Here is a 124,210-nt window from a genome sequence, read left to right on the forward strand (position 1 = left end):
GTAGATTTATCTTCTTTATGGACTGAATTGTCTATTAGGCCTTATTCCTTACCCCGATCCAACAACCAAGTTTAGGTGTCATTTTAGCCAAAGTTTTGTGGGGTTTTTTTTGCTGTAGGCCAGTGCGGAAGGGATGTTGTGGGGTTTTTTTGAAATTCTGATGAAAGCTTTGGACCCTCCTTCCAGATGAAAGCTCATATTCCCACACACAAAACTTTGCAGAGTTGATGGACTCCCCAGAGTTCCCTCTTTCCCCTCCTCAAGTTAATAGTCCTTATTTTAGAGAGTGTTATAATTCAGTCCCCTGTGGAGATATTTTCTCTAAAGAAAAGAAAGTCTAAAAAGATGAGAGTGAAAAGAAACAGAGGAAATGGTATAGTGAATGGGGTTCAGAAATGTATCCCAAATTAATTCACATTTTTCCCCAACTAGGGATTGATCCCGGTGAAAGTGCGGCATGCTAACCACTGGGCTGCCAGGGAATTCCCTGAAATTTAAGTAATGCTTTGTTTTGCATAAGTGGGAGAAGGATTTACAAAAGAGACATTCTCCATCCCCAACTTTTCACAGTCTACAAAACACATAAGACCAAAAGGCAGAATATAGTAAAGTACTGTGAGGTGTGATAGTGGCAAAACAGGAGGACTACACCTGCTGGAGACCTGGGTTGGAAAGAAGGGACAGAAGATCAGACAGAAAGAAGATGGAAGGAAGAACTTAACCTCTCTGAAGGAGTTTCCCACAAGTGAAATAGTGATGATGTTTGAGCCCTCTCTACTTCAAAAGGATAGCATGAGGAATGTCCGAGCCCTGCTTCTGTGCATCTACCTGATTCCTTCTGTATTAGTTTGGAAAAGATTTGGCTGTGAATGATTAAAAAAAAGTTGCCTCCCTCGCTACCATGCCAGGTAATGTAAACAAAACAGAAGCTTGCTTTTCTTTATGTAAATGTCCAGATAGAGGGGCTAAGGATGGTGAGGCCCTCCATGATGTTAGGGAAATAAGTTCCTCCTATCTTTTTGCTCCATCATGCAGCTATTCATTCCCAGAATCATTTCACAGCCCAAGATGGCTGCTTCAGCTCTCACCATCACCACTTGAATTCCAACTAGTGGGGAGTAAAAAAGAGAAAAGGAACATACCTCCTTCCTTTAAGAACACTTCCAAGAAATTGTAGTAAGAAGTAGTATTACTTCCTCTTATATTTTGCTATCCAAAATTCAGTCACATTCCCATACCTAAGCTGCAAGGGAGGCTTGTTTCTTAGAGCCGATGGGCCCAGCTAAAATTCAAAAGTCCCACTATTCTGTAGACAAAGGAAAAGGGGTATTAGAGGACAATTTTCTGTTACCACTGTCAGCCGGCTGTTGAACACTTGGAGAAAATGACACTGAAAGTGTGTATTTTTCTCTATGTATCTTCTCTATGTATTGTATTTTTCTCTAGATTTGAACTTGGGCTCACATTCCCTCAGTCTCTGGATATTTTTTATCACAGTCACCTTTCACAGCTGTTGGAAGCCTTGTTCACTACCCCCAACCTAACTCAACTAATCTTTAGACCTGGACTACTGTAAAAATGCTTGTCAGGAAAAAAAAAAAAAAGGAGAGGAAAATATCTTAATTGAAAAGCAAACTGAAATAAAATCAAATCATTCCTCAGTCTCTGTTGACAGCTTTCAGGCAAAATTAGCAAATTAAAGATAGTCTGCCTTTCTTATACCCAGAATAAAGGCCTGTGACAGGCAGGCCTGAGTGTCTTGGCAATATCTGAAGGTGCTTTCCTCCCTCCCTCCTTCCCCCACCCTATCCAGGGAAAAGCAGTGTGATCAAAATAGGCCATAGAGAGAGGCTGGAAGTACTTGAAATTCAGCAGGTAGGCAGCCTTTGTCTCCAGACAGCTGTAAAACCAGAGATGTCTGATTTCTTTTCAGATCACACTGGATTTCTATTAATGTGATCTGGGTCTGCAACAAACAGCAAAAACGCATGCTACATAAGGAAGCAATTCATGAGTATAAGTGGGAATGAGCTTGCCTTGATGGCAATATATTTTATGTGAGAACTGTTTAATGATGAATTTGATTATTCTCAACCAGAGGGGCAGACAGGATATCAGAATCACGAGGGATTTTAAAAAGTAATTGCCACTCCACCTCCCCTCCCCACATTTGAACCTCAGATCCAGACTCTACAAAGGACATTTAATGAATTGATTTATAGGCAAGGTCACAAACTGGTTGCTTTTCAGTAGAATCTAAGCTGACGTGTTTTCCTTTGGCCAGTGCAATATGTGTATGTTTTTACAACTACATCTGTGTTCTTCTAGGTGAGGCCGAAAGCTCCAATTTATTACAGTCTCTTTACTTCCCTAATATCTTGCAACCAGAAGCTGCGCCCTTTTACACTAACTGGACTCTGATCTAAAACAAAGAACACACACAAAGAGCCTCCTTAAAGTAAGTTAATTCAGGAACTAGAAATTGCTTGTAGATTTAGCTGAAAAGAAAACATGCTGGCATATTGCATTGGAATGTGCAGCAGGCATAAGCATCATTTTTTGATACCTAGTGGACAGGATGACAATGAAAAAGAGACCGGTTGGTAGCAGTCTCTTCATTTTGTCCTCGACAAATATCCTATGTGAGCAGGAATTTGTCCCTCTGAGCTTAGCATACACTGTCAGAGGCACACAATGTCCTTCTATTGCACTAGTGAAATATATCTTTGAAGGAATTTAATTTGAAAGAGTCTAATGACCTAGAGTTGCCCAACCACTCCCATATTTAGAAGCCGAATGCAAAAAGTACTTGCTGATGGTGATCCATCTGTTTTTGACGGTCATTACAAATGGGATCTGCAGGGGTCAGGTCTGGGCACAGAGGCATTAAGTGTTTTCTGTAATGATTTGCAAGATGAAGTTAAATGTTCAAATACCTAACTGCTATAGGACTGATATGCCTCTTAGAAAAAAAACTTAATTCTGCTTCTAAACCAGGAACAGAATCTACAGGAAGGAGAGAGCATGCAATGGGTGCATTAATGAGCAGCTTGTTAGCTTCATGCTGTAGCTCTGTAGGCAATTAAGTATTTTGTGTACCATTTCTGGCCAGTACTGGCAGTTCTATACAGAGAGAAAGAGATTAAAATGATCACATCCAGGCTCATTTGGTGACTGTGGCTGCTGTGTCTTTGTGAACCTCAAGAAAATAGTGTCTAGTCTAACACAGGGGCAGAATAATGGAGGACCCTGTGAGTAAAGCAAGAGTAGTTTTTGGCTACCCACAATAGGTAGCTAGGTTGATGTCTCTTTACCTTAGTTGGACCTGGTGTTCCTGTTTACAGTTGTCTTTAGGGAGAAATCACAAAAGCTGGGGATGCCAGGCAATCTCCAAATAAAAAATATGTCCTTCTTCCACAGAATAAGTAAAGTGGATTATACTCTATTTTTATATACTGGGAAATAGACAATTTGAAAATAAGACTATAAAATTTATCAGAATATAAATGTATTTTGAGGAAAACTCAGTAAAACTCTTCAAGCAACCAGCAGTTCCTGCCTTTAAGAATGAATGTTTGGGGCTTCAGAATGTTTGGTGGTGCAGTGGTTGAGAATCTGCCTGCCAATGCAGGGGACACGGGTTCAATCCCTGGTCTGGGAAGATCGCACATGCCGCGGAGCAACTAAGCCCCATGCACTACAACTACTGAGCCTGTGCTCTAGAGCCCGCTAGCCACAACTACTGAGCCCGCGTGCCTAGAGCCCGTGCTCTGCAACAAGAGAAGCCACCGCAATAAGAAGCCTGCACACTGCAACGAAGAGTAGCCCGCACTCCCAGCAACTAGAGAAACCCCGCACACAGCAATGAAGACCCAACACAGCCAAAAATAAATAAATAAATAAATAAAATTTATAAACAAATAAAATGAATGTTTGGGCCAGTATCCTCTCTGCTGTGCCAGAACCCAGTGACACCAGTTGAAAAGCACTGTGGTACAATGGTGGAAGCACTGGGGCTGCTCCAGAGAGTTCTGAGCGTGAATCCAGCCCCATCATTGACTTGACATGGGAACTTGGGTAAGTTGTACGGCTCCTCTTAGCCTCAGGTACCTCACCTATTCTCTAGTGCAGATACAGAGAGCAAAGCAGCACTAGCCTGGCACTGTCCAATAAAAATATAAACATGAGCCACATATGCAATTTAAATTTTTCTAGTAGTCACATTTTAAAAAGTGAAAGGAAACAGGAAAATATATTTAACCCAGTATATCCAAAATATTACCATTTTCCATATGTAATCAATATAAAAATTATTAACGATGTACTTTACAATTGTTTCTTCAGGTCTTCAAAATCCACTGTGTATTTTATTCTTACAGTACATCTCAGGACAGACAGCTCCAGTGTATCAGTTAGGATTAGTTTCAGTTGACAACCCAAATAACAGTGACTTAGACAAGACAGAATTTCTCTACAGTATATATGAGGTCTCAAGGTAAGCAGATAAGAGTTGGTACGGCTACTCCATAATCGTTTGGTCCCAGTCTTCTAGAATTTTGCTCTACCATCCTCAACACATAGCTTCCTATGTGGTCCATGATGGCTGCTTAAGCTTCAGTATCACAATTGTATTCTAGCCAAGAAGGAGGTGGAGGAGAGAAAGATACCTGTTATGAGAAGTTGCATACAGCATTTCCACTTGCATCTCTTTAACCAGAACTTAGTCATTTGGCTATACCTAGCTGCCAGGAAGGCTGGGAAATCTAGTCTTTCTTTCAGGCAGCCAAGTATTCAGCTAAACAAGGACAGGAGGATGGATACTGGGGGGAAGCTAGCAATCCTTCCATAGTACCAATCTCATAAGGTTGATGGAGGATTTATTGAGAGTACATTGCACAGTCATTAGTATTACATGACGGGTGCTTTAAAGTGAGGTTTTATTACTATGATCTCACTCCATTTTAAACCCAGCCCAGTCCCGGAATTAACAAACACATGCTAAACTCCAATACTGTTCATCTGGTGCACCCTAATACTATTGAAATATAAAATAATTACTTTCTTAGGTCCTTGGATATTGGGTGGTTCTAGATGCTTTATCTTCATAAAGGCACATAAAAGGAAAAAACTTGCATAATTTAAGGTCCATGAAAAATTGTTATGCTGAGTTAAGGGAAATGTGCTCAGCAAAATGTATATAAGCTTTTATTGGTCCCCAAAGACGTAGAGAAGTTAGTTTGAGGCATTTGGTGCATTCTAAATACATCCTCTTCCTAATCCAAAATGAACATTCAATGACATTCAAAATGGTTTTGTGAGACAAAGGAAAGGGAGACCTCTGATACCTTTGTGATTTTAATGAAGATGTGTGGGTCAATAATAAACAGCAAAAAAAAATTTTTTAATAAAATTTTTAAAAATCTCGGTAGATCTGCATTAATTTGAGCCAATTAGGTTGACATCAGTTTGTCTAACTGCCTATTTGGGCTGATTTTATAATGAATTTTTAATGCTAACGTGACTTCTCCCAGCCACTATAATGTCTGTAGGCTATTCATCAGCCTTCTGTATGGTGTGCATGTAGAATGCAGAATAAGTTAACATTGGCCTAATCCACACATAGTTAAAAGGGAAAACTGGAGACGTGAATCCACAGAAGAGGAAGGGAACACTGGACTAGGGGTCAGGAGACCTGGGTTCTAGTCCTGGATCCACTGCCGACTTATCTATATAAGACCTTGTACAAGCCTCTTAACCTCTCTTGCTTCAACTGCCTCCCATGTAAAATAAAAGGTTCAATGAGAAGTTTATTTCAGCACTCAATGTCTTTGATTTTCTAAGAATCCAATTATTTGATTTATATGTGTCACTGATTCTCTCCACCATTCGATTAAAACTCACAGCATTGTCACGTTTTACAATGTCATTTCCCCTTCATAAATGTCCTGTGGTTTCAGTCTGATTATGATTCTCTCTTGGATGTGTAGTGGGCTGGAAACAGCTGCCTTTCTTGAGAATTGTCAAATTTGCTCATTGTACAACCCCATAGCTTTCACTTTAAACTACTCTCACTTTAAACCCATCGTGGAAATATCTCCTCTCTATGAATAGGACCTCTACACAAACAAAGCCTGGAGTTGAGGGGATGGGAAAGCACAGACTTCCCAAGTGGGTCACTAGGATGATGGTAAGTGGGGCCATTTCTATTTTTACACTTTGTTTACCAGATCCATGTGTTCTACTTTTGGGAGTCGTAGCACCATATAAGAATCAAGTGTTTAGGGAATGTACTACATCCTGGGGGATGATACCCCATCATCACATAGTATCATCCCCAACCTGGAGCCCCAGTTATGCCTTTAAAAAACCACTCCATCACTATCAAGCGAACAGCTTCTGGATGGTGCAGTATGTGGTAGGACAAGTGGATCATATGGTCATTTACAAACTGCCACATCTCCTTTAAAATAGGCATTTTGGCCCCTTAGTCTGAGTAATGTTATGCAAGATTAATGTGTAAGCCCTTGGACGGTGCTGCTGGCTGAGTCCCCACTGGCAGGAAAGGGAAACATATCCAAAATATATATCAATTCTAGTTAAGATGAGTCACTGCTCCATTCAGAGTGAAAAGAATCTATGTATTCAATTTGCTGCCAAGTAGCTGATTAGTCTTCTCAAGGATTTGTGCCATAAAGATCTCACTTGATATTGATCTCTACCACTAGAAAGTTGGATATTTGTTAGCAACAGTTATGATCAGTAATGGAAAGCAGGAATCCATGCTTTTGGGTCTATGCATAGCCTCTGTCCCTGCCACCATGACTACTCTATTCATGAGCTCATTGGGCCAGCACTGGGATTGCCAATGACAGAGGCCGACTGACATCAACTGGCCAAGTCATTCTGTCTACTTGATTGGCCAGTGCCTCTTCCATGGTTGATGCCCTTTAGTAGATATTATGCAATACAAAAATATTCACATTTAATGACCACTCCCACAGAGACTTGTGCCCAGGTTTTAACTTGAAAAAGAATTTATTACCTACATTTCCTTAGAAAAGGGGGCAAGCCATGCCATGCAGGGCCACAATGGAAACATCAGGTTTTGGTTAGGAGGCAGAAGCAGAAGCTAGGGGAAAGCCTAGGTTTTGTTGGGGTAACTGCTGTAGAGACCAGGCAGGACAGAGTAAATAGTTTAAGGTTGCCTGGTTTGAATAATTCCAGCAGGCTTTGGGGGCATAGGGGCTATCTCTAGCTCTCTGGTTCCTGGCCTCGGGTTGACATAGGGCAGGGGAAGTATTGGCTTGGTGTTTGATTGTTCAATAAGGAGGTGGTTGACTTGCATATGACAGGCATGCTGTCAAGTAAGTTGTTTTCTCTCTTTAGGTACTAGCTACCTGTGGGAGGAGCAATCTTTCCCTGGGTCTTTATGGCCCCCAAGATGTCAAAACATAAAATACAGAAAATTAAAAACATGATTAATATACACAGATCCATTCACAAGCCTCTTTTTTTCTCCCCAGCCTTCCAATCTTTCTCTTTTCAGAATCCTTACCAACCAATCAGGGCATTTGCCACTGCCCATGAGTTTATATATATTATCTAAAACCACTTTTTTCCCCCAAAGTAGATGACCCTTTGGGGCATTTCCTGAAGCTTTATTCATTAGAAGGATTTCCCATCACCACTGTCATAAGAAGAGTATGGCTCTTACAGCCACGAGAGGTGATGAAGCAGTGGTGTATGACATGGAGATCGGGGCCATATGCCTTTCTTGTGTCCTGTGACCCTACTTGTGCCTAATCCTGGATCTATCACCTCCATCTTACAATGGATTGCTGCTAGGCCGCCAGACGGTAATACTTGATAGGTTTGATAGAAACCAGCTCCACCACAGAATCCCTTGCTTCCCCTTAGTCAGACATTTGTCTTTACCAAAACCCAATAACACACTGGGAGCTATTTTTCAAATGGTCAATAATTCTCTGCTACAGATAGTATAGACTTTCTCTAGAATCCTAGGAGTCTGTCTTGTAATTTTCCTACTGGGACTTACCATAAATCCCATACCTTCCACAATCAGAGACACCTCTAATAGCATAGGCTCTGCTGATTCATATGGCCCAAGTAGCAGGAATATTTGTACCCAGCCTGGACCTGCTGCAGAGCCTTTTACTGCTCTGGGCCCACACAAAACTGGAAGCCCTCTTTGTCACTCAGTAAATGGGTTGGATGAATATTCCGATTGTGATATCCCAGTGGAACATGACGCCTCTGAAACCTGAAGAGATTACTAGGCACAGTGTTTTCTTCTTTGTGGTAGAAAATTTGAAATGCAGTAATGTGTCCTTTATTTTGGAAGGGATGTCCTGGAATGTCCAAGACTAGGGATCAAAAACATTTTCTATATAGGGCCAGAGTAAATATTTCAGGCTTTGTGGGCCAAACAGCCTGTTATAACTACTCAACTCTGCCATTGTAGCACAAAAGCCACCACAACAATATATAAGCAAATGGGCATGACTGTGTTCCAATTAAAACTTACAAAAATAGGTGGTGGGAGAGATTTGCCTTAGACCACTGGACTCCTAAAAACTTCACTAATATGGTAGGCCTGTAATGGGTTTCTCTACCATTCTCCAGAGAACAAATGTCACTTTTACTCTTCCAGTCCAATTAACATGATATTATGGAAACAATGGACCAATGTGATGTTCTGAGGAGTGTCCAGATGGTCCAGGTCACATATGCAAATAGCAAGAGAGTTAATGTAGTCCTAGGGCAAAACCATAAATGTATACAATGATCCATTCCATGCAAATGGAAACCACTTCTTTTCTTCCTTGATTGAAAGTCTGATAGGTTTTATCACATCGGGCACCCTCAGTATCAAGTCCCATGTATAATCCTCCAGCTCCTGTATATATTGATCGAGTCTTTGCCACTCTTTTGGCCTATAGTCCCTTTCCTCCTGCAGCAGGCCCAGCATGTCTCTGGGTAGTGTACGATGTGAATTGATCCTATTTATAGGTCTGGTAGCCAGGAGGCGAGGGGGGGATACATCTCAAGGGGTCACGTGTTTCCTTGCCAGGCAGAAGCCTCTGCATTATCTTCAGGCAAGGAGTGCAGTGCTAGCTTTTAACAGGGAGGATTAGGTCACTTCTGCAGGTCCAGAGAGTTGAGGGAGATCTGAGGATTCAAGATTTCAGATGCATCAGTCAGGACCCTAACCTTGGGGTGGCAGACCTGTCAGCGTTGAAAACTCAATCTTTCTTGGAGCTCTGCTTTTCTTAGTTAAGTCTTGGGCCCAGTCCTAACTTTTTCTGCCATCTGGCTGTATCAGCAACATCTGAGATATTGCCCCTGCCAGTATATTCCTGGCCTCTAGTATCACATCCCAATTCAACTCCGGTAAAAGTTGTAACAATGGCATGACTACAACATTCCAGGGGCTCATTGCCAGCGGGCCAATGGATGGCCCAGCTCCTAAAATCCCATTTTACAGACCCCTTTCTATACCCTGCTATCACAGATAGTCTTGCCCATGAAACACATAGTGAGACCCTGAGATTTTCATGCAGGACGTTTAGTAAGGAGTGCTCTCCAGAACAATGCCTGTGAGCAGTCAGGGAAGCAGGATTGGGCAGAGGGAGAATTTGAGCTATGATGCAGTTGCTGAAGCCTCAGCCAATCAGGAGCTATGGAGCTGGAATGCCCCTGATGGGTTGTCTCAATTGAGGCAAGAGGATCAAGATTTTGTATCTCCCACATTGACCAGCACTGGATATGAGCTGCTCCTGGGGAGTGGCTCTAAACTTGGGTGAGACAACCTCCTTCAGCCAAGGGCAATTCCTGCAGAGGGAGCCAACTATAGGCCATCAGAGACCAACACTTCTGCCATCTGAGTGCTTTGGTCTCAAGGGAGACCTGGGTGGGTAATATACCACAGCATCTTTAATAGGAGCTTTATCACCCATTTTGTGTCCATGGGGGAACCATTATCACACACTGGAGACAGCAGGGCAAAAGATGGCATGAGCCCGAGTTGCCAAATCAATCCTGGATAGCTTATCTCTAAACTTAATAAGAAGACCTTTCCGTTTAAGACACTGTAAGGTATTCAGTTGCTGGCAACCAAAAGAATTCTAACCCATGCATGCATTATCTCAGTTAATCCTCAGTTACTCTCAAGTAGGTATTATTACTCCCATTTGAAAATTAGAGAATTAAAGTTCAGGGTAACTTCTCCAAGGTCATACAGCTTAGAAATTGGTGGAGCCTAGTCTAAAATGTCACACTATCTGAATCCAAAGTCCATGCTCTTTTCCATTTTAAAAACATCTATGTGATCAAACTGGGAAGGAGATGTGACATCCCCAGATCTGAAAGGAACAGTAACCTGTGTGTAGCTAAAGATTCAATATTTACCAGAAGAGCTGCCCTCAGGAAGCTTACTGTTCCCTGAGTGGTGGCTGCAAAATCCTATGTCTATATCCTAATTGCCAGAACCTATAAGTGTGACCTTATGTGGAAAAAAGGTCTTCATAGTGGTCATTAAGTTAAGGATCTTGAGATGATGAGAATACGTTGGGCTCTCTGTGTGGGCCCTAAATCCAATGGCAAGTGTCCTTATAAAGGTCAAACAGTGGAGACTGACAGAAGAGGTGATGTGATTATGAAGGCAGAGCTTGGAGTGATGCAGCCTCAACCAAGGAATCCCTAAAGGTACCCAAAGCTAAAAGAGTAAGGACCATCTCCTCTTAGCACCTTTAGAGAGCACAACCCTGCCAACACCTTGATTTTGGACTTCAGGCCTCCGGAACAATAAGGGAATAAATTTCTATTATTATGCACGCCACCAAGTTTGTGTTACTTTGTTACAGTAGCCTCAGTAAATTCATACATCTGTGACCATTCTTTTATTCTAAACACACTTATATCCTTTCTCATATAAAGGTGATCAGTATGCCTTTCTTCTACATTTGATTGAATAATATTCCTTTTGTGGTAAATTTCTAATGGAATCCTTTATACTTTAAAGACAGAGTGTAAACTTTTTCCTTAGCAGATGTTGAGCATCTGTAGAGATGTGAATGAATGTTTTGCTGAGAAGAAGGTCCATAGCCATTTTATTTACAATAGGGTCTCCATAGGATCCAAAGAACATTAAGAATTTCTGAGAAAGAGTTGGGCAAATGGAAGAATGAGAGGCACCTGAGCTCTGGGAGAAGCAAGAACAAAGACTATAAAAAATAAAAGATGGGGCTTCCCTGGTGGCACAGTGGTTGAGAGTCCACCTGCCAATGCAGGGGACACGGGTTCATGCCCCAGTCTGGGAAGATCCCACATGACACGGAGCGGCTGGGCCCGTGAGCCATGGCCGCTGAGCCTGCGCGTCCGGAGCCTGTGCTCCGCAACGGGAGAGGCCACAACAGTGAGAGGCCCGCGTACTGTAAAAAATAAAAATAAAAAATAAAAATAAATAAATAAAAGATGAAGATTCCAGTATTTGGAAGCAGGAATAACCCAGTGCATCTGGTTAGAAGACTGGAAATCCATGTCTTTAGAAATAAGCTTTGGTTTCCTCATACATGCAGGTGAGGAAGCAGGAGTTACAAAGGTTTTATAAAGGAGACTACAAAACGAGAAGTACAGACAGCCCCAAGTCCAAAGGAAAGAGAGTGCTTTCTCTGAATAGAGGGTTAGGAGGTTAGAGAAATTCAGATTTCTGTAGTTGAATCTTGCAGGTGATTGAAAAGGGTATATTCTGTTTCAATGACAAAGTAAAATGTTGTCTCAAGAGTTATTTCTATTATATTGGGGGGGGGAAGGGAGAAAAAGCAGGTTACTAAGGGTAAAGAATGGTATGAACTTAAGTCTAACTGTAAAAAGGAAAGGAAGGGACATTTTCTGAGCCTGTCTTTATGAAAACCTATGAGATGAGATTTAGAGGATTTGCAATAATTCTTAGCCAGAATCTTGGCTGCCAAAACCCCAAGCCGCATGTGACAGCTGCTTCACAGGTACCATGCAGACTGCCTCCCAGGTAGTGAATGGGCTAGAATCGCCTGCTTTATTCCTCTATGAAAGTACTTGAGCGGTTGGGCTAAGCATGCGGAGATCAGAGGGAAAAGTGCTGTGAGAGCAGCTCTGCTTCCCAGAAAATTGGAATAGAGTCCATGTGACCCTCCATAACAAAATTACAAAGTGTTTTGATACAAATTACCTCACAGGTGTTTGCAGCTCAGGACAGCCTGCTCCTCTGCCAGTGCTGAGAGAAGCAGGTGAAACAGGAAGCCTAGTTTTCTGCATATAATTTACAATCCTAACCACAAAAAGACATCTATGGGGCTGCACCCTGCAGGCCTGCAAGCCTTGTAATTGCCCGGCCTTGAGACTGAGGAAAGAGCCCGGAGACCGTGACAGAGGCATCAGTGGCTTATTGGATAAGGGGTCTTACACGTCCAAAACAAAGGGTCCACCGCGTCCGTCAGACGGTAGGCAGGACATGGCAGCGATCTTCGCTTCTTGGGGGAGAAGGAGGCTACCACTTATAGGGGGAATTGACGTCAGGTTGGCTCATCACTTACCTGGGAAACCAGCAGCTGGGGCAGGGGGCAAGCATGTAGGCAGTTACTGATTAAGCCCTATGATTCATAGGATTGTATGGTCACAGGAGTGAAGCAGGGACTGGCTGAGCAGGGGACACACAGAGAGCAAGAGAACAGCCATCTGGAGGGGCTGACCACACGCTCCATCCCCACGCACCCTGCACGGCCCTAACCATCTGGGTCTGCCCCTCTTCCGCAGTACCCCTGGGGTCAGGTGTGTAGAGGTGCACTGCAACCAGATGCCACAAATGCAGCACACACACCAGCAGGTAAGGAGTATCCACAGGAAGCCCGGCGCTTATGTCAGGTGTCCATGAAGTCCAGAGGAGAACGACAACAACATCTCACTGTCGACCCAGAAATCAGACTCGTTTTCAGTGAGGCCAGCACTGCTGCCCAGTAGGAACAGATTCCCTCTGCTCAGACGAGGGACGAAATGTGAGATGTTTAACAGGCACGATACCGGGAAGGTCATGACCGTTAAGCGAACTACAAGCAGTAACAGCGTTCTAGATGACACCACCCCTGCCTGTGCTCTTGTCCTGGCTGGCAGCACCATCCCGCCTGTCCGCCCTCAGTGCCCACAGCCGGTGCCGAGGCCGAGAGGGGCAGTGTAACAGCAGACCCCAGGGTTAACACAGCGGTGCCTTTCTCAGTAGGGCCCGGATTAGTTACCTCCGTAGTCTCGGCTGGGGCCAGGCAGAAGACAGGTGAAACCAGCAAGTCCCTTCCTAATACTGTTGCCCACAGGGCAGCAAACTCAAACCACCGGGGACTTACCTGCCAGTCCCAGGGCCTTTCCGTGGTGAGTTCCCCTGGGTGTAGATCCTGTGGCCAGGGCAGAAGCAAGTTATTGTCCTGACCAATAGCTGGCGGTGGTCCTTCCATGGTCAACAGTTGAACTTGGATGATGTGGACTAGTTGCCTCTGGGTTAACATGGCGTAGGCACTGGGACAATTGCTCCTGGGGTGTGTCCTTGTGTTGGGAGCCTCAATTGTTGTTGAAGTTGCCCATTCCTCCTTTCCATTAGCCCGGCAGCGGTGTGGTCTTAAGGCAGGTGGAAACACCAGTGTATGGTATTTTTATCAGCCCATTTCTGAACTTCATGGCCAGTAAAGTGGGTTCCTTGGTCACTCTCAATGTCCATGGGCATCCTGTATAGTGTGCATAGCTGTTCTAGACCACAAAAAGTGTTTTTTCTTGTTGATGACTCGGGTAGGCCTTTTGTAATGTCTCCCACCTGTTGTAAGGCACTGTAGGCTGCATACGGCTGCTGTTCCATGACACTGTATCCTGGCTCTGCCCACTTCCAGAGCTGGGGCCAGAAGTCCAAGGGCACTCTACTCTTTTGCTGTTACCACAGACCCCAACCAAACCCTTCCATGTAACTGACCACGTTCATTTCACAAGCCTGTCCCTGAGTTAATATCTCTGAAGCCTGTGTCAATGGCTTATTGTTTAGGGGTGGTGGGCTGGGGCTATGTTTGTCTTACCCCACCAGATAACACCCAAGTATTTGACAGATAATCCAGGTCCTTGTGTTTTGTCTGTATTCACCAGCCACCCCCATGCAGTCAGATGAGCCACAGGCACAGGGCTGCTACTTTTAAACTGGAAAAAACTCTAAGGTTAATGGAATATCATCAATATAATCGGAGAGAAAGACATGGTGCTCAGCTGCCACAGGACCCCACATGCTAGTGGACAGCCACCTCCGGGGTACCCCCTCAACTTTCCATTCCCAGTCCTTAGTTCCTGACATCTTGGTGCTCACAGAAGTCTCCTTGGCCTCTTGGCTGACTCGTCAATTGTTAGGCTGCACCAGCAGGACTTCAAGCCTTGTAGTTGCCCAGGCTTGAGACCAAAGAAAGAGCCCAGGACAGAGACAGAGACATCAATGGCTTACTGGACAGGAGATCTTACACATCCAAAACAAAGGGTCCTGGAGCAACACCCTACCGTGTCTGGCAGATGGCAGACAGGACATGGCAACAATCCTCACTACTTAGGGGAGGAGAAGGCTACCATTTATAGGGGGAATTGACGTCAGGTTGGCTCATCAGTTACCAGGGAGACCATCAGCTGGGGCAGGGGGCAAGCACATAGGCAATTACTGATTAAGCCTTATGATTCAGAGAATTGGATAGTCATGTGAGTGAAGCAGGGACTGGTAGAGCAGGGGACGCACAGAGAGCAAGAGAACAGCCATCTTGAGTGGCCTGACCATACAACATCCTTCACAAAACAGTAACCTGGTCCTTGAAATTTTCACAGACTACAGGCTTTCCTGCCACACACCTAGGATATAATTTCCAATAGCTCATTTGCAACTCATTACAATCAATGTTTTAAGAACTCAGGAGAAGCAAAATGCATATATGTATAAAATAAGCCACAATTTCTAAGAATTCTGCTCTTCTCCTCTGAAACAAATACAGTGTTTCTAAAATTTATATGACTAAAAAATATTGAATAAAAAGGGCCTAATTAAGTTTTTTGGTTTTTTGTTTTTCTTTTAGGAAAAATCATGTTAGAGTCTAAATTTCTTTTTGCAGAGAATTATCAAATCAGCAGAGGAATAAAATGTACTAGCCATTTGGCCACGCAAGTTACATGATGTAGAAGCACATTTTGTACATGAGTAGTCAATATAGCACAAAACATTCCTTATCACATTACTTCATCCTTCTTATCTCATGTTCTTTGCAAGTAGGCAGCAGCAGCTTGAGAAAGGCCTGTGGCACCTTCTACGGTTTGCTGCTCTCAGACCTCCCATCTCTCATCTCACCCATAAAGTCCAGTGATGACTTTCCATGTAGGTCTAACAACAAATGAAAAGAAGGCAGGATTTTTCATTTAACAAACACAGAAATTTCTGTGTGTCAGGCATAAATACTACCATTGCTCTTTACAAACATTAATTCATTTAATCCTCAAAAAAACCTCTGAGGTAGGTTCTATTTTCATATCCATTTTACAGATGAGGAATCTTGTCATAGAGCTAGTAAGAGTTGGGGCCAGGATTTAAATGAGTTTGTGCAATCAAACACGGCACCATACCGCCTTAAGTAGCAGTATCATAAAGGTGAATGCAGAATTATCAAATAATACTAAGTACTCTTAGGTAAGTATTTATTAAAAATGGAGACAAAAAGTTTAAATAAATAGATTTTTAAATGGAGGAAGGTTATCTAGAATGTTCATGTACACAAGTTTTTGTCATGGATTGCTAAAATTATAGTTTATGAAGCTTTATGGTATATATACAACAGTAGTGTTAGTTAACTGATACAAAGATAACCACCACTCAAATATGCATACATCTTTAAATCATCAGTTAAGTTTATTTCCCTGATTATAAAAGTAATAAATGTTCATATCTGGAAGATTCAAAAAATCACATGACAAAAAAAAATCGCTCATAATCCCACCATCCAGAAATCATCATTGCTGATATTTTCATAAATATAGTCTCTAGTCTTTCTATATGTATATTCAACCACCTGGGTATTGACTTACCACTTATTAAATGTGGCTCTTTGTGCCAAAGTGATGCATTATTCAAAGAAAAGCCATTTACACTTTTTTCAGTGCCTCAGTGTATACTAAATATTCTTTAAGGGTTGTAAAAGTCATAAAACCAATACATTAAGATTAAAGAGTACTTTTAGAGTGGAAATATACTCCCAATGATACATATGCTAGAGCATTCTTAAGAACTCAAGTATTTAGTCTAATTGAAGTCACAATGGTGATATTTTTCAAAATATGATATTGTCATTAATATCACTGCATTACCAAGGAGCAAGTTTTAGCATCAGTAGGATGAAAACAATGCTAGCTTCTTAAACTTGTGCACAAAATTAACTGGTATCACACCTCCATTGATTCATGATTATCTTCTTAATGAATGGATTCTAAAGCTTCTCTAAGATAGGAAGGAACAAGACCACTGAAATGAAATATTGATTTATGATTATTCTAATACTGCTCAGCATTTGTAAAGTAAACTGTGTCCACAAAGCATGTTATAATTACTAATTCTGAAACACTTTGCTGAGCTAGGTGTAGAAGAATTCTTTCATATAGGTGCAAAATGAACACTATAACTCAACATACTAGGTTGAAATTTTGCATGGCTACACACTATGATTTCCAGCATCACAAGTGGCTTAAGGAATGCCTCAGCTGAGAATGGACTCCCACTGGTGGCCACAATGTTACAGCTTTGAAGTCAGCTTCCTCTTGACTGTACCAGTAATTCTGCCATATGGATTGTCTAATGGTAGCAAGACCTGTAGAAAAACCACATGGTAAATTCAGAGGCATTAAAACAGACCTACCCTTTTTTCTACAAATCAATATGAAATCAACAACAAAAAACAACTTGCTAAACAGGAAAATGTATAGGCCCTACAGTAGTTACTTCAAGCAAGGTAATACCTTACTTTCTGGCAATAGTTGAGACCTGAGGCGATTTTCCAGAAAATTAGAGTTTTTTGAAAAATTTTAATCATCAGGATATAAATGTTTCTCAAATTCATTACATTTCCCTGCTTTTTAAACAGAGTGTGGTGAACATAATTTGGCCTTTGCTTGATGACTCGCTCTGAACGCCAATCATTGTCAATGCTAAATACTGCCGTGCCCTCAGGAACATTTGAGGTCCTCAGGGCTCTTAGCCCAATGCTAAATGGCTCCAGACAGCTGTGCATTTACAGTTCTTCTGTCTTCCCACCCTGTCATTTGTCAGTTCTCTGCTGTTTTCAGTGTGTCCTGACTCACTGAGGGCTTCTCATATGTTGCCCTCACTATGTACACACCTGCTGAGTGAGGGCCCAAGAGTGGCTCCAGCCAGCCCCAGAGAGCAGACACAGACGTGGGGACAGCTTGTTCGGTCACTCGGGTGCCTTTATGCGGAGCCCTGGCCCAAAGGGACTCGGGCCTTCCTGCCTCCAGGTCTCCAGAGGAAGCTTCGTGTCTTACTTCTTGAGCAAAAGACACTGTGGCCTCAGTCTGCTGGCACACCTTCGAGCTAGGATCACTGCAGGCCCGAGGCATCGGGGGCCCTGGGAGACCCTCCTCTCTCCATCTGGGCTCCTGAGCTAAGCACTGCTCTATTCATGATGCCTGACCCTTTCTGTTTGGGGCCCATTGGTTTCACCTTTGTTGAACATGCCCAGGTCCCTTTCCTGCCCTTTAGAAAATAATCAGTTGGGACTTCCCTGGTGGTGCAGTGGTTAAGAATCCACCTGCCAAAGCAGGGGACACGGGTTCGAGCCCTGGTCTGGGAAGATCCCACATGCTACGGAGCGACAAAGCCTGTGCACCACAACTACTGAGCCTGCTCTCTAGAGCCCACGCACCACAACTACTGAGCCTGCTTTCTAGAGCCTGCGCACCACAACTACTGAAGCCCACGTGCTCTAGGGCCCTGTGCTGCAACTACTGAAGCCGAAATGCCTAAAGCCCGTGCTCAGCAACAAGAGAAGCCACTGCAATGAGAAGCGCGCTCACCGCAACTAGAGAAAGCCAGCGTGCAGCAATGAAGACCCAATGCGGGAAAAAAAAAAAAAGTTCTGGAAATGTATAGTGGTAAAAAAAAAAAAGTAATCAGTCAAAAAAGTCTTTACATTCTAATTAACAGCATTCTGGGAATCTACATCCTCTCCTTCCTCTGAAGTAAATAGTGCTGCCTCTCCTTTCAGCTGAGTGGACAGCGAGTGGGACCAAGATTGCACTCCTCTTTAACTCAGGGCCCTATACCAACTACACCTGGCAACCGAGCATGACCTTAGTTACCCAGCACTGCTCCCCAGCCTCCAGCTCCAGCTGTAGTGGTACAAAGCCTGATGGAGCCCTCAACATAATTTTCAGAACAGAAACAAGGTACCTGGCCAGAGGGGCTGTGACTAATAAGGCTCCTGGATCAGCAGGCCCAGAATGTAGGACCTTTTGGACTCCCTTCATTGGCCTTTATCCACCAAAGGATATGAGCAGCAGGGCCATGGTAATAGATAGTCCCTTCCTATCTCACTCCCCCTACACACTAAAAGCAGCCAATAGAATGGTGTTTTTTAGCATTCTAGAAGCCCATGGGAAGATGGATCAAATAGAGAAAACCTGCCATTCTGAGAGTCGTCCAAGTGGGGAAGGGACAGTTCTGATCTCCCAGGACTGACCACAGCAGGCTACCTGTTGGGACTTCAGGCTGGCTAGTCAGACACACTGACTTGGCTTAACCTTTTGCATGGCTGAAAACAAGTCAGGGTAAGTGCTTTTTTCAAGGCAAGGTTTCCTTTCAAAAAATGAACTTCCTCATCTTGCCTGCTGTAATTGCAACTAGAAACACAAATATCTTCATTTTTTGTGTGTATATTGTATTCAACTTAAATTGACTACTTAAAAGTTAGAGATGATAGAAGAAAATGAAAATAGAATCTTTCTTTTCCTCCTCATCGCTTCATGATAGAAGAATAATGGAGCTGTGTCCTTCTGTGGCAATTTTCGGAGAAGTAGATCTCAAAGCTATTTCCTTGGGCACACGCTGTTCTTTATTTGTCTTTTACTGTCTACAACTTCCAACCTTCCTTTATAAGTATTCATCCACTTCTAGCATGCTCCAGCCTCAGATAGTGAAAGGCCAGAGTCTAAGAGGGCTCTAAGCAGTGGCAACTATAAATATTCCAAAAGCAACAGCTGTTAGGAGTTGTGACAGGGGATAGTATCATCCCAAGTTTATAAAGAGGGGTAAAGAGTGGGTGGGGGGAAATGTGCTTTAAATATGTTTGAAGTTCTCTTACCTCTTCCCTGTTGATCAGTCCCATCTGGGACATGTCTATGGTAAAGTAGTGAATGTTTGGCAGGCTGATTTCCATAGCTTCTATCTGAAATCGACAACAATATGCATTACATGGGGAAACTGTGAATCTGTCTCTCTTACTCCTTCCCCCCAACCCCCAACTACCCACTAGCTCATTACTCAGATTCTACCTGTCTCTGAGATGTTCCTCTGATGTTCCTCTACTGCTTGACACTGTTCTCTCCTGCTAGTACTATTATTAAATGATGGACCCACTCTTCTCTCTGTGTACGAAATCCATTTCTCAGAAAAGTAAAATCTCCTTGGGTCAGAAACCTGGGACATCTGCAGCATCCAACTGGCCTCCTGGTGCTGGCTCGTCAACCTCTTAAATTCCCCCTCCATCCATTCCCTCCTCTCCAGGCTTGTCTCTAACATTTGCAGGCCCTGGAGTAAGACTACAATTGGACGACCCCATACCAGATGTTTAAAGATTTAAAAGTTATGAATCAAGCTAAAGTACTTTCAAGTGAGATATATTCTGTCCCTCTAACTTGACAAATATTCCTTCTTCACAATCTGGAAGGTCAGGATCGAATTTAAAGTTCTCTGATTCCTTGCAGCATCATGCCAGGACCTGGCATCATGGGAAGAGCCAGCCGTCAGCCCTGGCCATCCCATCTTCTCTCTTGGACTCATGTGGGTGGTTACCCCAGCTTGCATGTCAAGTCCCATTCATACCTCTAGCAAACATTTGCCCCTTTTCTCACTCTCGGGCTTAAGGGTACACTGATGGCATGACCTGCACTCTAGGGCCTAGATCTGGGGAACAGGCTTGCACAGGTTCTAGGAGAAGTCTCGGGGTTATTTGGGCAGGATATTCTGGGATGTAAACATCCAGAGAATGGTCTAGAAGGGGAAGCACGGGCTCCTGAAGTGTTTGTTGCCTTGGTCCCATGGACTCCTCACCCAGCGGAGAGAGGCATAGCTAGAGGAGGGCTTGGAGGGTGTGTGTGGGCCGTGGCAGGAGTCCCTTGTGCCCAGGTCTAAGGATGGCGCTGTTCCTCTCCATCCCATCATGGCCTTAGTTCACATCCTCATTGCCAGTTTTCTGCCACAGCCTCCCAACAGTTCTTCTTGTCTATGGCCCATGATCCCTTCAATCTATCACATGTCTTTCAGAGTGGTCTTTCTAGAGTGCAAATCTGGTAGCGCCACACCTTGCTTAGATCCCTCAGTGGCTCCTAAGAGTTTTCAGGGTAAAATACAGACTCTACAGAGAAGCCCACAAAGGGCTTCCCAATCTGCTTCCCAACTCATCTCTAGGCACATGGAAAGACTTTCACTCCTGGAGCTTCACTTGTGGCAGAGCCTCAGCAGTAAATGACCGTTCCATGCTGCTTCCTGTCTCCACCCCTACCCGCTCTCTCACCCTTGAGTATGAATTCAGATAACCCCTACCTGTCCCTTAAGACTCAGCTCAAATACCTCTTCCTCCAGAAAGCCTGGCTTGCACTATCCCCTACACCGGAGTTAGGTGACTTCCTCTGAATTTCCATAATATTCTATTCTCTATTGAACTGTTAGTTTACTTATTTTCTCCTTTCACTTAATGATGAACTCCTTGAGGGTAGGGACGATGTCTAATTTATCTCTGATTTCCTCATGTGCTGACAGAGACATAATAACCATTCAATAATATCGAATGGATGGATGGATGAAATCTCTCTGCATTTATCCTTCATTCTCTGGCTCTCCTGAAACATAGACCCTTGGGATAATTACCCCTCTTTCAGGGCATTTGAGTGTCCTAAATTGTAGCAGGTTGAAGAGACTCAGAATTTTCAACAAAACTAAAGAACAACAGCAGTGGCCTGTGTTTTCAGGTCAGACAGATTTTTACATTTTTTAATTCTCTTCTCACTTGCTATAACAAGCTTTTGAGCAACAACAGATGTCATTTTTCATGTGTCTTCCACTTTCTTATTTTAACTCTCTTTCTCAGAGCTGACAGGAGACACAAGTTCTCTCAGTCCTTGGAATGGCAAGTGACAAAACCTACCTCAGGAACCTGGCTCAGGGAGAGCACCTGGATGTCATAGAGGGTCTTCTGGATAGAGGGCGAGTACTCGCCTTTGTCATAGGGTCCAGCAAATTTCTTCAGGAAAATGTCCCTAAGAGTGTCCCTAAAACACAGAAAAGAGAACTGAGGCCTCTCACAGGGTGGTCTTTGGGGAATGTATTATGAAGCTAAGAAGTGGTACCCTCTCTGTCTCCCCAAAAACAATTTTATTGCTGGTTTTAGAGAGGATTAATATCCTGTAATGCCAAAAAGAAAAAAAAAAAAAACCCTAACTTCCCATTTCCCTACACACACACACATGCACACAAGTCAATAAACCTATTGAGCATAACTAGGTTATCTTCATAATCTGGCACCAGGGCCCAGTGGGGCTTCCAGGGTAAGTTTCCCTCTATGCTTGAAGAATTTTTGAAGAGGACTTCCTAGTATTCTAATCTGCTTGGCTTGGCCCGTTGCTTGAATTGCTGCATTTTCAGGGGTATTACCATGTCAGGCTGTGTGCTAAGTATTTTATGTAATTACTTCATTAAATTCTCTCAATATACCTGAGGCAGGTACTATTATTATCTCCAATTTAGAGATGAGGAATCTGAGCTAAAAGTTAAATGATCTACTTAGTGGGAGGCCCAGCTTGTACCCCGACTGGCTCAATTTCGTGCCCTTTTCAACATAAATACATCAGACTTCTGCCCATGGGGAACACTTGAAAAAAGGAGAAAAAATATTGAGGTGAGGTTCTCTTCAAGCATTTCCAACCTATCACATAATAAAAGGAGTGGAGTAACACTCTGCCAGTGGGAGGAAGCTACCAGGGGGCAGATTCCAGCTATCACAGGGTAGAAGTTTCTAACAATTAGAGCTTCAGCAAAGGAATGAGATACCTGCTCAAAAAGCAAACTGGGATTCAGAGGCCTAATCACTGATTGTTGAGGATGTTAAAATAAGAGTCGTACCTTACAATGCTAAAGAATTTATCATTTATAAATGCTTCTGTAACTTCATCTCATTTTGAGTTTAGCCTCGGGTGGTCACTTGTCCCAGTTTGCCTGGGACCAAGGGGTTTCCTAGGACATAGGACTTTCAGTGTTAAAATCAGGAAAGTCCTTGACAAACTGGGACACGTTGGTCAGCCTGGTTTAGCCCTCTCTGCATCTGCCATGAAGTAACAAGGCCATTATCCTCATTTGATCCCGTGTTTCTTAAAGTGTGGCCTTTGGTCCAGCAGCATGAGCATCACCTGGGAGTTTGTTAGAAATGCACGTTCTCAGGCCCCATTCCGGGCCACAGAATTAGAACCTTTGGGGTTGGGCTCAGTGACCTGCAGTTTAATAAGCCCTCCAGGTGATTCTGATACACAATCATGTTTGAGCACTACTGATTTAGTCAATTAAAAAACAGAGGATCAGGGAAATCAGGTGGTCCACTCAAGGTCATTATATCTAATAGCATCTTAGCTAATAGTGCAGATTTACTAACTCAAAGTAAGACCAGTATTCTTCCTGTTATCCATCAGAAGGGATGTCTTCCAATGGGGAGGCGGAATTGAATGGCTTCCAAGTTTCCCTTTCAGATGGAAGACTCCATGAACTCTGGGCCCCTGGAAAAGAGGGCGGACACTACCTCCACCAGCGCCAGGCCCTAGCACTTGTTCATACCAGGTGGCCTCAAAGTCCACGTCTCTGCCCTGGTGGTAGCGCCACTTGCAGTACACTTGGGTAGCAAAGCACCGGTCCTTCACCTCAGGGAGGGTGGTGAACTGGTCCCTGATGAATCCTTCAAATCCGGACTGGGTTGTTTTCAAGATTTTGAGGTCTTTTATTCCAGAATTAATGACTGGAGGTCCTGTTTTATGTCAAAAGGTAAGAGGGGATGAGGTCATAAAGAAAACAGTGCCTTCTTACTGCCTAGCCCTGAGGATCCTGGTCATTAAAACATGGCACACTACATTTGTACAAAGAGCTACATCACTGCCTGTGTTTTCTCTCTCCCTGTCTCCTCTGAAGTCCATATGATGAAGACGGTGTGCCTTGCCCTCTCTCTGAATTCCACAACTCCCTGCCTTCTCATGCCCTAGGAGGACTGAAGGTCAGAGGTTAAACGTACATGCTGTGTTGAAGCCCACAGGAACAAATACCTTTTTCTCAGCTATGTGAAGAGGTATCTTCTAGGCCAATTACCTTCCACATTTTGAGCTCCATCTCATTCAGCAGGCAGTCATGCTGGAATGAGTTAATAAACTCCTCAAAAGCAGCTCCTCTGCCTGCTATTGTGACGTCCTTGACTGGGGATCACCCTCATGTGGATTGTCTACACTGCTGATGGCTCCAATCACCACCAGACCCCTCAGCTTCCTTGCGTTTATGAACTCAGCAACACCAGAAAATTTCATGAATAGGTAGCATCATGGGCCTGGATGAGCCTAAATAGAGACTGGGAAGATGAGGTCAGTGACCCATGAGGTATAGATTGCCTATGTGGATACTCATAAAGGTCTTTGTTTTTTGGCTGAACTGAGAAGGTGCAAAGTTGGCTTGTGGGGACCTGGGCAGGGTGGGCAGAGTTGAAAACAATGGAGGAGATGACATGTCTCTCCGGCCGTCCCTACATTACCTCATGAGGTGCATCAGGGAGGTGAAGGGGAGAGAGGCATAATCTGAAAAAGCTGTTTACTTATGCCTGGCAGTTCTAGGTCAGGGCCCAGATGACAGGTAGGGTACCGAGTTAGTGAGGGGAAGATTCTCTCTTTGTTTTTCTATGTGGAACACACTGTAGTTCCAGCAGTTTGGTGAAGCCTGAAGAACACATGGCACCAGGTGACATGCTGGGAAGCCCCAGGGTACAATGTCTGTGGAAAGCAGCCTTCTTCCCAAGGAGGAGTGGCAACTGGCACAGCAAATGCTGGGCAGAGCCAGTGAGGCAGCAGTTGTACTCAGTGGATGCAAAATTCTCCCTGAGCATGTGTGAGACAGCCCTCCAGGCTGGGAGAAGGTAGGAAAGTTTGGCTGGAGAGGTACAGCAGTTTTGTAATGAGAGAGCAACAAGGTCAAGGTCATGGGAATTAACTTCACCATGGCCTTATTTGTATGTGCAGGCTGGTGAGGCCAGGACACTCAGGGGGCACTTGGGTGCAAACTCCCAAAAGCATAGTCAAGGCAGAATGACTTAGATCACCTCTTTTCAGTCTTGAAATTAGTCCAGGCTAATATCTATGCTTTTTGACCTGTTGAATCTTAAGCCAAGAGCTGGAGGTATCAGGCATCACTATGTTGTGCATGGTCTTAGTTGAAGAATAAGAATGTAACCCACAATCCTCAATTAAAATCCAGGGCAGGGCTTCCCTGGTGGCGCAGCGGTTGAGTCCACCTGCCAACGCAGGGGACACGGGTTCGTGCCCCGGTCTGGGAAGATCCCACATGCCACGGAGCGGCTAGGCCTGTGAGCCATGGCCACTGAGCCTGTGCATCCGGAACCTGTGCTCCACAAAGGGAGAGGCCACAGCAGTGAGAGGTCCGCATACCACACACACACACACACACACACAAATCCAGGGCAGCTCTTAATAATCCAATGGTTTACATCATCCTGTGTGATTTCTATTGCTGTGGTTAACTCAGGAGCTGTGGACTTTCAGAAGTAGGTAAATAATGACTATATTTTGATATTTTCCCAACCACATGTGTGTGCCTACCAGAGAGAGCAGTGGCCATAGTTAGTGGTAGATTTGCTGATTAAATATGTGCTGATTAAATAAACTGTTCTGGTCACAGTGTTCTAGGATAATGTGGTAAGAGAGAAAATGGTATTTTCTCAATTGGAAAATACTGAAGTTCTCATTGGAAGCTATATCTGAATCAGGATCAAGAGAAAGATACCAGCAATGATTTCATGCCTTAGGTTGGCTGGGTTTATCAGATTCTAAGTGTTATCAAGACACGATTCTGCAAAATCAGCATTTCTAACAGTGTACAGCTGACCCAAGTGAGTTGTAAGTCTCAGACCCAAGAGAATTACAGAAGCAATCAATAAGTATCCGTTAAATGAATGAATGAGTGCAGTAAAATTGACTCACCTTAACAACTTAGCCTTACAACTTAGTGTCTTTTTCTTCTAGACAGTTCTCCTCCATCAATCTTTACCATTTCCCTTCCTGATCTGCCCCCTCCCCTCAACCCTCACACACAGACAGTGTGACAGTGTGAGAAGGGGAGGACATCAACACTGAATGAGAAGGTCCTGACTGCCAGCATGCGTTCTAGTCATATGGCTAGACACTGGCAGAGGTGGAGTTTAAACTCAGCACCCCATTATGAGATTTCATGCTTTTCTTCCCCCTTTTTGGATCACTCCCCATCCTCAAAATGTTTCCTCCTTCCTTTAACTCTCTCTTCCCATTTCTGTAATAAAAGAGGACTTTCCAAGAGACAAGAAAGTTGACACCGCCATTCCGCAATGTGCATTCAGGGCTCAGACAGAGCCCCCAGTTGAAAAATATCATCCCCGTTGGTTTGAAATGAAGATTGAAGCAACACTTTTAGAAATGACCCCATGTGTCTTGAAAACATTTTATCATTTTAAAAATTCCTATTGAAATACCAAGACCCCTTAGAGGAGTGACTCCTTAAGCCTTTATAAACTAAGATCATAATTTACTTCCAACAGTAATCCCTTCTAGAAAAAAAAATCCTATAGAAATGAAACTTGAATTTGCAATCAGAAGTGGGGTTAGGGCAAGTAGTGGGAATCCTCGAAGGGGGATAAAGAGAAGTCAAGGGAAACGAAAGGCAAACTTTATCTATTTCTGCTTTTCCTATACAGCTGGCCTTGATCACCAGCATCTATGTGAGCCAACCAGACTTTGAATCCTCAGTAGTCTCAATCATAAAAGGATTTCCAGATGCAGGGTTTCATATGTTTGAGTCCACAGTCTTGGGACTCAGGTTCCTTGAATTCAGCCTCAGTACTCTCCATGCCTCTCCTCCCCTATTTATGGGCAGTATTTCCTTGATAGAATTACTTAACCTCTCTTTACCTTAATTTTCTCATCTGCAGGAGAAGATAATCATAACTATTTCCTAGAGATGATAGATGTCTAAGATAATACACATAAAGGACTTAGTAACTTAGTAAAATGGCTGTCCAGGAGGAAATGCTCTATAAAATTATTTTGATGATTTTGTCCTAATTGACCTTTTCTTCTTGAAGTCAACCCCCTGTAACTACTTCCCATGTTTCACAAAGGCTCATTGGGTCTGAAAACTCCTGACATGCCATCCCTATCCACCTCCAGCCCTGTGATGAGATTTATTGATCTTTGGGGAGTGTCAGTCTGCTAGCAACTTTGAAATGATCTACTTTCTTGCTAGAATCTGAAAATGGAGAAAGCAGTTGCATTTTCTAATGTGTTTTGACCTCAGTTTCACATGGAATAAAACATCTCATGTTCTCAAAGACAGTTCACTACTGCCACAGTTTAGGCAGAACGCAAAACATCTACTCTGGTGTGCTCATCATTCTATGAACAACGACAAAAACCTATTCTCTTTGAATTTGAAAAATACATTTTCTTGGCACGCATCAGACACCCTGGATGAAATCTGGGAGCTTATTTTATCTTCTCTGTTGGCGGTGCCCCAGCTTTCTGAACACTGGTAAGAACCTGAGCCTTTCAAATTCATGGGCCCATCAACTAAAAATATGATGCTTCACACATTCTTAAAAAGATTCCAGTTTAGACTAACAAGAAGTAATTCAACCCAAAAGACTGTCCTTTTCTAGGTTACTTCCTATGAAACCACTTAATCAGCTCTTTTTTGCCTTTCTGCCATGGTTATGGAGTAACGCAAAAGGAAGATTTTCACATTTTACTTTGCTAGAACATAATCTTTTCTAACTTTCAGTGTCCTCCTACACACTTAACAGATTGTGGTTTATCTCTCAGAGAAGCATACATCCTACCCCTTCAGGTCTCTAAGGGAAAGAAACTGCAAATTAATAGAAACTAAGCCTGATTCCTTACCTACGCATCAGGTGTCACAAAGCACAAAGCTTTACTGAGCCAAGAAAAAAAATTCCTGTCATGAAGGGGATAATTGCTTCCACATTTAACACCTCCAAAAAGGACACAAATAGCTAAAAGGAGGATATTTTAAAACTATATTAAATCATTCTAGTAGAAAACCTCAAATTTGTAAAGTGCTAGAAAAAGTGAAGATCAATTAAATATCATTTGCCTTTGAGAGTCCATTTAGCTCATGTAGGTAGGATGAAAGCTCCCTGTGTGCAATTCTGGATGGGGAGAGATGACGTCACCCAATGGAAGGAAGTTAACTGGGTTTTTGTACAATGAGGTGATGATCAAGATGATTTTTAAAAGATCTTCTGCTTGCCAAGAACTTTTCTTTTGGAATAACTGAAGACTGTCTTAGTCTTGATATCAAAATGACACAAGCAGCCTTTTTGGCAGTGGCCATCTCTGTCCTGAGTCTCCCACTTTCCCCACCTCATTTCTTCCATCTGCCCTGCTTGACACCTCTTAAATCTCTTCTCCTCCAGGACTTTAGTTTTATCAACCTTCTTCCTAAAATCTTCCTTCTACCCCTACTCGTCTCCATGTCAATAGATTTTTTTTTTCACCACTACAAGACAGTATCTCATTCAAAATCTCTTCTCTATCTTCCATTCCTCTATTTGGTTATGCTTTAGTTGAATTTTTATAATTAGTGTCAGATTGGGAGAAATTTGATGCTTAAAGAATTATGAATTATAATTCAAATTGTGTGTGTGTGTTGGGGGGAGGTGTTGGGGAGATTCTCTGCTTAGTTCAACTAGTTTAAATTAGTGACTCAACCATCCCAGTGACTTTAAGGCTTGGCTAAGCTTGTAGTTCACAGAGACTCACAGAGAAACACTTTGGAAGATGGAGGTTCCATATAACACCTACATCAACGGCCTGTACCACACATGCAGAGCCTAGCTTTCCTCTCAGAGCTGGGGAAGTCACAAAAATAACACCAGCCCTCATCTCTTCGGTGAAAAAATTTCTCTCTCTCTGCCAGATTCTCCCATGGAACTAGCAGACTTTGAAACAGCTAAAAGCACACTTAATGATGTAGCTTTAAAAGATACCCTAGGAAAAAAATAGTGTAATGGGAGTTTTATAGCAATTCTCAGGGCCTAAAGTGGGTGCTTCAGATTCAGCAGGCTTTCTATAAATGTTTGTTCAATTAATAAGAATGAATCCAGTCCACCAGGAGAAACCCAGTTACATATCCTGATGGGAAAATTTACAGGCTGAATGGGTGATTAAGTACATGTGTTTGAGGAGGCAGAATTCTCACTATCCTAGCCAGCCCCCCACAAAAAGCCCTACTTAGAGGTTTGTAACAACAGCCTTCAGCATGTGAATTGGGGTGTGTGTGTTTGTGTAAGATGATTATTTTCTTTAGTTAAGCCTATGCAAGGGCATTTCTTATGACAGTGATTGTACACTGAATCACCTCATGATATCTGCAGTTTTAGCTCCTGGAAAATAAGCAAATTAAGAATTAAACTTTGTTACCAAAAATAAACGGCATAGACCCCTACTCTCCAAAGAGGGACAGAGTACAAATGTCATCTTCAAATAGACAAAACAGGAAGATACACACACAGGAATGTGTGCACACATACCGCACACACCCAAGGCAGCAGATGCCTCCTTCCCTGCTGACCCCTGCCAGCCCCCGCGGGAAGGGGGGAGGTGCTGGACTCCAGACAAGTCAAGCTGGAGCTCTGGGAACACTGCCAAAATGATCACAACACCCTGAAGTTTCCTGCAGAAAGAGAAAGCTTTGGCCTGATTCTGTTGATTAGCTTCCACCCTGTAGCAGCCAGGTGACTAGAATTCAGGCTGATGATAGCTCCTGCTAATTCCTGGAAAGAACAAGGGTGTGAAGAGCAGTCTGTTTTCTTCCTATGATCAGCTGAGCCCTATATTTGGCCCCTGCACTTCCACCTCCAGGGGTCTGCTAAATATTCTTGCAGAGGGAGGTCACCAATGATGCCTACTTGCCAAACTGCACACTCTCTTCAGTTTTCTTTTAAACCAAACTTCTTAACCTTCCTGTGGTGGAGACAACTAGCAGGTCCTCTTCCTCCTGGGTCCCCGGCTAGACTACATTTCCTGGCCTTACTTGCAGTTAGGTGTGGCTGTGTGATTGGGTTCTCTTCATTTGATGTGCTCTGTGCTACTTCAGGCCTTGAGCAGTTTTGCCTCCTCCTTTTTTTCTTGAAGCTCTTTTCTTCTCCTCATTGTCTGGTATGGGGAATCTACTCTCAAGGTGATCCCAGAAAGTGAGGATCAAAACTGTCTGGTTGCATCAACCTGGATTCCTGAATAACTTCCTGGAGTGGAGCATCCTCCCAACACACACACACACACACACACACACACACTGAACTTGACTTTTACAAAAATCTGTAAACTTCATGTGTGAAGCCACTACATATAAGCCTGCTTATTATGCATTCTATTATCTCAATAACTATCCCTCATTTCTTGAAATGTATTTTCCCTTTGCTTCCATGACACCACTCTCTCCAAGCCTCCTCCTGGTCCCTCTGACCATTCTTCTCTCTCACTTTTTAAACTGTCCAACACTTAAACTGGGGAATTTTCCCCCAGGCCCTCTCATCTTTCCTCTTCTCACTTTATATGTTTTTCTGGATTGTTCCTTCTTCCCCATGGCTTCACCAACCAATTTGGAAATAGATAGTCTCCAAATCCATCCCTTATTCCCAAACTTACCAGCTTCCTCTGGAAACTTCCTCATTATATGTATTATTCTTAATCAACACCCACAGGCCCCTGACTTTAGGATAACTTTAACCCCTCCTTCTCTCTAACCTTCCATCCTTACGCAAATACTCAGACTTATAAGCACACTTCAGAAATGCCTCACATAATGTCTCTCCCCAACCTCTGTAGTCTTTTCATCTCTAACTCTTCTTCCTTAGTTCAGACTCCGTCATTTCTTCATCTCTGCAACAAGTCTCCAAATGTCTCACTACTGCCTGTTTCTCCAGCCAGTTTACCATAACCTTGGTCAGAATTACTAAACAGTACACACATACACATAAAGACCTTTCCTGGATCTCTATTATCATTCAAAATAATAATAATAACAGCTTTCTTTCAAGGAGTGCTTCTTATGTGCCAGGTACTGTGCTAAATGTTAAATTAACATTTATCTCCTTTCATTCTCTGGGTAATTGCTGAGGTAGGCACTGTTATTCTCATGTTAGAAATTTAAAAATCACTGAAGTAGTACATTTAATGTGCTCACAATCACAAAGTTATTAAGTAGAGATGCTCAAATTCAAAAACAGTTCAGTCTTCATAAAATAAATGTAGGAAATCATCCACATGCAATGCTAGTAGGGAGGTTAAAAGACAAAAGAAGTCAATTCATTTGTATCCATGATAAGCAGTTAAGGGATACACAAAACAATTAGATGTAAAATATAATATCAAAAACAGTAATCATGAAGGGATCAGAGTACAAATGCAAGGTATCTATATATAGAGAGATTGCTATACAAAAACCTCACGGTAAACACAAAACAAAAATACCCACAAAAAAGAAAAAGAAATCCAAACATAATACTAAAGATAGTCATCAAATCACAAGAGAAGGGAACAAAAGAAGAAAGGGGAAAAAAGAAGAACTACCGAAACAAATCCAAAACATTAACAAAATGACAATAGGAACATACATATTGATAATTATCCTAAACATAAATGGACTAAATGGTTCAACCAAAAGACATAGACTGGTTAATGGATAAAAAAGCAGCATCCATATATGTACTGCCTACAAGAGACTCACTTCAGACCTAGAGAAACACCAGACTGAAAGTGAGGGGATAGAAAAAGGTATTTCATGCAAATGGAAATCAAAACAAAGCTGAAGTAGCAATACTTATATCAGACAAAATAGACTTTAAAATAAAGACTGTCACAAGAGACAAAGGACACTACATAATAATCAAAGGATCAATCCGAAAAGAAGATATAACAATTGTAGATATATATGCACCCAACATAGGAGCACCTTAATATATAAGGCAAATGTTAACAGACATAAAAGGAGAAATTGACAGTAACATAATAATAGAGGGGGACATTAGCTCTCCATTACATCAATGGACAGATCATCCAGATAGAAAATCAATAAGGAAACACAGACCTTAAATGATACATTAGATCAGCTGGCCTTACTTGATATTTATAGAACATTCCATCTGAAAGCAGCAGAATACACATTCTTTTCAAGTGCACATGGAACATTCTCCAGGATAGATCACACACTGAGCAACAAAGCAAGCCTCGGTAAATTTAAGAAAATTGAAATCATATCAAGATCTTTTCCAGCTGCAACCCTATGAGGCTAGAAATCAACTATAAGAAAAAAACTGCAAAAAAACACACACATGTGGAGGTTAAACAATATGTTGCTAAACAGCCAATGGATCACTGAAGAAGTCAAAGAAGAAATCAAAAAATACCTAGAGACAAATGAAAATGAAAACACAAGGATCCAAAACCTATGGGACACAGAAAAAGCAGTTCTAAGAGGGACGTTTATAGCAATACAAGCTTACCTCAGGAAACAAGAAAAATCTCAAATAAACAACCTAATCCTATGCATAAAGCAACTAGAGAAAGAAGAATAAACAAAACCCAAAGTTAGTAGAAGGAAAGAAATCATAAAGATCAGAGCAGAAATAAATGAAATAGAAACTAAAAAAAAAACAATAGAAAAGATCAATGAAACTAAAACTGGTTCCTTGAAAAGATAAACAAAATTGATAAACCTTTAGCCAGACTCATGAAGATAAAAAGATAGAGGGCCCAAATCAAAATCAGAAATGAAGAAGGAGAAGTTACAACTGACACCACAGAAATACAATATGCCAATAAATTGGACAACCTAGAAGAAATGGACAAATTCTTAGAAAGGTACAATCTCCCAAGACCGAACCAGGGAGAAATAGAAAATATGCACAGAACAATTAACAGTAGTGAAATGGAATCAGTAACTTAAAAACTCCCAATGAATAAAATTGCTGGACCAGATGGCATCACAGGTGAATTCTATGAAACATTTAGATAAGAGTTAACACCTACCCTTCTGAAACTATTCCAAAAAATTGCAGAGGAAGGAACACTTCCAAACTCGTTCTATAAGGCCACCATCACCCTGATACCAAAACCAGACAAAGATAGCACAAAAAAAGAAAATTGTAGGTCAATAACACTGATGAACATAAACGCAAAAATCTTCAACAAAATACTAGCAAACTGAATCCAACAGTACATTAAAAGGCTCATACAGCATAATCAAGTGGGATTTATCCCAGGGATGCAAGAATTTTTCAAAATCCACAAATCCATCAGTGTGATACACCACATTAACAAATTGAAGAATAAAAACCATATGGTCATCTCAATTGATGCAGAAAAAGCTTTTGATAAAATTCAATGTCCATTTATGATAAAAACTCTCCAGAAAGTGAGCATAGAGAGAACATACCTCAACATAATAAAGGCCACATGTGACAAACCCACAGCTAACATCATACTCAATGGTGAGAAGCTGAAAGCATTTCCTCTAAGATAGGAACAAAACAAGGATGCTCACTCTAGCCACTTTTATTCAACATAGTTCTGGAAGTCCTAGTCACATAAATCAGAGAAGCAAAAGAAATAAAAGGAATCCAAATTGGAAAAGAAGTAAAACTGTCACCGTTTGCCGATGACAGGATGCTATACATAGAACATCCTAAACATCTACCAGAAAACTACTAAGCTCATCAATGAGTTTGGTAAAGTTGCTGGATGCAAAATTAATACACAGAAATCTGTTGCATTTCTATACACTAACAATGAAAGATCAGAAAGAGAAATTAAGGAACAATCCCATTTACCATCGCATCAAAAGGAATAAAATACCTAGAAATAAACCTACCTAAGGAGGCAAAAGACCTGTACTCCAAAAACTGTAAGACACTGATGAAAGAACTACAAGATGACACAAACAGATGGAAACATATACCATATTCTTGGATTGGAAGAATCAATATTGTTAAAATGACCATACTACCCAAGGCAATCTACAGATTCAATACAATCCCTATCAAATTACCAATGGCATTTTTCACAGAAATAGAACAAAAAAAATTTTTAATTCATATGGAAACACAAAAGACCCTGAATAGCAAAAGCAATCTTGAGACAGAAGAAGAGAGCTGGAGACATCATGCTCCCTGACTTCAGACTATACTACAAAGCTACAGTAATCAAAACAGTATGGTACTGGCACAAAAACAGACATATAGATCAGTGTTACAGGATAGAAATCTCAGAAATAAACCCATGCACTTATGGTCAATTAATCTATGACAGAGAGGCAAGAATTTACAATGGAGAAAAGACAGTCTCTTCAATACGTGGTGCTGGGAAAAGAGGACAGCTACATGTAAAAGAATGAACATAGAACATTCTCTAATACCATATACAAAAATAAACTCAAAATGGATTAAAGACCTAAATGTAAGACTGGATAGTATAAAATTCCTAGAGGAAAACATTGGCAGAACACTGTTTGACATAAATCTCAGAAATACTTTTTTGGATTCATCTCCTAGAGTAATAGAAATAAAAACAGAAATAAACAAATGGGACCTAACTAAACTTAAAAGTTTTGTATAGCAAAAGTAACCATAAACAAAATGAATAGACAACCTATGGACTGGGAGAAAATATTTGCAAACAATGCTACTGACGAGGGATTAATTTCCAAAATATACAAACAGCTCATACAGCTTAATACCAAAAAAACAAAGAACCCAATAAAAAAAATGGGCAGAAGACCTAAATAGACATTTCTCCAAAAAAGACATACAAATGGTCAACAGGCACTTGAACAGATGCTCAATATTGCTAATTATTAGAGAAATGTACATGAAAACTACAATGAGGTATCACTCTCACAGGTCAGAATGGCCATTATTAAAATGTCTATTAATACTAAAAGCTGGAGAGGGTGTGGAGAAAAAGGAACCCTCCTGCACTGTTGGTGGGAATGTAATTTGGTGCAGCCACTATGGAGAACAGTATGGAAGTTCCTTAAAAAGTTAAAAATAGAGTTGATCATATGATCCTGCAATCCCACTCCTTGGCATATATCCAGAGAAAATTCTGATTTGAAAAGGTACATACATGCATCCCAATGTTCACAGCTGCACTGTTTACAGTAGCCAAGACATGGAAGCAACCTAAATGTCCATCAACAGATGAATGGATAAAGAATATTACTCAGCCATAAAAAAGTGTGAAATAATGACATCTGCAGCAATATGGATGGACCTAGAGATTATCATATTAAGTGAAGTAAATCAGACAGAGAAAGACAAATATCATGATATCACTTGCATGTGGAATCTAAAAAAAATGATACAAATGGACTTATTTACAAAATAGAAATTGACCCACAGAAATAGAAAACAAACTTATGGTTACCAAAGGGGATAGAAGGAGTGGGGCGGAGATAAATTAGGAATTTGGGATTAACATATACACACTACTATAAATAAAATAGAAAAACAACAAGGACCTACTGAATAGTACATGGAACTATATTCAGTATCTTGTAATAATCTCTAGTGGAAAAGAATCTGAAAAAGAATATATATATACACATACATGTATGTATGTGTGTGTGTGTATAACCGAATCACTTTACTGTACACCTGAAACTAACACAACATTGTAAATTAACTATACTTCAATTTTAAAAAATGGTTTTAAAAAATCTGTTAATAACAATAGCAAAGCAGTAAAAAAAAAAAAAAAAGAATATAGTTTAGTCTGACAAGACCTATGGACTTAACTACCATGCAAAAACTGCCTCCTAGTTACACCAATTTTTTTTTTTTTTCTGGCCATGCTACACGGCTTGAAAGATCTTAGTCCCCTGACCAGAGATCAAACCCAGGCCCTCAACAGTGAAAGTGCAGAGTCCTAACCACTGGACCACCAGGAATTCCCTAGTTAGGCCAATCTTGCTAGTATGGTACATTAGGCCCAAACCAAGCTCTTCATCCTCATCTCTGCTCCTTACATTCTAAAAACTGAACCCTTCAACCCTGCTACCGTTGCTCAAATTCTTTGCCCTTTCAACACTAAAATCATTTGCTTAGTATGGTGATCTACATAAGGCAGATGCTCGAAATATTTGTTTCCCTCTTCCACTCTTCATGACTCCTACCCATGTACATTCTGTTTCTTCTGCCTGTAATTTCCTTTCCCCTTTCTATGTCCAGCACATTCTGAATCATTTTTCAAAAGTCAGTTGGAATATTTCCTCCTCCCCCATCAAGCCTTCCAGTCTGCCCTAGGAAGAGTTAGTTTTCTGCACCTCTTTACTCCCATAGCATACCTTTAATTTCTTCATAGTGGTCTTTAGCCCCTCATATTGCAATAAATCTATTTATAAGTCTATCTCCTACTATTCATCTACTGTGAACTCACTAGGGTCAGAGAATGTCTTATTCACGTCTGAATCTACCACCACTAGTATACCTAACAAGTCCTCAAAATCATTATTGAATGAATAGTATTTCAATCAATGACATAAATATATTTTATACAGGCTCTTATTTTTTAGTTAGCTCTCCTGAAATCTAATTCTAGCCCCTGCTATTATTTTACATAATTAAAAGTAGAATGAGAAACATGTTAAGCATTGCAAAAATCACTCAAAATGGTTTAGAGCTAACCAATATGGCAGCCACTAGCCACATGTGGCTATGAAGCCCTTGGAATATGGTAAATGGGAAATGAGACATCCTGTAAATATAAAATACACACAGAAATTCAAATATTAAATATTTCATTAATAATTTTTATATTTATTACAAATGTAAGTGGCATTTTGGAAATATTAGGTTAAATAAAAAGTATTATTAAAATTAATTTGTTTCTACTGTTCTAATGTGACTACTAGGAAAATTTTAAATTAGATATGTGGCTTGCATTATATTTCTGCTGGGAAGTGCCAGTTTAGAGTTTATAATTTTACAGGGGTATTCACACTGTGATTTGGGTAGGAAAACACTGGCCTGGGGAATCAGGAACCTCTCTCCTCCAAAGTCACATACATAAAGCAAGAAAGAAGGAAGGAAAGAAAGGAAGTTACATTTTAACTAACAAACAGCTCAGTAAACAAGTTAATATACCACATGACTACATATTTGGAGGATTAAAAAAATCATTATCTTTTCAACTTAACAACTAGTTATGCAGTCTTCTTTATATAATAATAATTTCATAACTGTTAATCAAACACTGAGAAGGCCCTGGCTGTGTCTTGAATTTAATACAGATAGGGAAAAATATAAAATGATAGCTAAAACACTAGGACTTCCTAAGGGAAGGCATTATCCAATAGAACTTAGAATGAGAGAAACTTATATTTTATTGACCTTTTAATATTTCTGACGTTTATGAGACGTCACCTCAAATTCTTACTGAAGAGAGCTAGAGAAGAAAGAAAAAGAGATACAGAAAGGAAAAGAAATGAAATGAAAGAAACAAGCAGGAAAGGGAAGGAAAAGAAAAGAGAAAAGGAAAATAGAAAAGATAGAATTTCAGAGTCCACACTCTCAATTTATAATGATCATTGAAGTTTATTTTTTATTAGAATAGAGACATTTCTACTATGGTGGTTCTATGGTTATTAGAGGTCTTCTAGTCTAAGTCTTAGTCAATTATTGAACTCTGCTCTGATAACCTCAACAAATCAGTGGAAGACACACTTTGCTAAGTTCAATAATCAGTACTAATAAGGTCTATATTGTAATTATGTTCCACAGTTAATTTTTAGATTTCTTGGTAAATAGAAAGAATTATATAATTGTCACTGCTATTTTTAAATGAGGTTTATTTTATGGTAACTATAATAATATCAGTGGTTTTATTATTATGACAAAATTTCAAGGAAATGTGATTGTTATTTTCTAGGTATTTCCTATACAGGTTATTATAATCATAGCATGGTATGGTACAAAAATTACTGGTCATAAAATTCAGAGATTTGAGCTTTTGTCAGCCTGTGCCTTTTTTTCCCCTCACTTCAAAATCATGCAATAAAAATGATTTACCCCACTCAACCTACAGATTTGCTGCAAAAGGTATTATTTCATTTTTATATTTTAAGATAAAAAGCAGATAGTTCTTTAATGTAATCAAAGTTTACACTGTTCATTCCCATCTCAGATTTAAAAGACTTCAAAATTCTCTACAGTTTTCCTTGGTGTTAATAAACAGAGTTGTTTAGAAGAAAAAAAAAAGATTGAAATTGCTATTGCAGAATCAAAACATGAAAAACATTTTCTCACCACTCCTCAACTGTTCAACCTCACAGAAGTGCGTTCCAGTGGGAGTATGAATAAATGCATGGGCATGCTTAACTCCATTCTGAAAATTAGGAAAAAAAATTATTTCCAGTAAAATTTCAACATATGTCATAAAGCCAATTTCTTTAATTAAACTGAGAGCACGAAAAAGTGAGGTAACCTTTTCAAAACGCTTCCAAGGGACTTCTTCCACATAGACTTGAACTCGAATAACATGGTTAAAAGAAGAAAGGAAATGCTCACAGATATTCACAGCAAAACTTTCTATGCTTTTGATCTGTAAAAAGAAATAAATGTGAGTGATCAGAAATACCTGTCTCACTTAAAAATCATTTTTAAATATCCATGGGACTCTCTTTCCTGATAAAGTGTTTTTTAGAATCAGAGAAACAAAGAATTAGAAAGAATTAGAGATGAATTGGTCCTAGTCCCAATTTTTCACAAGGGCTCCTAAGTGTAGTTAATGGATCACCATCACCAGGTCAGACTATCCTGTTTTTAAAAGAAAACTGTGTGCAGGAGAGGATGTGTCTATCCATCAGTGGATGAACAAAAAGGAACTTAACGTTTAGATTCTCCTCACGGTGAGCTCAGTCATCACCCATGCCAGCTAAAGTACTGCAGGATACTTCAAAACACTCTGCTGTCTTCATGAGGCTGGGAAACAGACCTCCCAGTTTCCCAAAGAAAAATGTTAATGAAGGGTCACTTCAGCTTCCTTGCCTTGCAAACAGGCCTTCTATTGACCATCCCCAGCTCTCCACCCCCATAAAGCAGCTCCCTACTTCCATTCAAATTATTCAGGTTAATTTCTAGGCAATGTTTTATGGTCCTAGTACAGTCTACAGATTATTTATGGCTTTGCCTATAATTAAGGTAGACTGTATAGGTTTCCCAAGGATAATTTTGTTTTATACCTGTTGTCTCAGAATAATTATTAATAAGCATCCTATTTCACTCTGAAAAGTATCCTGGTTTGGATAAGAAATTATGCAGTTACTCTATCTACAATGAATAAATTTAAATTGGTTTTAAGATCCAGGTCCATTCTTTCACTTTTTTGAACTTCTCACATAGTACAGGAAATATAAGAATTTGTGTTATATAGAGACCCTCTTCTTTAACACAATACAGAGCTTATTTTCAATTCATTTTTAAAGAAAGCAATGCCTTTTCCCATAGCCCTGCCTATACTTGCTGGGCCATTCTGATTAACAAGAGAGATTCAGGGTGTAGACAGACCTTGCAGAAATAATATTTCAATTAGTTTGTTCGGGCTTCCCTGGTGGCACAGTGGTTAAGAATCCGCCTGCCAGATAGCTAGTGGGAAGCAGCCGCATAGCACAGGGAGATCAGCTCGGTGCTTTGTGACCGCCTGGAGGGGTGGGATAGGGAGGGTGGGAGGGAGACGCAAAAGGGAGGGGATATGGGAACACATGTATATGTATAACTGATTAAATAAAAAAAAGAATCCGCCTGCCAAATTAGGGGACATGGGTTCGAGCCCTGGTCTGGGAAGATCCCAAAGGCTGCGGAGCAACTAAGCCCGTGTGCCACAACTACTGAAGCCCGCGTGCTTAGAGCTCGTGCTCCACAACAAGAGAAGCCACCACAATGAGAAGCCCGCGCACCACAACGAAGAGTAGACCCCGCTTGCTGCAACTAGAGAAAGCCGCATGCAGCAATGAAAACGCAATGCAGCCATAAATAAATAAATAAATAAATTTCTAAAAAAAAAATTAGTTTGTTCATTTCGTGCATTATGGGTGTGAATTTCATGCAAAAGCATGAGAAAAGAAGCTTTCCAGTCTACATTTCTTGCCTTTCTAGACTTCTTAGCGAATAAAAAAATTATCTTGAATTGCCCAGAAATCTGCTGGTCATCCAGCACAGTTTCACTCACACTTAGAGAAACCTGAGGTAAAAGTGCTAAGAGATTAGAGTCTATCAGTTCCAAGGCCCTTCTGAAAAGTACAGTTACCATCAAATGTGCACACTAAGTGGTCACGGAGTTGGGAAAATCAGGAAGGTATTAAAAGTTGAACAGATCTTGAAATGTATCTTATACTTGATTTTCTTCTAGAGTAGTACCAAGAAGAGAAATGGTACTTTCTTCTATAAATGCACACCATTCTAAAAGAAAAAAATAATAGGACTCAAATAATTGCATGACAAAAATGTGTAAAATTCTATTCGGAAATCTTCTCAGGGCCTTGATTTGCAAATGATCCTAATTAAGAGATAACATGTAAATTTGTCAAGTAGGATTCTCTGCCTAAAAAATGTAGTGAGTTGCGAACCAAGAAAAGAGAAAAAATGGGGAAAAAAAAAGAAAAGAAAGGAGGATAAAGAGGTGAGTTTTTTTTTTTAAAAAAAGCAAGATTTTCTGTAAAGCTGAGACTTTTAGAATAGAAAATGAATTTTTTTCAATGGTTTAAATGTAAAAATAGGGTTAAAAAGTACAGAGTACTTGAAATAAGCAAGTAGTATCCTCATAATATAGTAAGGTGATTTCTGCATCCAGATGGGCAGCAGCTAAGAAGTAGAATGACACATACGCCTTTGAACTTTGCCAGGACGTGAACTGTGTTCTTGATGGTGTCTGTAGGGATGAGGTCTGAATTGTCTCCATGCAGGTAATCTTTTATGGAGCTCAGAGTAAGTTGCACTGAAGTTGCCACTTCTTTAATGCTGTGATATTTTCCATCTCGCTGAATATGGAGAATTTTTACCATATCCTTCCCATAGCCAGTTCGGACAAGCTCCATCTCATCATTCTACAATGAAAACAGTCATCTTAATGAAGAAGGCTAAATGAAAACAAGAAGTCAACTGCAATTTCTTTAAACCTTAATTATATCATGTAATCATGAAAGGTAAGAGTCAGAGTATTCCTGAAAGAAAGATCATGCCCTACCTTTGAAGGAGAATGAGAATTTTTATGGAGAAAAGAGAAGCACAAGGAAAAGATGAAAATATATCAGATTGGCCTGAAGAGAGACAGGTAGATGGCTTTCTTGATAATAATTAATAAGCAACAACAATAATAACCATACCTCCTGAGCCAAACTATTTACTCTTATTTAATCTCTACTAACTTAATCCTTATATCAGCCCTATGAACTAATATTATTCCCATTTTGCAGAGGGAGAAACTGAGGTTCAAAGAATTTAAGTGACTTACCCCAGTTAGTAAAGGATAGAGCCAAGGATTCACCCTCAGTTCTGTTGGCTTCAAATTGTGTACTTCTAACTATTACATAAACCGCCTTCCTCTATAAAATCTTTTGACTATGTTAACTGGAAATAATTATATCCCCTTTTTTATAGAGAGTAGTATTCTGGAAAAACTGCCCTGTGATCAATAAAAACAATTTGAACATTGCTCCTTCTACTTGCTGCCAGGAAGAAGAGTAATTAGTGACGGGGTCTAGACTACCTTCAGCAGTACAGAGCCAGAGCCAAATGGCTGCAAGGAAAGCTATGCTTTTGGCGAAGAAACACTTAATAAAAACATGTGACTGATTAATTATATCCCTGTCTGAAGCTGGAGCCCTCGTTAGTGAATACGTCCATCTCCACTGCTAGACTCTGTAAGACTTGTCCCTGGGCTGTATTGGTGTTTGAGAGAAGAGGCAAGAGGGAGCAGAGGGACAGGAAAACCTATTTTATTTAGCATGAAAATTAACATTAAAATGGTAATGAGGAAAGGTGACAAAAATAAAAGTAAACCAAAAACAACATGCAGTGAGAATCTGGGGAGGGTCGCAAAGAAGAAACCTCATCTGCGAATCCCACGTAGGCGATGTGCTCAGATAGGCCAAGGGCTGCCTAAATATCTACCCTCATAAAAAAATCACCAACTCCCTTGAGAGGAAATTAAAAATGCTAGCCAACATCAGAAATTATTGTCATATTCTTAATCAAAGTGGGGTAGTGAAGGTTGTCTTAAATCTTGGGGATAGAGCCTGGTAGGGCATGCTGCTGTTGGTTATTGAACATACCCTGGAGGTCTGTGGTGTCTGAATTCAGTGCTTCCTCTGTAGCAGGGACACATGTAAGGGACAACTCTTGGAAAGGCCCCTTGGATGCATCTGACCCAATCTTTGGGGGACTCATCTTCCAGGAAAGTATCAATAAGAAAACCTAAAGAGCAGACTTAAAGGATCCTAATAAGAACTATAATGCTGACAGGGAAAGAGGCACAGTTGTGTGATTGTAGTGGCTTTGAAATCAGACCAGTTCCAAATTCTGCCTTACCACTTATAGCTTTGTGGCTTGTGACAAATAATTTGATGTCCCTGAGCCTCAGTTTCCTGCTTTGTACAAATGGAGATAACTGCCCCTACAAGTAGAGTTGCTGGTGAATGTGAAAGGGCTGGCTCAGTCCCTGGTACCTGGTGGTGCAATGAGGTCAACCCCAGTAAGAGTGGCCATGTCAGGCCTGGCTGTGGATGTAGCAGCAGAAGAGATAACAGAGGGGAACTTGATTAAGGGCACTAGTTTTTAGAGTGGGAAGCACTGCTGGAAACAGCAGAAGGAAGACACTGGCATGTCTCGAACTGCAAGGGATTCTACCTGGGCCAGGGAGGCACTTGGCTGGCTTGGGGTCCCTGGATGGTATGGGCTGAGGTCCAGGACCAAAGGTCTCTGAGACCTTCCATCATTCTCGGCACACAGCAGGACTTAACAAATGTTACTCCTCAGTCCCATCCCCTGCCACTAAATACCCAAGTAGGTTATTCTGTTAAAAGCAAGTGATACCCATGAGATAGAGAGTAAGACTAAATGATAACTACCCTTCATTTCCCTACCCCTGCTCATCAGTTCAGCTTCATATCTTGCCACACCCTATTTCAAACTCCACTTCAGCTATCCTGAGCTAATTGTGGTCACCCAGGCCCTGCATGTGTTCTTCTTTGCCTGTAGGCCTTTGAATTTGCTATTACTTCTTTCTTGAACATTCTTTCTCTTCCTTGCTACCCAACTACCAATCTCTTTACCTGCCTAACTTATTCTGACTCAACTTTTTTAAGTCTCAGATGTCACTTCCACTAGGTAATTTGCCCCAGCCCTTCAAGTCTGGAGTAGGTGCCCCTTCTATGTGCTCTCAAAATGCTCTGTTATTGCCTTATCAGAGTCTTTATCAAATCACATTACAATAGCCTCTTCATGGGTCTGATTTGTTCAAAAACAGTAAACTATGAAAGCAGAAACAATTTCTATCTTGGTCGCCATGGCAACCCCAGTGCTCAGCAGAATGCTTGGAACACAATTGGTGCTTAATAAATGTATCATGAATGACCAAATGCTGCCCCACCACCTGCACCTCTTGTGTAGTGACATGGAATAGTTCATGAAAATCCCCCAAAGATTGCAATACAGGAAAAGCTGCTTCAGCTCAGACCCCAATCGGGAAGTTCCTCTTCCTGGGAAAGTGAGGAAAGCAACTTCTGCCCTCTGGTCACCACAGCCTGGAGATCACAGGCACAGCTGTCTGGAGAATAAAGGGCCAGGAAGGGCAGAATTGCAGGTGGACAAAGTTAGTGACACAGCACAAAGTGTTCACATTGCTAATAAGACAGAGCATTCTAGCACCGTGCAGCTATCCTGGAGTTCATGCATGACACACGTGGGAGAGGTCAGCACTCTTTAGCAAGCTCCCACCTGGACTGTGACGCTCTGGTAAAAGCTGAGTAATCATGTGTACTGAGAAAAGAGTCAGAATAAAGAGGACATAACCATCTGAGACTGGAGCAGGATGGAACAAGAATGGTGTGGGACACCCAAGAGTCCCTCAGCAGGACCTGACAGAACAGATAATGGCCCAGGCCAGACTGAGGCTGTTCTCATCAATAAGACCTTCCTAGTCCTGCAGTCTGAGAAACCGGAAGTAGGTGCCAGAATCCTATTGTGTATAACGCACAGTGTAGGGCAGGGATCCATGTCCAAGATAACCGTACAGTAAAATCCCAACCGTACAGTAAAATCTCATCTGGAGGGTGGGAGGGTAGCTGAGAGGATGGAGTCAGACAGGCCCAGTGTGAGTCTCTGTTCCACCACCTATTAGCTCTGTGAATGGCGGCAAATTTCTTCATTTATAAAATTAATAATAGTAGTGCCCATCTAGCAGGATTGCTGTGAGGATTATAGGGCAAAAAAAACATAAAGCACTTAGAAAAGTGCCTGGCAAATAAGAAATGTTCAATAAATGTAGCTATGATTATCATTGATAAATAATAATTATACGTCATATTTTACATCAAAGGGTCCTTCCAGTTACTGTTAGAGAGCAATAGTCAGACTGTATACCAATCCAGAGCTAGGGTGGCTAAAATCAAAGACTGCTGCTATGATATGGCCTACTTCTGCCTTCATACTTTGGTTGTCTTTCCTCAGGCTTGTGTGGCTTGTGGGAACAAAGTCATAAAAGGAAACAATTTCCTAGAGTAATACTCTGGACAAAATGTCAGTAGGAGTAAATCTATACTTGGCTCTACACAAGAAAAATTCCCTTTTCTTAGACATGTCTTGAAATATAAAGAGATAGAGAATCATTGATTGCCTGCAAGTAATGTTGGAAGAACTCTCAGAGATTTTAAATGAATCTTACGCATTTTCGCTTAGATACTGAGTGTTCTCTTATTTCCACGTCATATTGAAAGTGATGTAGGTTGTCACTACAGGTCTAGGAGTTCTTAGCCTGGAGTCTGTTAAGCTCCATAAGGCCCAGTGGATGGATTTGAGGTGGAAAATATATTAGGAAAGATAAGGGAAAACCTTTATAAATTTTAATTTTAAAATGACTAGAATTTTCTCTCAAGTATTAGAAGAGCTTTTGTAAGCATATCTCTACCCTCCATAACAGAGGGAAATACAGAAGTGCTAGCTATTTTGGACCCATCACACATATTTAAACATCAGTTCAGTTGCAGTGTGCAGTGATAGATGGAAGAACTATGCATGGAGACATGCCTCCTTCTCTATCTTTGGAATGTGCTAGAGAAGTCCTTTCAATTTTCCACCTAGATTTTTCCTTTGCCTGGCTATTTTCTTGGGCATCTGTGAACAAGAAGACTTCTGAGAAAAACGCTGAACTCATATAAGAAAAAGGGGCACTCATATGAACCATCTTAATATCACTTTGTTGGATCTTAATAATACATAAATATAAGAACAATAATGATGAATAATAATCTTAGAGGCATCTGGTATTTTTTGGCTGCCTAGGATCAACTAAATCTCAGATGGAAAAATATTGATATCTGCTAGCAAATGTCATGTTGCTTTAGGCTGTAGAGTGGCTTATTTTTACTATCAAGGGGGGATATGCCTTGAGTTATGTTCAAAGTGTGGCTCCAAAGGGATTTGTCAAGCAGATGTTTCAAGCACAATGTAACAACTCATGTGCATAATTATTGCAGAAAGGGCAACCTGTCACCTAATGAAGACTCCATCTACAGGTGCTCCATTATTTTCATACTTCTGCCTATTAGAAAGGATGAGAGACTCATCACTAAATGTCAACGGAAATGCTAATTTTCTTCTTGCCAGCCTCTCCATAGTGCAAATAACCTTAGGGTAGGGAACTTGAACAAGGCCTCAGGAGCCTCTAGGAATAGGAGCAGAGAACCTCACACCGAAGAATTGATGGAGACCTCCAAACATGCAGTTGGAAGGAAATTCTACTGAAATGCATACACTGAAAGATTTCTCTTTCCTAATGTATAAGACTTGAAAATAAAAATAACAGTAGAAACAATTTAGTGAGGGTTTGATGGGAAATTTCTATATATGAGTTCCTCTAACCCTTTACAAGAACCCTGTGAAGCAGATAACCTTAACCAAGTTTTACAAAGGAAGACACTAGGATTAGGTAACTTGCCAAGGTCACACAGTTACTGGGTGACAGAGGGAAGAGGAGTACCTTGACCATTTGCCCCAAAGTGACATGTTCTTTCTCACTACATCAGAGTCCCTACACTCATTAGTGAGAGAAAGGAAGCATTCTGATCCCACCCAGAAGGAGGGAAGTGGGCATGCTACTTCAGAAACTTGCATTTCTATACCATTAAAAAATTTTTCTATCCACTAAAGACCTATATTATCTTATCTATTCCTCATAAAAACCCTGTGATTTGGTGGGAAGGACCCTTATTTTAATATAAACTAGATCAGTGATGTTAAGTGAGCTTCCCAAAGTCACACAGCTGACAGGCAGACTGGTATAGTGTAAAGGGCCCTACTGAGACTGAACAGTGTTATTCTACCTACACTATACTAGGCAGAACTTACCCAAAACTGGGAGATGCCCCCTGCTCAAACCATTGGTTTTTCTAGCACTTCAGTCATTTTTCTGAATTACAGATAAATTCTAAGCTTAGATGAATTCTGTGTTTATTGCAGGTTTGTTTAAACTGTGAAATAAGGGAAGGAAAGAAGGGTGCTTGCCCTCTGGGGCAGGATTAAAATTCAGCTTCATGCCTTCAACAACGGGACACCACTTTTGAGTTGAACATTGACTTTTTTCTGGATCAGGACCATTGAAAACTCGAGTAGTGGATGCTTCTTTGTGGTCAATAGAACCATATCACTAAAGGACTCTTTTCAGTCCATCTGCAAGGACAAAGAAATAACTGCATCATAATAGAAAAGAAACAAGGTAAGAAGGAACCAACATTTAATGAGCACCATTTATGTGCTGGAGGCTATGTACACAGCATCTCACCGAATCCTGATAGCATTTTGTAAAGGTGCAGCTCATGAGTCCCACCTTTAGAAAAGGAAGCTGACACTCATGAGGTTAAATAGTTTGGTCAAAACCGCATGGCTAATGAGAGGTAGGACCAGGCATGGAACCCAGGTTTGCCTGATTATTTTTATGATACTCAGCTATCTCCCTGATATAACATTATAGTGAAGTTCTTTATAATGGGATTTTACCTACATACTCACATTTATTTGTTTCTCTGATTAGATTTAATTCATTCTAAAATCTGCATAACCCCAAAACTGAAGTCTCTGAAACATTTTTCATTCAATCCATACGTTCATCTCTATTTATTTAATTCCTTCTAGTGACAAGCACCGTGGTAAGTGCTGGAGATAAACAGCAAAAAAGGCAGTCACTATTCTGCCCTGATAGAGATTAGAACAAAATTTAGAGTAGAATAAACTTTTCTGGTAAAGAATCAAAGAGTATTTTAGGTTTTACAGGCTGTATAATCTCTGTTGCAACTACTTAGCTCTGCCATTATGGCATAAAGTAGCTATACATAGTACATAAATGAATGAGTGTGACTGTATTCCAATAAAACTTTATTTACAGGAACAGACAGTGGGCCAGATTTGACCCACAGGAGTTTGCTGACCTCTGCTTTCTAGAGGAACTTCGGAAAAGAAACCAAGTGTTTAGAACACATTGTGATAATTACTCTAATTGAAAAAATACAGTGGGTTTTGGGACTATATTGTAAGGGACACCTAAGCTGGATTGAGAGAGATGGGGGATGGCTTCCAGGAGGAACTGGTATCCACAAAGCCCCCTAAGTGATGAGTAGGAATTAACCAAATAAAACTGTCTGGTCCTCTTCCACTTATTCTACTTATATTTCCCTTTAACCACATTTTTCATGAACAATTCTTTATTTTACAAACGCCTGAGTCATTTTGTTTGTCTCATCCTATTTCATCAAAATAACGATGCAACAAGCATTCAACTTTCTGTCACATTCTAGATTTTACTCTGTATATTAAGTCTTTTAACAGTTTGAACAAAAATAAAGTTGAACTTAAATATGAAAATTTTATGGTATGTAAACCATACCTCAAAAAGTTATTGAGGATGAATAAATAAAGCCAACAGTCTAACTCCCAGGAGTCCTCACAGGATGACTGCACTTTGATGAAGCCAGCACAGACCAGGGTCTGGAGAAACCCAACTTTATCTCAACCTCAAAGTCTCACACATAAATCTTTAAGGAACATGAACTCATAACCAAAAATCAAAGGTACACATGGTAGCAAAGTATTATGAGAAAGAGTCATAGAAATAACAGGTAGCAAAGTCTGACCAGCAAAGATTGGAATTATCAGACACAAAATAAAAGTCATATATTTAATATTTTTGCAGAAATGAAAGAGAAGGTTGAATAGCTTCTCTCAAGCAAGAAATAAGGCACTATAAAAAAGACAAAGAAAATTTGAAAAATAACCCAACAGAACTTCTAGAAATGCATTAATAATTGGATTAAGAAACAGATTGAACACAACTGAAGAAAGAACTAGTTATTTGTAAGAGGTAAAGTAACAGATTAATCTTGCCAAAGAGAGAATTAGAGAACTGAGAGACTGATCCAAATAAAGAATCAGGGACTAATGCAGACACACATGAGACAGAATATATGAAAGAGACATAAAATGTACTAGAAATCAACTTACTTACAAAACAGAAACAGACTCAAAGACATACAAAACAAACTTATGGTTACCAAAGTGGAAAGGTTGGGGAGAGGGATAAACTAGGAATTTGGGAGTAACATATATACACTACTATATATAAAATAGATAAACAACAAGGACCTGTTGTATAACACAGGAACTCTACTCAATAATTTGTAATATAACCTACATGGGAAAAGAATCTGAAAAAGAATATATATATTCAGCTACTTTTGAGTTGAACATTGACTTTTATTTGGATCAGAATATATATATTCTTTTTCAGATTCTTTTCCCATGTAGGTTAGTACAAAATATTGAGTAGAGTTCCCTGTGTTATACAGTAGGTCCATGTTGTACGCTGAGAAAACCATAATTCAAAAAGAGACATGTACCACAATGTTCACTGCAGCACTACTTATGGTAGCCAGGACATGGAATCAACCTAAGTGTCCATCAACACATGAATAGATAAAGAAGATGTGGCACATATATACAATGGAATATTACTCAGACATAAAACGAAACAAACTGAGTTATTTATAGTGAGGTGGACGGACATAAAGTCTGTCATACAGAGTGAAGTAAGTCAGAAAGAGAAAAACAAATACCATATGCTAACACATATATATGGAATCTAAAAAGGAAAAAAATGGTTCTGATGAACTTAGGGGCAGGACAGGAATAAAGATGCAGACATAGAGAATGGACTTGAAGACATGGGGAGGAGGAAGGGTAAGCTGGGACGAACTGAGAGAGTGGCATTGACATATATACACTACCAAATGTAAAATAGATAGATAGTGGGAAGCAGCCACATAGCACAGGGAGTTCAGCTCGGTGCTTTGTGACCACATAGAGGGGTGGGATAGGGAGGGTGGGAGGGAGATGCAAGAGGGAGGGGATATGGGGTTATATGTATACATATAGATGAAACTAATACAACATTGTAAAGCAATTATACTTCAATAAAGATGTTTAAAAAAAGGAGATATATATATATATAGATATATATATATATATATAGATATATTCTTTACTGTGCACCTGAAACTAACACAACATTGTAAATCAACTACAATTCAAAAAATTTTTAAGAATAGTATTTAAAATGTACTAGAAAGATATGATAGAGAGAATGTGGAAGAGGCAAAATTTGAAGAGATCAAGACTGAGATTTTCACAACTAGAGATTATCATACTAAGAGAAGTAAGTCAGAAAGAGAGAGGCAAATGTCGTATGATATCACTTATATGTGTGGAATCTAAAATATGATACAGGGCCTCCCTGGTGGCACAGTGGTTGAGAGTCCGCCTGCCAATGCAGGGTACACGGGTTCGTGCCCCGGTCTGGGAGGATCCCACATGCTGCAGAGCGGCTGGGCCCGTGAGCCATGGCTGCTGAGCCTGTGCATCCGGAGCCTGTGCTCCGCAACGGGAGAGTCCACAACAGTGAGAGGCCCACGTACAGCAAAATAATAATAATAATAATAAAAATAAAAAATAAAATAAAATATGATACAAATGAACCTATCTATGAAATGGAAACAGAAACATGGACATAGAGAACAGACTGGTGGTTGCCAAGGGGAAGAGGGTTGAGGGACGGATAGAGTGGGAGGTTTGGGTTAGCAGATGTGAGCTTTTATATAGAGAATGGATAAACAACAAGGTCCCACTGTATAACACAGAGAACTATATTCACTATCTTATGATAAACCATAATGGAAAAGACTATAAAAGAAAAGAATATGTATGTATAACTGAATTATTTTGCTGTACAGCAGTAATTAACACATTATAAACTGTAATTAAATTTTTAAAAAATACTGAGATTTTCTAGGATTATTGGATGAATGAATGCAAACTTTCAACCATCAAAAAAGAAGCCCATTACCAAGTAAAGTACTCATCTTTGTTCACTATACTTGGCCAAATTACAATGAAGGGATTTTTTATTATTTCTAGTATATAGAGGTAATCATATTGTGAAGGAGACATGATATTTTCATAATATTGTACTAATTGGGTTTCAAAAGTGGGTAATGTGAAAAACATTCTGCTCAGTTTGCATTTTCTCCATTCACCAAATTCACTGTGCTTCCTTCCACGACATTACTTTGCTGTTTTTAGTAAAAACCCAGAACTGGAATCTAGGCTTTAGGGTAATGTTGAAATCCCTGGAACCCCTCAACCACCGGTACAGTGTTTGACACCTAGTGATTGCATAAGGAAGGTTGTTGACTGACAATCAGAATGATCAGTTCAGCAACGAGAGATAAGAAAGTTTACTGAAAGTGACACCTGAAAGGAAAGAACCTAATTGCATTTTTCCAAATCTTGAAATAAAATTGGCTTTAGCAAAACCATCCTAATACAGATATCCTGCAGCTCAATCACAGGAAGGGCTCTGGTTGTAGTAAAAATAATCTTAGCTAACACTTATGGATCATTTACTATTTGCCAGGCACTGTGCTAAGCGTGTAATGAGGAGAAAACGGGAATTATTTTATATCCTATTCAACAAATGTTCTTTAGCCTACGTAAATGAAAACAAGTTGCTTGCATTCTGTATATGAATTAATGAATCCTAAGCCTAGTGTACTCACCTATTACCATTATAATACCAAAAGTTATCACAAGATAAAATTAAATTTATTTCACTTTAACTTAGAAAACTAAACTTCATGCTATGAAATTTTTTAAAAAACTGATGAGGGCTTCCCTGGTGGCGCAGTGGTTGAGAGTCCGCCTGTCGATGCAGGGGACACGGGTTCGTGCCCCGGTCTGGGAAGATCCCACATGCCGCAGAGCAGCTGGGCCCGTGAGTCATGGCCGCTGAGCCTGCGCGTCCGGAGCCTGTGCTCCGCAGCGGGAGAGGCCACAGCGGTGAGAGGCCCGCGTACCACAAAAAACAAAAACAAACAACAAAAACTGATGAAATTTTGGGGTTGCTGAAATCCTTTTTTTCTGAGTGCAGTAAACACATACATTAAATAAAATGATACCCATGGAGGAATAGTCAGAAAAATGCTTCTCGGTTTACCAGTTTGGTAGGTTGTGAAACCAGATACAGCACAATGTTGGCCTCAGGGCAGTAAGTCTCAAAGTTTAGGGTGCAGCAGCATCACCAGAAAACTTGTAAATAATGTAGATTCTTGAGCCCAACTGGAAGAATTCTTATTTGGCAGGTTTGGTTTGAGGTCCCTTTTTGCCAGCACCACAGGAAAATGTGGGCAGGTGGTCCATAACATTCCTCACAAAATTCTGTTTTAGGAGAAAGAGCTCTAAGCCCTTTGTTTTTTATGAACGCCAAGGATCCTGAACAACACCAGCTCAACCATAGAAGTGATCCAGTTTGCAAGGGTCCAATTTAGTCTGAATCCCTAAGTGACTCTGACCTGGATCCATAAGCAAAGGGACAGATCAGAACCATAATGAATTTCAGGCATAAAGTAAACTGCTGTTTATTATTACAGCATCTTTAATCATTGATTCAAAGGCATCATGCACTTAAAGAAATGTTTTCATATGCCTATCTACTTCTTCCCTCCTCCAAAAAGAGAATGGTCTCACCTTTTTATAGTCATGGAAATGAGCCATTTTCCCTTTGCCTTCAACTTCAGATTCAGTTTCAAGAATGGAAAAGAATAATTTGGGCAAAACAGATGCCTGTAACATTTTTATTTCATCTGAAGCATGAGCGGTCAATATGTTTACCTGATTGCATTGCAACCAATTGGACACCAAGGCCTCTTTGAAGTAAAGCACCATGCTGAGTGGCTAAAACCAGGAGGTGGAGAGGCTATGTAAACATCTTCAGTAAAATACAACTGAATTTGCTCTTTCTTTGAAGCAAGCCTTTGAAGTACCCTTTAGGAAATGTTTCCTTAAGATAGAGAATATTACAAGTGATAGATCCTAATTATTACTAAGATATAAAGTTTTATCATTTCTGTGTAATGTCTGAACCACAAACATTTGCTCTCACTCATAGAGAGACAATCTTAAGGGAAAAAACATGAAACAGATTTTATTCAACGTCTATTTATCAGTACAGAGTTCTGTCCACTGAATTTCATACTACATGATGTTTACTCCCAAGAGTTAACTATACATCCCTTTTTTCTTGCCAGGACTTTTTGATGACACTGCAAACTATTCAGCAGTCAACAATTCAGCACAAAGGCATTCAGAGTCACGCTGGCATGTTGTGACAGAATCACACAATTACATGGGATTCGTCCCATTCTGAAAATGCCTAAACAGCAAATGGCAGAAGTAAATAGAATCAAATGTCAGAGCCAGCACAGTCTGAGAGACTTGAAACTCAGACTCCACGATCCATGGGGAAAGTTTCCTGCTGTGCCATGGAATAAAGGTGCGAGATAGAAAATGACAGCAAGACTTCTAAGAACACCCCTGGCTTTGCTCTTCCTTGGCCTCTTTGGGATCCTGAAGGCGATAAAAATATCGTGCAGAAATGAGGAAGGTGAAGCTGTGGATTGGTAGGTAAATGAAATGTAAGGCTTGGTGCGTGCAGATAGAAAGCCAGAGTACTGGTGGCTAACTTGTGCACTGTGAAGTTCAGGAGACTTCCACTCCACCTCTCCCCTTAAAAAGAAAGCAAGTAGAAGTGTGTAAATGAGCCACGTATCCAGATAGGGGTAGGCTTCTGAATGAGAGAGCTTCCCTTTGAGAACGAGCTTAGCAGCCCCTCGTGGGTCTGATTTATGCTCTCAGCAGGGCAAAGCTGGTGGCCACAGAGGTGCATTAGAGCTGACAGCTTCTCTCAGTTGGCAATTTCCTTTAATTTCATTGTGGCTTTCCTAACAGAACCCTTCCAACATTCTTTTAGAGTTGATGAAGGAGAGAGGTTAATTTTTCCCTGACACTGGAGCATCTCCTTATGTGAAGGAGAAAGAGGGCTTGATGGTACAGAGCACTGTTTGGATAACCTTGTTTATTGGACAGCACAGGCAGCTGTTGGAATGGGTGGTAGGTCACCAGTCTCCTGCAGTGTCAAAGAGACGATACACAGCTTTGTGTTACAGTCATGGATTCTCCGAAATCAAAAATTTGATCACCTTTTCACTCTTTAATTAGGGTGTTTAGGTTCGCCTTTATGGTTGGCATCAAGCTTTGTGTAAACTTCAGGCTAGAGAACGTAGATCCACTCAATCAGTCTCTCAGCAAACAGTTACTGAGCTCACAACAACCCTGTGCTGAGTTTTGAAAATACAAATATGAACAAAACATAGTTCTTACCCTCGAGGAGCTCATCGTTATGTGGTAAGGACATATATGGGGCATTAGATGGGGCATTGGGGAAGATAGAGCCCAGAAGACTTCTCTGGGGAAGTATTGGGCTGGCCAAAAAGTTCGTTCGGGTTTTTCCATACCATCACATGGAAAAACCCAAACAAATTTTTTGGCCAACCCAATAGTTTTGAGCTAAGTTTTGAGAACAATTATGAGTTAGTTAGAAAAACAAGGGAGATGCAAGGGCATCTCAGGCCAATGAAGAAGCAATGAGGAGGTCCAGAGGCAATAAGCAATGGGGAGAGTTTGGAAGCAGTTAAGTAAAGTTGGTGCTTTGGGAGAATGTGGGGAAATGGCAGGAGGGGAGAGGGGAGCTTAGAGAGATAGGTGAGAGCCAGGTCATGAGGGGCTTCAGGTGCTGAACTGCTGAGTCTGAAGTTGACCATGAAAGGGAGCTACTGAGAGGCTTCAAGTGGGGACTTGATAAAGTCAGATTTGCATCTTAGAAAGCCCACTGGCAGTACTCTGAAGGCCAACTGGCTGGGGACTAGTCTAGAGTCATGGAAACCAATAGGACTTTGGCAGTGTTACAGGTGAGAAGAAGTATGGACCCAAGTTAAAGAAGAGGAAATAGAGAGGAAGAACACCCTGAGAGGACTTGGTAATGGATAGGCACAGGGTAGTAGGAGAGAGGAAGAAGTTAAGAAAGACTTGCAGGTTGCTGGCTTCTGTGACTGTGTCGATGTGTTCCTTAACAGCAGGGGCTGAGTAGGGTTGTCGCAAAATATTGTGAACTTGGTTTTGAAAATATGGAGTTGGAAGTCTCTGAGACATCTTTGTATTCGGGTTTATCTAGACCTCAGCATAGAGATCTGGGCTAGAAATAGATTCAGAAATCTTCAGATTATAATTGGAGATGGTCACCCATGGAAAATGTTTAAAAGCACTAGTCCTTAATTGGTGTGCCATGATAGTTGACAAACATTTCACTGGTGGGCCACCAAATTGTGATCAATATATAAAATTTATTTTTGCCACAACCAAATGGACATATTATTTAGCAATATCTGTCAGAGAGAATGCTGAGCTAAGCAGACAGGGAGGCACAGTCTAGAGCTGCTACAACTACCTGTGAGAGTTAAAGGGCAGAGGAACATAAGGTCAGCATCAAAGAATAATTTCATGTTTTCTGCCATGTGTGAGGACATGGCCCTGAGAGTAAGAGAGCCTGGACAGGGCAGGAAAGAGCATAAATGGAAGCATGAGACTGATGAGAACCAAGTGAACGTTGAAGCTTTTCTCAGCAGTGTGAGACACTGTTGTGTGGTAATAGTGAATGCATTACAATGTTTGGTCCAGTGTGAGTATTTGAGGGTTAATCGTGGGGTTTGTGCTATTAAAGAGTGCTTGGCTAGACCAGGTCAATTTTGCTTTCCAGGTACTTTTGACAATGTCTGGAGACATTTTTGATTGGCACGACTTGGGGAGTACTATTGACATCTAATAGGAAGAGGCCAGGGATACTACAATGCACAGAACAGGCTCCCAGAGAAAAATGGGGCTCAAAATGTGAATACAGCACATTGAGAAACCCTGGGTGAGATGATCCAAGAATGGCTGAATGCCATGCGGGTATAACAACCTCTCCTCCCTGTGAGATAACCAAAGGAGATATATAGATAGGAGACAATAGTAAAGAAAGCAAGGCATTTACTTAATTGGCTGGTCTTGGACCTGAATCCTCAATGCAGAGCATTCTGATAAACTGAGCTGAAGAATGTGGCTTAGGCCAGAGGCTCAAGAAAGCCTCCACTGACTCTGATGACTAAACCCAAATCTCAGACCCAGCCAGCCCCCTACAAAGAGATGAGCATGCTAAGCACCTAAAGGCAGCAGAGAAAAACATATCTAAGACCTCTCTAGTCCAGGACTGGGCCTTGACATTCTCCCCACTGCAGCCTTATAGACTGTGGAAAGAACAGAGAAGCCATTCTCAAAGTATGCGAACTTCTACTACGGGGATCCCACCCCCCAGGCCAGTAAATGTTTTTAGAACATGTACAGACAGGTTTGCATTTCCTTATTGGGAAGGAGCAACAGTAAGAGTGGAAAAAGAGGCAGAGAGCTTGCGTAGATCCCATTCCTTAGACTTAGAGGCCTTCTGTGAAACGTAAGTGACATGATACATTTAAGTGCTTGACACAGTGGCTGCCATCAGGGAAACAGTTAGTAAATGTTAGTAATTCATAATTATTTCCTTTGTTAGGTTTATATTTTATAAGTTGCCTAAAAGGCAAGACAAGGAAAGTACAGAGACCGGGGTAGAGTACCTATACCTAGACTCTGCAACCAGAAGCTGGAGAAGGAGTAAGCAACTAATGAATACCACCAAGGGTGTTTTGGGAAGGACATTACAACAGCTATATGAAGCATATGCTTCCGAGGTATGTTATAGTTATCATTTATTTGAATCATATAAAACGCATAATACAGACTCCAAGGCTTCCAAAAGATTTTAACTCCTTGTCTACCCAGTGCCCAATCCTAGCAACTGGAAGTAAGCTAGCTCAGAATCTGAATCAATCTAACTAAGACCTTAGGGAATACATCAACATACTCCATAGCAATGCCAAATCGTTGATACGTTCGGCACTATGTCCAATGGCATCACTGGGCAAAGTGTGAACTAATTACATATTGAAATCTTTTGGCTGCCAAACTCTGCCAATGTGCTCAGTACTTGCTATCTTACTCCTTTAATGGAAATAGAGAGAAGAGCCCTCTCCTATTACAATGCAATATAGATCTGTGATCAATATGCCATGAGTTATGGGTTGTTTAAGCCACGGTGGGATGAGTTTGGTGGGAAAAGTAAAGGGTTCCACTTAGTCTTCCTTTTAATTAATCATTTTCAAAATAGTAGGTTGAGAGCTAGGGCTCTAGTTCAAGGCCCTGGAACTAACTTGCCTGAATATGGAGCTTAAACCTGCTATCAGGACTCCATCAGGCAATGAGTTAACTGCCTCAATGTGGGCAGTCTCCCAACATTCCAGGCACCATCTGCTTGCTGTTCAGTGACAAGATACTGCTTTTCAACCAGGGGTGACAAGTAAAATCGAACAATAATTAACATCCAATTATACTCATCTATGCATTTCCTAACAATAATTTATAGAGAAGTAAGTATGTAAAATAACTCAGCACTTACAACGTGCTGGGTCTTTACATATGTCAACTAATTTGATCCCCACAACAATACTGAGTTAGACTCTAGTACCACTATTTGAGCATTTACTGAAAATATGCAGAGAGCTGTCACCTTGTGCACAAATATCCACTTTATTCACCTGTCATTAAGACCAACCTTTGGAGCCAAGTTACAAAGTCAAAACTTATTTGTAAGCTGTTTGAGTACATGTGATGTTCCAAACACTGTCCTGGAGGCTTTTAGAAATTGTTCATTCTCAGCAACATCCCTGTTTTGAATTAATCGATTATTGTGTAAAAGCAAAACTACCTGTAGCTGCTTCTGCTTTCCAAGGTTGGGGATGGAAAACCTGGAGTATAACCTATCAGTGAGAAAATAAACACATTCTTCCCCTTCCAATCTCAGACTGCCCAAGAAGAGAAAGGCAAAAGCAACATTGCAAAGCCTCTGTCATTTATCTTATTTGGGGAAGATGGGTCTTCATTTGGCAAACTATAATAATGATCTTTAGAAGTGTAAAAGTAGCCCCAGAGCCTAGGAGGGCGTGAGATCTAAACTGCTCTGCAAAATAAAGCAGGTGTAGATGGGAGCTAGGAATTAAAAAGTATACAGAACATGGAGGGAGATTGGAGGCAGGTCAGCTTGGTGATGTAAAACCATTCAATGTTTCATACCTTCAGTAAAACCTGCTCACACGCAATGTCTTGAGTAGTGGATTCTGGGAAGAAAATGACAGTAAAGGGGCTGATTTCCTTGTCTGATTGGCATGGAGCCCAAAGAAGAACAACCAAAAAGACTGAGTGTTCTTTGGAAGTTGGAACTATGTGCCAGAAGTGACTATGAGAACACAACTTCCCCACCTTCTGATCTGGAATTGAACTTCTGACAGAGAGTAGAATGCAAGATCAGACCAACTGGTTTTAAATCTCAAATGTCAAGTTATGCCAATATCGGGGTTATGTTGGAAAATATCCCTTCTTTTGCCTTTGTAAATGGGAACCTTCCATATACCTTGATAATAACACTTATCAAACTATATCACAGTTGCCTATATTTACCTGACTATTCCCTGCTAGACTGGGGGCAGAGACCGTACCCTTCTTATTCAACATCCAGTAGTCAAAATAATACCCAGCATAAGTGTTAAAGGAATAAAGATGTCCTGGGAATTCGCTGGTGGTCCAGTGGTTAGGACTCCATGCTTCCACTGCCGGGGGCCTGGGTTGGACCCCAAACCCTGGTGGGGAACTAAGATCCTGCAAGCCATGAGGCCAAAAAAAAAAAAAAAAGGTCTAGAGGCACAAGCCTAGGTCTGCCTATTCTTTTTTTTTTAATTTTTATTTTATATTGGACCATAGTTGATTAACAATATTGTGTTAGTTTCAGATGTACCGCAAAGTGATTCAGTTATACATATACATGCATCCTTTTCCAAATTCTTTTCCCATTTAGGTTATTACAGAATATTGAGCAGAGTTCCCTGTGCTACACAGTAGGTTCTTGTTGGTTATCTATCTTAAATATAGCAGTGTGTACATGTCAATCCCAAACTCCCAATCTATCCCTCCCCCCATCCTTCCCCCCCTGGTAACCACAAGTTTGTTCTCTAAGTCTGTGAGTCTGTTTCTGTTTTGTAAATAAGTTCATTAGTATCAATTTTTTTAGATTCTGCATATAAGCGATATCATATGATATTGTCTTTCTCTGTCTGACTTACTTCACTTAGTATGATAATCTCCAGGTCCTATTCTTAGTTCATTATTTTTTCCCTTTATGAGAGAGCCTCTTTTCACTAGAGCTACGTCCCATTTACCTTAGCTGGCTGTTATACCTCTGGTTAGAATGATAAACTTCATCTATTAGAAGAATTAAGTTCCTTACTGAATTTTCCCAGAGGCCTTCCACATTGTACCCCAAAGGCACACAATGGCCTTGTTACCACATTCCATACAGGCTATAGAATAAATAACTGTCAGAGTTCTCCAGTGGAGAATCTGAATGCCAACGGTAGCGATGGTCAATTACAGAAAATGCAGGTAAGAAAGAGCTTACTTTCCTAAATATTCCTAAACATAGTAGCCAAGAATGCTGTAGAGACTATGTTGTGCCTTTTTTTAAAAAATGGTTTTAGATTATATCAAATAATGAAGCAACTGTAAGAAACTCAGTTATTGATTTTTTTTCTGAGAGACAAGCAAGGGTCTTTTTTTAAGGGGATGGGTTGTCCTTTCCTGCTTTTAATTATGTCACTGAGACTTTTTAATATTGACATAATTGGCTTCATTAAAAGTCACTGCATCATGACACAACTGAAATGGAATGACACAGAACAAATATAATCAAGTTTCCAAAACATGACAAAGAGATACTATCAAAATAATAGCTTCATTTTGACTCAGAGATTTGACCAACTATTCGGGGAATGTACTCACATGTTGCCTTACCAGAGGAAATCCATTATCACATTCAATTATACCACTTTTTTTAAGCAGGAAATGTCAAGTTGAAAAGGTGAAGTGACAGGAGAAATGGATTGAAGAAAAATCCTCCCCTATCAGGGAGGTAGTAGAAGCAGAGAAAGAGGAATCCTGATTAAACAGGAAGCTATGACCCAGCAGCGAAGCACAAAGTAGGCAGAGGAAATCAGACCCTGACAGCCAATTCTGCATTGTGCCTATAATATCAATGGAGAAAACTTAGCTGTAATCCTTGGCTGGTTGTTCCTACTGCATTTCCTGAACGAATATTTAAGTACCCCTTTATTATACACTAGTTGCCAGATCAGAAACATGGGTCCAAAATAATTGAAATAGGAATATTGCCCTCACACACACATCACAATGCACAGGGCTCCTGTCACACAAGACAAAACCATGTGTGGTTGAGAATGGACTTCTTGTCCCTTGTCTTGCACGTCACAGAATTCATATCGATGGGAAAGCTGCCTATTAGGGGAATGGATGACTTCTCATGTGTATTAATGAAAGTTCCGTATTGCAGGCTCACGTTGTGAGCATTTATGAGTGAAAGATTTATGCCATTATAACCCTAAAATGTTCCTGCAGGATAACAACACAGCCTATCTAATATACAATGATGGAGTCCCTAAATCCATGAATTACAGCAGAAAGTATGGACACACCAAAGGTATGACAAAGGCTCTTATTTTCTCTTTCCTACTGGAAATCAGTATTTTCGTAATCATTCCATCTTCAGTAGTCTTATACTCCATACTAAAAATATAGCTTTTCTTTTTAATGGTCTGAGTTATCAAAATGAGTGATTTCTGTATCACAGGTTATAATGATATACTTTGACTTTGCAATATCCTTCTCACAAATCACATTTTATTTCTTAATGTATCTTTTAATATATACTTTAAAGAAGAAATCCAATATTGACTACTGGGAATACCAGCCAGACTATATATGTGTGTGTTTGTATACTGTACACACATTTTAGTCAGGTTTATAGAGGTATAATTTGCATAGAGTAAAATTCACCCTTCTTAGTGTCAAGTTCCATTTGAAATACAGTAAACATTTTTGAAAAAGTATTTTTAAATAATTTTTATATTATAGTAATTTTTGTTATATATTTTGTTCTATAATTATAATAATTTTTATTATAGTGATTTTTGGTATTTTTCAATTTATAAACTATGTATATATATATGTGTGTGTTATTGAAAAATTCAAAATGATAGTAAACAAAAAATCTGTAATCCTAATACTCATTAGATAATTATACTTAATACTTTCTACTATTTCTATGATACATATTTTGAAACATTTTTATAAAACTATTGTAATGACTACTTCAAATTTTTTTCAACTTAATATACTGTGAATAACTTTCCATGGCAACAAGTATTCTTCAGAAGGTTCCAAACTCAAATGCCTTCAGAGGCAGGCAAGTGATGTCAGCAAGCCAAGGGGGCTGAACTGGCAGGTAACTAGAGAACTGGAGAGTATATACTTGCTCTAAGGAAGCAGTTACTACTCAGCTTCCCTTATGGGAATGCAATTTTTCCAGAGCAAATTAGAGTTTGTGGGAAATCTCCCCAGTTTTTAAATGTTGGTAATAAATTCAAAGTTTTAAAAAATACTCTGCAAGCGTGATAATATGTATCTGCAGGCTAGATTTGGCCTGTGGGCTGCCTGTTTGCAACCTCTGATTAAGAATATAATTTGTAATGGCTGTCAAATGTCATGAGCATTGAAAGCCTTTGATTCAGCTAAGTTGCCTTCCTGATGGTCCTATTTGCATGGAACCCAACAATTTTTATAACATGCCGCATTCTGCAAACTCTCCTTTACCAACTTCCCACCACCCTTTTCGCTCCACCCTGTTAGTTGTTACAAGGGTTTAGAAAAAAGGCTGGAAAAGGAGTGGGACCTGATGTCACACTGGCGAGTTCCCTGCCAACAGGTGTCCCGACATCCTGTGGCATTTGTACCAGGAAGTTAGGATTTCAGACAAACAACAATACTCATCTGGGCCGAAGAGAGTCCCTGAAGATCATCCAGCCCTGTGAGGCAACTGAACTTTGAACATTTTCCGTCTCGACACAGGTATTGATTCCATAGCCACTGACAAAGTCACTGACAAATACTCTGCTTCCTTAAAGCGTGTTATTTGAAAAAGAAATAACTGGCAGGCATTTGGTTTCTGCTCTAACACTAAGGCAAACATGACTTTTATGTCTCCATGGTCATATGCAAACTGGAAAGTCTAGTTAGCATACCAAAACTGTCTTGATATACTTATAAACACAGAAATAGTCATAGATGCCTGTTGCACAGGGTTCTTTGTGCCATGTCACAAGATGATGAAAATCTTTCTGTTTTCTTCTTTTCCGGCTTTCATGTTAGTCTGCTCTAGAGATTTTTACTAAATACAATTAACTGGGGTGCTTTAGAACATGCCTTCCCTGTTTTTTTTCTCTCTGCCTCCTTTTTCAAACTTGTGGAACTGGGTGAATTCTGCACATAAATGAGCATCAGTTTCTCACAATAAATTACTGCAAGTACGTGTTTTCATTTGATATTTTCTGTTTCAACTCTGCTTTTTAGCTGGCTTTTGAAAATAGCTTAGCTGCTCAGCAGTAAAGACATTATCTGAAGCTTGCCAGGTGACTACATAGTCTAACAAGGTCAAATTCCAATTTAGCAAATTTGCATTCTGCCAAAACAAATTTTCCTTGTAGTTTCAACATGAAATACCTCTCAACTCTTCACAGGGTGGCTGCCCTAGCTCCCTTTTGTGGTGGGTTATTAATAGTAATGGGGCAATGTGATGTGCACCTGAATTGGTTTTGAAATTATTGCAAGAGAGCGTGATCCTTGTAATTATTAGCCTAATAAAAAATTAGCCTGAAGTATAAAGGGCTTAAATATTGTAGCTTTGAACTCTGTTTTTTTAAAGGAACTTTGTTTTTCTAATTTATCTGTATTTACTGTATCTTTGGTAGGTTTACTTCTGTGGAACAGAGTCCAGGGGTTCTGGTTGATTCATTCCATTCCCCATTTTCCTCCAATTCCTGAAGAAGGCTATGATTATCCACCCACAGGGAGACGAAATGGACAAACTGGCATCTGCATAACTTTCAAGTACAACCAGTATGAAGCAATAGGTAACACTAGAGTGTGTAAAAAAAAGAGAGAGAGAGAAAGAGAGATAACAATATTGAAGAAGGGATTTGGAAATATATTAATAAATTTATCACTTCATTTGCTTCTCTATTCATAAACCCTCTGATACCTAGATTCTAATATTGGCTTTGGTGAGATCTCAGGCAGGCTCACTTACTGGACCTTGGTTTCCTGGTCCACCAATTAAGTCTTTGAACTTGATCAGAGGCAGTAGTTTCAAATGTCTACAGGGGCCAGGCAGCTAACAAAAATGGGTGACACAGGTGGACATTGCATGGGCAGTGGGGACAGTGACAAACTGGGTTGTTGACTCTCCCCTAGCTTCCCTCAAAAGTTTCAGCTCCATTATACTGTGGTTCTGTGGGAATACAGACCTACATCTCCATATTTTTTAGAGGAAGCGGAAACCTAGGAGAGGATGTAAGAATAGAAGAGAGGGAAGGAAAGAGAGAGATAGATCCTCTGATTTTCAAATATGGTCTCAATCTTATTTATTTTTTAAATTGTGTAGACCTCATGTTGCCTATAGGCCACCAACGTGACACTTCTGAGCCTAAACCAGATGACCTTCCCTTAAGATCTCAAGCTCAAAGGGCCAAAAATACTTGGATTTGGAAAATCCAAAATAGGAATAGGGAAGAGAAGTAGGAATGGTATTTTACCAACCACTTTTTACTGAGGAAGCTGCTAAATAGTAAAGAGTGATTATTTGCCTCTGGATATAGGAGGTTTAGAATATTTTTTTTAATCAAATTTCCATCTTATGGAAAGGATTACTGAGCCTCTCACCCAAGTTAAGCCCTAGTCTAACTAGCTGAGTTCCTGTAATGATTAGAGAGCTTAATAGCATAGAGATTAGGTGTGCATGCTGATGAGTTGGTCATTCTTGGAGCTGGATGATCAGTACATGGGTGTTCTCTACTTTTGTATGTGTACACATGGGAGAAAAAACACATGGCCTACAAGGCCAGACTGCCTGGGCTTGAATACCAACTCCTTCAGTTACAAGCTTTATAACCTTGGGCATGTGACATAAATTCTCCATTAATTTATCTATAAAATGAGGATAATGATAAAAGAACTTACCTAATAATAAGGTTGTTCTTATGATTAAATTAGTAAACCCACATAATAATGCTTGGAAAGTAGGGAGTGTCAACTATTTTAACCAAAAGTTTGAAGGCTATTGGCTTAAAGAAGGGAATACTTTCATTTTTGTTTTTCATTCTGTTTACTTTTTTAATTCACAAAAAGATCTAAAATACCAACAAGCATTTCCATTTGTGCCTTAATTCTCAACTTTTCTTTATTGTTTCTTGATTCAGATTCTCAGCTCTTGGTCTGCAACCCAAATGTTTATAGCTGTTCCATCCCAGTAACCTTTCACCAGGAGCTCATTCACATGCCCCAGCTGTGTGCCAGATCCAGCTCAACAGAGATCCCTGGCCGGCATCTCACCACACTTCAGTCAGCCCAGGGACAAAAATTCCTCCATTTTGCAAAGTCTGATTCTTTTCTTGACGGTATGAAAGGCCATCATCAAACAATATGCTATTACACTGCTGCTGGACTCACTTTGGATTGCAAAGAGGAAATATTCTGATTATTTAGGGGAGTAGAAGTAGAAAAGGAGGGAGGACAAAGAAAGGAAAGGGAGAAGGGACACCAAAGGCCAATTAAAATATTAGCCACTTGAATAGAAGGGTTGCTGATCCAACCACAAAAGTATCTCACAACCATCTAGCCAGAGGCCAGTAAAAACTCAGTCTCCAGTCTCAGCTGGGCACAGAACCAAGCTGTCTCCTTTTTCTTTCACTCCCTATGTAGTTATTTTAAGCCTTCCTTACCCTCAAGTCCTGCCTCTTCACCTTTTCCTTCATAGAGAGAATAGAAATCACCAGGAAGAAACCACTTCAAGAGCACACGCCACCCTCAACAATCTAAGCTATTTTCATTCTTTTTTTTTTTTTTTTACCAGTTTTCTCTCATCCAAACAGAAGCAGTGCACCCCGTGCCCTGGAACCTATCCCAGCCTCAGAATACTTTCATAAACTCAACCTGTTCTCCCTCTTCTACTTCAACTCTCCTGCTCTACAAGCCCCTTAGAATATAAACATTCCTAAAAACCCTCCCTCAATTCTAGACCCCCTATATCTCTGGTTTTTTTCTTCTAAGTTTACTTTTAGAAAACCCTTCAGGATCTTTACTTGCTCACTGCTCCTTGACTGCAGTCTTGCTTCTCTGTCTGTAGACCTTACAGTCTCTCCCCAGTCACCAATGGCCATCTTAATTGACCTCACTGTCTTCCTTCCTTCCTTCCTTCCTTCCTAACGTCCTTCCTTTCTTCCTTCCTAACTTCCTTCCTTCCTTCCTAACTTCCTTCCTTCCTTTAATATTGAATAAAATTTACTGAACGCCTACTACTTGCCTGTGTTAGGCATTAGAGATCCCAAAATTAACAGGACAGAAATAGCTTCCACAGAATTTGGCACAGTTGGAACCCTTTATTTTTTGAAACATTCTCCTCCCTGAGTTTTGGAAGTATACAGTCTTTTGGTCTTCCTCCCACTTCTTATAAGTCTCTTCTGCCAGGTCCTCCTCCTCTGCATACTCCTTACGTGACTAGGTTGCCCTGTGGTCCTCTACTCACCCTTATCGCATATACATATTCCTGCTAGGCGATTCCCAAGTCTATATCTCCACCCTAGACCTCTGTTCTGACAGATGTATTCATCAGTGAGTGGGACATTTCTGCTCGCAGGGTGGCACAGCCACACAAAATTCAACATGCCAAACTCATCATTATTCCTAACATATCTCACTCTTTTTCTCATATTCTGCATGGTCCCCTAGAACTCTTGGTCCCTCTTTTTTTCTCTTCCCCCTTATCAAATCATCAAATTAAATCAGTTTCCAGTCCTTAATAACTCTCACATTTATCTTACCCCCTCTAAACTTTCTGCCATGGCCACGGTTCGCACCTGTGTTTGTTACCACACTTATTGTGACAAGCTGGTATTTTTCCTCTCTCCAATCTAATGTAGCCTTCCCAATTCATCCTGCACATTGCTTCTCAATTGATATTTATGGTCATAAATCAGTTTCTATTAATCCCCAAATAACACTCCTTAAAAAATTTCCCATTGATTTCAGGAAAATTCAAACACTTTGGCATGGTTTATAAAGATCTCTAGACGCTGGCCTCTGGTTACTGCTCTATCCTTATTCTTCCCAAAGGTCTTTTCAGGACAAAAACCTATATTGCTCTCTTGTATGTGTGGAATAGAAGACATTTTCAGAGACCAATATCATCCTAGTAATAATGGTAATAACTTTTATTTGCATATCACATTAACGTTTACAAAATGTTCTCCTATCCACTCTCTCAGTCACGTTGTTATTATTGTGCTTGTGACACCCACATATCAGGGATGAGTGATGATTCTATTCCTGAGGATATTTTCAGGGATTTATCTAAGTTTAAATACTAACCTCACTATTTTTCTCTTTATAAACTCTAGACATCTTTGCAGCCTGGATGGCTCAACGGTTGAAGACGCACTTGCTAACAGAAACCTGGCAGCGAAAGAGACAAGAGCTTCCTTCAAACTGCTCCCTTCCTTACCATGTCTACAATGTCAAAGCAATTAAGTTATCTAGACAATCTTATTTCAGCTCTTATCAAGATCATGCCAAATGGTGTATTTCCCAAAAGGGCACCAAAAATCGCTGGACATGTATTGGAGACCTAAATCGGAGCCCACACCAAGCCTTCAGAAGTGGAGGATTCATTTGTACCCAGAATCAGCATATTTACCAAGCATTCCAAGGATTAGTTTTATATTATGAGAACTGTAACTAAACTTGGTGAAAGGACATATGTACTATCATTTTCAACACTGATATGGGATCTTCCTCTACTAGATCTATTCTTCATATATTAAAAGCCTGTGAATTTACTTATGGTCTACATATCATCAACTAAAATGTTTTTCTCCCATGCTTACCATTTTATCTTCCAAATAGTGGCAATTTATCTACTTAGCATGTATTTATTTATTTATTTATTTATTTTACATCCTTTTTGGAGTATGATTTCTTTACAATGGTGTGTTAGTTTCTGCTTTATAACAAAGTGAATCAGCTATACATATACCTTTATCCCCATATCTCCTCCCTCTTGCGTCTCCCTCTCACCCTCCCTATCCCACCTCTCTACTTAGCATTTATATGCCATAAACACACTCTGTTATGTATATCTAAAGTGAGACTAGAAGGAGTGAAAGGAAAAATTTTGTTCCAGATTAGTCAGCTCTCAATTGTCCATGGATTGACTGGCCATCTCTTAAGAGTAATTTCATCTTCACAAAGAATTCCTTGACTCTCCTCCTCACCCCTTTTTGTAGAAAAAAACATTTCTATCTCTCTGTACATCAAACGACTTAGTCATATTCCTCCTAGATTTCTTTTCAATGGTTTATGGTCAAGTCTAATTGGTCATTCTTGAGCTACTACTTACTAACTGTATGATCTTGGACCATACACCTGAACTCTCTGAGCCTTGGTTTTCTTCTCTATGAAATGGAGATAATATCTAGGTATCTTCAAGCAAATAGCACAGAGCCTGGCCCAGTTGACACTTAAAAGACTGATGGAATTTGAATGTGAATCCCCCTACAGTGAGAAAAGACAAAAGAAAGTTTAGAAATGAGTAATATTTTTCCAAAAAGAAAAAATAAGTCAGGGACTTCTCTGGTGGTGCAGTAGTTAAGACTCCATGCTCTCAATGTAGGGGGTCCGGGTTGGATCCCCGGTCAGGGAAGTAGATCCCACATGCATGCCGCAACTAAGAGTTCTCATGTGACAACTAAGGAGCTCGCCCGCTGCAACTAAGGCAACCAAATAAACAAAATTTAAAAAATAAATAAATAAAATAAAATACTTTATAAAAAAATAAAATAAGTGACAGCCAAAAAAAGAAGTCAGATTAGGAGAAAGAAATAAAACAACCCACCAACCTGGGGGGAAATAAAGAAGTGTAACATAGGGGACACGGGTTCGTGCCCCGGTCTGGGAAGATCCCACATGCCGTGGAGTGGCTGGGCCCGTGAGCCATGGCCGCTGAGCCTGCACATCCGGAACCTGTGCTCTGCAGTGGGAGAGGCCACAACAATGAGAGGCCCGCGTACCGCAAAAAAAAAAAAAAAAGAAGTGTAACATAAGGAAATCAAAATCAAATCTAGTAATTTTTTTTTTTTTTTTTTTTACGGTACGCGGGCCTCTCACTGTTGTGGCTTCTCCTGTTGTGGAGCACAGGCTCCAGACGCGCAGGCTCAGCGGCCATGGCTCACGGGCCCAGCTGCTCCGCGGCATGTGGGATCCTCCCGGACCGGGGCACGAACCCGTGTCCCCTGCATCGGCAGGCAGACTCTCAACCACTGCGCCACCAGGGAAGCCCCCAAATCTAGTAATCTTAATTCCAGTGTGTTTCATTTTCTGGAATTCTTATCACTAAATATAACTATTATATAAGTGAATAATAATAAATTTGTATTAAGCACTCGTTGTTTACTAAAATTTGAAACATGGTTCCTAACTTCAAGAAGCTTACAATCTAACAAAAGTAATCATAAGAATAACTAAAGCTAGGGCTTATTGAGCGTTTACTATCCAGTAAACAGTCAACCCACATTTTCTTATTTGATCTTCATAACAGTGCTATGCAGTAGAAACTGTTATAATCTTTATTTTACTGACAAGGAAACTGAGGCCTACAGAGTTTCAGTAACTTGTCCACTATCACAGAGGTCTATCTGACCTCTAAGACTATGCTCTTAACTTCTATTTCAAGAGACAAGTTTTTTAAAATGATGTGATGTAGGATAATACATATCTTGAGGTCTTAATCAACCAAAATTCATAGGACATAATGGCACTGGTTCAGTGGAAAGCAGAGGAAAAAAAACAAAGTTTGTCTTCCTGTCAGAAGCAAGCATAAGTGATGGGAATGTTGAATACTAGCTAACTAACTTACATGCTTGAAAACATAAGGAGGTTTGAAAAATATGTTTTCGCTTTGCAGAGAGCATCTGAGCATAAATAATCCCAATAAAATCAGATTAGAAGAGTACAAAATCCTGACTTTAAAAATGAAGAGGATAAAAATGTTACTGAGCCCAAGCTTGGTAACAAATTTTGGCGAAGCCACCAGGAGCACTGCTGCTTGTGGCCTGCCAGCCCTGGTTGGGGAATTTTTATGTAAGACCCTAGCAGCTGCCAGGACCACTTGTCCTGAGGATTTTCCCTTCGAAATTCCCTGAAGTGGCACCAGCTGCCCCAGCGCTTGGCAGTTGGAGCAAGGAATCAACATTTGGGAGCCAATGGGCTCCATATAGTAGGGTAAGTCACTCCGGTATGTCCAACTGGGAACATTTTCTCCTCTCAGTTAAGGCTTTTCCTTTAAGGGAAAAGCCAATTTGTTCATTTGATTGGGGTACCCTGTTGGAGGGGGGAATTATTGTTGGACTCTACCTGATTTGTAAACCGGTTTGTTGGCTTTTGTTTTGCGTTCATTCATGATGGAATCTGTTTGTGTTTTTGGTATTAGAATTTGCTTATGCTTTTTGTGTTTTGTTGTTCTTGAACTTATAAATATGGGAAATATTCCATCTGTCCCTAAGGAAAGCCCTTTGGTGTGTATCTTAAATAAATGGGCAAAATATAGCTGTGGGCCTATGACTAAGGAAGAGAGGATATTCTATTGTAATTGTGTGTGGGCCCAATATATGTTAGGATGAGGAGAGTGATGGCCCTTGAATGGCTCACTTAATTATTATACAATCTTGCAATTAGAATTGTTTTGTGAAAGAGCGGGTAAAAATGATGGGATTCTTTACATAGAAGCATTTATGCTATTGCATCAAGAGGAAAAGAAGTCAGAAGGCTCCTGCCTTAGGGTACAGCAGTCTAAAAGGAAAACCAAGGGAAAACCTGCTCTTCAAGAGGGAGAGGGTGAAAGTGAGAGTGAGGACATGTTATTCCAAAACTTAAATGCCCCCTCCGGCCAACCAGACTCCCACACTGGCCAAGCAGGCTGCACCAGCAGTTGTTCCGACCACCCCCATGTCACCAGCATATTCACCGCCTCCTGTTTCCCCTACTTAGGGCATCAGTTAGAAGTTTCTATGTTAACCCCAGGGGCACAGGGACCTGGTTTGATTTTACCATATAAGACCCGACAGGGCATCCAATTTGGACTGGGAGTCACTTCTGGAGCAGGGCAATTTCCCTTGTGCTGATATCCTGTGGGAGGCCTTAATGCAGATGGCCAACCAGCTGGGTTTCTATGGATGCACAAGCCATTGTCAACTTCAGATCTGTTTAACTGGAAAAACCATAACCTTACGTACTGAGAGGTCCCCCTCCATATGACTGAACTTTTCACTTCTATCTTTGCCATTCACCATCCCTCTTAGGCAGACATTCACACTCTTATGAATATGATGCTTACTGGGGATGAAAGAAGGATGGTCATTGACAAGGCTAGAGAGGAAGCATACTAGCTTCATCTAGCAGATCCAGATGGAGCTCCAGAAGCAAATTTGGCAGTTCTTATTGCTGAGCCTGACTGGGATCTTAATAATGGAGATATGCCACTCCTAAAACATTATAGGAAGTGTATCTTAGCGGGTCTTTGAAAAGGAGTACCTAGGCAAAAGAGCTTAAACAAAATTCAGGAGACACACCAAAAACCCAATGAGGATCCATCAGAGTCTCTAGAAAGAATTTATCAAGCTTATAGGTGCTACACTGATACAGACCCTGAGTCCCCAGAAAATATGAGAATGGTAAATATGACCTTCACTGGGCAAAGCGCCCCAGATATAAGAAGAAAATTGCAAAAGTTAGATGGTGCATTTTGAATGAACCCTTCTCAATTGGTAGATGCTGCTTTTACAGTGATCAACAACAGGGAACAACGACAGAAGCAAGAGGATGCAAGATGGAATGCCACTTTTCTGGCAGCAGCACTGGATTCCCGGAAAGCAAGTAATCCAAAGAGAGGTAAGCCACCATCATGGAGGGACCAATGTGCTTACTCTAAGGAGGACAGGCATTGGAAAAAAAGATTGACCTAGCCTAAAGAATAAGAAAGAAAACAATAAAAGAAAGATGGGAGCCTCTCATATGTTAGAAAAAGAGGAACACTCTCATGATGAATGAAGAGGCCTGGGGGCTCCTTTGGACTTGAGGTGTCCAATTCCAATTTCCCCACAGGAGCCCTGGGTAACTTTTGATAGTGGGGGACAAGTTGATTGACTTTCTGATAGATATGGGTATAACATACTCCCATGGTAAACACCAAGGTGGCACAGAAAACATCTCAATCCATCCCGGTCATGGGAGTTTCTGGAGAAATACAAAATTGTTATTTCTTACCACTTCTGGAATGCCAATTAGGGGACCTCGCCCTGAAACACAGTTTCTTATCTATGCCAGCATGTCCAATCCCTCTTTTGGGCCGAGACCTCCTTTGTAAATTAAATGTTCAAGTAACTTTTTTGCCAGGACAGCTTGACATCAGGTTCTCACCAGAGCATGCTATAAGCCTACATATGGCACTCATGGACACCCCAGAAAAGGAGACAGAGCTCTCCCCCAACCTCCAAGGTCTATGAAAAGGTAAGGCCAGAAGTGTGGGTTGATGGCACCCCAGAGAAGGCCAAAAACACATGGCCAATACAAATCCCATTAAAAAAAGGATGTTGGGGGACTTCCCTGGTGGTCCAGTGGTTAAGCAGGGGACACGGGTTCAATTCCTAGTCAGGGAACTAAGATCCCACATACTGCGGGTCAACTAAGCCCGCGTGCCACAGCTACTGAGCCCACAAGCCACAACTAGAGAACCCGCGTACCGCAATGAAGATCCTGTGTGCTGCAACTAAGACCCAATGCAGCCAAATTAATTAATTAATTAATTATTTTAAAAGGGGTGTTGGTACACCTAATCTAAAACAATACCCTCTAAGGCAAGAGGCCCAAAAGGAATTCAGCCAATTCTCGAAAAGTTGTTTAAAACAGGACTGATTATACCTTGCAGGTTCCCATATAACACCCCTATCCTCCCGGTCAAAAAGCCAAACTCAGCAGAGTATCGCTTTGTCCAAGACCTGAGGGCTGTTAATGAAATAGTCCAAGATTTGTACCCTGTGGCACCTAATCCATACACTCTGCTTACAACTATTCTGGGAGAATACAGCTGATTCTCAGTTTTGGACCTGAAGAATGCTTTTATCTGCATTCCTATTGCAGAAGAATCACAGCAGCTGTTTGCTTTTGAATGGCAGGACCCAGAAGCACAGGTAGTCCAACAGTATTGTTGGACAGTCCTGCCTCAAGGATTTAAGAATTCCCCTACTTTGTCTGGGGAAATGTTGGCTAGGGACCTTAGAAACTTAATATTGGATGAAGGACTCTTACTCCAATATGTGGACGATTTGCTCATAACAAGTCCTACATATGATGTGTCTACAAAATACCATAAGAACCCTGAATTATTTGCCCATTTGTGGATATAAGTTCTCCCAGAAAAAGGCCCAAGTATGTAAGCAACAAGTCACATATTTGGGTTTTGTCCTTTCCCAAGGACAACGGGGTCTTTTGCCTGATAGAAAACGGGCAATGGCAGGCTTGAGAACACCCAAGACTCACAGACTACTGAGGGGACTTCTGGGAATGGCAGGATTCTGTCGGATTTGGATCCCGAACTATGGGCTCATAGTAAAGCCCCTCTATGAGGCTTTAAAAGAGGCATGAGGACTTCCTTGGTGGCGCAGTGGTTGAGAATCTGCCTGCCAATGCAGCGGACACGGGTTCGAGCCTGGTCTGGGAAGATCCCACATGCCGCGGAGCAACTAGGCCCGTGAGCCTGCGCGTCTGGAGCCTGCGCTCCGCAACAAGAGAGGCCGCGATAGTGAGAGGCTCGTGCACCGCGATGAAGAGTGGCCCCCACTTGCCGCAACTAGAGAAAGCCCTCGCACAGAAACGAAGACCCAACACAACCAAAAATAAATATAAAAATAAATAAATAAATTTTAAAAATAAATAAATAAATAAAGAGGCATGATTTTGAGCCCCTTACTTGGACCACAGAGTGCCAAACAGCCTTTGAAATAATAAAAACAAGGTTAGTCCCAGTCCCGGCTTTGGGACTACCAGACTTAAAGAAACCTTTCAAATTTTATGTCCATGAGAGACAAGGCATAAATCTCTGGGTGTTAATTCAAACTCTGGGAAATTCTCAAAACAACTAGAACAGACTGTTAAGGAATGGCCTCCTTGCCTTCGAGCTGTAGCAGCTACTTGTGACATACTTCAGGAAGCTGAACAGTTTACCCTGGGGCAACCCACCACTGTGTATGTCCCTTACCATGTCCTTTCTTTTTTACTGCACTAAAAGGGGGCAATTGGCTGACTTCTGGGAGAATGGGAAAGTACCAAGCCATTCTCTTAGACAATCTCAATGTAGGACGTCAGGTCACTTCAGCCCTAAATCCTGCTGCATTGCTCCCAATTGATGCTGCACAATCCCCAGAGCAGGACTGCCTATGGGTCATTGAGCTCATGTACTCTAGCAGACCAGACTTAACAATCCTTGGCCGAGCCAGAACATGGAACTGTTCACTGATGGAAGCAGCTTCATGGACCAAGGTAAGTGGTACGTTGGGTATGCGGTGGTGATAACCCTTAAAAAGATTGTTGAAGCAAAAGCCCTGCCCCCAGGGAGCTCAGCCCAGAAGGCAGAAATCATTGCTCTGACAAGAGCCCTACTTCTCACTGAAGGCAGGCAAGTAAATATATTCACAGACTCTTGCTATGCACTCTCCGTGGTACCTGCTCACGGGGCAATCCGGAAAGAAAGGGGGTGCCTCACTTTGAACAATAAACACATAAAACATGCTTCTGAATCCTGTCATTCTTAGAAACAGTCCATAAGCCCTCACAAGTGGCCATAATGCACCGCCCAGGCCACCAAAAGGGTGAAACTCATATAATGAAAGGCAACCAGTTAGCTTACCAAGCTGCAAAGAAAGCAGCAAAGGAAGGGGATTGTCAAGCCATGAAAGGGTCACTTCTACCACAGGTCAGCTTGTCAAAATACCAGATAGTGTATTCAGAGAAGGACAAGGAGAGGACCAAAGAGTGGGGATTCACTCTTGATCACACCTCACCTGGCTGGAAATGTAGTGCACAAAGAATTGTTTTGATTCCTGAGGCCCTCTTGGACACTGTGCTGCAGCACACTCATAATAGTACCCATTATGGGAGCGATGCCACCCTACAATGGATTCAGAAATACATAATGGGACCTAACCTACAAAGGACCATCCAGAAAGTCACGCAAAATTGTATGATTTGTGCTGAAAATAACCCAAAGACTGCTCTCAGAGTTCCCCAGATGGGGACCCAACACAGAGGAACCTGCCCCACTGAGGACTGGCAAACAGACTTTATTCAAATGCCTCGAGCCACAGGAAATTTCAGATATCTGCTAGTATTTGTGGACACTTTTTCAGGATGGGTGGAGGCATATCCTACCAGAACAGAAAAAGCCTCCAAAGTGGTAAAAGTCCTCCTTAAGAAAATTATCCCCCAATTTGGAATGCCTAACTGCCTTCAAAGTGATAACGGGCCTGCTTTTGTCTCTAGCATAACCCAACAAGTGTCTAAAGCACTGCAAATTAATTGGAAGCTACATTCATCGTGGAGACCACAATAAATAGGAAAAACTGAGAAAATGAATTATACATTTCAAAGGAGCATTGCTAAAATATGTCAAGAGACTAATTTTACTTGGGCTAAGGCCTTGTCAGTTGCCCTGCTATGGATCAGAGTGGCTCCCAGAAGCAGGCTTAAATTAAGCCCCTTTGAAATATTGTATGGTAGGCCACTCCAGGTGTCTGCCCGGGTGGGAGAATCTATAAACGCTCTGAAAGATCCAGCAGTTGCCAATTATGTTAAAACTCTGGGCACAATACTAACCTCTGTTCATGAGTTTGCTTCCAACAGGTCTGCCTATCCAACAGAGGTAGCCTTACATCCTTTCTGGCCTGGAGACCGAGTCCTCCTTAAAATCTGAAGAGAACAAGGGCCTGAGCACCAGTTGAGTGCAAGGTGGACAGGACCACATGTGGTATTACTCACCATGCATTCATCTGTCAAGTTAGCTGGAGTAAAGCCATGGATTCATCACACTTGGGTTAACGTAGCCCCACTGTCATCAGAAAATGACCCAACTCCTGAGAGGCCTAGAGAGCAATGGGTTTGTGAACCCTTAGAAGGGTTAAGTTTGCTCTTCAAAAATAATAAGAATTGAAATTAAAATTTCATTGTAGAAGGAATTTCATTAGGTTCAAATAGTTGTAGATAAAGAAAGAGAATTGTATTGCTTACTAAAAAATTTAAGCAACATTCCTGACTCAAAACTGATCAATTCCATTTCACAATCACACCCTCATTGCCCCTGTTCAGTGGGAAGAAGCCAGAAAGATCATCATCCCTTTTCCCACAAGATTGTCGAATGGACATTGACAGTGGGGAATTGTAATAGGGATGGGGCAGGCATGAGCTATAGCAGCCCCATTCAGCCATTGGTCGGCGCCGAAGTGGGCTCCTCCCCAAAGTGAGCAACTGTCAATGAGCAACAGTTAGTGGTCCTGCTAAGCCATTGGTAACACAGCGGGCCCCTTTCGCTCCTCTGCATAAAAGGAGCCAGAATTTAGACTGGGACAAGACGGGTTTTTTTTTTTTTTTTTTTTTTTTTTGAGATGCTAGTCTGCCATCTTCTCGGTCTGCTAGCTTTCTGATTAAAGTCGTTCTTCCTTGCCCCAACAACTTGTCTCCTGATTTACTGGCCTGTTGTGCAGCCAGAAGAGTGAGCTTGGGCTCGGTAACAAAAACTTGATCCAATAGTATAACAAGGAATGAATGGGAAGGAAAAAGAGAAAGCAAACGTGAAGAAATTCTATTGAACTAAACATACACAATAGGTATGAGCTTACTCTCAAAAGTATTGATAAACCAAGACCTTCTAGAAAAGTTGTTTCATCCCAAGCTCAACAGAAAAATCTGAAGGAGAAGAGATTTAAAATCAGAATCCATAGAATAAAGAGTATAGGAATGTGACAGAGAAACAAAAAGAAGATACTGGTCTACTGGAAATGCACATAAAGATGTGTTTCCCATTGAAGGAGAGAGAGGAAGTGGTTAGACCTCCCTTGAGGATGGGAAGAAATGCCATGATTGAACAGTCCTGGTAATTCAAGAATATCAAATACTGACCCTGGGATGAAGGAATGTATCTTGGTATTGGTAGTTCCCTGTGGTGGAGCTTAGAGGTAGCTACAATAAACCAAAGGACAGCTAGTATTGCTATCTTTCTTAAGCATATGCCCAGCATTGCTACCCAGTCATTCTGACTCCCGTAAAGACAATGGGGACATATCTTTAGGGTAATAACATCATTGAAAGGAAACTGAAATATTTGAGAACATAGGGGACATTTTAATTGATTCTCTTTGGGAGAAATAGGAAAATATGGGAGATATCAATAGATGAAATTTAAGTCCTAAACCATGATTTAAAACACTGAAATTAAAGAACCATGTCTAAGATGGGAATGTATCTTTCAAAGAAGTGCAAGACTGTGTTTGTCTATAAACTACTTAATGTAATTGTGAAGAAAATAAATTAAAAACAGAAATAAACCTGTGGCAATAATAATTAGAGGATGGCAGTTCTAACATGGAAACTCCAAGCCATTTTTCTGCTGTGCCCTCACACCCCTCCTAGAAAACCTATTTTCCCCAGTTTGTGGTATCAAGTGACCCTTTCTCCTCTAGCTCCAAATGGCAGGACTGAGTGAGTTTGTGATACCAAAGAACATAAGTCAAAGGCCATTCCAAGACGATTAGATATAGAGAGTTTACAGTAGGGGTACCAAGACAGAGTTTGGGGGGTTGGACACTTGATCTGGAGGGTCATGTCCACTGGAGATAGCATCACCATTTTCTGCCTTGTACACACTGAAGCAGAGAATGTTGGGCTGCAGAAGCTGGAGAATGGTGCAAATGAACCTCAAAATCAAAGAAGCACAGAGCGGTATCAATTCCTAAGTGTCCAGATGTCAGCTGAGTTCCTTGTGGAGCCAGCTATACTCCATGGTCACATATCCTATGACATACCCTTACATTCTGTCATTAACTCCCCTGTTTTTAGTTTAGGTTAGTTTGAGTAGGTACCTAATTCTTGCAAGCAAACAATTCTTATCTAAATTATGTAGAAAAAAAGCATGACAGTGTGAGTGTGGTGCCAAATCATTTCAACAAAAATAATAGAGAAATGTGTCCTAAATAAGTCTCACAGTCTCAAAATCTCAGGTGTTTTATATACTAACACAGAATATGGGTTATAAAGGAGAGAAATTTGATATTGTAGCATGGTATGGTAAATAGGCTTTCACAGGAAGCAATAGAAAGCACTTGATGGGATGGAATAAGAAAGAGTTATGGTGTAGCTTCAAATATTCAGACATTTACTAAGGGTCTCATCCAGCTAAAATAATTCTTGATTAACTTTCGGCTTAATACACAGACAATTACATCTCCCAAAGAGTAGACGAAATGTCTAGAGGAATTTCAACTCTGAACCTAAGACTTGCCAGAAAGGAGGAGTTTGCTGGTGAAATGAAAGTAATGGTATCCCAGGAGAAAAACATCCCTGGGAATGTTTTCATTTTCTTTTCATCAGGGAAAGAAAAGTTGAATATACTCCAAGATTAAAAAGTCTGAGATCGAGGTACAGAAGAAAATATGATTCCATGGCAGAAGATTCTTAAAGGGAATATAGCTCAAGAGGTTAAGAAGTTATCAAAAGTGAAATTCTGACTATGTGATTTCTCTATGAAGAAGAAAGGGAAAAAGCAATGTAATTACACAGTCAGTTTTCTCATGAGCTTATGTATAACAGTTGCATACAAAGCATAAAAGAAAAAGGCCAATGAACAAAGAAGAATAAAAGAATGGCACCAATCTGTATACAGAATTACATGAAACAGCAAAGGCTACTTGTTGCAAAAAATGTTAAGGTTAACAAAAAATATTTTATAGTTATATTTGATCAGGATTATATTGGAAAAAATAGTAGTTTGTGAATGCCAAAAAAAACTTTCTCTCTTTTATTTCTGTCTTTTCAGTAAAGATGAATGGTATTCAAACTGAGAAGGTAGGGAAAAAATGGTCAGGGATAACTAAATCAAGACTTCTGCAAAACAATTTTAAGAGCACACATGGCTCCCTACAATGAGTTCATGTTTCCAGGCCCAAAGAATGATAGTGAAAACTACTGGAAGACCAGAGATCTTTGAGGAAACATGGAAGACAGACAAATATCATCTTACTTTCCAAAACTGAATGGGAGGTGTGGTCTGAAATTTAATCCCCAGAATGATCCTGTAGTGGATCTTTAAAGGTCCATATTGTAAGCACTTAGAAAATGATCAACTAGACAATCTGCAGGTGTCAGCCTGAACCAGGCTCTCTACAAGACAGGCACCTCTGACTACCTTATTTCCATTTAGACAAGAGTCACAAGACTGGTGGATCATGAAATTGTATTAGGTAGGGAATTCTTGAGCAGCAACAAAACAAAGGTCTCTCTTGATATCCTGTGGTCAAGATGATAACATTGGGTGAATGTGAATATAGTCCAATGAATTTATATGTTATTCAAAGAGTAGTCAAGGTGGATTTGTGTCAATTTGAAAGGAGGTTCTTGATGTCATACCAAAGAGCATGAGCACTTTTTCCAATTTAATCCATCAAATATAGTCTGTACTAGACACTATGATGAGCAAAAGGAACAACAATGAACAACACAGACAGTCTCTGCCCTTAAAGATCTTATACTTGAGTTCTGCCCTTAGCCCTATTCCATAAACCTTTTTAGATGACTTTGATGAGTAACCACAAAATATGTTTATTAAATTTGTATATGACAAACAGGTAAAAAAATAGCAGATCCAGCAGATGATGAAATTTATTCCCAAGGAATCTTGAAAGGCTGGTGTAATAGATTAAATAATACTAAATATAATAAAGATAAATGTTAGTCTCTTCCCTTGAATCCAAAATCGACAACAAAAACCCACAATGACCATGACAGAGGTACAGGTTGAAGAAAAATATAATTTAACAGCAGATGATGTAGAAAATGATTCAGAGGTTTTGGCAGAAAACTCAATATGACTAAACAGTGTGATTGGCTAAAAAAAGAAAGAAAAAAGAAGATACTATAATATTGAGATGTATGGATAGAACATACATTATAAAGAGTAAGGAAATAGGCATACTCTATCCTATGTTAGTGGCCCAGGTATCATTTTTATGAGGAATATAGAAAGAGTGAAGGATGTATAGAAGAAATTGGCCAGAATAAATATGGCTTCTGTGATAGAAGAGGGAACAGTAGAAAGAAATGGAAATGTCTATCCCCAAAAAGGTTCACTGGGGACAGGATACATATCTTCAAATATATAAAAGACTATTCTGTGGAGGAAGTTCTACACTTGTTCTATATGACATCTAGAGGCTGAGGTAGGATAAAGGAATAGAAAATAGAGTGAACCACATTCAGCTCAAATTAAGTACAAACCATGTTGTCTAAATATTTTGCCATGGCTAATGATCTCTACAGGATCTACCATGGACTTTCTTTCCGGCCACTGTCCCACAGCTCTCCCACCCACTCATTACACTTCACCTACTGCTATTCTTCCTATTCCTCAAATTCACCAACCCCACCTCAAAGTCATGCAACTGCTAGTCCTGCTGACTGAAAAACTCTTCTCCCAGATGTGTACATGGTTGACCTCTTACCATTAAGGGCCTCAGCATTAAGGTAATTTCTTTTAAGAGGCCTTTTCTGGTCATGCAATTTAAGTTAGCATCTCCAGCACTTTCCAATGCAACACTCTATTTTATTTTAGCATTTATCACTAATGATATTATCTTCATGGTGGTACATGGATTTTTGCATCCTGTTCACTGTCGAATCCCCAGTCCCTGTGCAATTCCTGGAACATTGAATGCTCGGTGAATATTAGTTGAATGTATGAATGAATGAATGTATAGTTGGCAAGATCTGCCAAGATATGTGTTTGAGTGAAGAGCAAAACTCATTGGGAAGGCTGTGGTAGGGGAGATTCGCACATAGACTGAGAAGTATAACCGGATGATCTTAAAGTCATTTTCAATCCTGAAGTTCTATAATTAATCACGAATTTATGGGATGCATTATAATTTCACTATTGGTTCACAGAGAGCTGACAAATGAAGACTGGAACAGCCAAGAAGGCTTCATTGAAGATGTAGAGATAGGTGGAATTTAGACAGTTGGAATGGGAGAAAAGATGTTTGAGGAGAAAGAAATAGCATGAGCAAAGTCTCAGAGGCAGACCTAAGTATCATATGAGGAGGAGACAACTGTTAAGAAGTTAGGCTCATCCAAAGGAGAGGATGTGCTTTGGGAACTTGAGAAAAATGAGACAACAGGTAGAATAGGGCCACAATGCATGGTTGGACTTTAAAGCCAAACTATGAATTGAACTCAATGGGCAATCCTTGAGTATCCTGAGAAGATAGAGGAACACCATGATAAAGGCAATGATTTAAGAGAAGGTAATCTTTGGTAGAATCTAAGCCTTGTAACTGATTTAAACTAAATTATATCCCTTCGACTATAAAACAACTTATTCATTGCTATTCTATGCCATTTTAGGAGGCTCTGACAATAATTCTGATGTGAGATATGAAGTCCTGAGCTAAGATAGTAACAAGTGAAACAGGAAAAGATCAATGTGAGAGACTTAAAAAAAAACACATAGAAAAATGAAAAGGCAGAGGGCTATGTACCAGATGAAGGAACAAGAAAAAAACCCAGAAAAACAACTAAATAAAGTGGAGATAGGCAAACTTCCTGAAAAATAATTCAGAATAATGATAGTGAAGATGATCCAGGACCTTGGAAAAAGAATGGAGGCAAAGATCGAGAAGACGCAAGAAATGTTCAACAAAGACCTAGAAGAATTAAAGAACAAACAAACAGAGATGAACAATACAATAACTGAAATGAAAAATACACTAGAAGGAATCAATAGCAGAATAACTGAGGCAGAAGAACGGATAAGTGACCTGGAAGACACAATGGTGGAATTCACTGTCATGGAACTGAATAAAGAGAAAAGAATGAAAAGAAATGAAAGCAGCCTAAGAGACCTCTGGGACAACATTAAATGCAAACATTTGCATTGTAGGGGTCCCAGAAGGAGAACAGAGAGAGAAAGGACCCAAGAAAATATTTGAAGAGATTATAGTCAAAAACTTCCCTAACATGAGAAAGGAAATAGCCACCCAAGTAAGGAAGTGCAGAGAGTCCCATACAGAAAAAATCCAAGGAGAAACATGCCAAGACACATAGTAATGAAATTAGCCAAAATTAAACACAAAGAAAAATTATTGAAAGCAGTAAGGGAAAAATGACTGATAACATACAAGGGAACTCCCATAAGGTTAACAGCTGATTTCTCAGCAGAAACTCTACAAGCCAGAAGGGAGTGCTATGACATATTTAAAGGGATGAAAGGGAAGAACCTAAAACCAAGATTACTCTGCCCAGCAAGGATCTCATTCAGATTCAATGGAGAAATCAAAAGCTTTATAGACAAGCAAAAGCTAAAAGAATTCAGCAACACCAAACCAGTTCTACAACAAATGCTAAAGGAACTTCTCTAAGTGGGAAACACAAGAGAAGAAAAGGACCTACAAAAACAAACACAAAACAATTAAGAAAATGGTAATAGGAGCATACATATCAATAATTACCTTAAAAGTGAATGGAATAAATGCTCCAACCAAAAGACAAAGCCTCGCTGAATGGATACAAAAACAAGACCCATATATATGCTGCCTACAAGAGACCAACTTCAGACCTAGGGACACATACAGACTGAAAGTGAGGGGATGGAAAAAGATATTCCATGCAAATGGAAATCAAAAGAAAGCTGGAGTAGCAATACTCATATCAGATAGAATAGACTTTAAAATAAAGACTATTACAAGAGACAAAGAAGGACACTATATAATGATCAAAGGATCAATCCAAGAAGAAGATACAACAATTATAAATATGTATGCACCCAACATAGGAGCACATCAATACATAAGGCAACTGCTAACACCTATAAAAGAGGAAATAGACAGTAACACAATAATAGTGGGGAATTTTAACACCTCACTTACACCAATGGACAGGTCATCAAAACAGAAAATTAATAAGGAAACACAAGCTTTAAATGACACAATAGACCAGATAGATTTAATTGATATTTATAGGACATTCGATCCAAAAACAGCAGATGATACTTTCTTCTCAAGTGTACATGGAACATTCTCCAGGATAGATCATATCTTGGGTCACAAATCAAGCCTCAGTAAATTTAAGAAAATTGAAATCATATCAAGCATCTTTTCTGACCACAACACTATGAGATTAGAAATCAATTACAGGGGAAAAACCCATAAAAAACACAAACACATGGAGGCTAAACAATACATTACTAAATAAGCAAGAGATCACTGAAGAAAACAAAGAGGAAATCAAAAAATACCTAGAGACAAATGACAATGAAAACACGATGATTCAAAACCTATGGGATGAAGCAAAAGAAGTTCTAAGAGGGAAGTTTATAGCTATACAAGCCTACCTCAGGAAACAAGAAAAATCTCAAATAAACAATCTAACCTTACACCTAAAGGAACTACAGAAAGAAGAACAAACAAAACCCAAAGTTAGCAGAAGGAAAGAAATCATAAAGATGAGAGCAGAAATAAATGAAATAGAAACAAAGAAAACAATAGCAGAGATCAATAAAACTAAAAGCTGGTTGTTTGAGAAGACAAACAAAATTGATAAACCATTAGCCAGACTCATCAAGAAAAAGAGGGAGAGAACTCAATTCAATAAAATTCGAAATGAAAAAGGAGAAGTTACAACAGACACCATAGAAATACAAAGCATCCTAAGAGACTACTACAAGCAACTCTATGCCAAAAAAATGGACAACCTGGAAGAAATGGACAAATTCTTAGAAAGGTATAACCTTCCAAGACTGAACCAGGAAGAAATAGAAAATATGAACAGACCAATCACAAGTAATGAAATTGAAACTGTGATTAAAAATCTTCCAACAAACAGAAGTCCAGGACCAGATGGCTTCACAGGTGAATTCTATCAAACATTTGGAGAAGAGCTAACACCTATGCTTCCCAAACTCTTCCAAAACACTGCAGAGGAAGGAACACTCCTGAACTCATTCTATGAGGCCACCATCACCCCGATACCAAAACGAGACAAAGATACTACAAAAAAAGAAAATTACAGACCAATATCACTGATGAATATAGATGCAAAAATCCTCAACAAAATACTAGCAAACAGAACACAACAACACATTAAAAGGATCACACACCACGATCAAGTGACATTTATCCCAGGGATGCAAGGATTCTTCAATATATACAAATCAATCAATGTGATACACCATATTAACAAATTGAAGAAGAAAAACCATATGATCATCCCAATAGATGCAGAAAAAGCTTTTGACAAAATTCAACACCCATTTATGATAAAAACTCTTCAGAAAGTGGCCATAGAGGGAACCTCTCTCAACATAATAAAGGCCATGTATGACAAACCCACAACATCATTCTCAATGATGAAAAACTGAATGCATTTCCTCTAAGTTCAGGAACAAGACAAGGATGTCCACTCTCACCACTATTATTCAACACAGCTTTGGAAGTCCTAGCCATGGCAATCAGAGAAGAAAAAGAAATAAAAGGAATACAAGTTGGAAAAGAAGAAGTAAAACTGTCACTCTTTGTAGATGACATGATCCTATACATAGAGAATCCTAAAGATGCCACCAGAAAACTACTAGAGCTAATCAATGAATTTGGTAATGTAGCAGGATACAAAATTAATGCACAGAAATCTCTTACATTCTTATACACTAATGATGAAATATCTGAAAGAGAAATTAAGGAAACACTCCCATTCACCATTGCAACAAAAAGAATAAAATACCTAGTAATAAACCTGCCTAAGGAGACAAAATTCCTGTATGCAGAAAACTATAAGACACTGTTGAAAGAAATTAAAGATGGTACCAACAGATGGAGAGATATACCATGTTCTTGGATCAGAAGAATCAATATTGTGAAAATGACTATACTACCCAAAGCAATCTACAGATTCAATGCAACCCCTATCAAATTACCAATGGCATTTTTTACAGAACTAGAACAAAAAATCTTAAAATTTGTATGGAGACACAAAAGACCCTGAATAGCCAAAGCAGTCTTGAGGGGACAAAAACAGCGCTGCAGGCATCAGATTACCTGACTTCAGACTATACTACAAAGCTAAAGTAATCAAGACAATATGGTACTGGCACAAAAACTGAAATACAGATCAATGGAACAAGTAGAAAGCCCAGAGATAAACCCACACACCTATGGTCAACTAATCTATGCCAAAGGAGGCAAGACTATACAATGGAGAAAAGACAGTCTCTTCAATAAGTGGTGCTGGGAAAACTGGACAGCTACATGTAAAAGAATGAAATTAGAACACTCCCTGACACCATACACAAAAATAAACTCAAAATGGATTAGAGACCTAAATGTAAGACTGGGCACTATAAAACTCTTAGAGGAAAACACAGGAAGAACACTCTTTGACATAAATCACAGCAAAATATTTTTTGATCCATCTCCTAGAGTAATGGAAATAAAAGCAAAAATAAACAAATGGAACCTAATGAAACTTAAAGCTTTTGCACAGCAAAGGAAACCATAAACAAGATGAAAAGATAACCCTCAGAATGGGAGAAAATATTTGTAAACAAATCAACAGACAAAAGATTAATTTCCAAAATATATAAACAGCTCATGCAGCTCAATATTAAAAAAACAAACAATCCAATCCAAAAATGGGCAGAAGATCTAAATAGACATTTCTCCAAAGAAGACATACAGATGGCCAAGAGACACATGAAAAGCTGCTCAACATCACTAATTATTAGAGAAATGAAAATCAAAATGACAATGTGTTATCACCTCACACCAGTTGGAATGGGTATCATCAGAAAATTTACAAACAACAAATGCTGGAGAGGGTGTGGAGAAAAGGGAACCCTCTTGCACTGTTGGTGGGAATGTAAATTGATACAGTAACTATGGAGAACAGTATGGAAGTTTCTTAAAAAACTAAAAATAGAATTACCATATGACACAGCAATCCCACTACTGGCCATATACCCAGAGAAAACCATAATTCAAAAAGACACATGCATCCTAATGTTCATTGCAGCAATATTTACAATAGCCAGGTCAGAGAAGCAACCTAAATGCCCATCGACAGACGAATGGATAAAGAAGATGTGGTACATATACACAATGGAATATTACTCAGCCATAAAAAGTAACGAAATTGGGTCATTTGTAGAGATGTGGTTGCATCTAGAGACTGTTATACAGAGTGAAGTAAGTCAGAAAGAGAAAAACAAATACATATTAACGCTCATATGTGGAACCTAGAAAATGGTACAGATGAACCGGTTTGCAGAGCAGAAATTGAGACACAGAAGTAGAAAAAAAAATATGGACACCAAGGGGGGAAAGCGGCGGGGGATGGGGGTGGGGGTGTGATGAATTGGGCGATTGGGCTTGACACGTATATACTGATGAGTATAAAATAAAGTGGATGACTAATAAGAACCTGCTGTATAAAAAAATAAATAAAATAAAATTTTAAAAAAACTATCAGGATTTCATGCCTAAATTAATAATAACTGTAGTTATTTCCATAATGGGAACACAAAATATAGTAGATGCTCAATAAATATTTGCTTTTGTACCATAAAAAGAGTCTATTACTGAATGTTTGCAAGATATCTAGAAGTCTTTGTGTAACAATGGCAATGAATTTGCACATATTCTCTAACTCAGAATCCGTTGTCACCAGCATCCTGCAGGTGGCTGGGTGAGCATGGTCAGGTGAAAAATATGTCCTCTACTGTAGACAGTCCCTATGACTTATTATATGACTGTTATTATTATTATATGACACATTATTATATGACTGTGATCTTTTTAGAATCATGCTCTATTCAGACCAGTTGTTATAACCTTATGTTAACAGGCCTCGTGAGACAGCATCATAAAGGGATTAAAATGATTTCTCTTCCATCTTGCCAGTACTTATACATTCAAATGAATATATTCCTTTCCAATTGATCATTTTAAAAGACCATCCCTTTAGTCTCATTCTTCCCACACTTTCTGACACTTCTCTTTACAAAAGAAGAAGCCACACACCAGCCAAACAATTAAAATAACTCATTACTCTATAGGCATTGGCTCATGCCATGTAACTTTCTGCCTAATATCCTTTAAAGCATTGACACAACTCCTTGCCTTAGGCAGTGCTGGTTAGAGATCAAGATCCCCGTTGTCCCTAACCCCATTTTACTCCTTCTCCCTTGTTAACAGGCCCCTCTTTTCTTCTGTTTCCATTTGACTCATTTATTTCTAATATTGCTTGAATTTTTGTTGTTTTTTCCCACACACACACATTATTTTTGCAATGCTCTTTGAAGGAAATGTCAAACGTATTCATGTTACATGAATGAATTCAGTATGCCGTCCTATGAGAGCCCAGCTGAATTTGGGAAGAGGCACAGTACAGTGTAACAGCTCTGGAATCACACAGCCTGCATTTGAAACCTGGCTTTGTTGATCTTGAGCAATCACCAGCTGTATGACCTTCAACAAATTATTTAACCTTTCTAAACCACTTTCTAAACTGAAAAACAAGACTGTTAAGAATAGAAATAAGATAATCTTTGTAAAACACTTAGTGCTTAGCACATAAAAAATATCCCCACCTTCCATTTAAAACTATCAGAACAAAAATAAAGATTTACTATATTAATTAATCTTATTAATTCAGAGGTTGAAGGAAAAGCAATTGTTCTGTCTATACCACATTCTAATAACTACTCAATCCGGTGAAGAAATCAGTCTAACAGATTGGTGTAAATAAAGTAAAGGAACTGAGAATGCCATTTATTTGAATTGTTCCCTTTCTCCATGGTGATAGTGTTTTCTCAATAACAAATAGACAAATAAATAAAAGCCAGTCATTTTTTACTTTATCTCACACTTGAGGAATCACGATGAAATGAATATAAGAAATATTCTCAGAGAAGAGGAAGGTGCATGCATAAGCCTTACAAACATCCATGAGAATTCTTTGCAAATGCTTTCAATACAAGATTAATAAGTAGACTAAAGGGCGCTGCTGTCATTATTTGCAGAGCAAACAGGCATGAGTCCCTTCCTGAGAGCAGGGCTTTGGAGGTTTAAATTTCAGTTCTGCTGCTTTCCATGCAGCCTCAAATAATTCAGTTAAGCCTTCAAAGTCTTGATTTCCTCATCTGTAAAATGGAGAAAATTAAGAAAAATAATATATGTAAAGTTCTTATACAAGATAAGCATCAGTGTTTATTGTATCCCTACCCACTTAGGGCAATGTTAGCTAAATAAAATCGTTTGTTCTGATCAGGGTTACTAGGCTGCATCACTTGAAGTATACATGGTACAAAGGAGGACTTTGTATCTGGATATTAGGCAGGCAGGTATTCAATAAATATTTGATCATTTGTTTTGGTTTTAATGGAAGTACTTTGTGTACCCGATACCTAATCTTGGATCATCTTCATAACCTTTGTAGGTAGAGAAGCCACCAGGTTCCTAGGTCTGGAGCATCCTTACCTAATCCCAAGATCCTGTCTATTTCATTCACCACTGTTTCTTCATTTCCTGTAGTCTCAGAATGTTTCCAGTGGTTTGGCAGAAGAGCTATCCATGGAAGGCAATCTTTTTGACATATCTAGAGTGTGTTAAGCTTCCGCTATGTTTAATTATCATTCTATGGTTGGGAGGTATTTCAAAGAGAATTGAAGGAAAAGGGGTAATTTAAATGATTGTCCCATGCAATAAATTATATCAATGTCATATATCTACAACCTTCTGAAAAAGGAGCTATCTCCCTTTTTACCGTTTTGGGTGAGAAGATTGTTATAACCCCTAGAGGCTACTGAATCATGAAAGGGGTGGGGCAGGCTTGGGCTGAGTGACTCTGGCTCAGCTAAATGACTGGACTGTGGGTGGGTGCGTGGATGCGGGAAGTCCTTTAGAGTCAGGGGGCAAAGAAGGACAATGAAAATCCTACCTTTTGGTGCATATGTTATGCAGGAGAAATATATAAATCAATTTGGAAATAACTTTATCTCATAGATTAATTTTTTGCATTTCTTTCCTGTTTTTTAACATAGTTTCTAAATCGTTTTTAAATTTTAAAATAGCTTTTTTTTCTTTATTAAAAAAAGATAGATGTTCACTGAAGGATATTATACAGATAAGCAAAAGGAAGAAAATTCAAAGTACTTCTGCAAAGAAAGCAGATCAGTGATGGCCTGGGCCTGGAGGGTGGGGGAGGTAGAAGTGATTAAAAGGGACATGGACAAACTTTTTGTGGTGATAGTGATTACACATGCGTATACATTGTCAGAATTCATCGAACTGTATACTACATGGATGTATTTTTTCATATGCAAATTATACCTCTATAAAGCCAATTAATACTTTTCAAAGTACTTCCGCCATTACTCATACAAAACTACTGTTAACATTCTTATGTACGTTTTTTCAAATGATTTTTCTATGTATCTATGAATACACACATTTATTGGTTTACACAAAAAGGTGTCTTTTTGATCAAATGTAACTGTTTTTTATCAATTTCAATTTTTTATTCTCTTACTTGGAAGTAGATTTTACCACCGTAACCAACTGCTCCCACAAAGCTTATTACATAACACCAAAGGGGGAAAATTACTTTGGAGCAAGAGAAGCAGGAAGCTATTTTGACTTTTACAGCCTCCAGGATCTCATTATTGACGATTCAATAATCATTGCACACCTAATAGGTGCTATATAAGTGCTGGATAGCAACATTTGCCATTGGTAATGTCATGGCAAGTGACTGCTGAGAAACCCATTGACAGCCCCTGCAAATACCACTGACTACATCACATCTGCCTCTGAAAATGTGAGTCCACCTGTATGTTTATGCCTGATGTACAGCTACACAACCCTCTGCTTCTAGAGATTTACTAGACATTCTAAAGGAGAGGACAACAGAAAATTCTGACCACTTCTTCCAGAGGCAAAGCTATAATTTTCCAGAATTAACTGTAAGGGAAGCAAAACTTTACCCTGTTAGAGTTTCCAGCCAGGTCTAAGAATTAAACTGACATAAGACAGATTTAACAGGAGAAAATCATACGAGTTTTATTTAATATAAGTTTTACGTGACACGGGGACCTTCATAAGGAAATGAAGACCCAAAGAAGTGGCGAAACCTAAATGCTTTTACACGAGGTTGAACAGCCAGAGGCAACTGTAGAAAAGTAACTCAAAAATATGGGGAGGTTAAGAAAGAAAAGAGTCATTTTAACAAGGTCTGTTTGTACAGAATTCTCTCAGCCTCAACTCCCCACTTCGGATGATAAGAATGTTTCTTTCCTCCTGGTAGAGGGAGGACATCTTTCACATGGAAGCTTTATCCCCTGCTTTTAGGAAGAAAAGGGGAAGTCAGAGCACCCTTCTTGTACTTGCTGTTTTTTCAAGTGCCTTTGGCTTAAAATAATCCTTCTGCCAAAGTGGTATATTTTGGAGTAACGTTCTGGTTTCCTTCATAACTCTGGACCCCCAGGGGCCAACTCCCTCTTATCTATGAAAGACCTTAGGAATGGGGAAGGAACTGGAAGAATTAGTCAAAACCATCCAGGCAGTTAATATGGATGTTGGTGTACAAGCCCTATTGCAGGGAAGGAGCAGCAATTACCACCTGGTTTCTGCCTCTGCTTTTGTAGATACCTGTGTGTGTAGAGGGGCTACTCAGTCAAAGAGAGAGAGAGATATATCTCCTACCAGGGATATTAGACAAAGATTCTAACTATCGGGTAATCTGTCTCTGGAGTAGATTTTTCCTAAAGAATAGGAAAGGAAGCTATTAAAATCCAGCCACTTTTACCAGGGCCAAAATAATTTGGCCTCACTGACAGAAAAACAAAAACAAAACACTGGTCAGGTTTTGTGACTCATTTACAGCAGTACCATATGCAAATGAGGGTTTAATCAGAGCCTCCTGATGACTCAGGTGTACACACCTCCAGGAGAAGGAAGAGTGCCTGGTGACCAAGGACAGGCTGGGCCCAGCTGGAGGGCTTGCCAGTTGTGTCTCTATCCAAGAAGTCAGACTTGCAGTGCCCTCAGCTCCCAACTGAAGCTTCCTCTGGAGACCTGGAGGCAGGAAGGCCCGAGTCCCTTTGGGCCAGGTCTCCGCATAAAGGCACCCGAGTGGCTGAACAAGCTGTCCCCACGTCTGTGTCTGCTCTCTGAGGACGGCCGGAGCCACTCTCGGGCCCTCACTCAGCAGGTGCGTACATCGTGAGGGTAATATATGAGAAGCCCTCAGTGAGTCAGGACACACTGAAAACAGCAGAGAACTGACAAATGACAGGGTGAGAAGACAGAAGAACTGTAAATGCACAGCTGTCTGGAGCCATTTAGCATTGGGCTAAGAGCCCTGAGGACCTCAAATGTTCCTGAGGGCACGGCAGTATTATAGCATTGGACAATGATTGATGTTCAGAGAGAGTCATCAAGCAAAGGTCAAATTATGTTCAGAACATTTTGTTTAAGAAGGCAAAGTAAAGCATTTTGGAAAATCACTTTCCAAAATAGAGTTTTAAAGGTGGCATTTAAGTTTGGGTTATATCATGTTGGCTGCTAATAGCACCTCCACTTAAAATATTAGGTATATTCCATATCATTATATTTAAAATCCCATCCAGATAATTGATTTTTATCTATATAGTCTTATTGATATATAAGTATATACATACAGACAATATATACTTATTTTTAAACCAAATCCCATATCTTCCTATTTCTTCTGGGAACTGAAGCCATTATTTACCTTATCCCACAATTTCAGCCCGTTGCTCTCTACTAGATCTTTGTCTTCAGCATATAAGCATGTTCAAGTCTCTCCCAGCTTGAAAACGAAACAAACCAAAAAATCTGCCTAGGTCCTACAGTACCCCACCCTCTCCCAGCACTGACCTATGTATGCCTTTCCTTTCCTTCATAATCAAACTTTTAGGAATAGCCCTGAATCTTGTGGCCACTTCTCCAAGAAATTCCTTGCTACTTTCCAGTGTTTTCTTTTTTTTATGTTTTAATCTTATTTTTTTCATATTCGCATTTGCACAGTTGACTGTGCCCCATTTCTTAAGCCATGCTTTCCTCCAGGCTCCTGTGATACTTCTTTGCTTTATTTTCTTGCTACCTCTGTCCTACCTGGGTCCCTTTTCAAGTTTATCTTTCCCATCTGAACTCTCAAATGTCAATATTTCTTAGGGTTCTATCTCTGGCTATCGTCTCATTTGAAACATTCTCCACTATATCTTTGATGACACCTATATCTATATTTCTGACAAAGTTCTTACTTGTGTTTATTTATGTGCATGTGAGTCTGTAAACCAATGTGAGTGAACTTCTCCACCTGGATGGTACTTAAAATGTCCCATATTCAAGTCTTGTTCTTCAGACCTCTTCCTCCTTGGTTTTTCCCTGTCTAGGAACCACTCATCAATAACCCAACATTGGAGACACCATAGATTCTTCCCTTTCCTTCATTCACTTATCCAAACAACCACCATCTCTTCTTGATTCTGCTTCCTTAATATCTCTCAAATATATGCCCTCCAGCCTGCCTCCTGTGTGCTGCTTTGTTGGATCAGGGTAAGTCTTCAGTCCTCACCTTCACACATCAGTTACTGATTCCTGAACTTCTTGCTTGTACTCCTTGACTCTTCTTTGGAATTTTGTATTTGGTGATCTGGATTTATTCTCACTCACAATTCAGGTCATGAGGCCCTGGTCCTGTTGTACAGTCCAAAGATCATTCTTCCCTTTATCTTACCAGCACCCTCCATGAAATGGAGAGAAACAGGATAATTTCTCTTGAGTGAGGACATTCCCCCACAAACCATAGATCAATCATAAGTGATTGTTACTCTGTATTAAAATTGTTGGTGCCTTTGTTGGCCTCCTCTTTATGCTCTGAATTATTTTATAGTTCTTGACTGCTGATTTTGATATCTAGATCATTAATGGGCCTACTTCTATTATCTGCATTTTCTCTTGATTATTAGTCACATTTTATTGCCTTATCAAATGTCCACTAATTTTATATTATATACCAGACATTAGGCATAAAAATATCATGAAGATTCCAAATGTTACCTTCTACCAAAGAGGGCCTCGCCTTTCCTCTGTTAGGCAGAGAGAGTAAGGAGTTGGTCACTTTCATTATATTGAGAAATTGAGGTGCATTGAGCCTGAATTGTAGTTTTACTAAGACTTGCTCTACTTCTGATCTGCCATCCTAGCATATGGCTCTCCTGGACTTGTGATTGTAAACCTAAGGATCTTCAATTCCTCAGCCCTGAAAGACTACAAGAGATCCAGCTCTGCCCTTCAGAAATTCCAGCCCAGCTCTTCAGCTTTCTGTCCTGCACAGCTTAAAAGTCTGGTAAATGTCTTGAGGAGATACTGGAGGCAAAGCCTTGCTCAGAGGGCCTTTGTTTCCTAAGCATTTCAAGACTAAGGGAGGTAGATTTCACTCTGCCTTTTGAAGCTTTTGCCCTAGCTCTGTAGCCTCCTGTGCAGTACCAGAATTCAGCAAATATGTTATGGGGGAAATATGCCATGTGTTTGAGTCTTCTCCTTCCTATTTGTCCCAACATCCTGTTATACTTGCTAAGAACTTTACTGCTTTTTCTTTGCCCCAGCAGAGGTTCTCTGCCTAAACAAACCTCTCATCTCACACTCAGGATCAGCAAACACCTTTGGGAACAAATATCACACAGAGTCAACTCACTTTAGAAAGGACTCTACTCTCTCTGAAATTTTAGTTCATCTAATCCTTATTGCTTCCATAGCAACTTGATGCCTTTAAAATATAATTTTTGTCATTTATCCAGATTACCCTAGTCGTTGTACTGGGAGGAGTGTTGGCCTGCCATGGAGTACTATATCTTACCCAGAAGAGAAAGTCTCATATGAGACTTTTTGATCCTTATCCAAGTATTTTGTGCATAATACACAATAACTTGCCAAATGAACTTTTAATTAATGAACAAAGAAATCATTTAACTTTTCTTAGCATCATTTCCTTCTAGTGAGATAGATTTTACATGAATTTAATGCTTAATGGTATATAAAATATTTTCAGTTCAAGAAAGAATTCATTTAATTCTTACAATATCTCTTTGATAAGAGCTATAATAATGATGAGGTGGATAAAGATGGCTACTATTTACTGAGTACTTACTCTTTGCCAAGCCTTATGCTTAGTACTTTACATATATTATCTTATTTAATCCCTTCAATAAGCTGGGAGATAGGTATTTCTCTCCCTTCTTCCATGAGAAAATTGAGGCTGGAAAATGCTAAGTGACTTCTCTAAGTGCTCAAAAGTGGTAAATGGAAGAGTTGGGATTCAAATACAGTATGTCCGGTTCCCAGTCCAGGATATTTTTCACTGCATTTCAGCTTTTTGTCTGAGATGATATCAGTTTTCCTAAAGGGTTCAAGTAAAATACCTGGAATTCTTCAACCTATAACCTTTCCTAAGCACTACATAAATACAAAATATAATTGTGAATGAACTGTCCCAAAATGACACTGAAAACACTTAGAAGTAGGGTAAAGGACTTTAGTTGGTTACCTCTTATTGATGAAGATAGTTTTGCCTTATATAGATGACATTTCATTGTCTGGTCTCAGTTCTGGAGGGCAATAATTATTTGTAGCACGAATGACTAGTTAGGATTAGGGATGTGTGTGTCTGTGGCCACAGTAATGCATAAACATAAACCACATAGGAATTAAATTTATTACTTTGACTTCATTAGCACCTCACTTGGAACCACTCAGTTAACTAGTCACAGATCAAATTAGATCCAACTGCATTTAAAATGGAGGAGTATATTGGTAAAAATGAAAGCTATTCCTTTTGTTTCTCTAAAATACACTACTTTAAAAAGCAACAATTCTAATGTTACATATTAAATTATTTGTTGTCATTTGGAAAAAGAGAAAGATTTATTGAAAAAAAATCAGCTATTTTAGAAACTAAGTGAAGGACTTACCTGGTGGCACAGTGGTTAAGAATCTGCCTGCCCATGCAGGGGACACAGGTTCGAGCCCTGATCTGGGAAAATCCCACATGTCGCGGGGCAACTGAGCCCGTGCGCCACAACTACTGAGCCTGTGCTCTAGAGCCTACGAGTCACAACTACTGAGCCCGTGCACTACAACTACTGAAGCCTGAGTGTCTAGAGCCCATGTTCTGCAACAAGAGAAGCCACCGCAATGAGAAGCCCACACACCGCAACAAAGAGTAGCCCCTCTCACCACAACTAGAGAAAGCAGGCGCAGCAACGAACACCCAATGCAGCCAAAAATATAAATAAATAAATAAATTTATATATAAAAAAAGAAACTAAGTGAATAAGGTGAACACTTTTCATCATACTGAACTAGATTTCTCTTTATTAGGAATCATGTATATTTTTTAATCATTTATTTCTCTCAAAATGCTTACAAAAATATTTTGATGCCATGCTTCTTTTCAGGGTACAAATGAGACAAGGGAAAAGTGAACTGGCAAAGTGTCTAATCAGGTATATTATCAGATAAGGATGGGTGTATATTATAAGCTTTAGTTAAAGCATCATCTCTAACTTTTTCCTTGTAAAATGTGCATGGGAAATAAGAGATACAAACTTCTCCTCACCAAATAAGAATTTTAGGAAGTAAATGATTATCTATAGAGTCCTGGATTCTTTATTATTTCTACCTGTAAGCTATTATTATTCTGAGTGAGTGGAATGATTATTATAAACAGTACAATACTTTCAGAAAGTATTGCCCTTACCTCTTTACCTCCTATATGTGTATAGACTTCATATTTATGTATACACATATATACACAAATCTATACACATATATTTGTGTATATATACATTTCATATATATACATATATATCTTATACAGATATATCTATTTAGCTATATATATGTATATATATACACGCATACATATATGCACATAGGGTATATATGCATTATGTATGCACCTATAGCCTATATGCATACAGATATATATGTGTCAAACTAGATCTCTGTGTAAATTACTACATAGATATTTCCTGATCTTTCAAGGTATTTTCAAATATATTATGTCATTTCCTCTTCATAAAAGTGTGTGAAGTTAATAAAAGAAGAAATCATGGTACAAAGAGTTAAGTTAAATGTTTTGTCCACGATCACAGAGCAGAATCCAGATGAGAGCCTGGTCTCCTGACTCTTTTTTCACAATGCTGCCAAGCTTGCCTGATAGGCTTCACTCCAGCTGAGTCTGAGAAGGACACTATGTCCCCATTTCAATATCCTTGAATCAATTCGCTTAAACAAAAGGTCATTTTTAGACAGAAATCTGGTTTGACCGATTTCTTTCACTGTATTGACCAGTTTAAATAAAATGAGCAAGTCAGTGTGTTTGTTTCTGTGTCACATAGACACAGCTAAATACTCACTAGGTGCTGTTACACTAGTCTCCATGACCCATTTTAAACCCTGTCTCCTGGATTAAATAAACACATCTCTCTCTAATTAGAATGTGACTGAAAGGCAGGACAGAGAAGATGAAAAGACAGCAGATGACACCTTCCTAAGCAAACACTATTGAATTACAAAGGCAGAAAAAGCTATTTTTAAAAATTGCAACCACAAGGGAGCAAATCTATCTATCATATCATTGTGTTTCCCCTCCTCGTTGCTAGGATGTGATCTATATTAAAGATAGTCGTTGCCTTGGTGAAAAGCTTCCCAGAGCAAAGCAGTAGTGCTCCCCCTGCTGACCTAGATGCCCAGGTTAGTTTTTGTTTTTTCATTTTAAAACAAAACAAAAAATAAGGCAATTGGATGTAGCTAGTAAATAGCTTTAGACCTTACCTGAAAAATTGTATACCAAGGATATTAGAAACTTATTTAAACGGCACTGGAAATTTCCTTTCCTGCTGCACATGACGAGACATAAGGGAAATCCTGACTAAGTGCCAGGTTTCTCACTTCTTAGGGCCATTTCTTTGTTTTGTCTCTTCAACTCAGGTGAATCTGGTGATTGACTTTTCCCACCTTGATAATTTAAATTCTGGGTGCAATTTGAATTGTTGAAAAGTCCAGGGGTAGGAAATTGCTTATAATATTAACTAGTAAATTTTTGCTAATCACTAGTTACTTGTAATGGTGGAGAGGGAGAAAGAAAGAGAATTCTACAAAGATCTTAGTTTATTTCACCATGGAAATTACTGAAAGCATCTAACATTAAAACTGAGAAGTGGTAGGGATGGGGTGATCAGATCATGGAGGCGCAGGTAAGCTCCACTGAATTTGAAGGGCCTACAACTTATCCACTTAGCTATTACCACAAAGAGTAGAGTTTAGGAGAGGGATTTAGAAATGGAGTCACAGATTTAAAAATCACCAGCCTACATATCAGAGTTAAAATCATAGATATGGGTGAGATCATCCAAAGAGAAAATAAAGAAAATGAAGAGAAGAGGGCTGAAAATGGAAACTTGGGGAGCATCACCAAAATTTAAAGAATGGTCAGAAAAGGAACCATTAGTGGAAACTGAGACAGAATCCTCTGATATTTTAGAGGAAAACTAAAAGAAATTATTATCAGATTGACCAAAGTAGGAGAAAATTTCAAGAAGAAGTCAACAGTGTCATAAACCAAAGAGAAGCCAAGAAGGATGATAACTTAAAGAAACCATTGGCTTTGTTATTTAGAAGATCCCTGGTGACCCCAAGGGAGTATAGTGGTGAAGGCCAAACTCAATTTTAGTGACTGTTTAAATGACAGATAAAAAAGTAAAAGTGATGAGGATAAACAACACTATTGAGAAATCTGGCATTGAAGTAGAAGAGAGAAACAGGGTGGTACCCAGAGGAGAGAGTGAGGCAGGAGAAACTTTCCTAAGACTGGCTGACTTGAACATGTTTGAAGGTTAATGAGGAAGAACCAATGAAGAGGGAGAGACAGATGAGAGAAGAAGTGATTGGTTCAGACAGGCTCAAGAGAAGTTGGGAGGGGAAAGAATGAAGAGCACAGGCTGAGTCTTAGAAAACAGTGAGAGTACATGTTCTTCTTGTACAGCTGGACAGTTAAGAAAGGAAGTACAAATGACTTTCGGATGGTGATGGGGGTGGTGTTTTCAGGAGGACAGCATTGAAATGAGGGTTTAAGGAGAACAGTAAAGATTTTATGCTGGAGTAGTTCTGTAGGAGGAAAGGAAAGTCAAACCAACCAAAAGTTTGTAAAAGAATCCCTGGGCAGTATTGAGAGGACAGTAAGACTGGAAATATAAACTGAAGGAGATGAGTGGCGGCATGGTTGAGTGCTTTTCTCCAGCAGCAACGGGTAAACCAAAGGTATGGGAAGAAAAAACCAAGTAATTGGGCTGATTAAGAGTGACAGATTGCCACGGCCAATGCAATGAGTAATGTCCTGGTGAGACTGGGCAGTGAAAGTTTGGCTGTGGTGTGCAGGAAGAACATGAAAGGAAATGAAGCTGGCAGAGAGAAGGGATGGGGTGGAGTGTGGAAGGCTGACAGTTTGGGAAGCTGAGATGAGATCCAGAGATCAGAGATGTCAAAGGAACTGAAAATCCCATTTAGTGGGAGAGTGAACTTGGAGAGAGAGGTTGAAGGACAGAAGCTGGAGTATGGAAGGGGCTTTGAGAATTCAGCATCTCTGGGATGCCATTGTTGGCCTATGAATTGCTGACTGAGGCAGAATGAAATTTAGAGCCAGACGTCAAAACCCTCAGAGAATTCCTCATAGAATGTGGGAAGATGAACCTAAATATCAGGTTATAATGACTATAAAGATGGGAATCTATAATTGGCTCCCATTTTTTGAAGCCCTAGTCTGTGCCAGGTACTCTGGGGAGGTAATTTGCACATGTTATCTCATATAATTATTTGGTTGTTGCTACTCTGTGAAAATCTACTATTACTCCCATTTCACAAAAGATGAAACTGAAGCTCAGAGACGTTAAGTGATTTGACAAAGGTTGCTCAGTTATTAAATGGCAAAGATGGAATGGGAATCCTCCCCAGGCCGTAAGCACCATACTGTGTAATTTAGTGTTGTGACCCCAGGAGCTGACAACACCAAGCACATTTTAGGAGCTTAAAAGTACCGTCAAGAGAAGAAAGAGGGACTTCCCTGGTGGTGCAGTGGTTAAGAATCCGCCTGCCAATGCAGGGGACGCGGGTTCAATCCCTGGTCCGGGAAGATCCCACATGCCGCAGAGCAACTAAGCCCGTGCTCTAGAGCCCGTGAGCCACAACTACTGAGCCCACGCGCCTAGAGCCCGTGCTCCACAACAAGAGAAGCCACCGCGCACCACAACGAAGAGTAGCCCCCGCTGGCCACGCACAGCAACAAAGACCCAATGCAGCCAAAAATAAATAAAATAAATAAATTAGAAAGAGAGAGAAGAAATAAAGAAGGGCGGGGGGAAGCATAGATCAATGACCAAAAAAAAAAATAATAATAATAATGAAGGACTTGAAAGCTCCTGAACTTTCCTCTATACCCCACTGCCTCCCCAGAAGGGTGTGGTCTGATATGATGGCAAAATCTAATTACCAGCAATAAAAAAGAAAGAAGCCTTCTATTTGCTCCCCTCCTCTTCCCTCAACATTAAACATGGGGTTTTATTTCTAAATCAGAAGCCTAAACGAAATTAAGTTGCCTACGTCAAGCTTCCTGATTATCTTCTATCTGTCCCAAATTGTCCTGTAGGTCAAGTAAATAAAACAATGTGTTCTCAAACATGGACTTTTCCAAAATATGATCACCGCTATCAGCCTCGTGCTAATCCTCCCTCCACTTCCATTAAAGTAATGAAAATGGGCTTAGATTCCTCCAGGGACAGAGATTATTGATATGAATGGAAATTCAGCTGGATTTTGCTGGTCAAAAGCTGAAGTGAGAATGAGAAATGTTTTGTGTCTTTGCAAACTCACAGGGAAGTACTTTCTCATCACAGTCACTGTAAAGGAGGACATTTTCACAAGTCTCTATTCTTGTTAAATATTTTTAATCGTGCAATGTTGTAATAAGAGAAAACTTAGCACTTGTATGTAGGCTCTTGGAATAGTTTCCAGGACCCTTATCCATCAAATACAGCCTCATGACACTCCCCACGAGGGTGAAGTGTTGTTAAGACTGTGACTGCCAGGGGGCTGGCACCTCACCCTCCAAGCAGGTTGAGGGCAGGTAAATAACAGCCTCAAGTTTATGAGAATAGAGATCAGACCTCCAAGAGGCAGGAGGGAATATACAAAATGAAGCTCTTGGGCAATCCTCATCTAGCAAATCAGGTGGTTTTCAGAGGTCTCTGTGGGAGAGTGTTTCTACGGTGTCTCTGGGGTGCTCTGGGGACGTGGAGAGTGAGAAGCTGGTGGATGTGGGAACCCATTATTCCTCCATCTAGCTCAGCTCTACTCTTGCTTGTTTTATATGCTGGATTTCCAAATAAGGTTTCTTGGAAGCAAAGATCATGATTATTAAAAAACAAACAAACACACAAAACCAGAAAAGTGCTAAGGTTCATTCTAGTTCTAAAAATATACTACGGTTATAAATCTACAGAGCAGCTACCCCAAAGGTGGAATGCTGTGATTTACTGTGGTTTGAGGAGATCCACGAGGATTTGTTTGCTTAAAAATTTATCCTATAAAATTCGAGACAAAAGATTGAAGAAGGAAAGGCAGCTAGGAGAGGTTCAGATTGCTCTGGGGAGGAAGGAGACCTATCAAGTGATCCTGAGGGGAACACCAAGAGCCTTAGGGACATCACAGGGGCCTTGAAGGCCTGCAGTGGAGAAGGGTCTTGAACAACGCTATGAGCACCTAGTAAATTCCATGCTTTAGCAAGACTGGCCCTAAACACAGCTTAGGCAAAGAGCTTGAGTTTTTTTCTGGTATCCAGGGAAACATAATTGAGGGAACAGAGGTGGTAATCCATCCTAGAATTGACAGAGAAATTCCTCAAAGGCTTGAATACTGGGTTTGTGTCAAACAAGCTTGGCTAATCAGAGGGAATCAGCAACTGTGATCAGACAAGATGAAATAAATGTTTAAGAACTTTGGGCATGGGTGGCAGGATGCGGGACAATAGATCCTTCTCTATTCTAAGCCTGAGGAGAAAAGACAGTGATTCTCAAATCCAGGGTCAATACAAAATATGTAACGTTCTGTATTTGTATGTTTTATGTGATTAAGATTCATTTTCAGTTTATGAATAGTAATGTCTAAGGACAGAGTAAAGTTGTTTTTAGTAGGAAAGTATAAGTTGAAGATAATGCATACATTTACAAGGCTATTTCTTTTGATTCTTGAATATCTGTATCCTCCCACATCAACTTGCACATAGTAGGTGTCCAGTAAATATATGTCAAATGAACAAATAATGAAAGATTTTTGTGAGTATTAAGTCATGGGATCATTGAAGGCTTTTCTTACTTCAGACCACTGATAGAGTCTTTTAGGGGGCATGAGGTGTGTCCCTGAGAGTTGCCACATCAGTGTTAGCTGAACATCATCAACACTATTAAAGACTTTATTGCTCAAATTAATGATTCCTGAGTAGAAGGGTTATTTATATAAGGGATCTCTGCAAATTTAAAAATGTGTTAAGCCCTTACAAACAGTGTATACAGAAACCACGGTTTGCTTTCAGGGACTAGATTTCGGGTAAAAATGTTAAAGTTTTCCAAACATTAATTTTTTAAAAAGCGAATTGAGTACAATGGTGATGCAGTGCATTTAAAGTAATTCTGGGAAAAAAGAAACAGCTGCAATGTAAACAAAGACTGCTGGGAAGTAGAACTGGTGCGAAGGCTGAGTGCCTGTATATAAAAGAAAAGAGAGCAAGTTTTTATTCTGTTTCTCGTCAAAAGACCTTCATAGCTGAAATTTTTAGACTAGATTAACACATTCAGGAAAGGGTTGCTCTTTTAGAGGATGAACTATTCCTAAGTGCCCTAAGTTTCTTTCTACATAAGGCACAATTTTATTAAATGGGGTAGGTTTCTACAAACACAGAGAATATTAATTAGAATCATATTTGCATGTCTATTCCCAAATCTAATCATTTGCTTGTTCAAACAAAACTCTCCTTGTTGATTACTGTTGAGAATTCTAAAAATTATTCCCTACTCAGTATCCAACTTTATTATATGGTAACTTGTTATTAATAACAAACCCTTGATCATGAGAAGTATCCTGTATATTACTAACAAATTCTTGGTTCATGAAGGTATGCATGTTCCAGAATAGATGATGGAATGATTACAAAATCAAAATCCAGTCTTCTAACCTTCCACTCTACTTTCACTCTTACCTGTTTTCATTCTATTCTATTAAAAAATAAGTCAAAATATCTCACTCCTCTGCTCAAAACCCCACATGGCCTAAAACCCCAAACCCTTACAAAGGCTATAAGATTCTGTCTGGTCTCATCTTCTATGACTCTACTGCTTATTCACTCAGCTCCAGCCATGCTGGCCTTCTTGTTGTCACTCAGATAAGCCAGGCACACATTCCCTTCTCAGGACCTATACACTTGCTATTACCTGTGCATAGAACAGTCTTCTCCCAAATATCCTCATGGTGTGGCTTGCTCTTTCTGCTCTTCCCCTCACTTCACTCTAATATCACTTCCTCAGTAAGGCCTTCCCTGCTGCCCTAGCTAACACTGAAGGTCACTTCTCACTCTGGACCTTCACTACCCCCTTTCTCTGTTTTATTTTTTCTCCTTAGCACATACCACCATCTAAAATAAAAGACTGTTGGCCTTTGAAAAATAAGGGGGTTAGGGAAGCCAACTCTCTGTGCAGTCAAAAATCAGTGTGTAACACATAATTCCTCTGTATCCACAGATTCAACCAACCATGGATCCTGTAGTATGATAGTATTTACTACTGAAAAAAATCCGAATAAAAGTGGATCCATGCAGCTCAAACCCATGTGGTTCAAGGGTCAACTATATATTTTACTTTAGTATCTTTCTTATCTATTCCTCCACTAGAAGATAATTTCTATGAGGGCAGGATTTTTCTCTGTTTTATTCTCCACAGAATCTCCAGCATCTAAAAGAGAGCCTGGTACCTAACAGATGCACATAGATATTTGTTGAATGAATTGCATGGAGCCAAATAGCACCAATCCCCTGAACCAAGAATAAGTAGGAAAAGGTGAGAAAATATATAACTTAAATGCATCACACTTTACTACTTTGGATCAACTGCTTTTGATAAAGTTAGAATACCTGTATAATTTGAATCTTCTAATTAGTGGATTGTTTCACTTATCCAAAGGTTTCTATCTTCTTTCCAATGAAAACTTCCAAAGATGATGTAATGAGTAGCAAAAATATTGCTTTGTATTTCATCCACTCTCTCTATTGCTTTCTACCAGTTTAAAGTCATAATGAGAGGGATTAGGAGTAAGAGCAAAAAATATAGATAATATTGAATTGGGCAAACAGTCCCTGAAAACAAGACAGTTGGTCTTATCAATGGAAATTATCAAATGTGGGCACAAAGAGATTTTCTTCAGTGATGCACCCTATCTGGTTTGGGTTGTTTAAGCATCTAAATTCAAATGGAAATACATTTTTTTAATTATATAGATTAATGGACTAGAAGGTAATTCTCATTACACAAGGAGGCAGTGTTGCTCTGAAAAACTAAAGATTCCACTTCATTAGCTAAGTCATGGCTATGAATCATCATCATACACCCAAAACCACTATGGAAAGAGCCAGAATAATTTTACATTTGACTACTGGTCCAACTTCTCTAAAATTCATTACCTTCAAACCGAAGTTGCGAGAAACCCAACACAAATGCATTTATAAACCTCCACTGGAAGGTGCTCTGTTTGAATATTCACTCAGTACAACCTTGTTTCAGATCAGGATTTTGCTTTCCGTACGAAGATTTTCTTTCAAGACTGCTTTTAAAAAGGTAACTTTAAATGAAAAAGGTAGTCATTTAAATTCTACAGCTTTTGAATTCTACAACTTCTTTCAGCTGGAATTGAAATCTTACTTCATTTAAATTAAGTCTGCAGGTATCCACGGCTTTGTTGGCAGTGCCAGTGTTGAGGATTAGGATTTCCCTTCTCCTTCTCTATCAGTATCTTATTAATTCACTCTTAGAGATAAAGGTACTGATTAGGTATGCCATGGAGATCAGAGTCACAGCAGAACTAAATCACAACTCAACTAGAGTAATGAGTTTTGCTTGTAAAACTAACTCTCAATTATCCCCTATGTGGATTACTATTTGGTAGATTTTCCACATGGAATGTTAATACCAAGAGGACTCTCTCCTGCTATTAGCATTCTCTCAAACCCACTCTGCCTACCCCCAGCTGGTGAGTGTAAAGTCATTTTAAATGCCACTCACCTAAAGCAAATCATAGCCCGCGTGACACAACTACTGAAACCCGTGCACCTAGAGCCCGTGCTCCACAAGAGGAGCCACTGCAATGAGAAGCCCACGTGCCACAACAAAGAGTAGCCCCTACTCTCCGCAACTAGGGAAAGCACACGTGTAGCAACGAAAACCCAATGCAGCCAAAAATAAATAAATTAATTAATTAAAGAAAAATAAAGTAAATCATAAATGGGAAAGGAAATCCTCTACAGGTCAAGAATGCAATGCATCCCAAGGCCAAATAAGCTACTCACTCAAAGTTTTGAATAATTAGCACCACAGTCCTGCTTCCTATAGTACAGAAAAACTGGTTGCTAGTAGAACTGTACCTTTCTTGAAGGCAGATGATATTTTGGAAGCATACTTCTAAAAGTCTAATCTAGGACCTTGGGTGACCCAATACTTGCATTTTCACAAGTGGATTCTGGAGAAGAACAGGGCATGTTTAGGGCCCTCATTGTATTCTGAGAAGTAAATCCAAGGAGCGTTCTTCCAATGTTGCTTATCTTCTCCTTTTCAGTTTTCCCTCTATTCCAAACCAAAGTTGTGTAAAAGGAAAATCAAGATGGTGTTGGTATTGCTAATAGAGCTCTCTAAAATAGATCTGGGAGGCCATTGAGGAAGTGTGACTTAATGTATGTCTCAGCCCAGATGAAATCTGAACTTTGACCACTTATTGTCTTAACACAGGCATCCAGAACATCTTCCCCATGTTCCAGAAACTCAAAATACTTATTGGACCCTTACCCTAAAATAACTCATGACAGCTTATCCCTTAAAGATAATATTTCCTTTCTTGTGTCATAGTCGATCATAATTCCTGCCAGACAGTTTTAACAACATTGTGGCTTTTGCCTTTATAAGCCCCTGACTCTTTCTCTTTCCTGGAACACTCTTTTGGTTCTACCAAATCTGTGCCTCATGAACTGCAATCCTTGAGACCCCAAATAAAGCTCTTTGTTCTTTGCAGCCTTGGTGTTGATTACTGTTGGACATTTGCAACATGTCTTAACTTAATGGAAAGTAGTAAATTTTTCCAATCTCAGGATAATCTGGGCATGGCTTACTATTAAAAAGCAGGATCTAAAAAAAAAAATTTTGAACAGTCAAGGGACTTCCCTGGTGGTCCAGTGGTTAGGACTTTGCCTTCCAATGCAGGGGGTGCGGGTTCGATCCCTGGTCAGGGAGCTAAGATCCCACATGCCTCGCGGCCAAAAACCCAAAACATAAAACAGAAGCAGTACTGTAACAAATTCAATAAAGACTTTAAAAATGGGCCACATCAAAAAAAATATTAAAAAATAAATAAATAAAATTTAAAAATTGAACACTCAAAATACTACAAAATCCATTGAGGCCAGATATGATTTTTTTCTATTATGCATGAGTTAAGAGAGCTTAAACATGCACTCTTTTTTTTTTTTTTTTTTTTTTTTTTTTGCGGTACGCGGGCCTCTCACTGTTGTGGCCTCTCACGCTGCGGAGCACAGGCTACGGACGTGCAGGCTCAGCGGCCATGTCTCATGGGCCCAGCCGCTCCACGGCATGTGGGATCTTCCCGGACCAGGGCACGAACCCATGTCCCCTGCATCGGCAGGTGGACTCTCAATCACTGCGCCACCAGGGAAGCCCTAAACATGCACTCTTGACTAACAACGAAGACAAGGAAACTGGGGCAGTGGGGAGGCGAAATGAGGGGGAAGTTTACAAGGAGACCTAATGCTTTTCTTCAACATATAAATCACTAAAATTCAAGAAATGAGCCATTGAGTACAGGAGTATCCTAGTGACTATTATGTGAGTTTAGGTTGAATGCTTTTGTTAGAGAATACTACTGTTGCCCTTTGTGCCACTGACCATTAATGTGTGTATCTGACCGTAGCTGCAACATTATTTGCACTCCAGGTTCTTTCCAGAAGTATAATTTTGCACATGCTGCTGCCAAATTCACATTGGCAGCTCACTGACCAGAAATAATACTGAATAAGAGTTGTCCCCCAAAATATGTTGTCCATTCATTTCCCTTGATTAGTGATTTTTCACTTTTTAAAGGCAAAGATCTTTCTTCAAAACAAATCTTATTTAGAATCTCAATTTTTAAATAGATAAAATAAGGCTACTCTGGTTGAAATGAGAGTGGAAGCTCAGAGCCACTTTTACACCCACCACTTCCCAGCCCTCAGACCCCAGAAAACATCTGTGCAACCCTAGGCTTCTGCAAGCAGTGGTTTGAATCCATTGCTCAAGATAGTCTCAATTTTATTACTGGATTAAACCAATGTTCAGAGAGATACATATTCGAAAAGTGATTTGGGCCTTTGTAGAATTGTCTGAAAGTATGGAATTAAATTTATACAAATTGCATTGTTACCTTATTGTTTAATTAAATTAGATTTACTTAAAAAGTAACCCAAGGACCAAGAGTCATATTTAGTATAGTGGCCAAAAGTGTAGACTTTGGAACTAGACTGACCAGTTTTCAAATCCTGGCACTCCCATTTACTAATTGCATGATCTCTTGCAAGTTCCTTGACTTCCCATTGCCTTTGTTTCCTCAACTGTAAAAAGGAGATGAGGACAATAATAGTATCCACCTCAGAAAATGCTGTATTATAATGCTGTATATAAATGAGGAATAAATGAATTCGAGTATATAAAGAAATCAGAAGAATGCTATAAAATGAAATAAAGTGAAGAGCTATGGAAAATTCTTTTCTTTAGCCCTCAGTATTAAGAAAATTTATCTTTCACCGTAAACTGTATATTTATATTATGAAAACATTGTGATTCTTATAAATGACTATGACTTCTTTATTGTGGCAAAATACAAGGATGTCTCTACTTCTCCCTTCAGGGCCCATGGGAGACAAAACTAGATGACTTCTCACTGAACCATATTAAGCCTCAGAGTATTTTACAAGTAATCCACGTAACCACTACTAAGTCAAAGCTGGCGTGTAAGTAAAACCTATTACTCTTCCTGGGTTACAAGTGCTCTTTCCATTAAACCACCCTGCAATCTAGGTGGAAGGAACAGCAAGAGCAAAGAAATAAATACAAATGGTGAAAAATTGAAACCATTTCCACTAAGATCAGGAACAAGACAAGGTTGCCCACTCTCACCACTATTATTCAACATAATTTTGGAATTGTTAGCCACACCAATCAGAGAAGAAAAAGAAAAAAAAGAATCCAAATTGGAAAAGAAGAAGTAAAGCTGTCACTGTTTGCAGATGACATGATACTATACATAGAGAATCCTAAAGACGCTACCAGAAAACTACTAGAGCTAATCAATGAATTTGGTAAAGTAGCAGGATACAAAATTAATGAACAGAAATCCTTGCATTCCTATACACTAATGATGAAAAATCTGAAAGTGAAATTAAGAAAACACTCCCATTTACCACTACAACAAAAAGAATAAAATATCTAGGAATAAACATACCTAAGGAGACAAAAGACCTGTATGCAGAAAATTATAAGACACTGATGAAAGAAATCAAAGATGATACAAATAGATAGAGAGATATACCGTGTTCTTGGATTGGAAGAATCAACAATAAAAACAAAAATAAACAAATGGGACCTAATGAAACTTAAAAGCTTTTGCACAGCAAAGGAAACCATAAACAAGATGAAAAGACGACCCTCAGAATGGGAGAAAATATTTGCAAATGAAGCAAGTGACAAAGGATTAATCTGCAAAATTTACAAGCAGCTCATGTAGCTCAATATCAGAGAAACAAACAACCCAATCCAAAAATGGGTAGAAGACTAAATAGACATTTCTCCAAATGCTGGCAATATACAGATTGCCAACAAACACATGAAAGAATGCTCAACATCATTAATCATTAGAGAAATGCAAATCAAAACTACAATGAGATATCATCTCACAGCAGTCAGAATGGCCAACGTCAAAATATCTACAAACAATAAATGCTGGAGAGGGTGTGGAGAAAAGGGAACCCTCTTGCACTGTTGGTGGGAATGTAAATTGATACAGCCACTATGCAGAACAGTATGGAGGTTCCTTAAAAAACTAAAAATAGAACTACCATACGACCCAGCAATCCCACTACTGGGCATATACCCTGAGGAAACCATAAATCAAAAAGAGTCATGTACCACAATGTTCATTGCAGCTGTATTTACAGTAGCCAGGACATAGAAGCAACCTAAATGTCCATCAACAGACGAATGGAAAAAGAAGATGTGGTACATATATACAATGGAATATTACTCAGCCATAAAAAGAAATGAAATTGAGTTATTTGTAGTGAGGTGGATGGACCTAGAGTCTGTCATACAGAGTGAAGTAAGTCAGAAAGAGAAAAACAAATACCATATGCTAACACGTATATATGGAATCTAAGAAAAAAAAATCATGAAGAACCTAGGGGCAAGGGGCAAGACGAGAATAAAGACACAGACCTACTAGAGAATGGACTTGAGGATATGGGGAGGGGGAAGGGTAAGCTGTGACAAAGTGAGAGAGTGGCATGGACATATATACACTACCAAACGTAAAGTAGATAGCTAGTGGGAAGCAGCCGCAGAGCACAGGGAGATCAGCTCGACCGCCTGGAAGGGTGGAATAGGGAGGGTGAGAGGGAGGGAGATGCAAGAGGGAAGAGATATGGGGACATATGTATATGTATAGCTGGTTCACTTTGTTATAAAGCAGAAACTAACACACCATTGGAAAGCAATTATACTCCAATAAAGATGTTTAAAAAATAAATAAATAAGTAAATTTATCAAAGGCAAAAAAAAAGGAATACAGAGCATGTTTATAAAATAGTAAATAAAAGACAGCATAGGTTTTATTTATCAAAATATTAACTTGTACACCAGTACTTTAAAATATTAACTATTAATATTAAATAATATAAACTTCATAATAACCCTTTGAGGTAGATTCTATTATCCCTATTTCACAGATAAGGAAACTGAGGCAGAGAGAAGTTAGTAAACATGCTCAGGAGCACACAGCTAGTAAATGGTTACTCAGGCAGTCCAGCTGCAGATGAGGCCGCTCTTCAGGAGTAAGGAAGAGAGAATGTCACAGCCGGGCTTTAAGAGGATTAATCTGCTAGCAGGAAGTAGGATGGACACGAAGGGGTAAACAGTAATAATTACTATTATGTGTTGAATACCTATATGCTAGGCACTCTACTGAGTATTTTATATACAATCTGTCATTTAATTTTCACAACAAATCTTTGGGGCCAGTAAAATTATGATTCCCATTTTACAGATAAGGTAACTAAGAGTCAGGGAGATTAAGCAATGACACATAGATACTAAGTGGCAGAGCTAGGACTCAAACCAGTTTTGCCTGACTCCAAACCTGTGTTCTTAACTGCTCACAAAATATGACTTTATGCGACATATATGAAAAACAGGAGTGAAGAAGGAACACTGATGTAAGATATATTGCAAAGAAGGAATCCATGGAGTTTAGCAACTGCTCCAATGTATCAGAGAAGTGTGGGGAGGGAAGTCAAAGATGACTCAAGTTTGAAGTGTGAGTAACATAGAGAATAGGGACAGTGTTCAAAGAGAATGGAAAGTCAGGAAGAACCGGCCTCTGACAGCAGGATGAGTTCATACTTAGACAACACTGCTTCCAGAGAAGGAAAAAAGTGTGTAGAGCACAGTGTTATTATTTTCACATTAGGTTATATTACTCATCCATCAGATTTTCCAAAAACCCATGCAGAGGCAGGACTGGAACTCCTGCTTCTTGACTGAACAGATTTTTCTAACCTCCTTTACCATTTGAACAATAAGCATGATTTTAAAAGTGGTCAGAGGGAAAAGAAATTAAAGAGAGGTGTTAATTTCTTAAGGAACAGGGTAGCCTTTTTCTCGAGGAGTCTCCGGTCTGTGTTCAATCCTAAAGCAACTAACACATGCTTCTGCACAACAGCTACCAATACCTTGGCAAGAGATATGCAGGGAATATCAAAATGGGCAGTGCCACCACAGCAGAAATAGAAGTTCCACTTTTTTGTGAAAACTTCTGTTTCTTCTACACCCACCAACACCACGACCACCATCACCAGCACCACCACCACAAGATAATGAGGGGAATTTTTCTGAGAAAAAAAGTCATGATTGATAAAAATGTCAGGTTTCTGCTCTTAATTAGTTGTTGACCTAGGCAAGTAACTTGACTTTTCTGTGCTCACCTAGTCCCCTCCTCTGTAGACTAGGTAGGTTGTCTAGATTCTATTTAGCTCAGACTTAACTTTTACTGAACTGATGATACAGTTCTTTCCAATGCTTTATATTCCATTGTTCAAAAAAGGTAGAAAGGAGGGACCAGAGGTCTTGAGCCTAAATAGAACATTAAAGCTCAAAGTACTGCTACTGTTCATTTCATGCAATTCCCTCAGTTTATAAACCAAAAAAATGAGACACAGGGTCTTGATTCAGCTGGTCAGCAACAAAGTCCACTCTAGAAATGAGATCCTGATTCGCAGTCTTGTGCTTTTCCCACTACACCACCGTGTCCTTTCTAACCGGCTGGTTTAGAAATATTTGCCTTGGCTGAACTCAGAGTAAGTTACTGGGAAAAAAACAAACAACAAACAAAAAAACGCAAAGCCTCACTGACCAGAGAGAGGTTTATGTGTAGGACTTAAAGTTCTTATAAAATGAAATCTCATAACACTTCGACTGAGACATAAAAGTATTAGACTGTGTTATGCAAGGTTTTTTGGTGGAGTAAAATGGCAAAGGCCTCAGACAGAACTCCTGGTCTCACCGCTGCAGGCATTGCATAACCTTGGAAAAGTTGCACTGAAGTCTCAGCTCCTGTGACTACAAAAGGAAAAAGATGGTACCTCTCTACCTCAGAGTGCCCACAGCCAAATCTGCAGTTGGTTCCCACTTTGACTTTGCTGCTGGAAAAGCAAACGAGAAAAAAAAAAGATGTTCTGAGCTAGGCAGACAGGAAAGAAAGTGGGTGACAGAAGGTGCCAGCCAAGTCCTCCACCAGATCCCCATCTTCAATTCCCTCTTTCTTTACTGCTGACCCTAAGAAGCATACAGAAATAGAGGAACAGCAAATAGAAAATTCAAAAATGGAAACTCTAGTGAGAGTCAGCTGGCACTGGCTAAGGAGCTGTCTGCAGAAGTACATGCTGCCTGCCCCAAGGGCTAGCTCTGCTCACAACCTCTGTGCTGAGCTGTGAGGCTTAATACAACCATCTGGTGGACACGTTGGAATTCCTTAGAGATAGGCACTAAATGAGCACAGAAAAGACTAATAAAACTAATTCATTGTTTTTATAGATGAGAGTCTTTTTATCTTCTAAACAAGAGTGAAGATGAAAAGATGAAATTAACTACATATCTCCTTTCAGGTAAAAACAATCTGGAACATAAAATAGCTGCCCACTCTGAACATAAAGGAATATTCCTCCTCTGGCACTTGGGTGCTTCAAGTCTTCTAAGGGGTCCTTTTCTTAATGATGGTCTTTATGCTGTTCACAATCCCAGATCCAATATACTTAGTATATCTCTTACCCTAAAATGAATTTTTCAAAAAAATCACACTAATATTCATTTATTCATTCACCAACAAATATTTATGAGTGCCTCCAATGTGCCAGGCACTGTTTTGGGTGCTAGGGATATAGCAGTGAACGAAATAGACTAAAATCCTGCGGTCATGGAGCTTATATTCTGGTTGAAATCTCTCCCACTTTATTTTCAAAATGCCCAATTTGATAGATGTTTGTTGAATAAATGAATGATAAATAGTATTGGGGATAACCTATGAGAATTAGATGAATTACAGTATAAAGATGGGCTGTGAGCTATATAAACCTAAGATTAAAAAAAAAAAATATATATATATATATATATATATATATATATATATATATATATATATATATATATATATATATATATATATATATATAAAAGAACTACAGGAACACCAAAGCACATAACATTTGCTAGCATAAATAATGCTACCTTCATCTCATGGTAGCCTCTCCTTAGAAGGCAAACCTATAGTAAAAGGAATGAACTAGGCTTTCTTTGCCATCACTCTTGAACAAAATACCATTTATATTACTATTGGCTACATTCATATCCAAGAAAAGAGCTAAAGCCAAACAAAAGTTTTCAAATAATACCAAGGAGATGCAGGTAAAAAAAATCCTAATAAAACAAAATATAAACATGAACAAGACTAGAAAATGACTTTATGAGGTCCAGATTACCAGCTACCTCCATCCTGAGGAGAGTAGTAAGAGGTGGGTTCAAATCCTGATTCCCACCTTGGGTCATCCTCTCAGGCAGTCCCTGGCAAGAAGGATAACTTCACTACCAGTAATGATATAGTAGCTAGAAGCAGTTCTTATTTAATTAGAGGATCCCAAGTACTGATGAGCTATAGATCTAATATATATATATTTAAAGAACATGTACAAAACCATCATTACTTTTGGGAAATGTCCTGTGTCCACTGAAATGTCCTGTATCAGAAAGGCTTGGGGAGGGGGAGAAAGATGGGGGAGGGGGCAGATGAGAGGAGAGGATAAAAGGATGAGAGGAGGCATAAGTGACGCTGGTAAAATTTTTTGTTGACGAACTCTAATCTTTTGCTTTTTAAAATTTTCAAAATATTTTGAGTATTGGTTCTCTTCTTCTTCTCTTTCAAGTTTTCATTCTTCTCTCCAGCTTTCTTTATTGTCTTTTTTTCCTTTTGGTGCCTTTTCCTTCTACTTTGTCTCCATCCTCTACATATTGCAAAGCTCCAAGTTTCTGTGGCTAAGAAAGGAATGATACGTGAAGAGAGACTAAGAGTGTGACCAGGATTAAAGGCTGAACAATTTATCGCCCTTGAGCCTTGCTTCTATGAGAATGTCTATATAACCTGGTAAAAAATATCACAGAATGTGGCAGAGATAGAGACTTAGGAAAGAAAGTCCACCATTATAAAGACCAGTCATGAAAAATGTTAAGGAACTCTCACAGTCATTTGTTGCACCTCCGTACATTCCACCATCTGGATTTGATATTACATAAAAGCATACATGAAGCTTTGAATGCCAGAAGGTGTGCATGAAGGATCTGACTAAGAACAACACCTTGCCAAAAGCCAATCTTTAAGATGGACAGGCTGTGCCCCATACATTATGACAAGAAGTGTGGCTTCCCAGAGCTCTTTCCAATGATTTGGAAAATGCATGAATATTGTTCATCTTGTGACACAGACATAATCATTGCTGGCAGTACAGTGACTAAAAACAGTCACTATGTACCCAGGAAAACAACCCTATCCACCTAGTAATAAATCTACAATCTCCATCCATGAATAAAATATAAAATGAAGCAAAATACACAAACAGAAAAAAATAATAAAGAATAATGAAGCTATCTTGAAAGGTACCATTGTTTTTATTGTGAAACTACTGGAATATTTCAAAGTGTTAATTTCTTTTCTTTTCCTCCTTTCTTTTCTTTTCCTCCTTTGTGTCTTTTCATTTTTCTTTTACCTTCAACCTGCTTCCCAATTCAGGCACGTAGAAAATGATGCATTTATTGCCTCCTAGTAGCTTTGGGACAAGATGGAAAGCAGAAGAGGTCTGCAAATCTTTTTCATTATTCTTTCAGGATCTTAAGAGAACACAATGGCTTTGTGAAGGGGATGAATGTTTCTGTGCTAAACATAGAAAAAGTGTTTTGGCCAGAAATAAAAAGGGAAGAAGACTGTCACATACAGAGATTTCCTCTGTTCTAGGTTGGTGGCTGAGGGGAGAAGAGAGAGGGAGGGAGCTCTGCAGGTACTGAGAGCAAAGCAAACCTGAGCCCACGTCCTGCCAGCATACTAATGCAGCAGCGAGACCCAGAGAGAAAAGGGCTGCTTGCTGTGTCTAGGCTGGGAAGAGCACAACAACCTAAGTACAAAATTTCCAGCTAATGTCAGCAGGTAAAGGTAAAGCATATTATCCCTGCAGGTGATGTATAAACTAAGGTTTTTAGCTTGGAAGCAAACTGCACCTGGTTTGAGCAAGAAAAGAATGTATTATCTCAAAAGTGGAATTTACTGGAAGGTTATAGGGAAGTTTAAGGAACCAAAGGCAATCTGGGAAGATTTAGCTTCAGAAAGGGGAAGATTGTGGTGATTTTGATGACCTGAGTAACAGGAAGTACGGGCTTCCTTCAGGGTGCTGACACCAAGTACAACAGCTACAATCTTTTCCCATCCTGAGTCACTCCTCACAAAATTTAAATTCCTGGAGGAGTTGGAGGAAACTTACTCAGATCCCTTGCTCAACTTTCAGCTAAGGAAGGTAGAATAACTTGTCTGATAATTGCAGGAAGTGGGAGGCATTGGAAGGGTTAACCGCTGAAAGGAAAATAAAATGCTATTACAGAAAATGACAGAAAGAAAGAATGGATGCTGGGCAGGTATAAACAATATTTGCCAACTACAGATGGCCACTTTATATATATATATATATATATATATATATATATATATATATATATATATATATATATATATATATATATATAAATCTCATATACATGGTTACTTTTTAAGACATTGTTCATGTGTGGCAATCAGCTGGAAGAAGTTGAAGTTCAATTTGTCTGAGTACTAACTTCATCGTGTCACTCCCCTGCTTACAACTATTCATTGACTCTTCATTCTCTCCAATAAAGCTCTAAATTCCTTTATATTTCTCTAGTCCTTGCCTATCCCTCCACCTTCAATTCCTTTCCTTCAGGGCACCATACGTTCCCATAACACTGCAAGGAACTTGCCTTTCCTTGAACACATTATCTTATTCATATCCACGAGTCTTTACACGTGCCACTCCCTGTGTTTGGAAAGGCCTTCCCTATCCCTTGTCTGCCTGCAGAGTCCATTCACCCAATTTGAAAACTTCCTCTTTAGGGATACCTTCTTCTCCCTATCATCCTTTCCCCACCACTTCTCTTCTTCATCTTGGTATCCCCAGATAACTTTATTTTACTGTTGTAATTATTTGTTTATATGTTTGACTCCCCTACAGATACGTGAGCTTTTGGCGGGGGTAGATTCTGAATAAATGGTCATTGAATGAACAAATGAACTTCCCAATCAGACAACAAAATTCACCCAGGGCCCACTCTGTTTGTAGTCACATACGGGAGGTGTAGTAGGGAGTCACACAGAATGTTTACTACCACATTAATTCTCCATTAGGGGTATGCAGACTACCAGTGGGGAAGGAAAAATGTTCTAGGTAGGACACAGGTTTTTACTAGAATCTCTGAATATTCACTCTTCCTTAATCCCCATATCCACTTGCAAGCACAATGCACCATTTTCTGCCTAGTTTACTTTCTGATATTACTTCTGTAAATTTTATTTGTCTTCATTTCTGTAGTGGGAAAGTTCAGAGTTCAAATTATTTATATATTTTTAATTACTAGTGAAACATTGGTTTTATATGGTGGATCATTTTATAGCAGTGTCCCTAAGAATGTGGGTACAGGAGCCAGATTGTCTGGGTGTGGATCCTGGTCCTGGTCAGGTGACTCTGGGCAAGAATATTTTAACTTCTTTGTGCCTCAGACACCTAATCTATAAAAATGAGGTCCATAATAGTACCCGACGCATTGAATAGTTGAGAGGATAAATGGGTCACAGTGTAAAGTACTTAGAACTCTGCTTAGCACGTAAAAAGTGCTAAATAAATGTTAGCTACCATTTTTTTTAACATCTTTATTGGAGTATGAGTGCTTTACAATGGTGTGTTAGTTTCTGCTTTATAACAAAGTGAATCAGTTATACATATATTCCCATATCTCTTCCCTCTTGTGTCTCCCTTCCTCCCACCCTCCCTATCCCACCCCTCTAGGTGGTCACAAACCACCGAGCTGATCTCCCTGTGCTATGCGATTAGCCACCATTCTTATTGCAATAAAATGTACACCCTAACGTATAACCACAATTTTTTTGGCCATTAAAATAATACAGTAAATGAGAAGTATAATAAAAAGTGCATGAAAACATGAGTTTGTTTCTATGATAGTAGGATTCAGATTCTTTGGTGAAGTAATCATCAGGACATAACAAACAATTCAAAACCACTGCGAATGACCCTTAAGGAACTGATAAATGAATGGAGGAAATAGGGTAAACACAAATCCAAATCCACCCAGGGACACTTGAACATACTTTCTCACGCAAGAGCTTAGTAACTGGGAAATAACCAAATATGAGTCCAATGAGGTTATTTAATTTGAAGTGGCTGAGAGAGGAGGGGCATTGTCTTTTAATTTGGGAAAAAGGCAGGAGTTTAAAAAATCTTGAACTTTGTGAAGAACAATTTTGCCCAATTTAGCATAGGGAACTAGAACTAATTAATGAATCTAGTCAATTCATGAGTCAGTATTTATATTTTCAGTCAGTCTTGTTTCCTAGATCAGAGCTACAAAGTTTACTAACCTGTAGTCATGTATCAGAGAATCCCAACTCATTTACTCTGAAGCTGACTTTTGTTAAAGGAAATTTAAATAACTTATCCACTCACTGTAAGTCCAGTTGAAATGAAGTTGGTTCCATATAAAACTGGCTTTCCTGATTTTCTAAGCATTTGGGTCACTCAGTAAAAGTTATATAATAAAATATACTGTAAGTTTGTTCAGGAGTTTCCAAATTGTTTATATGGAAAGATGCTCGGAAATCCAAACTTATTTCTGTAGTTTGTGCTTATTACAAGTTGACTAAGGACATTGTATGTTTTGGTAGTTATGAAAATAAGCATTGGCCCTAAAGTCCAGGGTCAAAGCCTATTGATTTTAATGATAATCAAGCCTTAAGACTACTGAAATCCTAAAATATTACCTTTCCTCCTCCCTAATCTCTTATGGCTTAGCTTTTGATGGGATGTGTATTAATGAGTAAAATCAGATTACTGGCTAGGGAAAAATAACTGTGCTGTTTCAGCATGTTTGGAACAATATGTGAGGATGCCTTGGCGGGTGAGAGAGATATGTTACCTTGGAAAATGTCTTAAGTCAAATGGAATTTGGAACCTAAGGGCTCCTACAGATGATGGTAAAGCAGTAATAATGAATACTCGTTTTCAGTTTAGCTAAAATCTCCCCCTATGACCTTACTTCTACTACTCAAAACGGTCAAAAACTCCCTCAATTTTCCCAAACTGAAGCCTACACATCTACATAAAATTATACCAATCCTTTCTTACTTTCATTTTTCCTAAGGCCATTGCTCTTCCTGCGCTCTGGATCCCACCTGAAATGCCTTCTCTCTTGTATGTTCATTTCCTAACGCCCCTGTGTACTCGCTCTTTTCCATCAGCTTTCAAATACATTGTCTCTTTACCTCTAAAAAATCCTCCCTCAATCCCACCTCCTCTACTCTATACCACCCTATCACTGTCCTGCCCCCCACAGACTGATAAAAGATCTGTCTACTCTCTGTCTTCCTTTTCTCACTACACACTCCTTTTTAAACTTCTATGACCTACCTTCCATTTTCACTCCCCTGAAATGACAGTCACTAAGGTCACCAATGTTCTCTAGGTTGTTAAATCCAATGGACATTTTAGTCCTCAGTGTACCTGATCTCACAGGAGCATTCAACATGTTGATGACTCTCTCCTCTATGAAACACTCTCTTCTCTTGGATTCTATTCCACTGCATAATCTTCTTGATTGTTTGTTTTGGAATTTTTTAATTTAATTTTATTTATTTTTTTATATAGCAGGTTCTTATTAGTCATCTATTTTATACACATCAGTGTATACATGTCAATCCCAATCTCCCAATTCATCACACCACCACCACCCCCACTGCCGCTTTCCCCACTTTGTGTCCATATGTTTGTTCTCTACATCTGTGTCTCTACTTCTGCCATGCAAACCAGTTCATCTGTACTATTTTTCTAGGTTCCACATATATGCGTTAATATACGATATTTGTTTTTCTCTTTCTGACTTACTTCACTCTGTATGACCGTCTCTAGATCCATCCACGTCTCTGCAAATGACCCAATATCACTCCTTCTTATGGCTAAGTAATACTCCATTGTATCTGTGTACCACATCTTCTCTATCCATTCATCTGTCGATGGGCATTTACGTTGCTTCCATGACCTGGCTATTGTAAATAGTGCTGCAGTGAACATTGGGGTGCATGTGTCTTTTAGAATTATGGTTTTCTATGGGTATATACCCAGTAGTGGGATTGCTGGGTTGTATGGCAGTTCTATTTTTAGTTTTTTAAGGAACCTCCATACTGTTCTCCATAGTGGCTGTATCAGTTTACATTCCCACCAACAGGGCAAGAGGGTACCCTTTTCTCCACACCCTCTCCAGCACTTGTTGTTTGTAGATTTTCTGATGATGCCCATTCTAACGGTGTGAGGTGATACCTCATTGTAGTTTTGATTTGCATTTCTCTAATAATTAGTAATGTTGAGAAGCTTTTCATGTACTTCTTGGTCATCTGTATGTCTTCTTTGGACAAATGTCTATTTCAGTCTTCTGCCCATTTTTGGATTGGGTTGTTTGTTTTTTTAATATTGAGCTGCATGAGCTGTTCATATATTTTGGAGATCAATCCTTTGTCCATTGATTCATCTGCAAAAATTTTCTCTCAGGCTGAGGGTTGTTTTTTCATTTTGTTTACAGTTTCCTTTGCTGTGCAAAAGCTTTTAAGTTTCATTAGGTACTATTTGTTTATTTTTGCTTTTATTTCCATTACTCTAGGAGGTGAATCAAAAAAGATCTTGCTGTGATTTATGTCAAAGAGTGTTCTTCCTATGTTTTCCTCTAAGATTTTTATAGTGTCCATTCTTACATTTAGATCTCTAATCCATTTTGAGTTTACTTTTGTGTATGGTGTTAGGGAGTGTTCTAATTTCATTCTTTTACATGTAGCTGTCCAGTCTTCCCACCAGCATTTATTGAAGAGACTGTCTTTTCTCCATTGTATATCCTTGCCTCCTTTGTCATAGACTAGTTGACCATAGGTGTGTGGGTTTATCTCTGAGCTTTCTATCTTGTTCCATTGATCTATATTTCTGTTTTTGTGCCAGTACCATATTGTCTTGATTACTGTAGGTTTGTACTATACTCTGAAGTCAGGGAGTCTGATTCCTCCAACTCTGCTTTTTTCCCTAAAGACTGCTTTTGTTATTCGGGGTCTTTTGTGTCTCCATACAATTTTTTTGTTCTAGCTGTGTAAACAATGCCATTAGTAACTTGACAGGGTTTGCAGTGAATCTGTAGATTGCTTTGGGTAGTATAGTCATTTTCACAATATTGATTCTTCCAATACAAGAACATGGTATATCTCTCCATCTGTTTGTATCACCTTTAATTTCTTTCATCAGTGTCTTATAGTTTTCTGCATACAGGTCTTTTGTCTCCCTAGGTAGGTTTATTCCTAGGTATTTTATTTGTTTTGTTGCAATGGTAAATGAGAGTGTTTCCATAATTTCTCTTTCAGATGTTTCATCATTAGTGTATAGGAATGCAAGAGATTTCTGTGCATTAATTTTGTATCCTTTAACTTTACCAAATTCATTGATTAGCTCTAGTAGTTTTCTGGTGGCATCTTTAGGATTCTCTATGTATAGTATCACGTTATCTGCAAACAGTGACAGTTTTACTTCTTCTTTTCCAATCTGTATTCCTTTTATTTCTTTTTCTTCTCTGATGGCCAGGGCTGGGACTTCAAAAACTATGTTGAATAGTAGTGGTGAGAGTGGACATCTTTGTCTTCTTCCTGATCTTAGAGGAAATGCTTTCAGTTTTTCACCATTGAGAATGATGTTTGCTGTGGGTTTGTCGTATATGGCCTTTATTATGTTGAGGTAGGTTCCCTCTATGCCCACTTTCTGGAGAGTATTTATCATAAATAGGTGTTGAATTTTGTCTAAAGCTTTTTCTGCATTTATTCAGATGATCATATGGTTTTTCTTCTTCAATTAGTTAATATGGTGTATCACATTGATTGATTTCCGTATACTGAAGAATCCTTGCAACCCTAGGATAAATCCCATTTGATCATGGTGTACAATCCTTTTAATATCTTTTTGGATTCTTTTTGCTAGTATTTTGCTGAGGATTTCTGCATCTATATTCATCAGTGATATTGGTCTGTAATTTTCTTTTTTTGTGGTATCTTTGTCTTATTTTGGTATCAGGGTGATGGTGGCCTCATAGAATGAGTTTGGGAATGTTCCTTCCTCTGCAGTTTTTTGGAAGAGTTTGAGAAGGATGGGTATCAGCTCTTCTCTAAATGTTTGATAGAATTCACCTGTGAAGCCGTCTGGTCCTGGGCTTTTGTTTGTTGGAAGATTTTTTTTGTGTGTGGTACGTGGGCCTCTCACTGCTGTGGCCTCTCCCGTTGTGGAGCACAGGCTCCGGACGCGCAGGCTCATTGGCCATGGCTCACGGGCCCAGCCGCTCCACGGTATGTGGGATCTTCCCGGACCGGGGCACGAACCCATGTCCCCTGCATCGGCAGGCAGACTCTCAACCACTGCGCCACCAGGGAAGCCCTGTTGGAAGATTTTTAATCACAGTTTCAATTTCATTACTTGTGATTGGTCTGTTCATATCTTCTGTCTTCCTGGTTCAGTCTTGGAAAGTTATACCTTTCTAAGAATTTGGCCATTTCTTCCAGGTTGTCCATTTTATTGGCATAGATTTGCTTGTAGTAGTCTCTTAGGATGCTTTGTATTTCTGCAGTGTCTGTTGTAACTTCTCCTTTTTCATTTCTAATTTTATTGAATTGACTCCTCTCCCTCTTTTTCTTGATGAGTCTGGCTAATGGTTTATCAATTTTGTTTATCTTCTCAAACAACCAGCTTTTAGTTTTATTAGTCTGTGCTACTGTCTTCTTTGTTTCTATTTCATTTATTACTGCTCTGATCTTTAAGATTTCTTTCCTTCTGCTAACTGTGGGTTTTGTTTGTTCTTTTTTCTCTAGTTCCTTTAGGTGTAAGGTTAGATTGTTTGAGATTTTCCTTGTTTCTTGAGGTAGGCTTGTATAGCTATAAACTTACCTCTTAGAATTGCTTTTGCTGCATCCCATAGGTTTTGGATCGTCATGTTTTCATTGTCATTTGTCTCTAGGTATTTGTTGATTTCCTTTTTGATTTCTTCAGTGATCTCTTGGTTATTTAGTAACGTATTGTTTAGCCTCCATGTGTTTGTGTTTTTTACATTTTTTCCCTGTAATTAATTTCTAATCTCATAGCATTGTGGTCAGAAAAGATGCTTGATATGATTTCAATTTTCTCAAATTTACTGAGTCTTGATTTGTGACCCAAGATGTGATCTATCCTGGAGAATGTTCTGTGCGCACTTGAGAAGAAAGTGTAATCAACTGTATTTGGATGGAATGTCCTATAAATATCAATTAAATCTATCTGGTCTATTGTGTCATTTAAAGCTCGTGTTTACTTATTAATTTTCTGTTTGTATGATCTATCGATTGGTGCAAGTGAGGTGTTAAAGTCCCCCACTATTATTGTGTTACTGTCAATTTCCTCTTTTATAGGTGTTAGCAGTTGCCTTATGTATTGAGGTGTCCTATGTTGGGTGCATATATATTTATAATTGTTATATCTTCTTCTTGGATTGATCCCTTGATCATTATGTAGTGTCCTTCCTTGTCTCTTGTGGCATTCTTTATTTTAAAGTCTATTTTATCTGATATGAGTATTGCTACTCCAGCTTTCTTTTGATTTCCATTTGCATGGAATATCTTTTTCCATCCCCTCATTTTCAGTCGGAGTGTGTCCCTAGGTCTGAAGTGGGTTTCTTGTAGACAGCATATATATGGGGCTTGTTTTTGTATCCATTCAGCAAGCCTGTGTCTTTTCATTGGAGCATTTAATCCATTCACGTTTAAGGTAATTATTGATATGTATCTTCCTATTACCATTTTCTTAATTGGTTTGGATTTGTTTTTGTAGGTCCTTTTCTTCTCTTGTGTTTCGCACTTCGAGAAGTTCCTTTAGCATTTGTTGTAGAGCTGATTTGGTGGTGTTTAATTCTCTTAGCTTTTGCTTGTCTGTAAAGCTTTTGATTTCTCCATGAATCTGAATGAGATCCTTGCTGGGTAGAGTAATCTTGGTTGTAGGTTCTTCCCTTTCATCACTTTAAGTATATCATGCCACTCCCTTTTGACTTGTAGAGGTTCTGCTGAGAAATCAGCTGTTAACTTTATGGGAGTTCTCTTGTATGTTATTGGTCATTTTTCCCTTGCTGCTTTCAATAATTTTTCTTTGTCTTTAATTTTGGCTAATTTCATTACTATGTGTCTCAGCGTGTTTCTCCTTGGGTTTATCCTGTATGGGACTCTCTATGCTTCCTGGACTTGGGTGGCTATTTCCTTTCTCATGTTAGGGAAGTTTTCGACTATAATGTCTTCAAATATTTTCTTGGGTCCTTGCTCTCCCTCTTCTCCTTCTGGGACCCCTATAATGTGAATATTTTTGTGTTTAATGTTGTCCCAGAGGTCTCTTAGGCTGTCTTCATTTCTTTTCATTCTTTTTTCTTTATTCTGTTCCGCAGCAGTGAATTCCACCATTTTGTCTTCCAGGTCACTTATCCGTTCTTCTGCCTCAGTCATTCTGCTATTGATTCCTTCTAGTGTGTTTTTCATTTCAGTTATTGTACTGTTCATCTCTGTTTGTTTGTTCTTTAATTCTTCTAGGTCTTTGCTGAACATTTCTTGCATCTTCTCGATCTTTGCCTCCATTCTTTTTTTTTTTTTTTTTTTTTTTGTGGTACGCGGGCCTCTCACTGTTGTGGCCTCTCCCGTTGTGGAGCACAGGCTCCGGACGTGCAGGTCCAGCAGCCACGGCTCACGGGCCCAGCCGCTCCACGGCATGTGGGATCTTCCCGGACCGGGGAACGAACCCGTGTCCCCTGCATCTGCAGGCGGACTCTCAACCACTGCGCCACCAGGGAAGCCCTGCCTCCATTCTTTTTCTGAGGTCCTGGATCATCTTCACTATCATTATTCTGAATTCTTTTTCTGGAAGGTTGCCTATCTCCACTTCATTTAGTTGTTTTTCTGGAGTTTTATTTTGTTCCTTCATCTGGTACATAGCTCTCTGCCTTTTCATCTTATCTATCTTTCTGTGAATGTGGTTTTTGTTCCACAGGCTGCAGGAGTTTCTTGCTTCTGCTGTCTGCCCTCTGGTGGATGAGGCTCTCTACGAGGCTTGTGCAGGTTTCCTGATGGGAGGGACTGGTGGTGGGTAGAGCTGGCTGTTGCTCTGGTGGGCAGAGCTCAGTAAAACTTTAATTCACTTGACTGCTGATGGGTGGGGCTGTGTTCCCTCCCTGTTGGTTGTTTGGCCTGAGGCGACCCAACACTGGAGCCTACCTGGGATCTTTGGTGGGGCTAATGGCTGACTCTGGGAAGGCTCACGCCAAGGAATAGTTCCCAAAACTTCTGCTGCCAGTGTCCTTGTCCTCATGGTGAGCCAGAGCCACCCCCTGCATCTGCCGGAGACCTTCCAACACTCGCAGGTAGGTCTGGTTCAGTCTCCTATGGGGTCACTGCCCCTTCCCCCGGGTCCTGATACGCACAGAACTTTGTGTGTGCCCTCCAAGTGTTCAGTCTCTGTTTCCCCCAGTCCTGTCGAAATCCTGCAATCAAATCCCACTAGCCTTCAAAGACTGATTCTCTTGGAATTCCTCCTCCCGTTGCTGGACCCCCAGGTTGGGAAGCCTGACATGTGGCTCAGAACCTTCACTCCAGTGGGTGGATTTCTGTGGTATAAGTGTTCTCAAGTTTGTGAGTTACCCACCCAACAGTTATGGGATTTGATTTTATTGTGATTTTGCCCCTCTTACCTTCTCATTGTGACTTCTCCTTTGTCTTTGGATGTGGGGTATCTTTTCTGGTGAGTTCCAGTGTCTTCCTGTCGATGACTGTTCAGCAGTTAGTTGTGATTCTGGTGTTCTTGCAGGAGGGAGTGAGAGCACGTCTTTCTACTCCATTATCTTGAACCAATCTACAGTCGCATACTCCTTTTTTTAATTCTACTATTCTTTCTCAGTCTCTTTTGCCAAACTTTTTTTTTGTCCTCCTCTATTCACCCTTTACTGTTGGTGTTCCTCAAAATCAATCTTAGACCTACCATTCTTCTTATACTATAACCTCCCTACTTGTTTACATGCATATGAATGCTTTCAGTTATTATCTATACACAAATGACTCCAAAATTTATACCTCCAGCTCAGACTTCTGAGGTCCAGGCCATATGTCTAACTGCCTACTTGAAAACTCCAGTTAGATGTTCAAAAGGCACCTCACACTTGAAATGTGCAAAATCAAACTCAGGGCCTGCCCTCTACCCTGACTACTTGGTCTTTTTTTTGCTTTAACCTTTCCCTGTCTCACCATCCATCCATTTTCTAGGTCAGAAATGGGGAATCATCCTTGACTCTTTTCCCTCTGACTTCCCATATTCAATATTTTGGGCTGGTAAATTGTTCTCTCCCTGTATTCTCAGAATTGCCACCAAAGCTCCAAAGCTAACAACAACAGGCTCCAAGGAACCCCTATCATCTAAAGAATGGGTTAATGAGAAGCAGCAGAACTAGCTTTGCAAATGTAAGCATCAGTCTCCCCCACCCTCCCTTTGCATTTTATACACACACACACACTAGAGTAACATAAAGAGAGTCCCTTGGGATAAATTATATGTCTCTTTCCCTCCCCATATGCCGAGGTAAGAAAACCAATCAAATTTCT

The 124,210-nt window shown here is 39.7% G+C and overlaps 2 protein-coding genes across 2 annotated transcripts; one reads left to right on the top strand and one right to left on the bottom strand.

The window, feature by feature from the left end:
• Nucleotides 1-16,832: 16,832 nt before the first annotated feature.
• Nucleotides 16,833-52,076, bottom strand: LOC307049250 (uricase; the record flags this gene model as incomplete). Its single annotated transcript, XM_079698704.1, has 8 exons — nucleotides 16,833-16,907; nucleotides 19,416-19,499; nucleotides 21,477-21,600; nucleotides 23,153-23,339; nucleotides 37,938-38,016; nucleotides 38,116-38,232; nucleotides 40,514-40,732; nucleotides 51,972-52,076. 8 exons carry the CDS (start codon nucleotides 52,074-52,076, stop codon nucleotides 16,833-16,835), a joined length of 990 nt encoding a protein of 329 aa, XP_079554830.1.
• Nucleotides 52,077-52,790: 714 nt separating this feature from the next.
• On the top strand, nucleotides 52,791-66,381 carry DNASE2B (deoxyribonuclease 2 beta; the record flags this gene model as incomplete). Its single annotated transcript, XM_079696507.1, has 6 exons — nucleotides 52,791-52,903; nucleotides 55,924-56,101; nucleotides 59,931-60,012; nucleotides 62,339-62,500; nucleotides 63,845-64,042; nucleotides 66,041-66,381. The coding sequence occupies 6 exons, from the start codon at nucleotides 52,791-52,793 to the stop codon at nucleotides 66,379-66,381; spliced, it is 1,074 nt and encodes a 357-aa protein (XP_079552633.1).
• Nucleotides 66,382-124,210: the final 57,829 nt, after the last annotated feature.

Source organism: Hyperoodon ampullatus, assembly GCF_949752795.1.
Source record: "Hyperoodon ampullatus genome assembly, chromosome: 2".
Classification (NCBI taxonomy): domain Eukaryota; kingdom Metazoa; phylum Chordata; class Mammalia; order Artiodactyla; family Ziphiidae; genus Hyperoodon; species Hyperoodon ampullatus.